The sequence below is a fragment of the Mustelus asterias genome, chromosome 11, assembly GCF_964213995.1.
Source record: "Mustelus asterias chromosome 11, sMusAst1.hap1.1, whole genome shotgun sequence".
In the NCBI taxonomy this organism is placed as follows: Eukaryota; Metazoa; Chordata; class Chondrichthyes; order Carcharhiniformes; family Triakidae; genus Mustelus; species Mustelus asterias.
Genome location: NC_135811.1, coordinates 19,620,411 through 19,738,337, shown reverse-complemented (window position 1 = coordinate 19,738,337; position 117,927 = coordinate 19,620,411). Strand labels below are relative to the sequence as shown.

General features: G+C 42.4%; 1 protein-coding gene across 1 annotated transcript; it reads right to left on the bottom strand.

Annotated features, from left to right (window-relative positions):
* Positions 1–4,963: 4,963 nt before the first annotated feature.
* fam204a (family with sequence similarity 204 member A) lies at positions 4,964–101,883 on the bottom strand. The gene is made up of 9 exons (XM_078223243.1): positions 101,746–101,883; positions 86,041–86,099; positions 85,043–85,169; positions 78,523–78,613; positions 77,315–77,402; positions 76,469–76,571; positions 63,924–64,013; positions 18,313–18,419; positions 4,964–6,095 (listed from the first exon to the last, which is right to left on the bottom strand). Exons 2-9 carry the CDS (start codon positions 86,070–86,072, stop codon positions 6,044–6,046), a joined length of 690 nt encoding a protein of 229 aa, XP_078079369.1. The 5' UTR covers positions 86,073–86,099; positions 101,746–101,883; the 3' UTR covers positions 4,964–6,043.
* Between the last annotated feature and the right edge of the window lie 16,044 nt (positions 101,884–117,927).

Sequence of the window (117,927 nt, the reverse complement as noted above, 5' to 3'; positions counted from 1 at the left end):
ACAGTATCATCATTCTTTAACACCCATAAGCAAGTCCAGGGGTTTGGGGTATACTTCAAACCATTAGAATCTTAAATAACTGAAAACCAGAGCATTCCATACTGCCGTGAACTAAAATGTAGGCCTGCATTGTATTATACCACTGCTTTAAGTCAGACAGGAATGATGTTGCGGTCAGTGAGACAGTGTTGAACCGGAAAGACAAATTCAGCAAGGTAGGCAACAAAATGGAACAGACAGGCGGTTCTGTGGTCACAGATGTGATTCCTGGATGGTATCTGGTGCAAGGGTCATGGATCTCACTGAGCGGCCTCAGAGCATTCTGGAGGGTGAGGGTGTACAGTCAGAGGTCGTGGTCCACATTGGTACCAGGTAGAAAAAGGGGCGAGGTCTTGCAGACTGTGTTTAGGAAATTAGGAAAGAGATTAGCGAGCAGGTAAGTAATTTCTGGATTATTCCCAATGCCATGTGCTAGTGAGTGTAGAAGTAGGAGAACGCACCAAATGAACGTGTGCACAACCCATCGTGTGTTTCGCAGTAGCAAGGGGTGACCTGCCATTGGCCGATGGTGGGATCTTCAGTTTCCACAGTTGTCAACAGGGTTTCCCGTTGAGTGCATCCCTCGCCCCCATGAAACCCGCAGCGGAGGTGCACCGTCAGCAGGACCGAAGATCCCGCCGGCATGAGTGGCTGCAAAGTTCTGGCTCTGAACTGCATTCCAGAGAACTTTCTAGCCAGCACGTAACAAGCTCAACAAGAGAGTGTATCCTAGATTTAGTCTGAGGAAATGAAGCTGGGCAAGTGGATAAATTGGCAGTGGGTGACCATTTTGGAAATAGTGACCATAATACGTTAGATTTAGCATTATTATGGAAAAGGTTAAAGATAGAACAGGAGTAAAAATTGAATTGGGGAAAGACAAATCTTACAAAAACAGAGAGGTGGTCTGCTGAAATCAGTGACAGACCAGTCCATCGAAAAGCGAGATTTTATGAGCACAACATAACCATGTCCCAGAAAGAAAAAGTGCAGTACTGTCAAACCTACAGCCTCCTGGTTATCTCTGAGCAGAGTAAGATAAAGCAGAAAAAGAAAGCTTATGATCGTCGCAAAAAAATTAATACTTTAGAAAGCCTAGAGGAATGTAGAAAATATATTGGCAGGTCAAATCAAGGAAAGTCCAAAGTTGCTTTATCAGTAAGTTAAGAGCAATGGGATAACTAGGGAAGGGTAGGGCCTATCAAGGATATACAAGGTAATTTATTTATTCATGCAGATGATGTAAGCAGGGCTTTTAATGAATACTTTGTTTCAGTTTTCACAAAGGAGAAGGATGATACAGACATCCCAGTTAATGAGAAGTGTGAAATATTAGATACAATAAGCATAATGAGAGAGGATGTATTGGAGGGTTTAACATCCCTGAAAGTGGATAAATCAACAGGGCTGGATGGACTGTATCCCTGGCTGTTAAAGGAAGCCAGGGAGGAAATAGAGGATGTCCTGAAAATCATTTTTCACTCCTCACCCGGATGAGGTACCAGGGGATTAGAGGTCTGCAAAAGTTGTACCATTGTTTAAAAAGAGTATGAGGGATAGGCCAAATAATTATAGACTGGTCAGTCTGACTTCGTGGGTGTACAAATTATTAGAATCAATCAGGATAAACTGTCACTGAGAAAGGCTTGGATTAATTAGGGATAGTCAGCCTGGCTTAGTTAAGAATAAGTTGTGTCTTACTACTTAATTGAATCTTTTGAGGAAGAAACAAGGATATTTGATGAAGGTGGTGCAGCGGATGTGGTCTACATGGAGTTTAGTCAGGCATTTGACAAGGTCCCACATGGCAGAATCGTCAGAAAAGTAAAAGCCTATGGGGTACATGGGAATGTGATGAGTTAGATCCAAAATCAGTCTTCACATTGGAAGACACCAGTGGGATGCCAGAGCTCCAGGAGAATCAGGGGGCACAGGTGAGTGTAGTGGCCATTACTAAGGAGAAGGTTCTGGGGAAACTGAATGGTCTGAAGGTGGATAAATCAGAAGGCAGAGAGTGGGGATAAAGGAGTCTTTTTCAGGATGGCAGCTGGTGACTAGTGGTGTGCCTCAGGGGTCGGTGCTGGGCCCACAACTTTTCACAATATACATTAACAATTTGGAAGAAGGAACTGAAGACACTGTTGCTAAGTTTGCAGATGATACACAGATATGTAGAGGGACAGGTAGCATTGAGGACACGGGGGGCTGCAGAAGGACTTGGACAGTTTATGAGAGTGGGCAAAGAAGTGGTAGACGGAATACAATGTGGAGAAGTGTAAGGTTATGCACTTTGGAAGGAGGAATGGAGGCATAGACTATTTTCTAAATGGGAAAATGCTTAGGAAATCAGAAACACAAAGGGACTCAAGTACAAGAGCAGGATGTACTTCTGAGGCTGTATAAGGCTCTGGTCAGACCCCATTTGGAGTATTGTGAGTTTTGGGCCCCGTATCTAAGGAATGATGAGCTGGCTTTGGAAAGGGTCCAGAGGAGGTTCACAAGAATGATCCCTGGAATGAAGAGCTTGTCGTATGAAGAACGGTTGAGGACTCTGGGTCTGCACTCATTGGAGTTTAGAAGGATGAGGGGAGATCTTATTGAAACTTACAGGCTACTTACAGGCCTCGATAGAGTGGACGTAGAGAGGATGTCTCCACTAATAGGAAAAGCTAGAACCAGAGGGCACAACCTCAGGCTAAAGGGATGACCCTTTAAAACAGAGATGAGGAGGAATTTCTTCAGCCAGAGTGTGGTGAACCTGTGGAACCCTTTGCTGCTGAAGGCTGTGGAGGCCAGGTCATTGAATGTCTTTAAGACAGAGATAGATAGGTTCTTGATTAATAAGGGGATCAGGGGTTATGGGGAAAAGGCAGGAGAATGGGGATGAGAAAAATATCAGTCTTGATTGAATGGTGGAACAGACTCGATGGGCCAAGTGGCCTAATTCTGCTCCTGTGTCTTACGGTCTTATGGTAAAATTGGCTCAGTGACAGGAAACAAAGGGTAATGGTCGATGGATGTTTTTATGAATGGAAAGTGATTTCCAATGGCAGCCCACAGGGCTCAGTGTTGGATCCTTTGCTGTATATATTAATGATTTGGACTTAAATGTGGGAGGCATGATTGGGAAATTTGCAGATGACACAAAATAAAAGCTGTGTAGTTGATAGTGAAGAGGATAACTGTTGTCTCCAGAATGATATCAATGGTTTGGTTAAGTGGATGGAAAAGTGGCAAATGGAATTCAATCCAGACAAGCGTCGGATTAAGCATTTTGAGAGGGCAAACAAAGTTGGGAAATACTTAAAAACAGGAAGATATTGAGAGGGGTTGAGGAAGTGAGAGACCTTGGAGTGCATGTCCACAGGTCCCTGAAGGTGGCAGGACAGGTGGATAAGGTGGAAATGAAGGCACATGGAATGCTTTCTTTAATTGGATAATGAATACATTACAAAAGCAGGGATGTAATGCTGGAACTGTATAAAACATTGGTTAGGCCAAAGCTGGAGTTCTGCATACAACATTACAGGAAGGACAGCATCTGGAGTGAATAAAGAGGAGATTTCTAAGATCGTTGCCAGGGCTTGAAAATTGCAGCTATGAGGAAAGATTGGGTATGATGGGGTCGTTTTCCTTAAACCAGCGGAGACTCAGGGGTGACTTGATTGAGGAGCACAAAATTATGAAGGGCCTAGAGACAGTGGCTAGGAATGCCTCGTTTTCCCTCGGGGAAAGGTCAATTCCCAGGAAGCACAGACTTAAAGTATATTTATTGGTCACAAGTAAGGCTTACATAACACTGCAATGAGGTTACTGTGAAATTCCCCTATTCGCCACAGTCCGACGCCGGTTCGGGTCAATGCACCTAACCAGCACGTCTTTCAGAATGTGGGAGGAAACCAGAGCACCCAGAGGAAACCCATGCAGACACGGGGAGAATGTGCAAACTCCACACAGACAGTGACCCAAACCGGGAAGCAAACCCGGGTCCCTTGTGCTGTGAAGCAGCAGTGCTAACCACTGTGCTACCGTGCCGCCCCTTAAGATTATCGGTAGAGGAATTAAGGGGATATTTGGAAAAACCTTTTCACCCAGAGGATATAGCAGGCGTTTGGAATTCACTGTTTGAACTGGTGATTGGGAAATATCACCGCAACTCTTTGAAAAGGTACTTGGAGCTGCACCTGAAGTGCTGTAACCTGCAAGGCTACAGATTGGGTGCTGGAAGATGGGATTAGAATGGGTGGCTAGTTTTTTTCAGCAGGCACAGACGCAATGGGCAGAATGACCTCTTTTTGTGCTTAAACGTTTATATGGTTTCTAATGGGTTGATAGGCTCTGACGGAAGGCGCTTTGAGAGACGGGAGACCCTAAAATCAGATTAAATGATATCTTCAATGGATGTCTATATGTTGCAGCTTCTCAAGCCAGGCTAAAATGAATTAATTGGCTCCATTGAATAGCGCACTCTCAGTGATATCAAACCCAGTTTTTGACCGACACAACGAAGTCTCACTCTCCAAAAGGAAGACTAAGTGAATTGAAAGTGGGGAAAATCCCAATCTCTTTTTGCTGTTTCAGAATTCCTACAGTGCAGAAGGAGGCCATTCAGCCCATTGACCCTACACCCACAACAATCCTACCCAGGTCCTATCGCTGTAAGCCACACATTTACCCTAATTCCCCTGACTCGCAGGGGCAATTTAGCATGGCCAATCCCTAACCTGCAATTTTGAACACAACATTTATATAAATGTTATTTTTTTAAACTATGTCAATTGTGACAGAAAACATCTGGATGTTGGGCAATTAGAAGTGTGCAAGATTGTCAACCAATTTTAGTTTATCGGATATTAAATGCTTAACTATTACAGTGTTAATAAGGTTAAATTAGTAGTTTTTACTAATTACATTTGCATAGTGACACTGTACACATCCTCCTTCATTTATTATGTTGGCAGCTTAATAGCGTACCAATATGATATAGTCCCACATATACAAACTGTTACAAGCAGAAAGATGGCACATTGTCAAAAATGACATCAGGCTAACACATTATGTTGATGTTTGAAAACGTGTGTTCTAATCAATTTATCCTGTTGAAATAGTGAACACAATCAACATTTGGCGAGCACAGGGGCAGTTGAATAATATGAGTGTGTTTTCTATACTTTGTCCACCAGTCAGACTGTAGACCATTCTAGTGCACAGTGACACTGAGTGGCTTGAACTCTTCAGTGACTTAAAGGCGGGGAGGGAAGTTGGATAAGAGAGTTTTCCCTTTCTTCTTTCAGCTGCAATGTTGACGACTTGGCAATGCAGGATTAGATAAATAAAAACAAAATACTGCAAATGCTGGAATCTGAAACACAAACAGAAAATGCTGGAAAATCTCAGCAGGTCTGACAGCATCTGTGGAGAGAGAGAACAGAGCTAACGTTTTGGGTCAGGATGACCCTTTGTCGGGTCATCTAGACTTGAAATATCAGCTCTTTTCGCTCTCCACAGATGCTGTCAGACCTGCTGCCATTTTCCAGCATTTTCAAGATTAGATAAAGCTCACCTCACAAAGCTAAGGGATTCCGACTGACAGCAAGTCTCAGGACTTAAATTTACATTCTTCCAGTTGTAAATGGAGCACTCTTAGAGTTTCAGCTTGTGAATGACAGAAGAAATTACTACTTTGTTGCACATATTACTAAACTGTTCCACCAGAAGTTATGCCAGGGGCTTGTTAAAAGTTATTTATTGTGCGTAAAAATTTTCTTCCAATCTCCTTGACTGTGTTCATATTTTAGACACTGAAGGCTAAATCACTCGCAACCAGTTAATGTGCAGTTATGAAAGCAGCAGGGCACAGGCATTGTTATGTTCTTGTAAAGTGCTTCCAGATGATTCCCTTGAGATTGGATTGAGAGTGCAAGTACAGGTCAAGTGATTCAGCAGAGAATCCTACTTTCAACACATCTCAATGCCCACTTCATTTTCATATGGTGTCAAGACATCACATATAGCCCATGTTGCTTTTTGTCTCCCATCTTCTCTTAGCTTCAAATCTGGATTGAATGAAGAAAAGATAAAATGTGAAATTTTTATTTTATATTCATTGAGCGATTTGCCGATTTTGGCTCATAGTGGACCAGTTTATAGAAATAATTTTTAAAAATAGATTTTTTTCCCCCACACTTCACACCGCCCACAACTGAGGAAATAATCAAACCATCCCAAGTCCCGCACTGATCTACAGGAAAACAGCAGACAAGAAGACACATGAGATTAACTGAGGAATTATTTTGTTCCCTCCTCTTCTGCCCGCCATGTACATGTTTACGATCTTCGCTTACCAAAGCAATACCAGCTCAGAGTTGGAAGGCATGAGATAGAAATCACAATTAACAAACACCAACTTTAAACTAAAAAGTTTGGGGCGGGGGGGGGGGGGGAGTGGAATGAGGGATCACGTGAGGGGAGTTGTGGTAAATTGAAGGAAAAGGGCAAAGCAATACAGCAAGGCACAATAAGGGAATAACAATCAGAGTGCGGCAGGAAGGGACAGAGTGTACAAAAAAAAAGTGATTGACGTGCCAGATCATCGACACGGATGCCATCATCTCACGTGAGAACACCCTCCACCAGGTACACGGTACATACTCTTGCAACTTGGCCAACGTTGTCTACCTGATATGCTGCAGGAAAGGGTGTCCCGAGGCATGGTACATCGGGGAGACCTTGCAGACGCTGTGACAACGGATGAATGAACACCACTCGACAATCGCCAGGAGTGTTCTTCACTTCAGCAGTCACTGGCATTCAGCCTCTGATCTTCGGGTAAGCGTTCTCCAAGGCTGCCTTCACAACACATGACAGCGCAGAATCGCTGAGCAGAAACTGATAGCTAAGTTCCGCACATGAGGACAGCTTCAATCGGGATCTTGGGTTCATGTCACACTATCTGTAACCCCCACGACTTGCCTGGCCTTGCAAAATCTCACTAACTGTCCTGGCTGGAGACAATACACACCTCTTTAACCTGTGTTTAATCCTCTCTCCACTTACATTGTCTGTCCCTTTAAGACTTGATTACCTGTAAAGACTCGCGTTCCAACCATTATCTTGTAAATTGAGTTTGTGTTAATGTATGCCCTGTTTGTGAAGACAACTCTTCACTCACCTGAAGAAGGAGTGACACTCCGAAAGCTTGTGTTACCAAATAAACCTGTTGGACTTTAACCTGGTGTTGTGAGACTTCTTACTGTGCTTACCCCAATCCAACGCTGGCATCTCCACATCAAAAAAAATGTGACAGCAGATGAGGCCAGAGTTTGTAATATAATAAAAAGGCAGAACTAAAGGCTTTATATTGGAATGCCTGTGGCATTCATAACACAACAGCTGAATTGTCAGCACAAATAGAAATAAATATGTTGACCTGATAAACCATGACAGAGTAGTGGCTGCAAAGTGATCAATACTGGGATCTGAATACTCAAGTATACTTGATGTTTTGAAAGGACAGGAAGCTCGGAAAACGGGAGGGGTTGTAGTTAAGAATAACACTGGGCTGTTTCTTCCAATGGAATGACAATTGAGTCAGATGGCCACGCCACTCAAAAGCTCTTATCTTGAAATCCAGGAGATCCGATCTTGCCTCACCTTCCGACTCAGGCCGAGCAAGTTCTGGGAAGTGCAATGCGTTCTTGGGGCCGAGCAGTGAGGGCTACAAATTCAAAAGTAAGTTGGCCATGCCCTTGTTTTTATACCACTGGCTGCCATAAGCCAGGTAAATTTAAAGGTCCAGCCAGGTTTAAAGTCTTTGATAAGGTAAGTGGGTAGGATTTAGGGGTTGGGGGGTCGGGTCTTTAGGGGGAGGGGGGGTGGGGGGCTGTGGTAGTCGGGGTAACTCCCATGGTGGGTATCGGTGTGGATCTGTACCATAGCTACCCAGAAGCTAGAAGTGATTTTCATTCTTATAACTGTTTCTGGGTAACGACTGATTAAACATAGTCCTGAAGTTTTTTATTTAAATCTCATTTCTGGATGGTTCCCAGTGCAGGGCAATTGCCCAAGGAATGTAAGACCTTCCCAGGCAATTGTCATGTAAATCTTACCTGGAAACCTCTGGGGGGGGTTGTGCCACTACACCTTTGTGGTAAACGCCCTCAAAACAATGCCTGGAACTTGGAAGTTATGACCCATTGGTACAACAGTGAGAGTTAACCTTAGTTATAAAGATCAAGATGAAGAATCAGTTTGCGGAGATGTAAGAAACAGCAAAGGGAAGAAGTTAATTTTGGGAGTGGTTTAAAGGCCTCCTAACAGTGACAACACTATAGGACAGGGTATACAGGAAGAAATAATGGCAGGGGCTAAGAAAGGCACTGCAATTATCATGGGTAATTTTAAGCTAGGAAGAGATTGGAGAAATCAGATAGGCAAAGGTAGTCCATAAGAGTGTTTTTGGGACAATTTCTTAGAGCAGCATGTTCTACAACCAACCAGGGAGCAAGCTAGTCTAGGCCTGGTGTAATGAGGCAGGATTAACTGAGACATACAGGATTAACTGAGATCTACAGGATTCTCAGGATGCTTGACAGGGTAGATGCTGAGAGGTTGTTTCCCGATGTGGGATAGTCTAGGACCAGAAGGCATAATCTCAGAGTAAGAGGTTAACCATTTAGGACAATGAGGAGGAATTTATTCTGTGGAATTCTTTACTACAGAGGACTGTAGCGGCTGGGTGGTTAAGTATGTTCAAGGCTGAGATAGACAGATTTTTAACCAGTTAGGAATTCAAGTGTTATGGGGATAAGGTGGGAAAGTGGAGTTGAGGATTACTGCATCAGATCAGCTGTGATCTCATTGGATGGGAGAGCAGATTTGATGGCACAAATGGCCTACTTTTGCTCCTATTCCTTATGGTAAATAGCAAATGTAATTCCTTTATTCATGAAAGGAAGGGGACAGAAAACAGGAAACTACAGGCCAGCTAGCTTAACATCAATCATCGGGAAAATGTTAAATCCATTAAGGAGGTTATAGCAGGGCACTTAGAAAATCTTATTGTAATTAGGCAGAGTCAACATGGCTTTGTGAAAGAGAAATCATGTTTGACTGGTTTATTAGAGTTCTTTGAGGAAGTGTAATGTGGATAAATGGGAATCTGTAGATTTAGTGTACTTGGATTTCTAAAAGATGTTTAATAAGGTGCGGAATCAATGGTTACTTTGCAAAGTAAGAGCTCATGGTACACAAGGTAAAACATTATCATGGACAGAGGATTGGTTGGTTAATAGGAAGCAGAGAGTAAGGATATACGAGTCATTTTTGGGTTGGCAAGTTGTAACCAGTGGAGTGCCATAAGGATCGGTGCTGGGTCCTCAAGTATTTACACAAAGATAGGCAGGAAAGTAAATTCTGAGGAGGACATGAGGACAAAGGATTTAGATAAGTTGGGCAAGTAGGGGAAAATATCCAGATGGAGTAAAATGTGAATCCGTCCACTTTGGCAGGAAGAACAGAAAAGCAGTATATTATTTAAGTGAAGAAAGATTGTAAAACTTGGCGGTACAGAGGGATCTGGGTGTCCTGATTCATGAATAACAGAAAGTTAGTATGCAGGTACAGCAAGTGATTAGGAAGCCAAATGGAATGTTGTCATTTATTGAAAAAGGAATGCAATATAAAAGTAGGGAAATTTTTGCCACAAAGTGTTGGGTGTTAGTGAGACCACATCTGGAGTACTGTGTACAGTTTTGGTCTCCTTAATTGAAAAAGGATATAATAGCATTAGAAGCCTTTCAGAGAAGGTTCACTCAACTGATTCCTGCGATAAGGGAGTTATTTAATGAGAAAAAGATGTATCTATTGGAGTTTAGAAGAATGGGCGGTGCTCTTAGTAAAATGTGTCAGATTCTGAGGGAAATTGACAGGGTGAATGCTTCCCCTTGTGCGAGAGACTGGAACTAGGTGACACAGTTTAAAAATAAGGGGTCTTCCATTGGAAATGAGAGGTTTATTGGTCTGTGAATTTTCTTCTCTAGAGAGCAGTGAAGGCTGGTCAATGAATATTTTAAAGGCTGAGTTTGATAGATTCTTCATAGACAAAATAGTTGAGGGGTATAGGGGGTATACAGGAAAGTAGAGCTAAGGCCACAATCAGATCTGCCATGATTTTATCAAATGGTAGAGCAGACTTGAAGGGCCAAATGGCCTACTCCTATTCTTAATTTGTGTTTGAATGCATGTTCACCAACCATAGGCAAGTTGTGTACTCCAATGTGTTGCACCACCTAACCATCAATGAATGATGGTTTGTAGAAGTGAAATACTATGAGCAGGACAAATATTTTATCAAAACAAAAACAGAAAGTGCTGGAAAAACTCAGTAGGTTGACAGCGTGGAGAGAGAAACAGAGTTAATGTTTTGAGTCCAATATGACTCTAGGTAGGAATGCGATGGGTTCAATGCTGTAAAAAGAGGGGAAAGATCAGGTGGAACAAAAGGGAAGGTTAGGGATAGTTTAGAGGGTGGGGAGATTAAACAACAAAGACATCATGGAACAAAAGGCAAAGCGATGGTAATAGTAGCAGTAAAGAAGCAAAGCCTTAGTCAAGAGTAGGTGTTAAAAGCAGAATAAAGGTCAGCGCTGTCTGAAAGTAAAACATGGTAATAAGATATAAACTGGCACTAGGGGGAAAATATACAAAAATGGAGGAGAGAGTTTATGGTCTGAAGTTGTTAAACTCAATGTCGAGTCCAGAAGGCGATAGAGTGCCTAATCAGTAGAAGAGGTGCGGTTCCTTCAGCTAGCATTGGGCTTCATTCAAACATTGCAGCAGGCAAAGGACAAAAAGTAAATTTGATAGCAAGCTGGTAAATTGAAATGGCAAATGATCTGAAGGTCAGGGTCATGCTTGTGGACTGAGACGAGGTGTTTCGCGAAGCGGTCACCCAGTCTGCATTTGGTCTCCCCGATGTAGAGGAGACCAAATTGTGGGCAGCGAATACATCGGCTAAATTGGAAGAAGTACAAGTAAATTGCTGCTGCAGCTGGGAGGAGTGTTTGGGGCCTTGGACAGTGAAGAGAGAGGAGGTAAAAGGGCAGGTGTTATACCTCCTGTGATTACATAAGAAGGTGCCGTGGGAAGGGGACGAGGTGTTGGGATGATAGAGAAGTGCGCCAAGGTGTTGTGGAGGAGATGGTCCCTTCTGAATGCTTGACAGGCATTCTGACAGGAGAATGGGAGGGTAGATGTGTTTTGTGAACCGTTCTATCCAGTTGCGGCACCTTATGATTATCAACACATTTTTCTGAAAAAGTTCTGAAGACACAGCAGATTATGATTTCTGGTCGTTGTTCCCACTGGGACTGGTCCAGTCACTGATCTTTCTGCAGTGTCTGCCATTTGATTTATGATGTCAATGCACTGCCCCCATTGAATCCACACCCACAATGTGCACAGCTGGGAAATAAACTACTGGCATGTCAAATTTCAATGTTTTTCCCAGCACCAAAGCTCTATTATTTCCTTGACTTTGTGTGTACATCAGGGGAATAATGTAAGTGGGGAGAAAATGCTTCCATTGTGGATGATGGGTCAGTCGTTTTTTCAAGAGGTCACTGACTGGAAAGATTTCAGCAGGGACAGGAACAGGAAGGTGAATGATATAAAGAGTTAGTGGGCACAGGAATGACCTTCAATGGTGTTAATATACAGGATGATGCTATGCTCGTAGTAAATAACTCATTTTGATTTTCATGTGCCGTTATATTTCGGTGATTTTTGTTTTAAGTTCACATGCAGTAAGTAGCACCAAGCTCTGAAAGGAACCATTTTTTAAGCTGCCTACTACATTTTCAACATGCTCTTCTGGCATGTGAAGGAAATGACTGCTCCCAGTGTTTCTCACCTTGAAACTGTTTCATGATCATAGAAGAAATCATAGAAATCATAGAAACCCTACAGTACAGAAAGAGGCCATTCGGCCCATCGAGTCTGCACCGACCACAATCCCACCCAGGCCCTACTCCCATATCCCTACATATTTATCTACTAAGCCCTCTAACCTATGCATCTCAGGACACTAAGGGCAATTTTTAGCATGGCCAATCAACCTAACCCGCACATCTTTGGACTGTGGGAGGAAACCGGAGCACCCGGAGGAAACCCACACAGACACGAGGAGAATGTGCAAACTCCACACAGACAGTGACCCAAGCCGGGAATCGAACCCAGGTCCCTGGAGCTGTGAAGCAGCAGTGCTAACCACTGTGCTACCATGCCGTGATACAGGTTCGCTGCAGAGATTGGGTGGAAACAAAGGGTCACATTGGGAGGCACCTTCATTCGACAACTCGTGCAAGCACAAATAAACATTTACCCAGGAATACTGCTTTTCTCTCACCCTTTCACTGCCAACAGGACTCGTAGGTAATATTCCAGCATGTTGAACAGCTAACAGCCTGGCTGACAGCTAACATAGCTCATAATATGTTATTAAACAAATTATAACATTAGCCTCCATGGTGACTTAAATTTATGACAAGTGAGGTGTGAGGCAAACACCTTAAGGGGCTCTCTGCAATTTGTTAAAACAAAAGCAAGCGATAAATCTCATTAGTTCTCATTAACATAACATGGAATCGCTGAAATAACCTTCATTAATTCACTTCTGAAACAAGTCGTACCATATACTGCACACTATCAGATTTGACAATAATTCAGATTTTCCTCTTAAAATAACTGTGAGGCTAATAGTGTTGCTGCTATTTATGTAAAAATGGTACAGTAACTTCAGGCATGAAGGACGGCATGATGGCGCAGTGGTTAGCACTGCTGACTCACAGCGCCAGGGTCCCGGCTCAATTCCGGCCTGGGTCACTGTCTGTGTGGAAATTGCACATTCTCCCCGTATCTGCGTGGGTTTCCTCTGGGTGCTCCGGTTTCCTCCCACAGTCCAAAGATGTGCGGGTTAGGTGGATTGGCCATGCTAAATTGCCTCCTAGTGTCAGGGGGACTAGCTAAGGTAAATGCATGAGGTTATAGGGATAGGACCTGGGTGGGATTGTGGTTGGTGCAGACTCGATGAGCCGAAAGGCCTCCTTCTGCACTGTCGGATTCTACGAGCACAGGCATGGTTAAACTTCAACATTCAAAGGTTGCTGGCTGAGTTGGGCCGTTTAACTGTTAGCTCCATGAAAATTGCATCTCGATGTCAGGTTCACCATTGGAATGGACTGAAGTTGTGGTTATTTCTGCAATAGATGTGAATTAAACTCGCCATAGGAAGTTCAGTCTTATCCATTCCTGTCTAAGTATCTTCCCTTAACAATGTGATGTGTTAATTACTCCCAAATAACGTCTCTGGCACTGAAAGTTATGTGTAGAGAGTTTAATTGTTGGTAATTTCATAAATGTAAGATAGTTTTTTTTTAAACCTTATTCTTTGTTTTATTTCTCTCTTTCACTTAATTCAATCTTTTTTCCCTCTCTTTAATTCTTCTGCTCTGCCTGATTTGGCATCGAATTCATCCACACTAATTTATACTTCCTCCTCAGTCTTTGAACTATTAATTTTACAATCTTTCAGCCAAGTTGATTAAGGAGGTGTACAGTTGCTAGCCTTGTTCACTCAAGTGCCCTGCTTTCCATGCTGGACCAGACCCATGTCACCCTTTCAGCAACAACCTATGCAAAAGATTTAAAACTTAAACATGCAAGAATAAATATAATTTATCTTTATAGCTGTCTGATGATCTACTCCAGCAAATTATAGCTTAAAATCCTATTCTTGGGTGATGCCGTACACATTATTTTGCAATCTTTGCATCCTGTATGACCCCAAGCAGATCTTCTGATTTCATATCATCTCTGTCTTGAGGAGGGAGCTAATGTGGGGGTCAGAAGGGGAAGCTGGGTCATCAACAATTTAGTGGCAAGGGACTGGGAGCCGGAGTTGGGTCTTACGTGTCTCAAGATGAGCTCTGAGAAGGGGTATGAGGAAGTAGAAGAGAAACTAAAGAAAAATGCAGTCGCAAGTCAAAGAGAGGGGCGTAACTTCTGGCAAGTTTGGTGAAGAAAGGAAAAGGCAGAGACCACTGAACAGATGTTTCAATTTTTGTGGCAAAGTTGTTAATGAACTTTTTGCACTTGTCATTGGAGGCTGATAGTGAGAGGGGCTTTGTTTATCATGCATTTCATGATCCTGGAGCAATGAGACATTTTGATAGAAAATAGCAGAGCCGATAATGCTTCTTGTGTCTAGGTAGATCTGGTGATGAATGTCTAAAGCAGTTGTGCATCAGATATGTTTGTGACTCTGCACCTTGGATTTGAGGGAGGGGAGAGGAGGGGGGGAGGGGGTGGTGTGGTACAAGCAAGGTTTTACTGGGAATAAAGCCATCAAAGGCAAAGATGAGAATCACAGAATTGGTATTGTGCAGAAGGAAGTCATTTGGCCCATCGTATCTGCACTGGCTCTCCAAATAGACACCATGACTTAGTGCCATTCTCCTGCTTTTTCCAATATCCTGTAAATTGTTTCGATTCAGATAATCATCTAATGCCCTCTTGAATGCCTCAATTGAACCTGCCTCCGCTGCACTTTCAGGGGTGCATTCCAGACCCAAACCACTCGTTGCGTGAAAAAGTTTTTGCTCACATCACATTTGCTTCTGCAAATCGCTTTAAATCTGTGCCCTCTCATTCTCGATTATTTTACAAGTGGGAACAGTTTCTTCCTACCTACTCTGTCCAGCCCCCTCAATTTTCAACATCCCTATGAAATCTCGTCTTAGCTTTCTTTTCTGCCAAGAGAACAGTCCCAATATCTCCAATCTATCCTCATAACTGAAGTTTCTCATACGTGGAATCATTCTTGAAAATCTCTTCTGCATTCTCATGTTTCACATCCTTCCTAAAGTGTGGCCCTCAGAACTGTACACAATACTCCAACTAGTGTCTTGTATAAGTTTAGCATAACCTCCTTGCTCTTGTACTTTATTCCCCTATTAATAAAGCCCAGAATATTAGATGCTTTATTAACTGCTCTCTCTACCTGTCCTGCCTCCTTCAATGATCTATGCACATATACACCCAGGTCTCACTGCTCCTGATCCCCCTTAAGAATTTTACCCCTTATTTTATATTGTCTCTCCATGTTCTTCCTCCCAACATGCACCATTTCACGCTTCTCCGCATTAAACTTCATCTGCCACCTATCTGCCCACTCCATCAACTTGTCTATGTTCTTTTGAAGTTCTACACTGTCCTCATCACAGTTTACAATACTTACAAATTTTGTGCCATCCATAAAATTTGAAATAGTCCCTTGCACGTCAAGATCTAGATCATTAATACATATCAGGAAAAGCAAGTGTCCCAATACTGACCCGCAGAGAACACCACTACAAACCTTCCTCCAGCCTGAAAAACATCCATTAACCATTCCTCTCTGCTTCCTATTATTCAGCTAATCTTGTATCCACATTGCTACTCTCCCTTTTATTCTGTGCGCTATAACTTGTTTCACAAGTCTGTTGCATGGTACTTTATCAAATGCTTTCAGAGAGTTCATGTATACCACATCAACAGCATTATCCTCATCGACCCTGTCTGTTACCTCCTCAAAAAAACTCTATCAAGTTAGTGAAACAAGATTTCCCCTTTAGCAATCCATGTTGGCTCTTCCTAATCAACACACATTTTTTCCATGTGACTACTAATTCTACCCCAAATAATTGCTTCTAGAAGCTTGCCCACCACTGATATTAAATTGACTGGCCTGTAATTGCTTGGACTACTTTTTGTACAAGAGCATAACATCTGCAATTCTCCAATTCTCTGGTACCTCTACTGAGTCTGAAGGTTATGGAAGATTCCAGCGTCCCTGGAATTTCCATTCTCACTTCCTCACCCTCACTGGTATTATCAGAAAAATCTGTATCTTTTGAGCAGCTGGATTAATATTTCACATCACACTATCAAACCCAAGAATCATCTAAAATGAGGAAACACATGCTTTCTTTTGATTTTTCACACAAATTTCCTTCAGCACTGAAGCAACTGATATGCTGTTGAGATACAGTTCAACAGGTAGTATCACATCCAGGTGTCCATTATTCATAGAAAAACCTGGGCAGAAAGTTCCAGCAGGCTACTGGATGGCAAGGCGAATCACAGCCATGCTTGACCATGATCACAGCCAATGTAAACACAAGTACAGCTTCAGTGGGGCTTTTTGAAGAGTGATCAGGGTCAGGAACCCTGGTTGATTTACCTCCTCTTGAACAGAAATGTTGAGGCTCAGAGTCAAGTCCAATTTCACAGCTGAGATCAGCTAACAGAACAGAGATCCAGATTGATCTGGAACTGTCTTTTTCTCTATAGCTCAGTTTCTCACTGGCCATAGACACTCAGCAGTCAGGGCACATATCATAGAATCCCGACAGTGCAGAAAAATACCATTCGGCCCATCGAGTTTCACTGCTTCTCTGACAAAACATCTTATCCAGGCCAATCCTCACCCCACCCCCATAACACCATGTATTTACCCCACTAATCCCCCTAGCCTACAGATTTTGAGACACTAAGGGGCAATTTAGCACGGCCAATCCACCTAACCTGCACATCTTTGGACTGTGGGAGGAAATTGGAGCACCCGGAGGAAACCCATTCAGGCACAGGGAGAAGGTGCAAACTCCACACAGACAGTGACCCAAGGCCAGAATTGGACCCAGGTCCCTGGCGCTGTGAGGCAGCAGTGCTAACAACTGCGCCACTGTGTCGTCCGAGTTCATTCATTATTTCTATTTTATCTTCCTACTTTTTAATTCTACCTTCCTTTTATATTATCTAGACTATCTTGCCTTACTTCTTCCCTACAATGTCTATTTTCTCACTTTTATTATAACCTTCTATTTTTACTAAATTGACCCAGTTTCTTGCGCCTCCATAATCCATATTCAAGACCATGACCATTTCACCAAAAATGCATCTTGTTTGGAAAATTGCTTGAAAAATCCAATACTTCAGCCAGTCAGATGATTCAAGTTTTATTTGATTCCTTCAACAGATCGGCACATCCAACTACTGACATAATCTCTGACCGACCACAGCAACTTTAATAAATGCTGAACGCAGCCAGACATTACAGTCAGCTATCCAGACAGAAGGTGTCAAAATCACTTACTGATTTTCCAGGCGATACTCCGAACTTAGGCTTAATTGTACAAGACACTTCATAGCTAAAAATCCCTCCAAATAAACTTTCTGCCCCCTTTATCTTACACTTGAATGGTGATTGGATGACAACCAAAATAGACAACGGATTCCAAAACCCATTCTGTCAAAGATTCTATTTCAGTGAATTCTACAAATCTAACTAATCCTCACACGGCACAATTGTACAGTGGTTAGCAGTGCTGCCGCACAGCGCCAGGGACCCGGGTTCAATTCCGTCCTCGGGTCAAGTGTCTGTGTGGAGTTTGCACATTCTCCCTGTGTCTTCGTGGGTTTCCTCCGGGTGCTCCAGCTTCCTCACACACTCCAAAGATGTGTGGGTTAGGTTGATTGGCCTTGCTAAATTGACCTTAGTGTCGGGGGAATTAGCAGGGTAAATGTGTGGGGTTATGGGAATAGGGCCTGGGTGTGATTGTGGTCAGTGCAGACTCGATGGGCCGAATGGCCACCTGCTGCGCTGTAGAGATTCTATGAAAATATCAGGTAGATTTCTATAGAGACACAGAGGGAGGAAACAGAAGCAACTGTTTATCGGGTCATTACCAGACAACAGCATGAAGCAGTATTGATTTCAGTCCCTGATAACTGATAGGCAGAAGTGCTCAATAACAGTACTTGTAAAAATATGGCAAGCACTGCCAACTTCTGCTTTTTCTCTCTCTCTCTGCCCCCACCCCCCCCATCCTAAAGTGTGTCATTCATTTTGTCTAAATTAAAAAAGTGGTCAGTAAACATGAAGTCTGCTGGAAGTTAAACCCAGGACTTTCTTGTCTGCTGCCCATACAAAAAATGCACATCCTCTTGTATAAACTAAAGTTGTCAATTTGATCTTGTGTGCGATAGGATTATGGACTGAAGCAGCTACCATTTTCTCCTTTAAAAAAATCTGTCCCGCCCCATTAATCCAAACCTAGCCGGTTTAAAATTATACTTAAAAGCAACTAATCACACAAATAAAACATTCTTGTTATGTTGATTACTTTTCAAGTTTAACAGCAAGTGTTTGAAGTTAATTAGTAAAGAATGACTCACCCCCAAGCAAGTTGCTTCTTCTTTTGGGCCTGCTGAGAAGCTTCAGCCTCTTGTTTGACTTTTGCAAAATCACGGCAACTGACAGCTTTGGCAATTTTCACACCCAGCTATTGAAAGACCAAAGAGCATGAGAAAAGTTAAACACAAAAAGGCATATAAAAATAAAATTGGAAGGGGGGGAATAGTCATTGTTGTTTTTCAGGCTCTCTGTCCAACTAAGGGCGGTGGCCAGGCTCTCGAAGCTGAATAGCCAATCAGGTCTTTTAGGCACAGTAAGTAGTCTCACAACACCAGGTTAAAGTCCAACAAGTTTATTTGGAAGCAACGAGCTTTTGCAGCACTGCTCCTTCATCAGGTAAGTGGCACTTACCTGATGAAGGAGCAGAGCTCCGAAAGCTCGTGCTACCAAATAAATCTGGTGGACCTTAACCTGGTGTTGTGAGACTATTTACTGTGCCTACCCCAGTCCAATGTTGGCAACTCCACATCAGGTCTTTTAGCTTTGACAGGAGCAGCAGGCTGCAATGCACATAAGAAAGAGGGCACTACAAGATGGAGCCTTCCCTCCAACTTTTTCAAATCTAAATTAAAAATGGCTGATACAGCGATACAGCCAGGTTATCACTGTTGTTGGGGGAAGAGCATAGGGGGCTGAATCGGACTCCTATAAAAGCAGCCTGTGCCTGCTCCTGCACAGACAGGTAGAAAGACTCTCAATACCTGTCTTGGAGCATTGGTCCCCTCTGGAAATGTACCTGGCCACTTCCAGGCAGCTAAACTGATCTGCCCCCCCCCCTGCCTGCAGGAACCTGGAGGCCAACTAGAAAATACCGCCTCTGCAAAAATGGTCCAGGGGTAAGATGGAGCAAGAGAACTGGCAGGTCTGGGGGGGTGGCTGCAGATCCAGTCAAATAGGTTCCTCCATATACGCAAACTGATCCAAAAACAATTCCAGCAATAAACAGTTCTTTCTTCTCATTCCCATTTATTCATAGTACATCTTAAACTAATTCCAGCATTTTCACAATAATCCATACTGAAAGACAAAAAAAAAACACAATATGCTTAATGCTAAAAGTGAAATAAATTCATGCCAAAGTCCAAATTGTACACAAAAATGCAACAGAATTACATTACAGCCAAAGGCACAGTACACCAAACTTTTCGATTGAAGGTTCTGCAATCCTTCATGCCAAGAAATATTTTGCTTTTGTGGTGGCTTGAGGGGAGTAGGGATGAAGAAAACCGCAATAACTTGAAAGCTATGAGTGCAATCGTGAAACAATTTATTAAAACCACAATGCAGAACAAGATCTGTCACAGACTGTTCATGTGAATGGCCCGCAGTCTTACTTTCAGTGGATTATGTCCCAGCCCTTGCTGATGCAGTTCTATCCCACAAATGTTTCATACTATTTATTCTTCCTGACCATAGTACATTTCTGCATTGATATCATTTAATTTAGCTTACATTTCGTTTCCTTCCTTCTGATTTGGCACAAGTTGCATTTCCGATTTTTTAGTTCTCGGGATGTGGGTGCTTTGACAAGGTTTCATTTATTGCACAAATAAGATTTATTAATTAATTTATTATATTTAGTTGGGGTAGGGAGGTGCTGGGTGTGTCTTTTCCTTGAATCACTGGTGTCCTTGTGGTGGTGATGAAGTTCCACAATAATGCTCGATAGATAGATGTCATTATGTTCCCTGCCTTAGATTTGCTCAACAAACCACAGGAGTTAATTTAGTATTTTGCCTCTCCCTGCTCAACGGTTCTGACGCACATGATTGCATCATACAGGGTACCTTCCAATGGCACATCTATTGGTCCAATCTGTACATGAGATTCAACAGGCCATTTGATCGCAGAGGATGTCACAGTTGAGACAAAACTTTAACTCACTCAAAATCTATTTGCTTGCAAGGAATTAAAATGAGGCTCAACTGTTCACATGTGTGCATACCTACACTGTTCTATCTGGACTCCTCAGGAGCAAAAACACTTCAAGAGTTCCCCCATGTAAGTGATATTGAAGTCGACTGCAGTGGCCCAAGCACTGCTGGTCTAAGTCAGTACAAATTAAGGTTCAGACTTGGGTAGTGCATTTTCCAAAGCAATTGATTAGTTATCATCATTGTCTTGGCAGAGTTAAGTTCCAGCTCCTCAGGTTGTGTCATCTCCCCGCATAATGTCTCCACCAAACGCAATTCCTCTCTCTTCCATTTCAAAGGGACCTTTCCCTCTGCAGCACTATAGCCCACTGATCAATCACCCCTACCAACCCCTGCCTCGCAAATGCAGGGAATGCAACACCTGTCCTTTCACCTCCTCTCTCCTTACAATCCGAGGCCATAAACCTTCCCATTCCTTCTAAGTGAATTGGGATTTATGTGTGCATTTTTAAATTTAGTATACTGTACTTGCTGCTTGCAATGCAGTCTCCTTTACAATGGAGAGCCTAATGCAGAATGGGTGACCACTTTTGCAGGAAACCTCCAATCAGTCAGCAAGTGTGTCCAATCACTTGTGATTTTAATTTTGTACCTTGCACTCATGTTGATCTCTCTCTCCTTAGCCTCCTACACCATTCCAATGAAGCTCAAGGAAAGTGCCTCATCTTTCGATTATTCGACTTTGCATCCTCTGGTGCAACACTGAGTTTAACAATTTTAGGCTTAATCTTTGCCCCATGCTGTTTCCTTTACCTTGCAGGTTTTGGTTTTTTCTCTTGTTTGATCTTTTAAAATTTGTGTGCATCATTCTGCCATTCACATCTCCTCTGGCCACATCATTTCTTTCCTTACTTGTCCCATTGCCATTCCCTTCGTCCATGCATCACCAAGTCTTTTCTCTTTAATCTCTCCTGTCTTCCATTTATCACAAAGCTTCCCTATTTTTGTTTTTTCCAATGAGCCCCTCTTTCACTTGCTTAAAATCTATAACATTTCTAACCTTTCTTATTTCTGATGAAGGCATTGAGTGAAATGTTAACTGTTTCTCTCTTCACAGATGCTGCTTGACCTGCAGAGTATTTCCAGTGTTTTCTGGGTTTAATTTCTCCGATTTTTGTGCGTGCTCAACACAATTCTTCTTAAACAACAACCTACTTTTATGTTTTCATCTTTTTCTCCTTCTCAGGTCATGTACTGTACTCTACAGGCATGTGACATGATCCTTAAGTTTTCATCTTCAGCTTGCTGCTACGTGTGCGAGATCTGCCTGAGGGAACTCTCCGTATAATTTATTCTCTGTTGGAAAGCATCTGGCATTTGACTCTGAAAACCCAGTTAGTAAGAACTAATTGCAGGCAGAAACTTGTTTACACAACCTACAGTAATAATGACTGTGTCATGAAATTGCCACCCCCACCCAATCTCTGTAATCTGCTTCAGTGTTACAACTCCTTCAGAGCTCTCTATTCATCTGCTTAGGGACCTCCCGTGCACCCTCCCTCCTGTTCAGAGAATCCTCGTATCATTACAGCCTAGAATGAGGCAATTTGGCCCGTGATGTCCATGCTAGCTTTTTCGAAGAGCAACTTGTTTAGTCCCACTCCCCAGCCTTTTCCATCAACCTTTCTTTCACTTCAGATAATTATCTAATTCTTTTTTTGAAGGTCTTGATTGAATCTGCTTCCATATTACCCTCAGGCAGAGATTCCAGATCCTAAACACGCGCTGCATAAACAAAGTAGGTCATGGCCATTTTTCTTCTGCCAATCATCTCAAATCAGTATCCCCTGGTTCTCGCCCCTTCTGCCAAAGGGAATAGTTTCCCCATATCTACCCTAATCCTCATGATTTTGAAAATCTCAATTAAATCTCCTCCTAATCTTCTCTTCTGCAAGGAGAACACTACCAGCTTCTCCAATATCCATGTAGCTTAAGTTTGTCATCCTTCGAACCATTCTATAAACCTTCTCTGAACCCTTTCTAACCCTTCAAATCCTTCCTAAAGTGTGGTGCTAGGGCCGAATACAATATTCCAGTTAAGGTTGAACTAGGGTTTTTTTCTAACATATTCACCAAAGCTTCCTTGCTTTTGTACTTTGTGCTCCTATTTATAAAGCATAGGATCCCATATGTTTAATTAACCACTTTCCCAACCTGCCCAGCCACCTTCAATGATTTAGTCACATAAATACCCAAGTCATTCTGTTTATTTTTATATATTTTTTTTCACATTTCTTTTTATATTTTTACACTTTGCCTCTCCTCATTCTTTCTACCAAAATGAATCATTTCACACTTCCCGGCACTAAATTTCATCTGCCATGTGTCCGTCCATTCCACAGCCTGTCAAAGTCATCTTAAGTTTATCATTATCCTCACAGTTCATAAGACTTTTCAGTTTTGTATCTTCACAAATTGTGAAACTGTGCCTTGTACACCAAAGTTTACGTCATTAATATAGATCAAGAAAAGCAGTATTCCTCACATTACATATCATCCTCACGTCGGAAAAACAACCATCCATCACTACACTCTGCTTCCTGTCACTCAGCCAACTTCATATTCATGTTGCCACTGTCCCTTTTATTCTACGGGCTTTAACTTGCTGACAAGCCTGTTATGTAGTAGTCTATGTCCTTTGGAAGTCCATGGGCACCACAACAATTATGTCACTCTCATCAACCCTCTCGGTTACCTCATCAAAAAATTCAAGTAAGTCAGTTAAACATAACTTTCCCGTAACAAATACGGGCGGCACGGTAGCACAGTGGTTAGCACTGCTGCTTCACAGCTCCAGGGACCTGGGTTCGATTCCCGGCTCGGGTCACTGTCTGTGTGGAGTTTGCACATTCTCCTCGTGTCTGCGTGGGTTTCCTCCGGGTGCTCCGGTTTCCTCCCACAGTCCAAAGATGTGCGGGTTAGGTTGATTGGCCATGCTAAAATTGCCCCTTGGTGTCCTGAGATGTGTAGGTTCGAGGGATTAGCGGGTAAATATGTAGGGATATGGGGATAGGGCCTGGGTGGGATTGTGGTCGGTGCAGACTCAATGGGCCTAATGGCCTCTCTCTGCACTGTAGGGTTTTTATGATTTCTATGATTCTATGAAATATATTTGTTGGCTTTCCTTCATTAATTCACATTTGTCCAAGTAATTGTTCATTTTTTACCAAATTATTGTTTCTCGAAGTTTTTCTATTACCAATATTAAACCGACCGGCCTGTAGTTGCTGAGATGCCCGAAGGCAAGAGGAGGTCCGGAAATGGACCCTGAGAAAGGAGTGCCAAAAATCTCGAGTCCAAGGATCAATTCCACCTCCCAGAAACACTTGCCAAGTGAGGGAGATGTGACTCTCGGATCAGGCTCATCAGCTACACAAGGACCCATAGAACACATCACCAGTAACATAGAGTTTCTTAGCCAGACAATCATCCTTGTTAGTGAGTGATTGCCAAAGGAGAGGTTTATGAGCTTAAACCTTGCACCTCTTTTTAAGTTTTAACATTTGCAACTTTCCAGTCCTGTAGTACTACCTCTGCATCTAAGAATGATTGGAAAATTATGGCTAGTGCATGTGTAATTTCCAGCCCTACTTCCCCCAGTATCTTTGGATTAATCTCATCTGGTCCTGGTGGCTGATCAATTTTAAGCACAGCCAACCTATCAAATATCTCCTCTTTACCAATTTTTTGCCCATCAAGTGTCCCAACTATGTCCTCTTTCACAATGATTTGGGCAACATCTCCTTCCTTGGTAAAGACAGATACAAAGTACTCATTTAGTATTGCAGCTGTGCCCCCATGTCCATGCATAAATCACATTTTTGGTCCTTAATCATAAACATAGAAAATAGGAGCAGGAATAGGTCATTTGTCCCTTTGAATCTGCTCTGCCATTCAATATCATAGAGTCCCTACAATGCAGAAGAGGCCATTCAGCCCAGCAATTCTGCACAGACTCTCTGACAGAGTATCTTACCCAGGTCCTCTTCCCCACCCTATCTCCGTAATTCCACACAGACATTCATCCAAGACCGGAATTAAATACAGGTCCCGGGGGCTGTGAGGTAGCAATGCTAACTATTGTGCCACCATGCCGCCATATGATCCTCCATCTCAGCTCCATACTCCTATGCTTGCCCCAGAGTCCAGAAATCTATTTCCTTCTTAAATATATTCAGTAACTTGACCTCCACAGCCTTCTGTGATACAGAATTCCATAGGTTCACCACCCTCTGAGTGAAGAAGCTGCTCATCTCAGTCCTAAATGGTTCACCGCATATCCTGAGACTGTGACATCTTATTCCAGAATGCCAGCCAGAGGGAACATCATCCCTGAACCCAGTCTGTCCAGCCCTGTCAGAACTTCATACGTTTCAATGAGATCACCACTCATTCTTTAAAACCCCATGAATACAGGCTCAGTCAACCTAATCTCTCCTCATACAACAATCCGCCAGCTGAAGAATCAGTCTGATGAACCTTCGCTCTACTCTCTCTATGGCAAGAATATCTTTTCTGAGGTAAGGATACAAAAACTGCATGTAATAATCCAGGTGTGGTCTCACCAAGATCCGGTACAGCTGCCGTGAGACATTAATTGCTTCTGTACTCAAATGCTCTTACAATGAAGACCAACATACAATTTGCCTTCTTAACTGCTGGCTGCATCTGCATGCTTGCTTTCAGTGAATAGTGTATAAGGACACCCAAGTGCTTTGTGCATCAACATGTCCCAATCTATCACCATTGTGTTTTTCCTACGAAAATGGATAACTTCACACTTTTCCACATTATGCTACATCTGCCATCTATTTGCCCACTCACTCAACTTGTCTAAATTACCTTGAAGCTTCTTGACATCCTCCTCAACATTCACATTCCCACCAAGTTTCATATCATCAGCAAACTTGGAAATATTATATTTGGTTTCCTCATCCAAATCATTGAAATAGTTAGTGAATAGCTGGGACCCAAGCACTGATCCCTGTGGTACCCTGTTAGCCATCACCTGCTAATCCGAAAAAGATGTGGAGATGCCGGCGTTGGACTGGGGTGAACACAGTAAGAGTTTTAACAACACCAGGTTAAAGTCCAACAGGTTTATTTGGTAGCAAACACCATTCGCTTTTGGAGCGCTGCTCCTTCGTCAGATGGAGTGGAAATGTGCTCTCAAACAGGGCACAGAGACACAAAAATCAAGTTACAGAATACTGATTAGAATGCGAATCCCTACAACCAGCCAGATCGTGAAGGCCAGCCAGGCGGCCTTCACGACACACGACAGCGCAGAGTCGCTGAGCAGAAACTGATAGCCAAGTTCCGCACACATGAGGACGGCCTAAACCGGGATGTTGGATTTATGTCACATTATCAGTAACCCCCATAGCTTGCCTCCTGGACTTGCAGGCTGTCCTGTCTGGAGACAATACACATCTCTTTAACCTGTGCTTAATGCTCCCTCCACCCACATTGTCTGTATCTTTAAGATCTGGCTGGCTGTAGGGATTCGCATTCTAATCAGTATTCTGTAACTTGATTTTTGTGTCTCTGTGCCGTGTTTGAGAGCACATTTCCACTCCATCTGGCGAAGGAGCAGCGCTCCGAAAGCTAATGGTGTTTGCTACCAAATAAACCTGTTGGACTTTAACCTGGTGTTGTTAAAACTCTTAGTGAATCCGAAAAAGACCCATTCATTCCTACTCTGGTTCCTGTCTCAATAACCAGTTCGCAATCTCTGCATATATCTACCCCCAATCCCATGTGCTTTAATTTTGCACCCTAATTTCTTAATTGGAACCTTACCAAAAGCTTTTTGAAAATACAAATACACCACATCTACTGATTCTTCCCTATCAATTCTGCCAGTTATGTCTTCATAAACTCCAGTAGGTTTGTAAAACTTGATTTCCCTTTCATAAATCCATGTTGACTGTCTAATCCTGTTGATATTTTCCAAGTGTCCTGTTACCACACCCTTTATAATAAACTCAAGCATTTTCACTACTTCCGATGTGAGGCTAACCAGTTTGTAATTCGCTGTTTTCTCCCTCCTGCCTTTTTCAAATAGCAGGATTATATTTGCCACCCTCTAATCTGCTAACTCTGTTCCAGAATCTACAGAAATTTAGAAGGTGATAGGAGGCGACCAATATTTCCATGGTCGCCTCCTTTAGAATGGAGATCATAAGGTCCTGGGGATTTATTGGCTTTTAGTCCAATTAATTTCTCCAGCACTATTTTATTTTAAGAATACTAATTTCCTTCAATTGCTCCTTCTCACTAGACCCTAGGTGTCCCAGCATTTCTGGGAAGTTATTGTGTTTCCTTCTGTGAAGATTTGTTTAATTGCTCTGCATCTCATTGTTCTTAATTATAAATTCTCCCATTTCAGACTGCAAGTGTCTACATTTATCTTCACTAATCTTTTTCTTTTTACATACTACAGAAGATTTTACAGTCCACTTTTATGTTCCTTGCAAATTTACTCTCATATCCTATTTTCCCACTCTCAATCAACCTTCTTTGCTGAATTCTAAAGTTAAAACTTATTTATTCATCACAAGTAGGCTTACATTAACACTGCAATAAAGTTACTGTGAAAATTCCCTAGTCGCCACACTCTGGCACCTGTTCGGGTACACTGAGAGAGAATTTATCATGGCCAATGCACCTAACCAGCACATCTTTCGGGCTGTGGGAGGAAATTGGAGCACCCAGAGGAAGCCCACGCAGACATGGGGAGAACATGCAGACTCCGCACAGACAGAGACCCAAGCTGGGAATTGAACCCGGGTCCCGCTGTGAGGTAGCAGTGCTAGCCAGTATGCCACTATGCCGCTCCTAATTCTAAACTGCTCTCAATTCTCAAGTTTACTACTTTTTCTAACGATTTTATATGACTTCTCTTTGGATCTAATACTTCTCCTAATTTATGTTGTTAGCCATGGTTGGGCCGCTTATCCTGCTGTCTTTTTGACGTATTTGTCCCTAATGCTGCTCGTCCTCGTTTCCTCTGCTTTCCACTTTTCTATCTTTAATATCTATCTTTGTTTCCCTCTCCTTGTCTCCTCATTCAGGACCCCAACCCCACCACTGTGGTTGAAAGCCTCCCCACAGTACCAGTGAATACCCCTCCGAGGATATTGGCCGTGGTCCTGCTAGAGTGCAACCCATCCAGCTTGTGCAGGTCTCAAATTCCCAGAATCGGTCCCAATGCCTCAGAAATCTACAACACTTCCTTCCACATCATCTCTCCAGTCACGCATTCATCTGGTCTATTCTTCTATTTCTGATCTCGCTAGCATGTGGCACTGATAGAGATTACTACCTTTGAGGTCTTGCTTTTAAATTTATTTCCTACCTCCCTCTGCTTTCAGGACTTCATCCCTCTTTATACCGGTGTCGTTGGTACCATTATGGGCCATATCCTCTGGCTATTCACCCTCCTTTAGAATGTCTTGCAACCGCTCAGTGGCATCCTTGACTCCAGCACCAGGGAGGCAACATCCTGGTACAACTGCAGAAACATCCATCTGTTCCCCTTATGACAGGATTCCCTATCACGATGTCGTCTTTCTTCTTTCCCCCACTACCCTGTGCAGCTAAGCCAGTCACAGCTCTTACTGCAGTCCTCTGAGAAACCATCTCCCTCAGCAGTATCCAAAATAACAAAGTTGTCAGAGACAGGTGCAATGGACTCCTGTATTACCTGCTTTTACTCTGGCGGTCACCCATTCCCTTTCTGTCTGTGCGCTCTTTACTTAATTTGTGACCACTTCGGTGTACGTGCTATCCAGTAAAGTAAAATTTATTTATTAGTCACAAGTAAAGTTTACATTAACACTGCAATGAAGTTATTGTGAAATTCCCGTAGTCGCCACAGTCTGGCACCTGATTGGGTCAATGCATCTAACCAGCACGTCTTTCAGAATGTGGGAGGAAACCGGAGCACCCGGAGGAGACCCATGCAGACACGGGGAGAATGTGCTAACTCCACACAGACAGTGACCCAGGCTGGGAATCGAATCCGGGTCCCTGGTGCGGTGAAGCAGCAGTGCCAACCACTGTGCTACCATGCCGCCCGAAGATCCACAAAGATCTCATCCTTGTGGATGCTCCACAATGTCTCCAGCTCAGCTCCAGGTGTGAAACACCTGGATTTCGAATAGCTGAAGCCGGAGACACTTCCCGCACACATGGTCGCCCTGGACAGTGAAAGCGTCGCACGAGAGGAGCACTCCATGTGGCCGATCTGCCCTTCCATGACTTACCCTTAAATTATTCCCTTTACTTTTACTTCCTTTAGTTTAGAGAACATGGAGGACAGTAGAAATACTCACCAGGTCCTGCCTACCCAGACTTCTTTCTGACGAAAGGTAGAACATGTAATGATCACCTCCTTCCCTTCTTCACTTAATCCCCTCTTTCAGTCTGTAAAACCCTGTCTATATAATCTATGAAAAAATATTGGATTCCCTTTCTTGTTAGCTGCCAGTCTCTTCTCATACTCTCTCGTTGCTTCTCTTATTTCTTTCATCACTTTTATTTTGCCACTCCATAGGTTGGTGTGTCTTCAGCCATCCAGATTCTGGATCTCCCTCACTCAACCTCCCTGCCTCTCCATCTCTTTCTATTATTAAAACCCACATCTTTGATTAAGCTTTTGGTTACCCTGCCTAACCATTCCTAATCTCCCCTTCTTTTGGCTAATTATGTCTCGATGAAATGTTGTGGGATATTATTTTCATTAAAGGCACAATATAGCTACAAATTGGCACATAATTGTATGCTTGTGATTACATCTTATGGTCGTATTGTTAATTTTTACAAAATGGAGTGCAATCCAAATCCACCAGTAATAATTTATGAGTCACAAAGTGAATGGAGGTAAATGAATGGGTAATGTCAGCATGCTACTAACAGAAATAACTGATAGAAACACAATGAGCAGAATTTTCCCAGAGTTTCTGAGTGTCATAACAGTGTGAAAATGGGAGTCCTCCATGCCGGTCTTTTGGGTGAGCTCGGCACTGCAATATTCCGGCACTCTGTCAATTTCTTTGACAGTTGGAAGCTTTGCGCAGGTACGGGGAGTGGTGGCGGCGAAGCCGAAGTACGCCAATGAAGCTGGGTTCAGAGTGCTCGGGCGCAATTGTGCAGGGGGTCCCAATCTGCTAGTGAACCGAAGACCTCCTCCCATCACCCACAGCCATCGGATATTGTCCCACATCATCGGTGGAATCGTCAACCCCCACTGACATGGGTTGCTGGCATCGGGACTCTTCCGATGAGTCCCCTGATGGACCCCCGACAATCCCCCCACTTCGTCAGAACCCCCTCTGCAACCCCCTCCTGCAAGGCCCCCTTGCACAACCACCCCCTTGCAAAGTCCCCTCCCTTGCATAGCCCCCCCTTGCATGACCATTCCCCTAGCATAACCCTTTGCATGACCACCCTCTTTGCATAGGCTACCCGCCCCCCCCCCCCCCCACCCCCCTCCAACATAAGCCTCCGTCATTGTGCATAGTCCATATGTCATAGCCCCACTCCAGTTAGGCCCCATCTGCTTGGCACTGTCCCGGCACATTCATGATGCCCACCACGCACTGCCAGAGTACCGGGGGCACTGCCCATCCATGCCCATCCTTCCCCCGGCCTTGCCATGGTGCCTGGTTCCCGCTACTGCAGAGCAGTAGTGATTCTCGCCGGCGTGACATCTCACCATCGAGGTGGGAAGCATCCGGGAGGGCAGAAACAGCCATGGCGAACTCGGTAAAGACATTTAAATGTAGGCAATCTGATGCAAATATACTCTGGGCCCTTTGTAGGTACAAAGCCGTTCTCGACAGTTAAACGGAGCTGGGAAGAGGCGCAAATTGGATTTTTGACCTCACACTATTTTCCTGGAAATCCTCACATTAGACTGGGCTACACAACAATGCAATACATCACACCTCCAATGTCATATCTATGATTTCCCATGGATGCCCCTGTCCTATATTGTCCCTTTCTTCCCCCGGGGAAGCAGATTGCCTCTTGCTTCCCTATGGTAGAGGTTGGGCTGAAAACCCTCATTAAAGTGGAAAGTTGCATGTCAAAAGTGTTTTAAGGAATTGTCATCTGGGCTCATTTAAGAAGAACTGTCATTTAAGAGTGATTATCAAGCCATTACACAGAAGGGATTGAACACTTTCAGGAAAGGGGATATGGGAAAACTGGAGACAAGAGAAAAAACAGTTCGCATCTTTAGGCTATTTAGGCATAGTTTCTGATATTGCAAAATGCTTGTGTAAATTGTGTATTTTTATAAAACATAACTGGTTTAATCAGCTAATATATACACTTACGATATTCCTAATGTTAATGAAGGTGGTGCAATGTACTGAGTTTGTATCTTGTTTAGACAATCGGCAAGTCAGAATTTTTCCCTATTCACTTAATTTTCAAGATATGTACAACTGTTCATACAAGAATATGCTGGATTAATTAGTAGATGTAATTAAAGTCCATAAATTGAAAATAATGTTCTCAATCAAGATTTAGAATGACATACTTCCATGAGCCATCCCAACAATTTGGGATTAATTAAGGAAAACCAAGGATATATTTTGCTTTGATAATGGAAATAATTGCACATTACATAGAAGGGGTTGTCAATAATGAGCAGATAATATGCAAACATGTGCTGCATTTATAATATTTTAAACTCATCACTTGACATATTCAATTGTTAATAAACTTATTCATCAAATAGAAGCCATCACTTTTAGAAATACAGGATGCGAATGCACAGCTTGTTCATCTGTCACGTACCATGTACGTATGGTAATTTCAAAGTTACATGTTTACTCAAAGTAAACAGAAATGCATTGAAACTATGGGATGTACAGCACAGAAACAGGACATTCAAAGTAACCAGTCCATAAATTGTCCAAAATGCACTTTATATTCTCCTTTTTTTTATTCATTTGTGGGATTTGGGAGTTGCTGGCTGGCCAGCATTTATTGCCCATCCCTAGTTGCCTAAGGGCAGTTGAGAGTCAACCACCTTGCTATGGCTCTGGAGTCACACATAGGCCAGACCAGCTAAAGACGAAAGATTTCCTTCCCTAAAGGGATTTAGTGAACCAGATGGATTTTTCCAACAACTGACAATGGTTTCACGGTCATCAGTAGATTCTTAATTCCAGACATTGTTTATTGAATTTAAATTCCACCATCTGCCATTGCGGGATTCGAACCCAGGTCCCCAGAACATTAGCTGAGTTTCTGGACTAATAGTCTAGCAATAATGCTCTCGGCCAACCCCAACCCCCCTCCCCCCCCCGCCCCCAACCGCCCCCACAACTGTTTTGATAATGACATTAACTTATTTTTGGATTTCATCTCTTTTAAATCAAGCTAAGAAATGTTTACTACAAAAAGCACATTGCATGATTACAAAAGACTAAATATTGAGCGAACTGAATTTATAGAAATGGTATGTAAGATTACACAGCTGGCTTGGGCTTTTAAGCCATTTGTAATTCTGCATGGATGATAACAAGTAAATAAATACTTTTAACAAACAGAAAACTGTACTTTATACCTAAATTCACGCATCTGCAATCATTATGTAGTTGTCACGTTTTTCACTTACAAAGTCGACAGTGTCAATGTTAACATGGGAAATCGTCTATTTAAAATATACCACATCGTAATTACACCCTTCCCTCACTAAAGGTATTGCAGCACCACCACTGATGAGGGTTTAATTATAGCATGTACAAGTATACAAAGGCAGAAACATGCATATAGAAATTTATGACAGCAATATGCAAAGGCAGAATGCGTGCAAGTTACTTGGGGACAGAATTACATCTACACACCCTGGTATAATTACTGGAGTTCTCAATAGTTTAAACCCTGAGTCATAGGTCAGAATTTTACCGTCCCGCCCGCTACGAAATCAGAGTGGGCGAGGGGCCGACAATGAAAATGTCCCTTGACCTCGGGCGGGATTTAATGGTTTTGGGACGAGCGAGGCTGTAGAATTCCACCCACAGAGTTATATAGCAATACGGCACGGAAACATGCCCTTCAGCCCAACCGGTCCATGCCGACCATGGTGTCCTCCCAGCTAATCCCAATTGCCCGTGTTTGCCCATATCCCTCTAATCCTTTCCCATCCATGTACTTATCCAAATGCTTTTTAAATGTTGTTATTGAACCTGCCTCAAACACTTTCTCTGGCAGCTCATTCCATATACGGACCATCCTCTGCGTGAAAAAGTTGCCCCTCAAGTCCCTTTTAAATCTTTCCCCTCCCACTTTGAACCTATGTCTCTAGTTTTCAATTCTCCTACTCTGGGAAAAAAAAACTGTTCATCCTATCCATGCCCCTCATGATTTTATACACCTCAATAAGGTCACCCTTCATTCTCCTATGTTCCAAGGTATAAAGCCCTACCCTGGCCAACCGCTCCCTATAACTCAGGCCCACTAGCCCTGCCAACAGCCTCGTAAATCTTCTTGGCACTCTTTCCAGTTTATCAATGTCTTTCCTATAACAGTGGTGACCAAAATTGTACACCATACTCCAAGTGCGGCCTCATCAATGACCCATACACTGTAACATGATTTCTCAGCTTCTATACTCAATGCCCTGACTGATGAAGGCTAGTGTGCTAAACGCCTTCTTCACCACGCTGTCTACCTGTGACGCCGCTTTCAACAAACTACGTACTTGTACTCCTAGGCCACTCTGTTCCTCCAACACTCGCCAGGGTCCTACCATTCACTGTATAAGTTTTACCCTGGTCTGGCTTTCCAAAATGCAACACCTCACACTTATCTGCATTGAAATCGATTTGCCAGTCATTGGCCCACTTTGAGATTCCCAAACCTTGGGTGCAATCCCCCGCCACCCCCCACCACCACAAACCAGGATCATGCAAGCAGCTGGAGAGGATGGTGGCTGCTCCTGCTTTGCCAATGTTATTGTAGTGCACGAGCAATGGAAACCCCATTTTCACCACACCTCGAGCACAACAACACTGGAGTAACAAGAGCAGCTTCAAGGAATCTCGCAGCCATTAGGTTCTGACGAGATTGCGAAAGGGCTGAATTAAAACAGCTAACGTGAGGGAACTGCGGCAATTTTCTGGGTTACCAAGTTTATCTGCACTAAAATTAATTGTATGAAATGATTATTTCTGAGAAAGAATCTCCAGGGTGCATGGGTGGGGGGGGGGGGGGGGGGGGGGAGCGGGGAAATACGGTGGGAAACACACAGGAAAAAAAAAAATGGGAACCTTATCTGAAGCTTTCAAACACTAACTCATTCTTCGGTATCCACTCTTTTTTTAATGTAATTTGCAGAAATTTACATGGACAAAAATACTGTTCAGGAGATGAAGTACAAACGTTTGCAAGTCTTAAGTATTTCTGTGCTTTTAATGTGGACAAATGCACATTAACACCAAATACAAAAGTCAAATAGCACAGCAATAAAAGTACATAAAAGTTGCAGCTATGTTCAGAATTTAAAAGTTAGTGTTCTTTAAATTCTGAACATGAGTAAAAATTTCTATATTGCATCTATGAGCGATATAAAATCAAAAAGAATGCCCAGGCAATAAGGAAACCACATCTCCCCATAAAACGCTAACATCACCACGATTCAGACCTACAGTTCTGCAATTCCTCATTGACAATTATTCAAAAGCATGTGATATCTTTGTTAAAATTAAGTCTATTTTTGCAGTTGCCTCTAATGATGAGTGGCAATTTTTCTGTGTATATATAACATTTCTCAAATCAAACACATAATCAAGGAATATAATTCAAGAATTCAAATACTGCACCAAGAAATTGAGGATATGTTGCCTGTAAGAGGTCTTTCAGGTCAACTAAGCAAGCCTCAAATTACCCAGATTGGCATGTGTCTTATGTATTACTGCACCTTGAAAATACTGTTATGAGAACTATCCCTTTGAAACTTGGCAAATTTGCGTATAAAGACAGTAGTGAATTCACCTGAGGTTGGGATCAGTGCAAGAAATAAGAAGCACAAGCTGACCTGCCAGGATATCCTTAATTGTATCGAAGTAGTTACATTCAGCCTTTCAGGGCACAAGACTGTGCAGCCCTGATCAAACCAATATTTAAGCAAAATGACCGTACTGTATGTAGTTAGTGGAGATTTTTTAAGAGATTGTCGAATTTAGCCTTTTAATTCCTTCCCATTTTACCACAAAACTAAAGTATTTGAACTCTTCAAATCTGACATTTTCCTTATGAAGTGATTTCAGCTGCATTGATTTATCAGTACCCGTAACAGGCTGCTTTATTTCATAACCTATTACGTCTGTTTTATAAATGGTGTGGAGATTTTGGTAAACACCAAATGTTGCTATGTCGGCTGAACGAAGCTGATGGTCAAGGTAATATTGTGTCACATCATCATGAAGATCTAAACGCTGGCACAGCTTAGATGGAAATGGAGGGAGGGGAGGACAGAGTCTGAGCATGCAGTAAAAGAACTGAACTCCAAAGGCTTTTTATCACTGTATTTCAGGAACCAAGGGTGTAAAATGTTCTAATTTGGGTTATATTAAAAGCCATAAAAGGTCTTTCAAAAAGATTAATGGTACTTTCTTGGATTGAAGATAAGGGTTTTAGCTGGCTGGAAATACATGGCTTTTGCTGGGCCCTTGAGGCATTCATCTATACAGCCACTTGGAAGATTTGTAAAAGCGTCTGCATAACCTGCAGCTAATGAACAGTAAAGATTTTTTCCAACATTCCTCACAATTTAATATAAAATTTACTATTAAATCCATCAGGGGAAAAATAATACAAAAAAATGTTCTTAATAACTCAGGTTGGGTTGGTGGCTTTTTAAAACAAACATTTTTGTAGTAGAAACTCTACTGTGATTTGTGTATTAAATTATGTTATCAGTTCAGTCTGCGGTTTCCTTGATTGTCTTTACTGGAGCTCTGCATTAATGTCTATGCAAGTTACCTAGGAGACCAAACAGATCAAAGAGACAAAACTCCACTGTCTGATTAATCAGCCTACAAACGGCTTATTTTTTTTTGCCTTCATGCAAGTATGAAAATTAGATTCTGGGAACCGTACATTGTGCAGATTTGTTCATTCTTATCAGAACAAAGCATGCAGCAGCTTATTTCATGGATCACTGGCACAGTCGTCAATGCAACACTGAGCAGGTGACAGCTCTTCATTTCGTAGGTTGAACAAAATTAGTGAAATTCAGTGTAAATTAGCCTTTCATCTTGTAGGTAATACGGCAGATTTTCAATTTCCAGTATCTGCATGCTAAAAAGTCTAAAATGTTCTTCTTTTTCCTCCCTCTGACAAACACATAGCTAGTCCCCATGTTCTCACATGTTCTTTATCTCAGCCCTTCCAAGTGAGAAAAAGCTTATTAGTTCGCTTTGAACTTCAATCGCATTTACAACAACAGTTTTATAAGCTAATTAGAAAAACAGATTAATTAATGAGTAACTAGTAATAAAATGGCAATCAGGAAGAAAGAAACAGAGGGTGCTAAGCTTCAACTACCACCAATTAATACCTAATTACAAACAAATTATATATGTATTTTGCTGTGGGCTTCAATTTACTGAAAAAATGGCTGCAATTAAAAAGAGAAAACATGTTGCTTAATTAAACTGCAAAAAAATCAACAGTACAAAAAAAAGGCTTTGCCTACCTCGGCAATTAGTAGAATACAATAAAACTAATTCTATCGCTTGACTTTCTTAGCCCATTAATTGAAGCTCAATATCATGCTCCAGTAATTTAAGACCAAAAACACAAGTGGTAGCATTTCTTTTGCACAAAATGTGTTCTAAAAAAAAATTATCTGTTAGACTTTTTCTCTGATTAACTGAGACAGCTCAGTGACTGGAAGTAACTGCTCCAGTGTAGAAACTCAGCACAAAATGATAAATCTATTACCTGGTGGTCACCTTCATGAACCTGACCCAGGTCAGGCTGAGTATCATGCACAGCTGCTTAACCTAGGTACCAAACACAAAATTACTATGGACTAAATACAACCTTAATGGCATGTTTAAAGGAGCACTGTGGCGTGGTGACTGCAGAGTACCATTGCAACCATGGTTTTGTAAAAGTTTGAGTCTGTTAACGACTATTATTCCAAATAGTGTCAATGAATTATATAGTAATTACACCAAGAGCACGTGCTTAATGCATGGAATGCATTACTGCAGCATTAAGAGTTACTTCCATGTGTAAAAAAACACCAAAAAAGAACAAGAAATAATTAACGTTCCTAATATTCAAAACCGGCAAGCTGATTTTTCCAAGTTGAATATTAGTATATATGTCATTTTCAACCACATTTTGCCAAAGCTCGTACTTGGTCTGAAAAAAGTGAAACCAAATTAATCACTTGATTGTTGAACTTGGCTGACAGGAGCATAAATTTAATTCTGCAAGAGCTAAAAATGATCGATTGCCCCACAAAGACGTGAAGACAATGGATATTCTGCATTAATTTTGAATAGTGAACTGAATAGTGAAACTATGTTATGCTCCTAAAACAGGATTCAGATAGTCATATTCAAGATTTATGGGGCAGTGACCTCCAATTGCCACATACCTGTTTAAATTTTGTAACGCAGATTGTGGTGTGGTTTGGAGCCAAAAACCAACTCTCACCTCGATTCCATACTTTTCGCGTAACAACAGAGCTCTGTGCATGTATACAAACACACTGGCTCTGCCTGTCAGCTAGTTATGTTGAATTGTTAAGAGAATGTAGACAAGACTATAAGATCTCCCTTAGCGTTTCAAAAGATTCAACACTTGAGATCAAAAGGTTCCCAGGTGAAGTCATCAGAAGGACATCAAATTCGGCTTCACAGTTGGCTGGAGTCAGATTAAACCTAGTGCTCAGCACAAACAGCTTAAGACTACTCAAGACTGCCTTACGGTTTGCTCAGGAAGCACAGTGGAGACTTGACTCCTCGGTTGCACAATTGCTTTTGCGCACATTCACAAATGGTTTGGAACCATACAAAAGAGCTATCTTCGGAGCACAGCAACATAACTGCTCAATCTCAAACAATTACCATTCAAAAGGTAATTACACTTTAATATTTTCAACTGAGCTTTTCTTGCCATTCTTTGGTTTTAAAACCTCTTCATCTCAATCATCATGGATAGAATTTAGAGTCATAGGCTGGAATGTTACGGCTGTTCACGTCGGCAGGATTTTCCCATCCCGCTGCAGAGAATGGAAATTTGGCTGGGTGCCAAATTCTCCGACTTCACTGCAGCAGCAACATGGCATGAGCAGCCGGTAAGATCGCACCTATAGTTTCACAGCACAGAAAGAGGCCTTCTGGCCCATCGTGTCTGTGCCAGCCATCAAACATATATCTATTTTAATCCCATTTTTCAGCATTTGGTCCGTAGCCTTGTAGGCTATGGCGTTTCAAGTGCTCATTAAATGCTTCTTAAATTTGATAGCCCTGTTGCGTCCATTAACTTTGGCTGAAATGGAAGACCCCACTCATGGGAGGGGCTGTAAAATTCCAGCCCATAAATATAAGGTCTTAAAAGAAATAGTAGGAGTCGGCCATTCAACATGAACCTGCTCCACTATTTGATGAGATTAGGGCTAATCTTCTATCTCAACTCCATTTTTCCATCCTATCCCCATTCCCTTGATTCCCTCCATGTCAAAAAAAACATCTCGGCCTTCAAAATACTCAACATCGGAGCATCAACAACGTCATGCCTTGCGTAACACAGGAATAGAACTGTTGGGCCCTATTTAACCCACTCAAAAAAAAACACCCATTTTCACTCAAGTTAAAATCAGGCTCAAAGGCTCCAAATCAGCTTTAAACGCATGGAGGTAAAGTTTCCACAATCGGTGCTAATTATACTCATATGCTGAAGTGAAGATTCCACTCAAGCTTATTTGCATAATCACAAAGGTAGAATCTTTTCATGGGCTAACACAATCAGGCAGTGGTTTTGAATGTAATTTATTTATTTTATTGCATTTAAAAATATTCCTTGATATATTTAAGAATGGTAACCTGCTGCACTATTATTGGCATGGCTGAAAATGGATTTTTCACAAAACTTAAGTTTCTAGTTGGCCAGAAATGAGTAACCACATTTTAAATAACTAAAAATGACTTTTAAAAATCCATAAAGAATGATTTACTGCACCATTTACCAGTTTTACTCGTGTAGCCAATTTTTTGGGGTGTTTTTAACACTTTAAACGCTTTTGAACAATGTCTATTAACATCCTTGTGCCTAGTGTCAGAGACAGAATTTGAATTTTATTTTACGTTAATGGGAACAAAACTAAACAAGAAACAGGCGGCCATGTGGGAAGGGGTAGGATTATGTTGGGGCAGGCCAAGGGAACTGAAATGCAATAAACTACAAAAGAGAGTGGGGGGGGGGGGAGGGGGGTCAGGATAGAGGGGAACAGTCACACTCTAAAGTTGATTAACTCAACGTTGAGTCCAGAAGGTTGTAATGTGTCCCAAAGGAAGATTAGGTGTTGGTCTTTTAGTTTGTATTGGGCATCACTAAAGCATTGCAGAAGACCTAGGATGGACATGTGGGCATGAGAGCAAGATGCTGAGTTGAAATGGCAAGCGACCAGAAGGTTGGGGTCATGCTTGCGGATGGAGCGAAGATGTTCCACAAAGTGGAAATACAAATTCATTACATTTCCAGCTTTATTCAATTACAATTTATAATTGTCTCAGTCTGTTTTATGGCAGGCCTATAGTTTATTAGATGAAAATGATGCTTTAGTTGAAGTGGTCTTGTAAAGCAGAGGATTCTCAGTAATCTGTGAGGCTTCATGTAGTCAAATTTCCAGGAAATTGGTTCTCAGGTGAACTAGAAGTTGGAACAGGTGGGAGCACGGGATGGGATGGGATGGGATGGGGGGGGTTCTTTTTCCCAGTTTCAAGACTGTTCATTATCTTGGCTGCTTGGGTAACTTGCAGTGGGTTTGATGGCTTTTACTGAAAATCTGTAGAACAGCTTCTGCTGTTTTTAAAAGCAAACAGAAAGCATGGCTGTCTCGTCACATGACCTTTCACAAGTCCAAAGTTCTGTTTCAAAAAAGCTGATCAGGTTGATTGTACATCCTGTGTGTGGATTTCATACCTGACAGTTTGAGAAGCAGTTTCTTAGTATTTCAAAATCCCATTCAATTGATAATCTTTTGAATTAGTTTCAGGAAAAGATCATTGACGCAACATCAGTATGGAAGATTCCTTTTGTTCCCTCTTGAGACAGGGTTGCAGTTTCAAACCAGAAAGGAAGTCAGGCAATCCTTGGGTAGTCATTGTTAAATTATAAAAATGAGTTTGAAGTTCAGAATATACTTGGACATGATACTTAAGAAAATAATTCTTAAGATACAAGTTTTGTCATTCTTAATAGGGACAAGATTGTTAAACCGGTGCAAGAGTGTGGAAATCTGATATATGCTGGCTGTACCTTGTATCTGAAATTCATTGATCTTTCATGCTGGATAAAACATTTTCTACAATGACTGCCTATGGGCCAGAGGACTTCAGGTGATCCTTATAGTTATGCATCAGAGTTTTACTGTCTAAAAGCAGTTGCACTGCTCTGTACTACCACAGACTAGGTGCACAAAGGATTGGCAACTTCCCAGTTTGTGCACAACTGCGCTGCATAATAATAAATGGAGTATGCAACTATAGCTCCAACAACAATTGTAATACACTTTGTGAAAGTGATGTTATTAAACACAGAAAAATGTGGAGTATCTAATTTCAGGATCAAATACTGAAAGTTGCAAAATAGAAATTCAGCAACAACAAAGATATGTTTTAGCTTCAAGTAAAACAGTTGCAATCTATGCAGAAATGTTACAATGAAAAAGAGATGGCATCATGGTGAATTTCCTCCAACCAATTTTCTCCCATCATTTTCTGAATGTGCTGGCCCACTCTGGTTCCACAGGCAGACTTCTAATAATTCATCAGAGTTGATTGCGGGACTTCACAGCATGTATTCTCCTAACCCAATGAGCACTCTCATAATTTTCAGCAGAGATCAAAAGAAAAATGGAACTGCAAAAAGTTCACAGGATCATAGTCATTTACAGAACACGAAGTGGCTTACTGGTCCATTGTGGTTGTTCTGGCATTTTGCTGCAGGAATTCAAAACTAATCTCACTGCCCTCCTCTCACCATAGTCCTAAAGCATCATCTAACTGGAATATTTATTGAGTTAGGCTTGCACTGCAATGCAATCCTGAGGGAGATCTACACTGTCAGAGGACTGCCTGTTGGATGACCTGCTTAACTAAGGCCTGGTCTGCAAGCCCAGTGTCATGGCCAAAAATTATCTCTCACGCAACACCTGCAAACAAATTATCTGATCATTATCACATTGCTGTTTATGCAAAGTGGCTGTGCTCAAATTGGCCACATGACAACAATGGCCACACTTCCAAAGCACTTCATTGGCTGTAAAGCACTTTGAGATATCCTGAGGCTGTGAAAGGTGCCTTACTTTTATCTAAAATGTATCTAAACGTCTTCAAAAGATTCCCAACGTTTAAAACCCTTGGATGGGGTGGGGCAGTCAGCCTGGGAGGGGTGGGGGGGGAAGGTGGTGGAAGCACCTTCTGACCTTTTGTAAATCGATTCCACATAACAGCAATTCCTCCACATCAAAGTGGAGTTTGGTTCCTGCAAAGTTACTATAAGCATAAAATGGCCTTTAATAACACCTGGGGCATAACCTCATTATAGGAAGCATCACGGTATAAAGAGGAACATAGCGAGGAGTAATAAATTTCAAGATACGTAATAAAAAAGCAACCTGCACATAAAAGAAAATGAATATTTGAACGGGTTTGAATAACTGGCAGTTTTAAAATTTACATCAAATAAATAATCTCCATCAACTGACATCAAATACTCACTTTAGATTTAAATTTTTATTACAATCTATAAAAGTTTTCCAGTTGGCAGTTTGAAAAGGGCTTCAGAAAATGACACTGTGGTGAAAATAACTTTGTGAAGCCTGTACGTGACAGAAGTGAATCAGTCTCTTATTTTAAAACACTGACATTATTTTGGTACGGTATTGAAACTTTATCCAAATCTAAACTATTACTATTATTTTTCACTACTGGCAAAATTACTGTAAGTATCGAATATATGAATTTCAGTGTGGATTAAGTATGAAGATCTTTCAGCCAGTTTTAATTGCCTTTTTAAAAAAAAAAATTCCCGGTCCAGAGTTTCCGCTTTGGGCACAATTCTGGCACAAAGTGTGCCCCAAAGTGTTGCTAGTTTTGAGAAGTGTTTATTTTCCGATGTATCTACTCAAGCTTATTTCCATATCACTGATCATAAAGGACATAATTTTGAGGTCATCAGCAGAGCAAGACTGTCTTTGCAACAGACCTCAAAGAAAGCAGCCCACAAAGATCTCGTGACCTCTGTCTGTGTTGTGAACTTCCACTTTCCCAGCAGGAGCTTAAATTTGGTGCTAAATCTAGGAGATATCTCAGCATTGCGCAGTGGCAGGAAAAGGGGCCTTCAGAGCCAGAGCCCCCAATGATGATTTGATTTGATTTATTATTGTCACATGTATTAGTATACAGTGAAAAGTATTGCTTCATGCGCGCTGTACAAAGCATTTTCTGAAGGAAAGGAGAGCGTGCAGAATGTAGTGTTAGTCATAGCTAGGGTGGAGAGAAAGATCAACTTAACGCAAGATAGGTCCACTCAAAAGTCTGAGGGCAGCGGGAAGAAGCTGTTCTTCAGTCAGTTGGTACGTGACCTCGGACTTTTGTATCATTTTCCCGACGGAAGAAGGTGGAAGAGAGAATGTCCGGGGTGCGTGGGGTCCTTAATTATGCTGGCTGCTTTGCCGAGGCAGCGGGAAGTGTAGACAGAGTCAATGGATGGGAAGCTGGTTTGCGTGATGGATTGGGCTACTTTCACGATTTTTTGTAGTTTCTTGCGGTCTTGGGCAGAGCAGGAGCCATACCAAGCTGTGACACAACCAGAGAAAATGCTTTCTATGGTGCACCTGTAAAAGTTGGTGAGAGTCATAGGTGACATGCCAAATTTCCTTAGTCTTCTGAGAAATGAGATTGCGGATATGACAGGCACAACCCATGTCTATCTTCAGAGGGGTTTCTCCTGTGCTCTGAGGGGCCTATTCGCCTAAGCCCTCATAATTTTTGATATAGATCCATGCCTTCAAGAGTGCCTATATGTTGAAGCACCCTTACGATCCTCAACTTGCCACAGCAGCACCCAGCTATCCCAGAGGGGCTGCCGGGGCTCCAGGCTGCCAACCCTCTGATTGGGCTTGTGGCATCTGCAGCCTGCCCGCCATCCTTTACAGAACAATGGGCATGGAGACAGCCAATTAGGAGGCTGCTTACTGGAAGATTGTACCGCTGGTCTCACTGCTGACAGATACAGGCTTGGGGGCCAAACCCCTGCCCTCTACCATTTGCTCGTGGCAAAATCTACAGGAAAATCCAGTCCAATGTTGAGGTCCTGAAATGTTGAGCAGAACTTAACGAGGGAGCCCCAAGAGATTTAAGACCCCAAATGGCAGCAAGGAAGCCTGCCACCGGGGTTCCCGGCATCACTGGGGACATTTAATTGTAGGACTCACCCAGCAGGGGAGGACTTCTTCTCCCAAGAACTACCAGCCAATTACATGCCGGCAGAACTCCATTATCAGCAGTGCCAACGGGAGCAGTGGCTGCATTCATTAGGTTCTTCACCATGGAGAAAAGTGAGGCTGGGATGGAGCAGTGGGAAGGGGGTTGTCAGGAGAAGATCGAAGGAAAGAGCTAGGGGGTGGTTCCCAGTGGGCAACCCCCGCCTTACCTAAGCTAGGTTCCTCAATCAGGCACTGTGTGTCTTTGAACAAGGGTCCCTTCCCTTCTAGGTCAGGGTTTGCTGGGTGGTCTCCCCGCATGATGAGGTCCCTGCCCAACGCTGGTTAAATACCCCATTAAAGGCGGCAGGATGAGGCTCTTAATGCCACTTAAGGGCCTCAACTGGCATCCCGGTGGAAAGGCACAAACAACCCTGCCCGGATTTAATTCGAAGGAATAAGGAAGGCAGCAGGATCTCCACCCCATATTCTCCCACCCAATCACATGCACCAGCACCCCACTCCTGGACTCCAAACTCGCCGGGTATTAAATTCCTCCAGTTAACTCAGTTACCTCCTTGCCAGATATTGCCTGGTCTGCTGAGTATTTCAAGCATTCTCTGTTTCTATTTTACAAAACACCAACGTTTTCTATAATAAGAGGAATACGATTCTTCACAACAAGCCAGGACCTGTACTGAAAATTTGATCCAGAGATGTGTATGCATCATTTCTGTGACATCAGCAAGGCACACACAGCACACAACTTGCAGGCTGTCATAAATGTGATGTATGCAAACCTGATTTTTATTAATAAAACAGATTTTTTTTGATAAAAATCAGTTGATGAAGTACACTGCTAATGTATACTTATATCCTAAAGGAGACTTAAGATGAAATAAGGGTCAATTTAGGATAAATGGCCTTTATGGGAATTCAAGACGAGTTAATCAGAAGATTTTTATTCAATTTCCAAACTGCTACTTTCTTAAAGAATTAATTATCTGTACGTCAATAACAGGCACGTCTATAGTGCATAGTTGGTTTACCTATTAGCACGGAAGCTACAATTACATATTCAAGTCAAAAACCAATTAATATGTATAATACATACCCCAAGCTACAAATTTTTTTAATGTGATCAAAGTATATAGTGTTCTTTTTTCTACCTCAGCTTGACTGTTTTGAGGAGCAGATAGCATGAAACATACCATATACGCCAACACAGAACAAACGTCAAGGTCTCCAGCATCAAAGTGATTGCCTTACATACATGAAGTAGAAGGAAGAAAATATTCATGTTCTCATGGAGGAATGTGCAGTACGCAACAAATGACACCTTTCAGAGAATACAAGAGAATTAAATAAATTTCGTAATTTTGCGGTAGAAATGTCAGAAATTGCATAATTCCACAATATAATGCTTGTGGATGAGTTTTGAAACCAGGCATCGCTACTGCCAGCACAAATTCTGAGGCATCGCTCACAGTGAAGCCGAGGATAATGTTAATATAGCAGCTTGAATGATTCCAGGAAGCAAGTGCATGCTGTATGCAAGAATTTTAATATATAATTTGAATTTATCATTATGAATGGGTAGAGAAATTTAGCTCATAATAAATATCACTCTGATCTTAATGACTTATGAAATTCCTTTTTATAATAATAATCAACTTAAAAGGAACTTAGTATTTTAGTGCTGGTTCTATTTGTGGAATGGTTGGCATAGAATGAAAGAAACTTGCAGCAAACAGTCGTTCTGCCAAGACTCTCTTTTTTGTTACTGGAATTTGTATCTTTCTCCAAGTATTTAGGGTAAATTATGGGCCTTTTTGTGGCCCTCTATGATTGAATATGTTCAGCTAGCATGCTAAAATGCTCCTTTATTTGACAACAAGACTGTTTACCAACCCCAGCTCTTGATCCTGAGTGACTTGACGCTCAAAGTTTTGAACAGCTTTTAAAAGCTCTTTAATGAAAATGTGAGGTTAATAATCCAATACTAAGGATTACTTCTGCTTGTAAAGATCTTGGTTTGTTCCCCTTTCACTAAAAGAGTTAAATTTCAAACAAACTATTTTGGACCTGGCTGTAGTTAGGAAAGAGATGCAGTTTGTATCCAATTATTATTATCGGATATGCAAAAAGTTCACCATTAACTGATAATTTAATACTTTCAAATTACACAAAATCTGTAAATTTACTTTGGCAGGTTGTTAAATGAGGTCAATATGTTTTATTGTAATGAAATTGTTGCCGTGGGCTAGAGCACTCACAGACAGTATGGCACCTTTGCAGAAACAGGAGTTATCTAAAACTACAAATCAAATGTGAAATTTGAGTTCCAGCCAAACAAGAAATTTCAGATGAAGAGATTGCTTCAGGCTAATAGCAAACACTTCTGGTCTTAAAACATAGCCATGCAGGTAAGCTGCTGATTTCTCCGACAGCTCGACAGAAGCCAATCTCTTCTCAGCGGCAATCTTAAAATAACATAGCATTGTTATTTATCATTTCCATCAGATATGAACTTTATTACTGTTCAATTAAACTACCGTTTTAACAATTGTTTACCAACATTGTGTAAGCGATGCAGTTTTCAATTTACTTACCATTAATCAATGCATGTTTCCCACTCAACTGCTTAATAACACTTGTGGGCATCGGGGATTGGTAGGGAAATGTTCAGTTCGGTGAACAGGTTAAGTATGATGGCTGCTCGACCCCAACTTCAACATGATAAATGTTCTTTGAATTATGTGATGCAAATAGACTCTTTAATGACAATTTTTCATTGTAGGAAACGCTCTGAGCAGTAAAAACATTTACACATAATTACTATTGATGGTAGCCTTTACAACCACTGAACTGATTGATTTATTCAAATGCTACATTTGTAATCTAAAGCTTTAGTTAATGGTCAAGCCATCTTAAATCACTACATCCTTAACTAAATACGAACACTAAGCAAAATAGCACTATTCCATAGTGAAAAAAAAATTCTTCCAATTGTTTGCTGGTTACAACACATCAATAGAGGTCACATTCAAGGCACGGTGTATCAAATACGGAATACTATGCACTACATATTGTGACAGTAAACAGGTATTATTGTATAACTCATGTTATAAACAATGCTGGAGCCTAATTCTGGGGGTAGCAGCTGTGTTAGAGAGACGTACATTCTTCGTGACCTTAGGACACTCCTAAATACTTTCTAGCCAATGATGTACTTTCTTGAATTGTGGTCACTGTTGTAATAACAAAGAACAAAGAAAATTACAGCACAGGAACAGGCCCTTCGGCCCTCCAAGCCTGCACCGACCATGCTGCCTGACTTAACTAAAACCCCCCTACCTTTCTGGGGACCATATCCCTCTATTCCCATCCTATTCATGTATTTGTCAAGACGCCCCTTAAAAACCACTACCGTATCAGCTTCCACTACCTCCCCTGCCAGCGAGTTCCAGGCACCCACCACCGTCTGTGTAAAATATCTGCCTCGTACATCTCCTTTAAACATTGCCCCTCGCACCTTAAACCTGTGCCCCCTAGTAATTGACTCTTCCACCCTGGGAAAAAGCTTCTGACTATCCAAGCAATGCAGGCAACACTGTAGCCAATTTGTGCACAGCAGGTTTTCACCATCAAGAATGTGATAATGAGTAGATAATCTTTTTCAGTGGCATGATCGAGAGGTAAATGTTGGCCAGGATATCAGGGAGAACCCACTTGCTCTTCTTTTAAAAGGGATATTTCATATTCACTTGAGAGGACAGAAAGTTTAATGTTTTACCTGAAATAGTAAACACTGTTTACTTGTTGCGTCAGTATCTTGTGCACTTTGGTTGTGCTAGAGGGTTGGGGTTCAGGATGGTAGCGGTACACAACTTATGGCAGTGTTCCAAATGCACTAATGTGCCACAGGCAAGCAGTCCTGGAATAGGGAACAGGTTCCATAGATGCTGACTGACCTGCGATGTATTACCAGCATTTTCTGTTTTATTCCCTTTTTGTTTCAGGATCTTAATAAGCCGAACAAGTACTTAAATTCCTGCCTCCTATTCAATGAGTTGACACAGGAAAGATTGGGCTGAGGTGGCAGGGGGCACACATATTACACTTACAGCTTGACTGCTGCATGCAAAAGGACAACAGATAAATTGAACAAGATACTTGCCAATTCATCTGGGCAACTACTGTTGTTTCCTCATCGACTTCCCATCAGTTTCATACCTGGACACCAAAATCCACCCAAGGTGTGGACTTTACCCAGTGCCTGGCGAAAGCAGGTTGTTATATAAGATATTGGCATATTAAAGAATGCAGAATTAGGTTTTGTCATTGTATTGGGGAGTTTTCTTTTAAAGTGTGAGTAGCTTTCCCTAAAATCCTTCTTTATTGGTGCCAGAAATGAGTTCCGGCTATAGCAGGGAATTGTGTTATGCATACTTTTCTTTCTAAGTCAAGGTTTGAAAAACATGTTAATGCACGTGAATCAATGTTATAAGGCCAACACATCACTGATTATGTAACTATCCATACTCCTGTTTACAATCCTGAGCATGAGGAACACCCCCACCCTCCCTCATCTGCAAAATTCAAACCTACATTTGCCAGCTTTCCAATTCCAGAAAGTCTTGGAAGGTTGAGAGAGATTTTCCTTGCTAAAATGGAAAAGGAACAGTAAGGAACAAGAAATAAAATATAATTGAGAAAGGTCTTGGCAGAAAGAAATCACACGATTCAGCAGTCAGATATAGCTGGTCAATAAAGGAAAGTGGCAATCATTTTAGGAACAAGCCTTGAGGGGATAAAGAGTGCTTCAATGCAATCATTGTAACTTGCAGCACAGAAGGAGGATTTGGCCCATTGCACCTCTGCCTGCTCTTTGGAAGAGCTGTCCACTTTAGTCCAACACTCGGCTTTCTCCCCATAACTCAGCAAACCAGTTCTCTTCAAATATAAGCCTTTAGAAAATTCTGCTGGAATCTGATTCAAGCCAATTTTGATGGTATCAGGCAGGAACTTTCAAAAATCAATTGGGGGAGTCTGTGGGAAGGCCAAGGGACGTCTGGTAAGTGGCAAGCTTTCAAAAGTGTGTTAACCAGGGTTCAGGGTAAACACATTCCTCTACGAGTGAAGGGCAAGGCTGGCAGAAGTGGGGAACCCTGGATAACTCGGGATATTGAGGCCCTGGTCAAGAAGAAGAAAGAGGCACATGACGTGCATAGGCAGCTAGGATCAAGTGAATCCCTTGAAGAGTATAGGGGATGTAGGAGTAGAGTTAAGAGAGAAATCAGGAGGGCAAAAAGGGACACAAGATTGTTTTGGCAGATAAGGCAAAGGAGAATCCAAAGAGCTTCTACAAATACATAAAGGGCAAAAGAGTAACAAGGGAGAGAGTAGGGCCTCTTAAGGATCAACAAGGTTATCTATGTGCGGATCCACAAGAGATGGGTGAGATCCTAAATGAATATTTCTCATCAGTATTTACTATTGAGAAAAGCATGGATGTTAGGGAACTTGGGGAAATAAATAGTGATGTCTTGAGGAGTGTACATATTACAAAGAAGGAGGTGCTGGAAGTCTTAAAGCGCATCAAGGTAGATAAATCCCCAGACCTGATGAAGTGTATCCCAGGACATTGTGGGAAACTAGTGAGGAAACTGCGGGATCCCCGAGCCGAGATATTTGAATCATCGATAGTCACGGGTGAGGTGCCTGAAGATTGGAGAGTGGCAAATGTTGTGCCTTTGTTTAAAAAGGGGTGCAGGGAAAAGCCTGGGAACTACAGGCCACTGAGCCTCACATCTGTGGTGGGTAAGTTGTTGGAAGGTATTTTGAGAGGTATTTATTTTTCAGTTAAATTAGTGAAAAAAATCGGAGGTTTTTTTTCAAAACAGGAAGTAGGCCCAGCAGCAGCCTGGGAAGGTTTTGGAGGGTTTAAAAGTAGGCTGCATCTTTGAGCGGGCAGCGTCGTTAGCGGGCAGCAGAGTGAGCAGGGGACAGAGTGAGAGCTGAAGGGCTTTGGCTCAAAACGGGCTTCGGCGAGAACAGGCAGAGGCAAGAGTAGGTTTTTTCTTTCCCAGAAAGTTTATTCTTGTTTTTCCCCAGAGTAAAAAAAAATGCCAGGCAAGATGTTGGAATGCTCCTCTTGCAGGATGTGGGAGATCAGGGAGACCTCTGGTATCCCTGACGACAGCACCTGCAAGAGAAGCATTCAGCTGCAGCTGCTAGCAAAGCGTGTTAGGGAACTGGAGAAGGAGCTTGATGACCTCCATCTAATTCGGGAGAATGAGAAGTATATAGACAGTAGCTTCAGGGAGATAGTTACACCTAAGCAGCAGAGCACAGGAAATTGGGTTACTGTAAGGAGAGGAAATGGCAGTGTGAAAGGACTGGCAGAGCAGGGTTCCCCTGTGGCCATACCCCTCCACAACAGGTATACTGAATTGGATACTGTTGTGGGAGATGCTTTACCTGGGACAAGCTGCGACAGCCGGAACTCTGATACTGAGTCTAGTTCTACAGCGCAAAAGGGTGGGATGAAGAAGAGGAGAGCAGTAGTGATAGGGGACTCAATGGTCAGAGGTACGGACAGGAGGTTCTGTGGTCGGGACAGAGACTCCCGCATGGTTTGTTGCCTCCCAGGTGCCAAGGTCAAGTGGGAAGGTGATCAGCCAGGTGTCGTGGTACACATCGGTACCAATGACGTGGGAAGGAAGAGTGAGGAGGTCCTAAAGAGTGAGTACAAAGAGCTTGGAAGAAAGTTAAAAAGCAGGACCCCGAGGGTAGTAATCTCAGGATTGCTACCTGAGCCACATGCCAGTGAGGGCAGGAGTAGGATGCTTGGGCGGATGAACACGTGGCTGAGGAACTGGTGCAGGGGGCAGGGTTTCCAATTCTTGGATCATTGGGACCTCTTCTGGGGCAGGTGGGACCTGTACAAGAGAGACGGGTTACACCTAAACTACAAGGGGACCAATATACTTGCAGGGAGATTTGCTAGTGTTATTGGGGAGCGTTTAAACTAGATTTGCAGGGGGATGGGAACCAGAGTGCCAGAGCAGATAGTGGAGCAGGGTTAAAAGACAGGTTAGTTCAAGCAAAATCACAAATGGAAGGGTAGAGTGTGGTGGAAATAATCTTTTGAGGTGTGTCTATTTCAATGCCAGGAGTATTGTGGGGAAGGCAGATGAGCTGAAGGCGTGGATAGACACGTGGAAATATGACATTATAGCCATTAGTGAAACTTGGCTACAGGATGGGCAGGACTGGCAGCTCAATGTTCCAGGGTTCCAATGTTTCAGGCGGGATAGAGGCAGAGGGATAAAAGGTGGGGGGGGTGGCATTGTTGGTCAGGGAAAATGTTACAGCGGTACTCAGGCAAGATAGATTAGGGACCTTGTCTACAGAGGCCCTATGGGTGGAGCTGAGAAACAAGAAAGGTATGACCACATTAATGGGGTTGTATTATAGACCACCCAATAGTCAGCGAGAATTGGAGGAGCAAATCAGCGGAGAGATAGCTGACAACTGCAAGAAACACAAAGTTGTGATAGTAGGGGATTTTAATTTTCCACATATAGATTGGGACTCGCATACTGTTAAAGGTTTAGACGGGGTAGAGTTTGTAAAATGTGTCCAGGAGAATTTTCTACATCAGTATATAGAGGTGCCAACTAGAGAGGCTGCGATATTGGATCTCCTATTGGGAAATGAGTGAGGGCAGGTGATGGATGTGAGTGTGAGGGAACACTTTGGATCCAGTGATCATAATGCCACTAGTTTCAACCTGATCGTGGATAAGGATAGATCTGGTCCTCGGGTTGAAGTTCTGAACTGGAAAAAGGCCAAATTTGATGAAATGAGAAGGGATCTGGGAAGTGTGGATTGGCACAGGCTGTTCTCTGGTAAGGATGTAAATGGAAAGTGGGAGGCCTTCAAAGGAGAAATTTTGAGAGTGCAGAGTTTGTATGTTCCTGTCAGGATTAAAGGCAAAGTAAATAGGAATAAGGAACCTTGGTTCTTGAGGGAGATTGTAACACTGATTAAGAGGAAGAGAGAGTTGTATGAAATGTACAGGCAGCAAGGAACAGATCAGATGCTCGAGGAATATAAAAAGTGCAAGAAGCTACTTAAGAGGGAAATCAGGAGGGCTAAAAGAAGACATGAGGTTGCTTTGGCAGACAGAGTGAAGGAAAATCCAAAGAGCTTCTATAGGTATGTTAAGAGCAAAAGGATAGTGAGGGATAAAATTGGTCCTCTTGAAGACCAGAGTGGTAGACTGTATGGAACCAAAAGAGATGGGGGAGATACTAAATGGTTTTTTTGCATCTGTATTTACTGAGGAAACGGGCATGAAGTCAACGGAAATAGGGCAAACTGGTAGGTAGGTCATGGAACCTTTACAGATTAAAGGGGAGGAGGTGCTCGCTGTCTTGAGGCAAATCAGAGTGGATAAGTCCCCAGGACCGGACAGGGTATTCTCACGGACCTTGAGGGAAGCTAGTGTTGAACTTGCAGGGGCCCTGGCAGACATATTTAAAATGTCAGTATTCACGGGGGAGGTGCCGGATGATTGGAGGGTGGCTCATGTTGTTCCGTTGTTTAAAAAAGGTTCCAAAAGAAATCCGGGAAATTATAGGCCAGTAAGTTTGACGTCAGTGGTGGGCAAGTTATTGGAAGGTGTGATAAGGGATAGGATCTACAAATATTTGGATAGATAGGGACTTATTAGGGAGAGTCAACATGGCTTTGTGCGTGGTAGGTCATGTTTGACCAATCTATTAGAGTTTTTCGAGGAGGTTACCAGGAAAGTGGATGAGGGGAAGGCGGTGGATGTTGTCTACCTGGATTTCAGCAAGGCCTTTGACAAGGTCCCTCATGGGAGGTTAGTTCGGAAGGTTCAGTCGCTAGGTATACATGGGGAGGTAGTAAATTGGATTAGACACTGGCTCAATGGAAGAAGCCAGAGAGTGGTTGTGGAGGATTGCTTCTCTGAGTGGAGGCCTGTGACTAGTGGTGTGCCGCAGGGATCGGTGTTGGGTCCATTGTTGTTTGTCATCTATATCAATGATCTGGATGATAATGTGGTAAATTGGATCAGCAAGTTTGCTGATGATACAAAGATTGGAGGTGTAGTGGACGGTGAGGAAGGTTTTCAAAGCTTGCAGAGGGATTTGGACCAACTAGAAAAATGGGCTGAAAAATGGCAAATGGAATTTAACGCAGACAAGTGTGAGATATTGCACTTTGGAAGGACAAACCAAAGAAGAACGTACAGGGTAAATGGTAGGACTCTGAAGAGTGCAGTTGAACAGAGGGATCTGGGAATACAGGTACAGAATTCCCTAAAAGTGGTGTCACAGGTGGATAGGGTCGTAAAGAGCGCCTTTGGTACATTGGCCTTTATAAATCGGAGTATCGAGTATAAAAGTTGGAGTGTTATGGTAAGGTTATATAAGGCATTGGTGAGGCCGAATTTGGAGTATTGTGTACAGTTTTGGTCACCTAGTTACAGGAAGGATGTAAATAAGGTTGAAAGAGTGCAGAGAAGGTTCACAAGGATGTTGCCGGGACTTGAGAAGCTGAGTTACAGAGAGAGATTGAATAGGTTGGGACTTTATTCCCTGGAGCGTAGAAGATTGAGGGGAGATTTGATAGAGGTGTATAAGATTTTGATGGGTATAGATAGAGTGAATGGAAGCAGGCTTTTTCCGCTGAGGCTAGGGGAGAAAAAAACCAGAGGGCATGGGTTAAGGGTGAAAGGAGAAAAGTTTAAAGGGAATATTAGGGGGGGCTTCTTCACGCAGAGAGTGGTGGGAGTGTGGAATGAGCTGCCGGATAAAGTGGTAATAAGTCCCTGTCTATCCACTTTTAACATTTAAGAAAAACTTGGACGGGTTCATGGATGAGAGGGGTGTGGAGGGATATGGTCCAAGTGCAGGTCAGTGGGACTAGGCAAAAAATGGTTCGGCACAGACAAGAGGGGCCAAAAGGCCTGTTTCTGAGCTGTAATTTTCTATGGTTGTATGGTTCTATGAGAGACAGGATCTACAGGCATTTAGAGACGCAAGGACTGATTGGGGAATGTCAGCATGGCTTTGTGAGTGGAAAATCATGTCTCACAAATTTGATTGAGTTTTTTGAAGGGGTAACCAAGAAGGTAGATGAGGGCAGTGCAGTTGAGGTTGTCTACATGGACTTTAGCAAGGCATGGTAGGTTGTTACATGAGGTTAAATCTCATGGGAGCCAGGGTGAGGTATCTAAATAGATACAAAATTGGCTTCTTGACGGAAGCCAGCGGGTGGTTGGAGAGGGTTGTTTTTCAAACTGGAGGCCTGTGACCAAGAGTGTTCCTCGGGGATCAGTGCTGGGTCCACTGTTATTTGTCATTTATATTAATGATTTGGATGAGAATATAGGAGGCATGGTTAGTAAGTTTGCAGATGACACCAAGATTGGTGGCATAGTGGACAGTGAGGAAAGTTATCTCCAATTGCAACGGGATCTTGATCAATTGGGCCAATGGGTTGACGAATGGCAGATGGAGTTTAATTTAGACAAATGCGAGGTGATGCATTTTGGTAGATTGAACGAAGGCAGAACTTATTCAGTTAATGGTAGGGTGTTGGGGGAGAGTTACAGAACAAAGAGATCTAAGGGTACATGTTCATAGCTCCTTGAAAGTGGAGTCACAGGTGGACAGAGTGGTGAAGAAGGCATTCGGCATGCTTGGTTTCATCAGTCAAATACAGGAGTTGGGACGTCTTGCTGAAATTGTACAAGACATTGGTAAGGCCACACTTGGAATACGGTGTGCAGTTCTGGTCACTCTATTATAGAAAGGATATTATTAAACTAGAGAGAGTGCAGAAAAGATTTACTAGGATGCTACCGGGACTTGATGGTTTGGGTTATAAGGAGAGGCTGGACAGACAGGGACTGTTTTCTCTGGAGCATAGGAGGCTGAGGGGTGATCTTATAGAGGTCTATAAAATAATGAGTGGCACAGATCAGCTAGATAGTCAATATCTTTTCCCAAAGGTAGGGGAGTCTAAAACTAGAGGGCATAGGTTCAAGGTGAGACGGGAGAGATACAAAAGTGTCCAGAGGGGCAATTGTTTCACACAGAGGGTGGTGAGTGTCTGGAACAAGTTGCCAGAGATCGTTACATGGATAAGATGGGTATAGAGGGATATGGGCCAAATGCGGGTAATTGGGATTATCTTAGGGGTTTAAAAAAAAGGGCGGCATGGACAAGTTGGGCCGAAGGGCCTGTTTCCTTGCTGTAAACCTCTATGACTTTATGACCTTTTGAGCCTTTCATTCCAAATCATCATAACTTACTGTGTGAAGAAATCTCTCCTCATTTCTGTTCCAGTTCTTTTGTCAAATATTCTAAATTTATGATCTCTGGTTATTGACCCTCTTGCCCAGGGCAAACAGTTTGTTTCTATTAAAACACATTCTATTCATAACTTATAAAATTGATCTATTAAAACTCATAATTTTGAATATTTCTATTATGATTCACCGTAACCATTTCTGTTCAAAGGAGAACATCCTGGCTTCTCCATTCTCTCACATAACTAAAAATCCTCATCCCTGGTGTAATCTTGGTAAATTTCCTCCGTATTCTTGACATCCTTCTTAAAATGCGATGTCCGGCAGTGTACATGATATACTAGCTGAGACCTAGCCAGTGTTTTGCCAAACCTGTTTCTGTATTCAGTATCCCTATTTACAAAGCCAAGTATCTTGTACACATTCTTAATTATCTAATCAACATGCCCTGCCACCTTGAAGGATTTGTAAATATGCATCTCCAGGGCCCTCTCCCTTTGCATCCCTCTCAAAACAGATCATTCTGTCTCTCTGTGATGTTTCTCCCAAGTACACCATTTCAAACTTGTCCGCATTAAAACGTATCTCTCATGCATCTGTCCATTTCACTGGTCTATATTCTCCTGAGGTATTTAATCTGCTCACCTTTTATTATGTTGTCAAGTTTGCATCATCCGTAAACTTTGACAGTATACTCTCAGATCCTTTATATATAAAACAAGAAAAGCAATGATCCAAATACTCACTATTAGGAGACCCCAATGCATGCTTCTTTCCAGTCAGAAAAATAATTGCTCACAATTACATTCAGCCTCTATTCCTTAGACAATTATATGCCAGATTTACCACTGTTCCCTTAGAACATAGAACAGTGCAGCACAGAACAGGCCCTTCGGCCCACGATGTTGAGCCGAGCTTTATCTGAAACCAAGATCAAGCTATCCCACTCCCTATCATCCTGGTGTGCTCCATGTGCCTATCCAATAACCGCTTAAATGTTCCTAAAGTGTCTGACTCCACTATCACTGCAGGCAGTCCATTCCACACCCCAACCACTCTCTGCGTAAAGAACCTACCTCTGATATCCTTCCTGTATCTCCCACCACGAACCCTATAGTTATGCCCCCTCGTAATAGCTCCATCCACCCGAGGAAATAGTCTTTGAACGTTCACTCTATCTATCCCCTTCATCATTTTATAAACCTCTATTAAGTCTCCCCTCAGCCTCCTCCGCTCCAGAGAGAACAGCCCTAGCTCCCTCAACCTTTCCTCATAAGACCTACCCTCCAAACCAGGCAGCATCCTGGTAAATCTCCTCTGCACTCTTTCCAGCGCTTCCACATCCTTCTTATAGTGAGGTGACCAGAACTGCACACAATATTCCAAATGTGGTCTCACCAAGGTCCTGTACAGTTGCAGCATAACCCCACAGCTCTTAAACTCTAACCCCCTGTTAATAAAAGCTAACACACTATAGGTCTTCTTCACAGCTCTATCCACTTGAGTGGCGACCTTTAGAGATCTGTGGATATGAACCCCAAGATCTCTCTGTTCCTCCACAGTCTTCAAAACCCTACCTTTGACCCTGTAATCCACATTTAAATTAGTCCTACCAAAATGAATCACCTCACATTTATCAGGGTTAAACTCCATTTGCCATTTTTCAGCCCAGCTTTGCATCCTATCTATGTCTCTTTGCAGCCTACAACAGCCCTCCACCTCATCCACTACTCCACCAATCTTGGTGTCATCAGCAAATTTACTGATCCACCCTTCAGCCCCCTCCTCTAAGTCATTAATAAAAATCACAAAGAGCAGAGGACCAAGCACTGATCCCTGCGGCACTCCGCTAGCAACCTGCCTCCAATCCGAAAAGTTTCCATCCACCACCACCCTCTGTCTTCGATCAGACATGATGTGGAGATGCCGGCGTTGGACTGGGGTAAGCACAGTAAGAAGTCTCACAACACCAGGTTAAAGTCCAACAGGTTTATTTGGTAGCAAATACCATTTATCACATTTGCTACCAAATAAACCTGTTGGACTTTAACCTGGTGTTGTGAGACTTCTTACTGTTCGATCAGACAGCCAGTTACCTATCCAACCGGCCAACTTTCCCTCTATCCCACACCTCCTCACTTTCATCATAAGCCGACCATGGGGGACCTTATCAAACGCCCTACTAAAATCCATGTATATGACATCAATTGCCCTACCTTCATCAACACACTTAGTTACCTCCTCAAAAAATTCTATCAAATTTGTGAGGCACGACTTGCCCTTCATGAATCCATGCTGACTATCCCGGATTAATCCGCATCTTTCTAAATGGTCGTAAATCCCATCTCTAAGGACCTTTTCCATCAATTTACCAACCACCGAAGTAAGACTAACCGGTCTATAATTACCAGGGTCATTTCTATTCCCTTTCTTAAACAGAGGAACAACATTCGCCATTCTCCAGTCCTCTGGCACCATCCCCGTGGACAGCGAGGACCCAAAGATCAAAGCCAAAGGCTCTGCAATCTCATCCCTTGCCTCGCAAAGAATCCTAGGATACATTTCATCAGGCCCAGGGGACTTACTGACCTTCAGTTTATTCAAAACTGCCAGGACATCCTCCCTCTGAACATCTATTTCCTCCAGCCTATTAGCCTGTAACACCTTCTCTTCCTCAAAAACATGGCCCCTCTCCTTGGTGAACACTGAAGAAAAGTATTCATTCATCACCTCGCCTATCTCTACTGACTCCATACACAAGTTACCACTACTGTCCTTGACCGGCCCTAACCTCACCCTGGTCATTCTTTTATTCCTCACATAAGAGTAAAAAGCCTTGGGGTTTTCCTTGATCCGACCCGCCAAGGACTTCTCGTGTCCCCTCCTAGCTCTCCTAAGCCCCTTTTTCAGCTCATTCCTTGCTAACTTGTAACCCTCAATCGAGCCATCTGAACCTTGTTTCCTCATCCCTACATAAGCTTCCCTCTTCCTTTTCACAAGACATTCCACCTCTTTCGTGAACCATGGTTCCCTCACTCGGCCATTTCCTCCCTGCCTGACAGGGACATACCTATCAAGGACATCCAGTATTTGTTCCTTGAAAAAGTTCCACTTTTCATTAGTTCCTTTCTCTGACAGTTTCTGTTCCCAACTTATGCCCCCTAATTCTTGCCTAATCGCATCATAATTACCTCTCCCCCAATTGTAAACCTTGCCCTGCCGTACGGCCCTATCCCTCTCCATTGCAATAACCCTTTAAGATTATATACTTCTATTTCATGAGTTGAGCTGCTATGTGGTACTTTATCAAATGTAATGGTAGTCGCGGAATGCATATAAAATTCAATTGGCAGGGAAGAACTTTGAGATATTTTTACCTTGACATTTGAACTGGGGAGCAATTTGTGTGGATCAGCCTCTTCTGTTTATGCAATAAAATGGAATTAGCCCATTTGGAAGCCAGGCCCTGAAACAGAAGCAAGCTGCTTTGCTTGCATGTGGATACCATCAGTGGCCACAATAAGCCTCCGATCAGAGATTCAACAGATCAAAATTGACTTTAATATATATAAAATATGTATAGATATACCTGAAACCACTGCAGACAAAACCTTCCTTAGCATAGGCACTAACCAGATTATTTTCAATATTTTAAACCGGTTAATTTCTATATTAAAGTAACGATCCAGTTTTACAGTCAATGGCGAAGGAGTGGCATTTGCAGTTTGTTTCTGATTAAATTTTATATTTCAATGCACGAGCCATAACTTTTCCTGGCATGTTTAGTGGGTAACTAGCATCTATGTACTGCAACTACATGCCCTTTGTGTATGTTCACATTGAGTGCCTCAGTGAGATACTGGTATAGAATAGAATCGCTACAATGCAGAAGGAGGCCATTCGGCCCATCGAGCCTGCACCGACAACAATCCCACCCAGCCCCTATCCCCGTAACCCCATGCATTTACCCTGCTAATCCCCTTAACCTACACATCTTGGGACATTAAGAATCATAGAATCATTGAAACCCTACAGTACAGAAAGAGGCCATTTGGCCCATCGAGTCTGCACCGACCACCATCCCACCCAGGCCCTACCCCCATACCCCTACATATTTACCCACTAATCCCTCTAACCTACACATCTCAGGACACTAAGGGCAATTTTTTTTTTAGCATGGCCAATCAACCTAACTTGCACATCTTTGGACTGTGGGAGGAAACTGGAACACCCGGAGGAAACCCACGCAGACACAGGGAGAATGTGCAAACTCCACACAGCCACCTGAGGCCAGAATTGAACCCGGGTCCCTGGCACTGTGAAGCAGCAGTGCTAGCCACTGTGCCACAACATTTCTGGGGAACAGAGTAATTCAAACTGTAACTTCCTAATTTCCACCTTAAACTGCACATGTACAGCAACGTTTTGCTGTCTGATTTACACATTATTACTGGTACTGCAAAATCCAGGCCAATATCAAAGAGACATGCATACCAATAGCAATAATAGTAATTTCAAGGCTATTAGCCAATTTGTAAATTTGGCAGATTGCACCAATTATAATTCATTCACATCTTTTCATAAATGTTAATACTGAAATGCTTTATTGGTGTAAATGGATGATATTTGGGAAGGGAAAGTGGTAACACTTATTTTTAAAAACACATTTCTATCTTCATTAAGAACTCAGTTTTGTATTTATTAAACTTGGCAGGTAGAGCATCTACTATTAAGGTTAATAATTACAACTTATCTGTGTAAACTACTTGGGTTATTTCTAAACTTGATTGCAGAACATAAATTGTTGCCATCAGGGATAATGTCACCATGCATTATGCTAATTGGACTTAATTTAGTTATGAACTTACAAATTAAAATTTTCTGTACAACATCAACCTCAATTCCTATCTTCGTTAACACTAGTTGAGCACCAAAGAAGAGGTTAGAACAAAAAAAAACTCATTATCTTCATTACTCCCAGTTAGACTAAAATTTACATTCTGGTGAGCAGCCAACAGAAGGTCAATGGAGGATGACATTTTGATTGGCAGCATGTACTCTTGCTGACATTCTGCAAGCAGAGCATGTCCTCGTCAGCATTCAAAATAAGCAGGAATGAATTTCTCCCGCATGACTGAAGTAATTTATTTCCTCTTTAGAGCATGGATTGTCAGGATTCCAGGAAAAACCTGATGTCCACACTTTGTAAAGAAAGCAAAAATGATTCAATTGTGCTGGAACAATCCAAGACCGTTTATTGCAAATACTGCCAAATTAATGTACACCACCTGCAATCTCTGTCATCAGAGTACATTCTGTTCATCAAAATATTACTCTTGGCTGTCCTTTGGTTGAAGAAAACTCACGGCGAAACAATTCTTTTTGGCAAGATGGGAATACCAACACGCACAAGGGACATCATTTGATGCAACCTGCAACTTTGAGCACTGTGGTACAAACGCTAGGCTTGACTCCGCCACAGTAATTATGAAGCTACATTTGTAAATATCAGCATCATATTGCATTTGTGACATTTTACAGCAAGAATGACGTTATGGTGCTACTGCTACATCACCTGCAGTGCTGGATCTCACACATCTCTGTAAAGGGCAATTGTATTAACAGGCAGTTATTTCTCTCGCATTTCATTAATATCCCTGTCCACTACTATACAACTCATCACAAAATCCTGTACTGGAGCCGAGGAAGGAAAATCCAGTTAGTGGGTGATAAAATTCATTTGAGTTGTGAACCACGATGTTGATGCAATCTAAGTAACACAATACTAATTGCTTCATGATTAGCACAGGGGCTACATAATAAGAGTATCCACAACAAAAAAGCCCAGAAGGATGTCATTCTAGCTATTTGCAAGCAATCTAAAACAAGTGACACTGCTGTATTCTCCCCATGGCCCTGTACATTTCACTGCTTCATATGTAATTAAAATTTCACTAAACTCCTGGATTACATCAAATATAGTTTCCCAGTTCAAAATGATCCCCATGAAAATAATATTCAGCATCTCTAATATATTTTGATGTAACATTTAATTGGAGTCATTTATAAAGCCAAACAGCACACTTTCTATTTCAAGGAATTCTTCAAATGTACTAGATGTGACAATTGTTCTTCATTTTTCATTTGAGCCAAGATATTATTACAATCACCCCTCCTAAGAGGACAAATATACTCGACATGTAAAATTCCCCTCGCATCCATAACCACCCCATTCATTTGAGATTCCATCTCGCAATTGTATCAACAAAGCAGGCTGAATAGATGGGCAGATTGTCTCATTATGAATGTTTAGGTGGGGTCCAAGACCCACTAATGAACTCAGCCCTATGGGGAATGTTTGCACAGCTGTGAAGGGGGCAGTTAGTTTTGTTTGATTGACAGTTTTATGAATTTGCAAGTGTAATTTCTTTATGTTTTACTTTCAATGCTTCTTTGTTTATTTGAACAGGATTAGGACTTGCAAACATACAAATTAGGTGCTGAAGTAGAATTTATCTAGCTCTGGCTTAGAAATTTCTGTTCAAAGACTGCTTCCACTGCCTCTCGGGGATGGGAATTCTAAAGACTCACGACCTTCTGAGAGAAAATATTTTTCCTTATCTCTGTCTTAAATGGATGCCCTTATTTTCAAACTGTGATCCCTGCGATTCTCCCACAAGAGGAAACATCCTTTCCACATCCACCCTGTCATAAACCCTCAGGATCTAATACATTTCAAACAAATTGCCTCTTATTCTTCTAAATTCCAGTGGATCCAAGACTAGCTTATACAACGTTTCCTCATAAGATAACCCAGCCATTTCAGGTATTAGTTAAGTAAACCACCTCTCAACTACTTCCAACAAATTTACATCCTTCCTTAAACAAAGGAAGGAGACCAACACAAACATGTGCATGTGCATGTGAATTAAGAACAGGAGTAGGCCACTCAGCTCCTCAAAACTGATCTGATTGTAACATCAATTTCACATTCTCACCTACCCCGTTAACCTTTTACCCCTTGCTTATCTACCTCTGCTTTAAAAATATTCAAAGTCTTTGCTTCCACTGCCTTTTCAGGAAGTGAGATTTGAAGACTCATGGCCCTCAGAAAAAAGAATCTCCTCATCTCTGTCTTAAATGGGTAACCTCTAGTTCTAGATTTTCCCATAAGGAGAAACATCCTTTCCACTCCATCCTGTCAAGATCTTGTATGTTTCAATCAAGTTACATACAAGCCTAGCCTGTCCAACCTTTCCTCATAAGACAAGCTGCCCAATCCAGGTATTAGTCTAGTAAACCTTATCTGAAATGCCTCCAATGCATTTACAACCTTCCTCAAATAAGAAAACCAATACCATACACAGTATTCCAGGTGTGGTCTCACCAATACTCTGTGTAACTAAAGCATAACCTCCCTACTTTTGTATTCAATTCCCTTGCAATAAGCGATAACATTCTATCAGCTTTCCTAATTACTTTCTGTACATGTTTACTAACCTTTTGCAATTTATGCACTCAGTCACCCAGATCCCTCACAATCTCAGCAATTTATCACCATTTAAATAATATGCTTCTTTCTTATTCTTCCTGCCAAAATTAAGAATTTCACATTTTCGTACATTATACTCCACTTGCCAGGTTTCGCCTCGTTCATTGAACGTATCTATATCCCTTTGTAGCTTCCTTATGTCCGCTTCACAATTAACTTTCCTACCTATCTTTGCGTCATCAGCAAATTTAGCAAGCAAAGTTTCAATCCCTCCACACAAGCCACTTGCATAAATTGTAAAATGTTGAGGCCCCAGCACTGATCCCAGTGGCACACCAGTCGTTACACCTTGTTAAACAAAAAAATGGCCAATTTATGCCTCCTCTCTGTTTTCTATTTGCTAGCCAACCTCCAATCCATGCCAATATGTTACCCCTACACCATGAGCTTCTATTTGCTGCAATAACCTTTGATAATGCTTTCTGGAAGTCCAAACACAGTACGTCTGCCAGTCTCACTTTATCCACAGCACACGTTACTTCTTCAAAGGACTCCAGTAAATTGGTTAAACATGATTTCCCTTCACAAAACCATGTTGACTCTGCCTGATTACCCAGAACTTTTCCAATTGCCCTGCTACATTGTCATTAATAATAACTTTTAACCTTTTCGCTAAGACAGACGCTCGGCCTGTTGTTTCTTGTTTTCTGTCTCTCTTCCTTTTTGAACAAAGGAGTTACATTCACTATTTTCCAATCCAATAGAATCTTCCCCAAAATCTAAGGAATTTTGGAAACTCTTCAACTAACTCACTAGCCACTTATTTTAAGACCCTAGGATGAAAGTCTATCAGGACCCATAGAAATCATAGAAATCATAGAAACCCTACAGTGCAGAAGGAGGCCATTCAGTCCATCGAGTCTGCACCGACCACAATCCCACCCAGGCCCTACTCCCACATATTTACCCGCTAATCCCTCTAACCTATGCATCCCAGGACTCTAAGGGGCAATTTTTTTTTTTTTAACCTGGCCAATCAACCTAACCCGCACATCTTTGGACTGTGGGAGGAAACCGGAGCACCCGGAGGAAACCCACGTAGACACGAGGAGAATGTGCAAACTCCACACAGACAGTGACCCGAGCCGGGAATCGAACCCAGCACCCAGGAGCTGTGAAGCAGCAGTGCTAACCACTGTGCTACCGTGCCGCCCACAGGGAATTGTCAGTCTGCAGCTCCAACAATTTGTTTAGTCCCACTTCCCTGGTAATTGTAATTTGGTTGAGTTCCTCCCTCCCTTCCATTTCTTAATTTACAGCTATTTCTGAGATGTTAACTGAATTAAGACTTTCTCTTTCAAATGGATATATAAATGGCTGTGTTTCGTGAATGCAAATTTATGAGTTTATAAGAGGGGCAATTCTTTTCAAGGGGCTTAGTATGGCTACTATTTATTTTCTGAGAATTTTAAATACTTTTGAGTGTTATAATATGGCTCCAGAGTTTGATACATAGTGGATACTGGGTGAGTGGGCATGGATAATGCACGGCAAGCCTTGGAGATATGAGGGGGGTATGGAGTGGACATAGGAGATATGAGGGATATGGAAGGGGCATATGGTATGGAAGATGTATGAGGGAATGGAGGGAGCATGGAAGATATGATGCAGAATGGAGGAGGCATGGGAGATATGAGGGAGCATGGGAGATATGAGTGGATATGGAGGGAGAATAGGAGGGCATGTAGTGGGTGGGAGAGTGAATGGGAGGTTTAAGGGTTGAGAGCTTAACAACCATGGATAGAACAGGGCTGGTCCCAGTAAGCAGAGATAGGCGGCCTCAGCATATGCTGGTCTCCGTTCCCACTTGGGGCATGCAATGGAAAGGAGGTGGTCCTGTCTCCAGTTCACACCTGATTGTTGGAGACCAAAATTCCAGGTGAATGGGCAGGTTTTCCAAAGTCGGGAACACGACTTGGGCTTCCTCAACCAAAGGAAATTCAGCCGTTAGTCCAAAGATGCTCCAAACAATTTCAACATCTATTTCCATTGTGGAAAGGTTAAAGAACTGTTAACATAATTTATCAGGATAAAATCTCCGAGCCAGTGGTTCAGCAGCTTACCTCGCGAACAGATAGGCTGTCACTCAGCTTCTCTGCTTCTTCCATATCCCCTTTAGCAATAGCCTTGTCAAGGTTTTTTTCGAGATGTGTCTGAAAAAGCAGTTAAATAAGTGAATTGCAAATGACAGCATGTAAAACTTCAGGCACCTGAGGCTACACTTCGTAATGATTTTTTTAAAAAAAATCATATACACAAGAAAAGATTATGAACAACCAGTGACTTGTAAATAAAGTAACATCAGTTGTCAACTCTCTTGCAGCTATAACAATATTAGTAATTTCTCATTCGTTACTGACTCCATCCTTCTCGCCAGCAACAATCTAAGGTTAAGCAAGTCTGTTTGCAAGACTAGTACCATGTTTGATCCCAAGCTCATCTTCCAACCTCATATTCATGCTATCACTATGACCGCCAATTACATTGCCCCAATCTGAGCTCATCTGCTGCTGAAATCCTTATTGATGCCTTCTTTACCTCTAGACTTGACTATTCTAATGCACTCTTGGCTAGTCTTCCACCACTGTAAACTTGTGTTCATCAAAAATTCTACTGTTCATATCTTCACTCACAGCAGTCCCATTGACTTATCGCCCTTTTACTCGCTGATCCACATTGGCCCTGGTCAAGAAACATCTTGATTTCAAAATCTCATTCTTGTTTCCATGGCCTTGCCTCTCCCTAACTGTATAATATCCTCCGGCCTTTCAATCTTCTGAGATATGTGCTCCTCTAATTCTGGCCTCCGAGGCATCCCTGATTTTAATGGCTCAACCACTACTGGCCATGTCTTCATCTACTTAGGCCCGAGGCACTGGAGTAGCCTACTTACACTTCTTTGCCTCCCTACAAAGAACAGTACAGCACAGGAACAGGCCCTTCGGCCCACCAAGTCTTTGCCGACACAGATGCCTCTCTTATCTAATTTGTTCTTGCCTCTACGTGGTCCACATTCTCTGCCTTTTCATGTATCTATCCAGATGTCTCTTGAACGTTGTTACAGAATCTGCTTCCACCACCTCCCCTGGCAGCGCATTCCAGGCATTCACCACTCTGTGTGGAAAAACTTGCCCCTTACATCTCTATTACACTATCCCCCTCTCACTTTCAATCTGTGCCCCCGAGTAATTGACCCTTTGACCCAGGGAAAAAGACTCTGACTATCCAAGTTTGTCATAATTCTGTGAACCTCTATCAGGTCTCCCCTCATCCTCTGATGCTCCAATGAAAACAATCCAAGTTTGTTCAACCTTTCTTCATAGTCCATATCCTCCAAACCAGGCAACACACTGGTCAATCTATTCTGCACCCTTTCCAATGCATCAACATCCTTCCAGTTGCGCGGTGACCAGAATTGTACACAACACTCCAAATGCGGCCTAACCAAAGTCTTATGCAGCTGCAACATGATTTTCCAATTCCTATACTCAATGCCCCGACCGATGAAGGCCAGCATGCCATATGCCTTCTTGACTGCCTTGTCCACCTGAGTTTCCACCTTCTGGGAACTGTGGATCTGCAGACCTAGATCCCTCTGTATGCTAATATTTCTAATGGCTCTACCATTTACTGCATACCTTCCCTCCACGTCACCTGACATTTGTCCAGGTTAACTTCCACCCCCGGGACCTGATGAAGTACATCCCAAGACGTTGTGGGAGGCTAGGGAGGAAATTGCGGGTCCACTAGCCGAGATATTTGAATCATCGATAGACATGAGTGAGGTGCCTGAAGATTGGAGAGTGGCAAATGTTGTGCCTTTGTTTAAAAAGGGCTGCAGGGAAAAGCCTGGGAACTACAGGCCAGTGAACCTCACATCTGTGGTGGGTAAACTGTTGGAAGGTATTTTGAGAGACAGGATCTACAGGCATTTAGAGATGCAAGGACTGATTAGGGACAGTCAGCATGGCTTTGTGAGTGGAAAATCATGTCTCTCAAATTTAATTGAGTTTTTTGAAGGGGTAACAAAGAAGGTAGATGAGGGCAGTGCAGTTGATGTTGTCTACATGGACTTTAGCAAGGCCTTTGACAAGGTACCACATGGTAGGTTGTTGCATAAGGTTAAATCTCACGGGATCCAGGGTGAGGTATCTAAATGGATACAAAATTGGCTTCTTGACAGAAGCCATGGGTGGTTGCAGAGAGTTGTTTTTCAAACTGGACGCCTGTGACCAGCGGTGTGCCTCAGGGTTCAGTGTTGGGCCTACTGTTATTTGTCATTTATATTAATGATTTGGATGAGAATATAGGGGGCATGGTTAGTAAGTTTGCAGATGACACCAAGATTGGTGGCATAGTGGACAGTGAGGAAAGTTATCTCCAATTGCAACGGGATCTTGATCAATTGGGCCAGTGGGCTGACGAATGGCAGATGGAGTTTAATTTCGACAACTGCGAGGTGATGCATTTTGGTAGATTGAACCAGGGCAGGACTTACTCAGTTAATGCTAGGGCGTTGGGGAGAGTTATAAAACAAAGAGATCTAGGGGTACATGTTCATAGCTCCTTGAAAGTGGAGTCACTGGTGGACAGAGTGGTGAAGAAGGCATTCGGCATGCTTGGTTTCATCGGTCAGAACATTGAATACAGAAGTTGGGACGTCTTGTTGAAGTTGTACAAGAGGCCACACTTGGAGTACAGTGTGCAATTCTGGTCACCCTATTATAGAAAGGATATTATTAAACTAGAAAGAGTGCAGAAAAGATTCACTCGGATGCTACCAGGACTTGATGGATTGAGTTATAAGGAGAGGCTGAATAGACTGGGGCTTTTTTCTCTGGAGCGTAAGAGGCTGAGGGGTGACCTTATAGAGGTTTATAAAATAATGAGGGGCATAGACAAGGTAGATAGTTAATATCTTTTCCCAAAGGTAGGGGAGTCTAAAACTAGAGGGCATAGGTTTAAGGTGAGAGGGGAGAGATACAAAAGTGTCCAGAGGGGCAATTTTTTCACACAGAGGGTGGTGAGTGTCTGGAACAAGCTGCCAGAAGTAGTAGTAGAGGCGGGTACAATTTTATCTTTTAAAAAGCATTTAGATAGTTACATGGGTACGATGGGTATAGAGGGATATGGGCCAAATGCGGGCAATTGGGATTGGCTTAGGAGTTTTTTAAAAAAAGGGTGGCATGGACAAGTTGGGCCGAGGGGCCTGTTTCCATGCTGTAAACCTCTATGGCTCTATCTGCCATCTTTCGGCCCAGGCCTCCAGCCGATTTATATCCTGCTGTATCCTCTGAAAATCTTCCTCATTATCTGCTACTCCCCCAATTTTTGTACCATCTGCAAATCTACTATTCAGACCACCTACAGTTTCCTCCAAATCATTTATATATATCACAAACAAAAGAGGCCTCAGCATTGATCCTTGTGGATCACTGCTTGTCACAGACCTCCATTGCTACTCTCTGCTTTCTATGCTCAGGCCAGTTTTGTATCCATCTTACTGGCTCACCTCGGATCCATCTGACTCCATCTACTGTATCAGCCTGCCATGAGGAATCTTATCGAAGGCTTTATTAAAGTCCATGTATACAACATCCATTGCCCTGCCTTGGTCAATTTTTCTTGTCACTTCCTCAAAGGACTCAATCAAGTTTATGAGACACGACCTCCCCTTCACAAAACCATGTTGCCTATCGCTAATAAACCTATTCTCTTCCAGATGTGAGTACATCCTGTCCCTAAGAATCTTCTCCAATAATTTCTCTATCACTGATGTAAGGCTCACAGACCTATAATTTCCCAGATTGTCTCTTCTGCCCTTCTTAAACAGAGGAACAATGTTAGCTACCTTTTTCTTCATTTAAGACATTCCTTTAAACTTACATCTTTAGCCAAGTTTTTGATCATCTGATCTAATATCTCCTTGTTTGGCTGCATTACATTTTGTTTTATAATGCTCCTGTAAAGATCCTTGGGAAGTTTCAGTACATTAGAGGTGCTATATCAATATGAGGTGCTGTTGTTATTTGTACTGAAGTCCCAGGAAACTCCTTCCAAAATTACAGCACACTGCAGCGACTTCTTCAGCCCTGAGTTTCTATGTTCAAAGTGTAATATCCATCTCCCTCACTCGCGATAAGTTCCATTTTAATAAATGTCTGACCAGAAAAATAAGTCAGAAAATTAATTTCTGCGAACAAAATTGGTCAGGCAAATAGAAGAATAATTCTGTATTGTTTTCACAGATTTCCCTTGTCTGGGTATTTCTTACCAGTAAGAAGTTTAACAACACCAGGTTAAAGTCCAATAGGTTTATTTGGTAGCAAAAGCCACACAAGCTTTCGGAGCTCCAAGCCCCTTCTTCAGGTGAGTGGGAATTCTGTTCACAAACAGGGCATATAAAGACACAGACTCAATTTACATGAATAATGGTTGGAATGCAAATACTTACAGCTAATCAAGTTTTTAAGATACAAACAACGTGAGTGGAGAGAGCATCAAGACAGGCTAAAAAGATGTGTATTGTCTCCACACAAGACAGCCAGTGAAACTCTGCAGGTCCAGGCAAGCTGTGGGGGTTACAAATAGTGTGACATGAACCCAATATCCCGGTTGAGGCCGTCCTCGTGTGTGCAGAACTTGGCTATCAGTTTCTGCTCAGCGACTCTGCGCCGTCGTGTGTCGTGAAGGCCGCCTTGGAGAACGCTAACCCGAATATCAGAGGCCGAATGCCCGTGACCGCTGAAGTGCTCCCCAACAGGAAGAGAACAGTCTTGCCTGGTGATTGTCGAGCGGTGTTCATTCATCCGTTGTCGCAGCGTCTGCATAGTTTCCCCAATGTACCATGCCTTGGGACATCCTTTCCTGCAGCGTATCAGGTAGACAACGTTGGCCGAGTTGCAAGAGTATGTACCGTGTACCTGGTGGATGGTGTTCTCATGTGAGATGATGGCATCTGTGTCGATGATCCGGCACGTCTTGCAGAGGTTGCTGTGGCAGGGTTGTGTGGTGTCGTGGTCACTGTTCTCCTGAAGGCTGGGTAGTTTGCTGCGGACAATGGTCTGTTTGAGGTTGTGCGGTTGTTTGAAGGCAAGAAGTGGGGGTGTGGGGATGGCCTTGGCGAGATGTTCGTCTTCATCAATGACATGTTGAAGGCTCCGGAGGAGATGCCGTAGCTTCTCCGCTCCGGGGAAGTACTGGACGACGAAGGGTACGCTGTCCACTGTGTCCCGTGTTTGGCTTCTGAGGATCAGTGCGGTTTTTTGCTGTGGCGCGTTGGAACTGTTGATCAATGAGTCTTATGAGGGCATCTTTCAGCGTCTGGAGGTGTCTGTTGCGATCCTCCTCATCCGAGCAGATCCTGTGTATACGGAGGGCTTGTCCGTAGGGCAAGACGCTGCGACAACGGATGAATGAGTACCGCTCGACAATCACCAGACAAGACTGTTCTCTTCCTGTTGGGGAGCACTTCAGCAGTCACGGGCATTCGGCCTCTGATATTCGGGTAAGCGTTCTCCAAGGCGGCCTTCACGACACACGACGGCGCAGAGTCGCTGAGCAGAAACTGATAGCCAAGTTCCGCACACATGAGGACGGCCTAAACCGCGATATTGGGTTCATGTCACACTATTTGTAACCCCCACAGCTTGCCTGGACCTGCAGAGTTTCACTGGCTGTCTTGTGTGGAGACAATACACATCTTTTTAGCCTGTCTTGATGCTCTCTCCACTCACGTTGTTTGTATCTTAAAGACTTAATTAGCTGTAAGTATTTGCATTCCAACCATTATTCATGTAAATTGAGTCTGTGTCTTTATATGCCCTGTTTGTGAACAGAATTCCCACTCACCTGAAGAAGGGGCTTGGAGCTCCGAAAGCTTGTGTGGCTTTTGCTACCAAATAAACCTATTGGACTTTAACCTGGTGTTGTTAAACTTCTTACTGTGTTTACCCCAGTCCAACGCCGGCATCTCCACATTATTTCTTACCAGCCAAACACCAAATGGATCTGTTTCACTGAGCAATACCTACAAAGATGTTGCTCTATATAAGCCATATTTAACCGTAGCAAGACAAGCCAATGATCCTGTGCTTCAGGTTCGAGAGTGTTGCATTGGACTGATCTGCTGTTTATCATTTCATATCCAGGATCTGAACACTTGGGAGTTGATAATTTGATGTACGATACTCAAGCAATCTTATGATTTAGTTATTCCATTCCTGACCCAATTTTTTTCATGCACAGGATTATTACCTCAAGACATTAGAAAGAGATTTAAATCATCACATGATAGCTGACATAAAATAATGTTTAACTGATAGTGTGATGGATGAATTTCTGCAATCTGCTCTTTACCGAACCAGTTTTAACCTGTTCCGCATCAATTATATCTTCAGCACTTGTCTATCAATTCAGTCCCTGCAGCTGATCTATTTTTTTTACAATACCATTAAGGTGACACGAAGCACCCCGATTAACACTGTCAATCTGTATTCAGGTCTTAAAATGTCTAAATATTTAACTCTGGTATGCAGCTGTATGTTATGAAACTATTCTGCATGGGAAAGACTGCAAGTGGCTACAAGACAAAGCAATGGTGAAACGCGAATGAGCAGCAATATGCTAATATGAAGAGAAAACTACCTATAGCCATGTTTTCCTAACCCACATTCGACTAGAATAAGCTTTCTGTATATGTGTCTGTTTAGGTGTAGGCATTAGTAAATGAATGGCAAGAACATGGGGCTTAAGACAAATGATTTTCAAAACCTTATTGTAGCATATTATGTAATGTGCATCAACCTTTATGGCAGCAGTACTGCAAAAAATGTAACTCCCTGCCCCCAGTTCATTACTTTTCAAAAGCATTTGGAAGAGAACAGCCTATAAATCAGCTTAAGCTCATTAGTCGTTCAACTCATTTTATGCTATAAAACTGAATTGACTTTTATTTTACTATTGAGGTTAAGATTCAAATTGGGTGGACAATAAATAAATGTTTAAAAGGTACAAATCTTGTCTAGAACATACAAGTCATGCAACTGGATTCTAATGAAAATAATCTAATTAACATTTTTCTAAGCTTTAACAATCCATGGAAGTTAAAATTAAATGTTTACTCTGCAAAAATCTGTTGCAATTACAGGTGATATTACACATTTACCTGTCAGGTAAAGCAACCCATATGACACTTGTTTTCGAAACAAGCTGGAACATAGCTATCACAATAAAGGCAATAATTTTGCTTCAAAGTAAACCAATTATACATCAACAATTACAGTAGTTTGTATTTATAAAGCACTTTAATGGAGTTAAGCGTCACAAGACGCTAAGCAAGAACATTATTAATAAAAATATTTTCAGGACATCTTGGCCAAAAAGGTATGTTTTTATGAAGCATCTTAAAGGAAAGAGAGGTAGAGAGGCAGAGACATTTAGGATGAGAATTCAGGGCCAAAGCAGCCGAAAGCACAAATGTCACAGGCGCAGCAATTAAAAATCAGAATTGCACAAGAGGCCAGAATTGGAAGAATGCAGAAATAGCAAAGGGCTGTAGGAGAGTGGAAAGTGAAGTGTTAGGGATGGGAGAGCCCATCGGTGGATTTGAAAATAAGGATGAGGATTTTAAAATTGAGGTCTTATCAGACCAAAAGCCAGTACAGGGTCAGCAAGCACATGAGTGATGGGTGAATGGGAATTTAGTGCATTAAGATATGGGCAGCAGAGTTTTGGATGAGCACAAATTTATATAGGGTGGGAACCCAGCCAGGAGAGCACTGGAATAGTCAAGTCTAAAGGTAAAAAAGGCAAGGATAAGGGTTTTAGTAGGAGATGAGTTGTGGCAGGATCAAAGTCAAGTGATGTCACGGAGATGGGAGCAGAGAATCTTAGTGATGGTGTCGAGGTCAGAACCTCATCTCAGGTAAACACACTGGCAAACTTGTGAACGGTCTGACTCAGCTCAGTGGTGAAGGAACACAGTTTAAGGCAGGGACCAAAGGCAATGGCTCCAATCTTCCTAATATTTAGCTGGAGGAAATTTCTGCTCATCCAATACTGGATAGGTGGTGTGACAAATCAGAGACAGAGGGAAGAACAAGAGGGTTAGTCCTGAGATAGTGCTGAGTGTCATCAGTGTTCATGTGATTATGTTTTTGGATGATTACAGAATACGTGGTAGCCTGTAGATAAGAAGTAGAAGGGGGCGGGGGGGGGGGGGGGGGGTGGTGGCGGTAAAGATAGATTGTTGGAGAACTCCAGAGCTATTGCAGATCATTCTCTAGCTTTGATTTGATGAATAAGAATGAAACCAGGCATCATCGATCATTAACATGGAAACTGAAATTTATTATAAATTATGATTTCCTTTACTGCTCACCACCATTCCTTTTTAGGGATGGGCTACAAATGCTGGCCAGCTCGTGACGCCCCATGTCCCACAAAGAAAAATGAATAAATAAATAAAAATCCCAATCCAATAATGAAGTCCTCATCCACACCTTGGTTTGCTTAAGCTGAATTTCCTTCATGCCCTCCTCACTGGCCTCCTAGGCTCCGATCTATACAAACTCCTATGTATTTAGAAGTCTGTCACTTGCCCTAACGTGTGTTAAACCCCAATTAACTATCATCCCTGTCCTCATCAATTCCATGAGCTAGTCTCCAAACATTGACTTCAAAATCCTTGTTGTCCATACATCCCTTTACATCCTACACCACCTACATTTACAACCTCCATCACCCTTAAATATCCATTTGCACTCTCTGCTCTTGAGTTGGACAACAATGTATCCGTGCCTCTTCCTGTTTTCTCCAGTGGTTCACCTATCATGGTTCGATTCTCCAGATTGTTTCCTATCTTATTGCTCTCAAAACTCTAACTCCAGAAGTTCGCCAATCATGTCTCATAACTCTTCATCCAGTTCTTGTTTGGTTTTTTGAAATATTCCATTCGTTCTGTATGATTTGTTATATTGGAGCACTTAGCAAATGTAAACTACTGTTTTTATATGGAATATTTCAAATAACTTCTCTTTATGTGGACAACCTGCTCATGGTTAACATATAAAATATAATACAACTTTATACGGTACATGAAGATCTAAAAGTTTATTCCAAATAGCGTAACAAATTTAACTTACTGCTGATGTCCTCCTTTGTAACTGTTTACCAATACATTTCCCTAGACCACTGTCGGAGCTTTGATATTTAGAGAGGAGAAAAGTATTTAAGAAATAAGTTACCTCAAAAAACCACAGCAGTCAAGTAACTGATCATATTTTCCTGCTATAGCTTTTGATGACAAATAGGCTAATGTTAACTTTAGACTACCCACTACAACCTGTCTGACTACAGAAGAGGACAGTGAGAAAAAGCAAATCAAAAATTGTCCTGGAGGGAAGGCTGTAAGACAATATGTATAATCCTGTTTTGCAAGACCAGCAATTAGCCTCTCCCATGCGGTGGAGCTTTTCATAGTGCTTTGGAGAAAGTTGATTTATATCAAATTTATCCTACATAAAGTCTGAAAAGACAGCCTGAATGAATGTTGCATTCCAACCTGCCAACTAATGCATGCTAAGTTCCCTCCCTAAGGTAAAGCCAACAAAATATTATTACTGGGTACACATCTTCTGAGTAATCCATAAACTTGCGTTGGCATTAGAAGACCTGGGGCTAGGCGCTTTGTTAAGAGATGACATGGAAGTGAACAGCTATAAAATAAGCAGGAGAGGTAAGACTTTTAAAAAAGTTGGACTGGAACACATCTACTCCCAATGCATTCCTCTTGTGATTAAATTCAACGCAGATAATGATGAAACGTTTGATGTACATGCACACATGAAACTGACAATTGAGGAAACAGTCACATTCTTGGGCTGAACAAGATTTTGTAATTTTGGCATTCTGCTCAAACTTAAGATGAGATTTAAATAAGACATCCCATTCTTCACAAAACAGCTTACTTTAAATTCTACAAGATTGCCTGCCTCCACCCTTTTGCCTCTTACCCATGGGCTGGATTTCATGGAGGAAGGAAAGTCGATCCCAAACAGACCGGTGTTTAAAAAGCCTGTACCACAGCAACAACACACTGAAGGTAGGCTGAACACATACAGGGTCTGACTTCCACCCCTCAGTGGACGGGAAGTCCCATCCTTGCGAGCTGCCAGCCAAACTGACTGGCTGGAAACACTAGCAGTCTCAGCAGCACCAGATTACAGGACAGAACCTCAGGAAGAAAGAAAACGGGAAAGTGTCAGAGAGCCTAGGAAGGAGGGCAAATGGGTGGAACAAAGGCAGGAGGAGCATCTTGCAGGGAGTGCCCTTGATGCACAGATGGCACCTGCAATTGATTAGCAGCCCCCCACTTTCTTCAAGCCTTTTCGAAGAAGCCTTTTTTTAAAAAAGGCCTTTTACTCTGCCCAGCATTTAATGGCAGTGGCGACTGAAGCCCTTAATTGCCTTTTAATTGGCAGTTAAGGGCCTCAAAAGACCTTGTGGCTGCCTTACCCAGCCACCCCCATTTTACAGGGAACAGGTTCAGGATAAGTAGAAAGGAGATGTGCTGGGCACCCAATAAATCTTACATGCCCACCCCATTGCTGCGTCCCCACCCCCCACCACCCTATTAACACGTCCGGCAGGGGACTGTAAAAATCCAACTCCATGCATTTTCCAATCCTTGTTGAACTGCTCTAATGCTCTTCATCTTTAATGTAGTAAAACAGCCCAAGGTGCTTTAAAAGACTGTTATCAGACAAAAACTAAGCTAAACAAGCTTAGGGCAAATGATCAACAGCCATAAAATAGGTTTTAAGGAGTGTTTTAAAGGAGAAAAGGTGGTGAAACACAGAGGGAATTTCAGAGCTAAAAGCTTGGCAGCTGAAAGGAGACCAGAATTGGAGCAGAGCAGATACCCAGAAGGATGACAAAACTGGATGAAGTTACAGAGATAGGAAGGGGTTGAGGCCATGGAGGAATCTGAAAACAAGGAAGAGGTTTTTTTTGTTGAAATAGGCAAGTCTCAAGATAACAAAGGCATGGAAAAGGGTTTCAGCAGTAGAGAAAGGCAGGAGTGGAATCAGATGATGTTACAGAGATGGAAATAGGTGTTTTTAATGACGGTGCATATATGTGATTGGAAAATCATCTCGGGATCAAATATGACATCAAGGTTGCAAACTGTCTGATTCGGGCTCAGACTCGGGTTCATATCATGTCCTGAACTAAACCTCACTTGCTCTGTACCCACAATTTTTCAACGCATTATTGCAAAATCCTTGCTTTTGTCCATAAATATCATCATGACCTTGGTTCACCCTATTATCAACCCTATTATCTCTCCCAGCCCTGCATCATCTCTATGTGCTCTGCTCTTCTGAAATATCCCCCCTTCTTTTGCCTCAATGCCAGGCTTTGGGCCTGATTCTCCCATCCCGAGGTGCATATTTTTTGGCTCATCAGGTTGGGAGATGCGTGTGTCGGCCATTTTGTGGGTTTCGTGGGAACGCATGTGCGTCTCCCACAGCTGGAGAGCAGGCACAGTCGGGACCTCGCTGGAAACTGGCTGCAGGACAGGTAAGTGATTTAAATCTGTTTTTAATCTTATTTAAATGTTATTATCTGACCCGGGATTGAATTCTGCGGGCCCCAAGTGAAGGGTCGGGGGGTTAATCAGGGCCCCCCAGGGGGTCAGGTGGCAGGGGGGTGATGCCCCCTGGCAGTGCCAGCCTGTGCCTCCTGGCACTGCACAAGGGGCAACGTGCCAATGTCCAGGGGGCACTTTGGCACTGCTCACTGAGCATTGGGCAGTGCCAAGGGGGAGGGGCCTAGGAGGTGGGGCCTATTGTGGGTAGGGCCGAGGGGGCGATCGGTGGGGGTAGGAGGTCCTGCTGCCACTCTGCAGTTAGGATCGGTCGGGACTGGAGAGAGCCAGCATTCGGGGCGGGCTTGGGGGTCTACCTCCGGACCGGGGGGGGGGGGGCGGGGAGGGAATTATCACTCTTGGGGAGGGCTGGAGATTGCGGTGCTCCGGGGGAGGGGCTGGCCAGGGAATCCTTGTATGGGCCGCGATCGTGCCGTGGGGGTGTCGCGAGGGGCAGCAGTGCGAGGGTCCCGAGCTGGGCAGCAAACTGCAGGCTGACAGTTCGGGGCCACAGCGCATGTGCAGAGTTCCGGAACTGTCAGACTCTGGCGTGAATAGGCCCCGCCTCCCTGAGCTTTTAATGATATTCACGATTGTGACCTTTGCATTGCACAGAGTGTAGGAGATTCGAGTCTGAACTCCCACTGAAAAAAGAATCGTGAATTACACCATTTTTCCCGCCAGTTCAGCACTTGGAATTTTTTTGGGAGATTCGGGCCCTTTGTTTCTAAACTTTCACATCTCTAAAATTCCTCTCCTAGACCATGAATTCAGTCACCCTCTCCTAATTCTCCTTTTCTGGCTCTATACTTGTATTCCAGAGGATTATTTATGATGCAGTTTGGGATTTTTTTCTTTATATAGAGGTATAAGACATTACATAACTGCAATGTGTTACTGATCCAAGATCAAACTAACTGGTAGAGTGTGAGATTAGATAAATAAACATTTTATTACCTTTGAACATGGTGCACTGCAAGCAGGAATCTCAAATCTATCATTTGCTCCAAAGTATTGTTTCAGTTCACTCCAGTAGGCTTCTCGAGCATTCAGCTCGCTGCTAAAAGCAAACACAATTTCCACTTTAGCAGCACAGTACTCATTGCAATTTATCAATTTATTTTACAGAATCAGTAACTGTTACCTGATATACTTGTGCTTAAAGGTAATACATCAAATGAGCTGCTTATTTTCTACTAAATTTAAAATCAAAATGATATGCATTAACTAAATAAAGTCAAGAGATTGGTAGTATAATGGTTGCATTAATGGACGAGTAAGCCAGAGGTCTGCAATAACGATCCAGAGACACAGTTCAAATCCCACCGTGGCAACTGAGGAATTTAAATTTGGTTAATAAATAAATCTGGAAAAAGTTGGTATTGGTTATGGTAACCATGTGACTATTGCATTGTTGGTGAAAAAAAATTTATTTGGTTCACTAATGTCCTTTAGGGAAGGAAATCTGCTATCCTACATGTGATTCCAGACCCACAGTAATGTGGTTGACTCTTAACTGCCCTCTGAAATAGCCGAGCAAGTCATGTAGTTAATGGTAATTAGGGGTGGGCACCGACTTCCTGTGAATTCGTAAAAAGAAACTAAAAATCTTAGCAATGAAACTGAGGGTTTTACTCATGAAATTGTCTTCAGGGTAAATTAATCTCATATTTTTAAAACAGGATCTTTTAACTTATTCGGTTAAAATTGAATTTGGTAATCAGCAAAATTATACCAAATTATTGCACAATTGTCAATAGGACTGAAAAAAAAAATCTATGCACATCAATTCCATTTAAGTACCTTCTATTCTCAGTTTTCTGCTCTTGTTCAGATTTCCTCATTTTGATGGAGGATTCCGCTTCATCCCTTCCTAAGTTTGTCAGGCCTTCTGTGTGAAAATAATCCATATTATGCACAACTGTGATCCAGAAAACCTTCGTATTACTGACATTAATTTTTCCATTTGGCTACACAAAAATGTTGAGTAAACCTGTAAGTGACAACCAAGTGAAAGGGGGTACTGTCCATTTTGAAATATTCACTTGCGCAATCCCTCAACCATTATCGTTTTTACAGACTACAATGAGTACCAAAGTAAAGGAAAAAGAGGCATATCGTTCCACATAGTCTCAATTTTTAATTATTTTAACTTATTAAAGCATGGCCATCATCTATTGAATCTTTTTGTAATTGTGGACACTTGTTGGAAACTACCATTCTGTATTAATCAATGTAATTGGTAGCCAATATTATCAATATACCATTTATAGGTTATCAGGGCGGCACGGTGGCACAGTGGTTAGCACTTATGCCTCACAGCGCCAGGGACCCGGATTTGATTCCGACCTTGGGCAACTGTCTGTGTGGAGTTTGCACATTCTGTTCATGTCTACATGGGTTTCCTCCGGGTGCTCTGGATCCTCCCACAGTCTGAAAGACATGCTGGTTACGTGCATTGACCATGCTAAATTCTCCCTCGGTGTACCCGAACAGGCACCAGAGTGTGGCTACTAGGGGATTTTCACAATTACTTCATTGCAGTGTTAATGTAAGCCTAATTGTGACAATAGTAAATAAACTTAATGCAAAAAAACTGCAATAATTAAAAATGAGTCAGTTCTTAGATTGGCACTGATGTTCTCCTGTGTGGAACGACTGTGGAGGGACTATGCAGGTTAAAGTTTTGCAGTCACACTCTCAAATGCATCTTGGCCCTGTTTCTCAAGCAGTCTGGATGACAAAGACAAAGACAGCCGGTTTAGAGAAAGAGAGAGACTGATCAGATTGGAGCAGTGTCAACTTCGTCCAAGAATATAACTCCAACAAAAGCTTTTAGATAAATACGTAAGTTCATTTAAAAAAAATAAAAACAAAGCATTTCAGGCTAAAATAATTTTTTTCAGAATGCGTAGGTTAGGTTAGCTACAATAAAGTAGGTGTACAATCTACTGGTAATGTCATCAATAATTCACAGAAGAAAAGTGAAGTATTTCTCCATCATGCTGTACCTGCACCAGCTGCTTTTCGTTTTCGTCTAGCCTTCTTTGTAAACGAGGTTTTACTTATGGAGCTCCTTCTCTCTTTCAATTCCTGGAATTTCTAAGGAAAGATTCGTATCAGGGTTAAAACAAACAGCAATAACTTGTTCATTATATTATTAAGATAACTCAAGTGTAAACTGTTTATTTCACAAATGTGAACAAATGACAGGTATTTCACCAGTAAAACAAACATTTATTTAATCATTTGTGATGGACGGACAACATATACCAATAATTTTGATGTCAATGAGATTAAACAAACTGATCGCCAGCTTTTACACAGAGAAGTGAGGTTAAGGCATCACGTAATTGAGGATAGAGACCAGAAAAGATCCCAGGTATAATCTCCACCTTTTGCATTTATGTTAAACAGGGTGGTACTGGACTTGGAGGAGAAATCTCTGATCCCTTTTCAGTGCCCCTTGCTGGAAACTACACATGTGGACGCTGGGTGAAAGAAGAACAAACTTACTTATTATGCTTCTACTTTCATCTGCCCCTTTTTGAATAGTATCTAAACACTCATTGTCTAGAATTACACTTGAAGAATGCTTGCCTTAGCAAGCTTGTATACCAGGGGTGGCCAAATTTTCTGAACATTAAAACCACATATGATAATCTCCAGATGTTTGAGAGGTGCAAGACATGGACAAGCTTTACAGACTTATTTTTATTTCTATTTCACACACACACATTATATATGCCTTCCCTCCCCACTCCACCCATCACACTCATTAATGCCTGCCTTCCCTCCTATCCACTCCTCACTCATGTCCTTGCTCCTCATTCATACACATTCACTCATCCCCTCCTCTTACTCCACTTCTTCCGACCTGGATTTCTCCACCTTGCCCGATGTGGGAGAGCTAGAGTGGAGACCCGCAGGGCCCAAATCCCATGTTTTGATTCTCAGGCTGCCCCCACCTCTGCTTTTGGCCTGCACCCCTCACCTTTGGCTTTGCTCTTGGCCTCCACGCCCCATCCCCGCTCTCAATCCCTCTCCGGGTCCACCCTCACCCCAGTCCGGCATCACCGACTCCCACAGCTGAAGCAGCACCAGGAAGACAAACCAGGGAACTGCTCGGCAAACTCAATGTGAGAACAGCAGATAACAGGGGGAAGGTCTTATCATTATCGAATCACAGAAAACTGAGCTGTCTGGTCAGAGTTGGGGCTGGCCAAAACGGCGGCTCCAGGCACCCAGAGTACTGCCCGAAACTTCAAAATGATTGAGATTAATCTCCCAACCTTAACCTGGAAAAGAACCGCATGTTTTTTTCAGAATATTTTTTAAAAGACATGAGACGTGTAAAATTTTAGTGGTAAGACAGACTTGCAAAAGGAATACAGCAAATTAGCATGCAGGCTCACAAGCTGCAGTGTGGCCATCCTTGTTGTATACAGTCCTGATGCCTATGCAACCATGTCCCACCAGCAGTTGGGCCAACAAGAGGGGAAAGGTGAAAAGATTATTTTTCAAAGCATTATTTTAAAAATGCACCATTAAAATGATAACTGTATCACTGTAAACTATTGCTGTGTCGTCCAGGCACACCAAAAACAATGATGCTCCCAAAAAAATTCTAAGTGCCGAATTTGCGTAAAAGCTGGAGTAAATCCCACTAATTTGTTCACACTCCCACACTCTGTGCACTGCAGAGTGCACTAGCGTGAATCTCATCGAAAAGATGTGGGTAGGGCCTATTCCCGCTGGAGAGGGCCACTGTGCACGCGCCTATCTGTCAGAGCGGAAATCGGTGCATGCGCAGTAGCCTGCACTGCCAGCCTCCCAATCGCTGGCCAGCTCCGCGACCCCGCATCGCTGGCCGTGTGACCCCCACCACCACCCATACGCTGGCCTCCTGGACATGTCTGGACCAGCCTCAACACCTCCCCCTCCCCCCGATGTCCAGCACAGATCGCTGGCCTCCCTCACTCTGTCACTCGGGCTTGGTGACTAGTAGAGTACTGCAAGTATCAGTGTCGGGGTCACAGCTATTTATGAACAATAACAATGACTTTCCCCAAGAGACTGAGAAATAACGTATCTAGGTTTACTGATGGTACAAAATTAGGTGGGAACATAAGATGTGAGGAGGACATAAAGAGACTGAAAAATAGATATAAAGACTGATTAAGTGAGTGGGCAACAAGGTGACAGTGGGAAAGTGTGAAGTTATTTATTTTGGCAAGACAGAGAAGCAGAATAATTTTAAAAATACACAAAATTTGTAAACATTGATGGTAAGAGAGATTTGGATGTACTTGCACAAGGAACACAACAGTTTTGCACGCAAGTACAGAGAGCAATTAGAAAGTCAACTAACATGTTGGCCTTTATCGCAAGAGAACTGGAATACAAGAGCTAGGAAGTCTTGCTACAATTATACAAGGCTTTTGTGAGACCACACCTGCAGTACTGTATGTAGTTTTGGTCCCCATATTAAGGGAAGGATATATTTGAATTGGAAGCGACGTACTGAAGATTCACTAGATTGGATCCAGTGATGTACAGGTTGTCCTATGATGAGACACTGAGTAAATTGGGCCTATACTCGAGAGAGAGTTCAGAAGAATGAGAGGTGATCTCATTGAAATGTGCAAAATTCTTAAGGGACTTGATTGGATAGACACCAAGACTTGGTTTTCCCTGGCTGGGGAAGCTAGAACAAAGGGGTACAGTCTCAGGATAAATGGCTAATTATTTAGGACTGAGTTGTGGAGAATCTTTCTCTCTCAAGGGGTTGTGAATGTATTTAACACTGAAGCGGACAGATTTTTGGTCGCTTGGTGAGTAAAGGCATGTGGGGAATGGGCAAGAGAATGAAATCAAGGCCAATGATCAGCCGTGATTATATTGAAAGATGGAACAGGCTGGGAAAGGCATGTGCTCATCTGCTGCTCCTATTTCTTATGTTCTTGATGATGATGGATTTTCCTGTCACTTCAATGGCTGAGTGTTAGGCAAAGAAAAAAGGCCAGTTTACAGTCAACGCTATCGTCGTCTCGTGTGATGTTAGGCCAAGACTCACTTTTCATAACCAACTGCAAATTATGCATATGAAATCAGTGTTGGAGGGATAGATGAAAGCATTGGCTATGCACTGCCCCCTCTTGCCCTGAAGGCACTCCTCAAATGTCAAAATTGCTTGATGACAAAGACTTTTGCATTTGGGTCTGCTGTTTTCTCCCATGGACTGAGGTCCAGCTTCCAAGCTCCGAGGTTGGCTTTCAGATTGTCTTTATGTCTTAGTTATCCTGTGGTGCAGGCTCCCGTACTCATTTGGCTGTAGAATACTGCCTTTGGTGTATGGGAATTCTCCATGTGAACCACATGACTTATCCAGTGAAGCTAAGCTCTGATGAGCATGCTCTCTATGCCAGATATGTAGTACTTTGCAAGAAATTCACCTTATCACAGAAACCCTACAGGAGACCATTCAGCCCATCGAATCTGCACCGACAACAATTCCACCCAGGCCTTATCCCTGCAACCCCACATATTTACCCCATTAATCCCTCTAACCTACGCATCCCTGGACACTAATGGGCAATTTAACATGGCCAATTAACCTAACCTGCACATCTTTGGACTATGGGAGGAAACCAGAGCACCCGGAGGAAACCCACGCAGATACAGGGAGAATATGCAAACTCCACACAGACAGTAGCCCAAGCTGAGAATTGAACACAGGTCCCTGGGGCTGTGAGCCAGTCGTGCTAACCACTGTGCAACTTTTCATTGGATCAAGTCAAACTATGAGACTGGTGTGCTGAAGCTGTTGAGTACTTTTCTCACCCTGCGTCTTGAATACTACATTCAGTTCTAGTCAGTGAACACAGGAAACTATATAAACATTTTAAGTATTGTAGGACACAGCCATGATGCATGTGGAAAGGTTAGAAATATTAGACTCTGCAATCCCTAAAGGAGGCAACTTAAAAGTTGACTGCAAGGCTAAAGTCAGGAATGTTTACATGAGCGCAGCTACAACAACATCCAAGACGTTCAACTAGGGTTGCCAATTGTGAATAAATGTATTCCTAGGAGGTTTCATCTTATAACTTCCCCCCCTGGTCAGTATGGTTTTGTTGGAGAAGATCGTGTCTTACTAACTTAATTGAATTTTTTGAGGACATAATAAGGAGAATTGATGAGGGTAGTGCAGTTTATGTGGTCTACATGGATTTTAGTGAGGCATTTGACAAGGTCCCACGTGGCAGACTAGTCAGAGAAGCGATATCCCATGGGACGCAGGGGAAAGTGGCAAGTTGGATCCAAAATTGGCTCAGTGACAGTAAACAAAGGGTAATGGTCGATGGGTGTTCTTGCGATGAAAAGTGATTTTCAGTGGCACTCCACAGGGCTCAGTGTTGGGGCCTTTGCTGTTATATTTATTAATGGTTTAGCCTTAAACATGGGAGGCATGATTGGGAAATTTGCAGATGACACAAAGGTTGGCCATGTAGTGAGAGTGAAAAGGATAGCTGTTGTCTGCAGAATGTTATCAATTGTTTGGTTGAGTGGACGGAAAAGTGGCAAATGGAATTCAATCCAGAGATGTGTGAGGGCAAACAAAGCAAAATGGAGGAAACTGCGAGGGATAAGGAAGTGAGAGACCTTGGAGTGCATGTTCACAGGTCCCTGAAAGGGGCAGGACAGGTGGATAAGGTGGTAAGGAAAGCATATGGAATGATTTCCTTCATTGGGCAAGATATTGAATACAAAAGCAAGGATGTAATGCTGGAACTGAATAAAACACTGGTTAGGTCACAGCTGGAATTTTGCAGACAATTCTGGTCACTAATTTACACGAAGGGTGTAATTGCTCTGGAGAGTACAGAGGAGATTTACAAGAATGATGCCAAGGCTTAAAAATTGTAGCAATGAGTAAAGGTTGGATTGGCTGGGGTTGTTTTCCTTCGAATGGAGAAGGCTGAATCACAGAGTTACAGAATCACAGAATACTACAGTGCAGAAGAGACCCTTCAGTCCATTGAGTCTGCACCGAAGCATGAAAGGCCCTGACCCGCCCACCTAATCCCACTTGCCAGCACTTGGCCCCTAGCCTTGAATGTTAGGCCGAGGGGTGACCTAATTGAGATGTACAAAATTACGAGGGGCCGAGGGAAAAATCTGTCTCCCCGAACTGAGGGTCAATTGCCAGAGGGCATAAAATTTAAGATGATTGGTAAAAGGATTAGAGGAGACATGAGGGAAAAAAAATCATTTTCATCCAGAGAGGGGGATTGGTATCTAGAATTGGTGGTTGAGACAGAAACGCTCAATTCATTTAAAAGGTATCTGGATCTGCACCTGAAATGCTGTAACCTCCAAGGTTATGGGCCAAGTGTTAGAAAGTGGGATTAAAATGAGCATCTAGTTTCTTTCTCGCTCACTTTTTTGGCTGGCACAGACATGATGGGCTGAATGGGCTCTTTCTGTGCCGTAACTTTTCTATGATTCTATTGTTCTATGTTTCATGCTCCAGCCATCAGTCATCAACACATCCATCCTTGTGACACACTGCCTTCCTAAGCCAACTGGAAAGCAAAAGGACTCATTACCCAATTGGATGATGCTTAACTGTGAGCCAAAAAGCCTTTATTTCTCATTTCCAATACTTTATGTCTGCTAAAAGGGAAATGTTCAAACAAATTGACATTAAAAAATAATCTTTTTTAATGCTCTGATGATTTTTCTCCAGGTTTGCACACAGCAGTGTCCTGGAGATTGATCTTCCAATTTCTGGAGGCTCCAAGTCAATTCTGGAGGGTTGGAAATCTGAAGTTCAACATCATAAGGCCATAAGACATATGAGCAGAATTAGGCCACATGACCCATCGAATCTGCTCCGCCATTCAATCATGGCTGACATTTTTCTCATCCCCATTCTCCTGCCTTTTCCTCATAACCCCTGATCGCCTTATTAGTCAAGAACCTATCTATCACTGTCTTAAAGACACTCAATGACCTGGCCTCCACAGCCTTCTGCAGCAAAGAATTCCACAGATTCACCACTCTCATGCAAGTCAGAGCAGTATAAAATATTCACTCAATATTAGCTCCTTCCCTCACCACTGCACTGTGGGTGCTATCTACATAATGTACTGCAGCTTGATTCAATACAACCTCCCTCCCCAAGAAAAGAACAACCCAGGAGAACAAGAACAACAATGTTGTGGGGACAGCGTCGCCACCTTGTTTAACCTAGCTTAGAAATATATTGCTGTTCCCCCTCAACAATTTTGCTGATATTGTGGGACCCCCTATCAGTCATTTGCAGTATTTCCTATGTAACCAACAACCATTTAATTTGTCACAATCATGTTCTAAACAAATAAATGGCAATGTGGACACAAAGGAAAACAAGTGCATTGCATGCTTACTGGTTTCAGTAGTATGCAATATGAAGCATATTAGTACAGGTAAAACACCATATAACTTAGTAACTATTATTTAAACCATACCATTAAAAAAATATACCTTCCACATTTGCAGAGAAACTCCAGCTGGACACTCTTCAGATACATCTTTCAAATCTTCTGCAGTTTTATTTTCTTTCCAGCAGGCATCCACGTTATTTCCATTGCTACTCTGTCTTGCTGACACACTAAAAAATAGACACAAAAACAATGAGAAACATTGAAAGGAAATGAGGCACAGTAGTCCCCCGCAAAAATCATGGAAAAAAAAGAGTAGAATTTCTCGGAAAAAGTTCACTTCACAACTTTTGTTTTAGGAAGTTGACATACATAGTTTGTGGATACACATCCTTAGCAACCATCTCTACAACACAGGATTCAATACTTCAGCTGATAAGCACCCGAGGGGCTGTATTTGCTAACCTTTCCAGTAACTGCATGCAGGTCACCACATCTAATAGACCCCAGAGCAAATTTTACCTTAAGAAAGTATTGGGTTCCAGCCCCACAAACGTCTGACATATTTTTTTTTTTTAATTCAAGGTCTACTTTACTAGAACATGCAAGCAAAGGCTTAACTCCAGGCATAAAAAAAATCAGAAAGCTTTAAATTAAAATAAAGACAGTTATAATTATTACTAAGCTATTAATAATTGCATGTAATACGGCATAATTTATGTAATTGAGACAATTTTTAACAACATGCTATACATGCACTACAAAGAATCTTTTCATTTCACAGCACAGGGAACAGGTCTGTATTGCAAGACTATAAGATAATGAATGGTGCTTTGAAGTTTGAATTATTTATGAGATCGTCAAATCCTGAGATTCAGTTTCACCCTTAAATATATTCATAATCTTTTTGATTTATTTCATTCTCCTTTGTAATTCTTCCTTTGGGACAAACCAACCTAGGTCTGAAACTCACTGTATTGATGTAAATTCATTATTTCTTCTCGTAGTGGTGTGGTACATTGACACGTGCTACTGAGCTATATAGACACAGAAGATTTCTGTAATTCAATAAATGCCAACATGTAGATGAAATGCTCTTACCAGTTAGGTTGTTGGCCTGTGGAATCCGCCATTATGGGCAGTTTTCTGGTATAAAGTGCCTGAAATAAGAAAAGCAAATTTGTAGCATGCACCTTCTTCTCACTGAACTGAATTCTGTATGGAACAATGGGGTATTCAACACATTAATACTTTTAAAGGAGAATATTTCATTGGATGTGATGTGGCATTGAGCTTCCTTTGAAGCTGGCACATTTATTTTCGTGACAGGAGAGGGTCAGAAACAAATTGTAACCTTTATGAGTAGAGAAAAATGATCTGGCCGATAGAATCAACTTGCATTGATAAAGCATCTTTCACATTCTCAGCATGTTCCAGAGCACTGCACAAAACTGAATAACTTCGAAGCAATCTATAAACAAGGTCTCGTAAACAGCAAGTGAAATAACTAACCAATTACGTTTTTTCATGGTTTTGGTTGAGGGATAAATGTTGGTTAATGCACTTGAAGAACACCGTGTTTTTCTCAGAACAGTGCAATGAGATCTTTTACCCTCATTTGAACAGGTGGAGAGGGCTATGGCTTAATATCTTATCTGAAAGACAGCACTTCCAAAAGCTCTTGGTACTTCAAGGAACTGCCAAGTTAAATTATATCTTCAAGTCCTGTTCAATGGCTTGAGTTTCGAACTTCTTATTCAGAGCGGACACAGTACTATGACTGGGCCAAGCTGTCATTCTAGATGAACATTAAAATAACAGTTTTCCCCCATTTGGCATGTGCATTGCAATTTTCTTCTTTGTGACTGGTTATGTGACTGTGGTGTGTAGATGCTTTATTGGTTGTAAAACAAAAATAGCCCATCATGTCTATGTATTAGAAAAGGCAAAACATTAGTATTTGGTCATCAAGCAATTATACTTCCCACAACAAATTGTGAAACTAAACTCAGCAAATCTGGTCATTTGTGGGCTCGTACTAGAAAAATAAGACTCCGTCTCCATTTATTTTATTTTTTCTTATTCATCTACTTTTATTATTATATATTCTTATTTTTATTCTTCCATTTCTAACATCTCGCTTTCCATTTTGTTTCCCCCCCTCCCACCCCACTATGGCCCACTGCCACATTACTACACTCTGCACTTTTGTTCTGCCATTTACACATTCCGATCTCTTAATGGACGCTCTTAGCACCATTCTCAGCCTTTATCATCACCATTTACATTCCCTTCGTCTTTTTGTCTAAGCCATTCCTGTCAATTACATCCCCCACCACCCCTCCCCCCACTTTTATAAATCTTGTTTGATTTTCCTTGTCTTCAGCTCTGACGAATGGTTTTCCTGAGTCAAAACGTTGAATCTATTCTCTCTTCACAGATGCTGTCAGATCTCTGAGATATACCAGCATTTTTTGTTCTTGTTAACATGAAGACAGCACTCACAACCTCTGTTTTGCTAGCCCAGTACTACTAAGCTACCACACATTAAGAAATCAATAAAGTTAATTCAGCAAGATCTTCCCCTTCTAAATCAAAACTCACTGCTGGTTCCTAGATTATGTAGATCATCCCCTAATTTACTTCAGATGATGAATTTCATAATTTTACACAGAATTAAAGTTAGGGCTAATGTCTAGTTTTCAAGACCTGGATTTTCACTGAGTGAGGATGATTCAGGAGCCCTTTGAAAATGGCAATTTGGAATTCATTCTGGAATTCCCGGCCCCATTTCCAGAGTTCCCAATTTTTGAGAAGGCCTTTTAAGGGTGTGGGGTGGTTCGTGTTCCAACCACCCCACACCCTGCGCTCCAGACCTGGCTGGCTCCATTTCAGGGATAGGCATATCCTAGTCCTCTGCAATTTTCATGGAGTCAGGCCAAGTTTTCAATGTGATGTGGTTCCCAACACCTCAGAGATGTCATGAACATAGTCTACATGAGGAAAGCTTTTAGAAAGTATGTTCAAAAGACCCCCTTTATGATCCCCCAAGCAATCCATACAGCCCCTCATGCCCCCAAATACCCATGGTCCCTAATCTCCCCATGCCAGGCTATAGCATTCCATGCCTATGCACCCACTATACACTGTATAGAATTAACGAATCCTATAGTGACAGTAGGATGTATAAAAAATCTGTTTTAAAAAATAATTCATTGATGACTTTCTACTTTCTTAAATAACTCATTTTTACTACAGGACAATAAAAATGTCAATCATCCAAACCCTTTAAACTTTCAACACCTGAAACTGCAAAAACTTGAAACTCTACCTTGCCTAAATAGACTTTGTAAAATTGACAGCATAGATCATAGAGCCAGAACTGTCAATCAGGTAATGTTTTCCATGGGGCTCAGGTGTTTCAACAGGCTAATGGATTTCTGGACTCTCAATCGAGCCTCAAGAACTCATATATCGAATAGAGTACTGGGGAAGGGGAAACAATCAACCTTTCGTTGTTCCCCTGATTTCCCACTATGCTCATATTCTATTGCTCTTTGCAACTGTTATTACTGACAATTCTGCAAATGTCACTGATGAAAATAGGATTAGAGTCAATAGTAATGTTGCTACAGTTGAATAGCCTTCCGTCACGCACTATTCAGTGTTACACATGCAGAATAGCCACTTTGGTATGGTACAAGAGGATTACTGATGAAGAATACAGATTTCAAATATTTAGAACAGTCTATTTTCTTTTATGGGCATTGAGGGTGAAACCAGACTCCAATGTGAATCAGGAAAGGAGGCGAGGAAACCAACTGGAGACGAAAAAAAAGGCAGCTTGGCTGTACCAAGCCGAACGTCCTTCTGATATCACCCACAAAACTAAGTACCATAACAAATGTGCCACTTCATTACATATGCGAATAGCTTCCCTTGCAGTGTAATAATCTTAAATCATCTTTGACTGTTCCCACATCCAATGTTGATGGGGAATTTGCATAATTGCTTGAATTTTCACAGGAACTGAAACTTGAATTTAAGAATTAATTTATATTCACTATAAGTTAATTGTAAAAACAATTGCCGTTTGATTTAGAGTTTCATTGTTAACCCTATTGTCAACAAATCTTGATTTGAATGAATTGCTCTCTGGGCATTTTTCAGCTGCCCTGTTAAGCTATTAATAATTTAAACAAATTCATTTCACACTGGTACAGCAGTTATGAATCGGATTATTGCTGTTCAGTAAAGATTTCCAAGAAAAAATAAAACCGTCAGAATTTGATAAACTAAAGAAAATTTCAAAAAGAATGTCACAAGCAGCAGAGAGCTCAGTGCTCTAAGAGCATCAATATTTCCCAAATATACTGGAAATTAACAATTGTTAATCAGCAAATGTAAAGAAAACAGAGATGTTATGGTATTTTTGGATGTCTACAGGCGAAGGAGACAACCAGGACATTATAACTAGCATCAAATAGGAAGTGTCTGGTGGTGTCCCACAAGATTTGCACTGGGACCTTGACTATATTTATTAATGACATATTATGGAAAAGAGTCATATATGCGATGACACAAAGATTGGTGGGATTATAGTGTAGACAGGAGCATATAATAGCAAAGAGAGGTTGATAAATTATACGAGTGGGGAAACCTGTGGCAGATGGATTTCAGTGCAATGAGGGGTGGTCATCCATTTTGGACTAAAAAAGGACAGATTGAGTATTAGTTAAATTGTGAAAAGCTAGGAACAGTTTTTGGGATCCATGTACACAGATCAGTAAAATGTAGTCACTGGGTACAAAAAAGTAACCAAAAAGGGTCATGAAGTGCTAGCCTTTATAACTAGTGTGTTAGAATATAGAAAGGAATAGGTTTTATTTCAGCTCCATAAAACCCTTGTTAGAACACATCCGAGCCACATAGGGCAAATAGAGAAACATTTGCTGCAGGTGGGGGAGTCTCAGAAAAGGAGACAACAGAGCCAGGCCATTCATGAGAGGCATTATGAAACATTTCTTCACCCAGAGTCATAGAAAACTCTCTCCTACAAAAGAAAGCAGTAGAAACTAGATCAACTGATTATTTTAAATCTGCAAACGATAACATTTTTGTTACCCAAAGAAATAAAAGAATATGGGACCAACTGAAACAACTTAAAATCGCACCCTAAATGTAATAAATGTCCAACTGTGCCACCGTGCCACTTATATTATATAAATATTAATACAATAAATATGAATCAGATGGGCAGCACAGTGGTTAGCACTGCTGCCTCACAGCGCCAGGGACTCTGGTTAGATTCCAGCCTTGGCTGACTGCCTGTGTGGAGTGTGCATGTTCGACCCGTGTCAATATGGGTTTCCTCTGGATGCTGTGGTTTCCTCCCACAGTTCAAAAATGAGCAGGTTACATGGATTGGCCATGCTAAATTGCCCATCCATTGTCCAAAGATGTATAAGTTAGGGGATTAGTGGGGTAAATGTGTGGGGTTACAGGGATAGGATGGAGGGCAGTCCTGGCTAAGATGCTCTGTCAGAGAGTCGATGCAGACTCAATAGGCCAAATGGATTCCTTCTGCACTATCATAAGTTGCACTGTAAGCAAATATGACAGCCGTTTTGAACCAGCAATATCCTACTGTAGACTTGAAAGATCAGTTGATCTGCTCTAATGCCTTCAAGTAACACTGCCAAACCCACCCAGGGGCTGATTGCTGTCAGAAATGGAAAAGTTTTTTACAAGTTTATTTGGATTGCTCAATAAAAGCAAATTACTGCGGATGCTGGAATCTGAAACCAAAAGATAAAATGCTGAAAAATCTCAGCAGGTCTGGCAGCATCTGTAAGGAGAGAAAAGAGCTGACGTTTCGAGTCCAGATGACCCTTTGTCAAAGCTGGACAAAGCTTTGACAAAGGGTCGTCTGGACTCTAAACGTCAGCTCTTTTCTCTCCTTACAGAGGTTGCCAGACCTGCTGAGATTTTCCAGCATTTTCTCTTTTGGTTTTGGATTGCTCAAGTTGAGTTTAAGACATCATGTTTTTGACAGAGGAAGCTTTGCTCAGCATCTCACTGCATTTTCCTAGGTTGGGAGAGCTTGATGCTGACAATGGTCACAGAAATAAAGTGTTCCGTTCCCTGGCATTAACATCTTTCAACTTGATGGGTACACTATTTAGGAAAACATAGGCTAATAGCTCTCTTATGCAGTGAGAAGCTACATAAAATATCTTGTTACCACATGCCGATCACTACTTGTTCTGTATGACTTTCACAAGCAACAGTCTGGCGAGAAAGATCTGTTCAAATGTTCAAAAAATGAATTGATTTTAAATGGGCCAAATTGTCTCCTTGTGTGCTATATCATACTATGATCTGATATTTGTACATCTTAGATATCTATGATCTCAATATCACCGTAACATACAGCTACAAAACTTTTGGACATTTTCCTTTTATATTTTCACTATAGTTAATCTTAGTAAGTCAGAAATACATTGTTTATAACAGAAGCATTGCACCTCAATTGCTTCCCCAATAGGTGTGAACAGACTAACTTGGAAAAAGAGGTCCTGTACTAATGTGGAATTATGCCTAAGTTGATATGTCCCTTTATGGTAGATATTAACAAACAGAACACAAGTTTAGTTTTCAACCTGCTCAACAATCCCTGTGGGAAAGTGCTACATGGACTCATTCTCGAGTCAAAACCTAGCTAATTGCTGTTGCTTAGGGAAACTTAACCACCCAAACAAACTCATGTTTGTAAGTAGTTTTCAGTAAGGCGGCCTCACATGTTCATGCTGTAAACTACTCCTACTCACTGTATAAACAAAATCCTACACATTATACAAGATATCCCTTTCATTTTAAGTATTGTGAGATACATAATTAATTTTGTTACTGTGCCAAAATCTATAACCATAAAAGGTACTCCTCTAGTGTTCGTGGGATCTCACTGTTCAGGTTCAACATATTCTGATCACTCTTTGTAGAATATTATTCACTGTAAACGCACCAATGGCTTAACAAAGATTTAACAGACAGACTTTTCCCAGCTTCAAGATGGGAGTGCTGGAAATAGAGGAGAGCTGTGTTGGGGCGACTCCCCACGCATTCCTGACACTAGGACATTTCCACCTCCATGATACGAGCAGCCAATTTACATTTTTAGGGCCCCACGGGGTTGATTTTCCAGCCTCACGGGAATTTTGCTGCCAGCAGAAAGAACGCCCCCATCCCTTGTGAGGACCTCCCCAATCCCAGTTTAACAAGGCAGCCTCTTGTGGAAGGCCAAATTTCCATCAGAGTCACAGGCACCAATCCCCAAACAGGGGGCCATGGGCGTGAAAGGCCATCCCCACTTGCCCCAACAATCCAAGCGGAGGGATTTCCTTGCCACTCCAAGGCGCCTACCACCTTCTGAAATGATTATTTGTTTTTAAATCTTCAAGGGTGCTTTCATGTTGCAGCATCGTCAAGATCTCCTGCCTGCCTCAACAGTCTCTCAGAACTGCCAACCCTTTGAATAGGCCAACCGCATTAGGGTGGAGAGTACATTGGCAGCCAATTAAGAGACAGCCTATGGGACTGTTGCAGGTACCATGCTTCCAGCAAGTGTAGGCTCGGGACCTCCATTTGGTCTCAACATCAGGAACCTGAGGCCTGTGGCAAAAATCCTACCCAAAAACTTTACATTCTTAGTTTTCAAAAACAAACATTGAGCATTGGAAGTAACAGTAACTAAAAAAAAATTGACTGTGAAGTGAAACCACCTGCAGAGCAAATTTACTTCCCAAGTAAAATCGAATCCAACCCTAATCTGGCATATCTAAGCACCACTTCCCAAGAATCTAATCCAACACTAATCTGGCATATCTAAGCATCTACTGAAAATATCATCATCCTTCTGCCACTGGTGATCATAACTCTCATCACTAGAAATAAAAAGTGGGTCTTTAGTTTTATCATCACAAAAAATGCTGAACCTCCCCACACTTAAGACACAATTACTGAGTAGTCCAATTCAGTGATATTGTTACTTGGAATATAACCTTACTATACAACCTTGTCTGGGAATGGATGCTGAAACCTCCCAATCAATTTTTCCTGACCCTAATCTGCCTTCATGCATCAACAGAGACCGGAAAAGCAAAGAAGCATGCTATAGTTGCATTACTGTTTCTGATCTGGAAGAAGAGCAGCACAAGATTGAGGATTTCATTGGCTGCCACTCTACTCCCTAATCTGGCAGGAAAAATCAGTCTGGCATTAGAAGGACGTCATGAAGATCAAACAGTTTTAAATTGACTTGTACAGCAGAGAAGGAGGACATTCTGTCCATTAAGTCTGCATCAACGCTTGCAGAGCAATTCAGGTAAGTTCCAATCCTACATATTTCTCTGTGTCCCATCAATTTTTTTTCTCCTTTAGTATTAATCCAATTCCCTTTTGAAGGTCACTATTGAATCCTCTGTCCACTGCCTTATCAGACAAACCCTTCCAAATCATAAACATTCGATGTCTGTGCCCAAATGCAGCAAGACATAGATAAGATACAGGCTTGGGCTGACAATTGGCAAGTAACATTGGCACCACATAAGTGCCAGGCAATGACCAGCTCCAACAAGAGAGAATCTAACCATCGCCCCCTGACATTCAATGGCATTACCACCACTGAATCCCCCACCATCAGCAACCAGAAACTGAACTGGACTAGCTATATAAATACTGTGGCCACAAAAGCAGGTCAGATTCTAGGAATCCTATAGCAAGTAACTCATCTCCTGACTCTCCAAAGCCTGTCCATCTTTTACAAGGCACAAGTCAGGAGTGTGATGGAATACTCTCCATTTGCCTGGATACTTGCAACTCCAACAACACTCAAGAAACTTGACACCATCTAGGCCAAATAGTGGAAAAGGTGCCATTCACTCCCTCTAACACTTAAGGGGCGGCATTGTGGCACAGTGGTTAGCACTGATTCCTCACAGCGCCAGGGACCCGGGTTCGATTCCTGGCTTGGGTCACTGTCTGTGCAGAGTCTGCATGTTCTCCCCGTGTCTGCGTGGGATTCCTCCGGGTGCTCCGGTTTCCTCCCACAGTCCAAAGATGTGCGGGTTAGGTGTATTGGCGATGCTCAATTGACCCTAGTGTCAGGTGATTAGTAGGGTAAATAAGTAGGGTTATGGGGATTGCGGTCAGTGCAGACCCGATGGGTCAAATGGCCTCCTTCTGCACTGTAGGGATTCTATGATTAATAGTGGCAACAGTGTCTACCATCTACACTGAAAGCACCTTAGGCAGCTCCTTTTAAACCAATGACAACTACCATCTAGAAGGCTAAGGGCAGCAGCTACACTGGAGCACCACCGCCTAGAAGTTCCCATCTAAGACATTTACCATCCTGACTTGGCACTACATCGCTCTTCCTTCACAGTTGCTGCATCAAAATCCTGGAACTCCCTTCCTAAGAGCTGTGGATGTACCTATACATGATGTGGAGATACTGGCATTTGCTAGCAAATAAACCTGTTGGACTTTAACCTGATGTTGTTAAAACTCTTACTGTGATGTACCTATACCACAGACAGCAGCTGTTCACAGGCAGCTCATCACCATCTTTTCAAGGGAAAATAGAGATGGACAATAAATGTTGGCCTAGCCAGCAACACCCACATCCTATAAATAGATGGAAAAAAAACTTGCTGCATAAAACGCTGCAAAAAATGTTTCTGGTCATGTCCTCTCTGGTTCCTTTGTCACCTAGATCACCCAAAACCTGGGCCATCTGGTGACTGATCTTTCACCACTGAAACCATTTTCTCTTCATGTTAAATACCTGTATCAAATTCCCTCTTTGCCTTTTCATCCACATTCTTCTCTGCTGCTCTCAGTCTATCTTGATTTTCCTTTGCCTCTGTTCAGCTGAGGTTCTGATCTCTCTCCCTCTCCTATCCCCTCTAAAAGTTGACAGTCATCCAAGTCTTGCATACAAGTTTTCACATGGCAATTTCTCCAGAATTTGAACATGTAACCCCACCTAGTGGGACATTGTGTTCAGTGATTAGAAAATAAACTTTCAATGAAATTTTTCTAAGCCAAAATCATAAAAATATATCAAATAAATATTTACCCATAGGATTTACTTCATTCACAAGTGTCTTCCACAACAGTCAGCTCCAGAAGTGAGGGAGCACATTTCCCAAGGCAGAGGTTTAAACATGTCTGAAAAATATCTGAAACTCTAAAAGTCAATCACTGGTGCCACATGACAGTGGATGTGCCATAACTGCAGCATGTGAGCGTTTACAATCAGGGAATTCTTCATACCATGCCAAGAAAATAAGATCATGAGAACATAAGAAACAGGAGGAGGGGCAGGCCATTCAGCCCTTCGAGCCTGCTCTGTTATTCAGTATGATTGTGACCAGGCTGTCATACTCCCATTTAGAAGCTGTAACTCTTACTTGGGAAACATTTCTCTCTTGAAAACTATTCTTTTTGTACTGGTTGAATCATTAGTGTGTAATTTGTGAAACAAAAGCGGTCAAACCTAAATACTGTAAGTTGTAAAGTCTGATCAATACTCTGCAATTTCACTTCATCTCCTTTGGCGTTCAGAGAGCAATTTCGGAGAAATGTAGCTGTTTGCAGCTTTTATCTGAGGGAGTTGATAATCTGTACAAATTGTGAAAAATCCAGCTGTGACGAACCTAATGTTTCCCTTCCCATTCTTCAATGAAAAGGTAAGAAAACAAAAACAGTCAACATGAAGTTGGCGTGAAGCTGTTTGAAGCATATCAATGGAAGGAAGAATGCTTCTTCACAAAGATCCTTTCAACAATTAATGCCAAATTTCATTCTGCAAGATAAAATGAAATTTGTCATTAACTGTTGAAAATACCCATGAGTCAACCTCTCCAGAGTTACTCATTCTGAGACCTCAAGATATCTGTGAACATACACACACTGCACTCACCTCCATGTCGACAAGGGCTGCATGCAGTACTGTATGTCAAGCAGAAAATGACAAGGAAACCTAGATTTTTTAAAAAATCTAGATCTTTGAGTTTTTAAAAGGAAGCCCTCATATTCACCTGCCGCAATAAAGTAGATTAAAAGTCAACGTATACCAAATGTAATACACACCCACATAATCTTCATAGTTTCAATTGGATGAATGTAGGAACCAGGGTGACACACTTATACACCTTCTCCAAAATGCAAATGTTTTTTGAACAGACACAGAGCACTGTGAAGACCACTGCACCAATGTTCCTACAGACCCATTGCCCTGATTGCTGAGCTAATTCTCACGACTGAAAGATCATAGATGGATAGATGACCACAACTTTCACTGCTACATATTTCCACCACAGTGAAACCTTACTTCTCCCAATACAGAAGTAATTGAGCATCTGTAAGATAAATGCCTGACACAATATGTGCTGTTGGGATTCTAAGGGAGTGTCAAAGAGTCTTGACTCTACTTCTCGAGGCCGGTAAAAAAGATCAACCTCGCAAAGCACATAAATAGGCTTTCTTCCTTTCTACATTTAAAACATTTCTGAAGCCCTTCTGTTATTCTTTTGGTGATATTTGAAATTAATGAAATTAATGATAACTTACTGAGCAATGAGAATAGGGACACATGAATAACAGGCCATTCAGCCCCTCAAGCCTGTTCTGCCATTGAGGTCATGGCTGATCTGTATCTGTAAATAATCCCATTTCTCTACCTTCCCCTCAAAACCCTCTCATGTCTGGGATCATCTGAGTGATTCTTCCTGTATCCTTTTGATGGTGTTTATATACTTCCTAAAACTGGATACAATGTTCTAATTCCAACCTAGCCAATATTTAGTAGAGATTTAACTTTAATTTAATGCTTTTTTAAATCCATATATATAAAACTTGGGATTTCAGATTTTGGTTTAGATAGCTTTATCAACTTCCTTTCAAAGATTTGTGTACCTGAGCCACATCTTTTGAGGTTGTACCATTTGATATATGCACACATATGTCCTCATCTTACTCAGCCTTCCAAAATGTTTCATCTCACATTTCTCTGCATTAAATGTAATTTTTTATCCATCTTTCCATTCGACTAACTCTTCATGTTCTTCTAAAATTAACAATACTTTGCAAACACAATGACCCATACTTCTGTATCATCTGCAAATTGTGATATTTAGTTCCCTGTAGCCAATTAAAGTTTTTAAAAAATATATATTAAGAACAATGATTCCAACACTAACCTCTTGATACACTACTATTTACATCTCTGCAATCCAAAAACATTCATTAAACACTAATCTGTTTCTTGTCCTTTAAGTGATTTATCATCCATGCTGACATTCTCTCTTTAATAGTACCTGCCTCTATTTTAAAAGCATGCCTCTTCTACAGCACCTTATCAAAGGCCATATTACACAACAATCATAGAATTTCATTTATCAGCAAACTATATTATTACCTCAATGAGTTTTATTCAACTCGTCAGACATGCCTTGTCATTTACAAATTCATGCTAGCTGTTCTTAATTAATGTCCATCTTTCTAGGGCAATCCTGATTTTATGTCAGCAGCTTACCCACCAAAGCTGTTAACAGACTGATTATAGTTATTTATTTCCCCTTACTGAACAGAGGTATACATTGTTAACTTTCCACTATTTTGGCACAACTTCCAGATCGAACGATGTTTGAAATGCTGCAGTCACAGCCTTTGCTATTTCTGATCTGACTTCCTTCAGCAATACGTGGGTGCATGCCATTAGGGCTCTAAGCAGTTTTCACTATGTTACATCCATTTTTTTCAGTACTGCTCCCTCATAGTTAATCTATTGAATTGCTCCCTCACTTCTTACGTCCTTATAATTACAGTATGCTATCACACCCTGAAAGCTGAGGCAAAGGACTCAGTTAATTATTGCCTGGGAATTTCTGGTCCCTCCCACAGCGGGAATCATTGCGGATGGGATAGAAATTTGATGGACCAGCCAAAGGTCCGTTGACTTCAGGCGGGAATTTCAAATCTCAGCAGATGTCTGTCATTCCTTCATCCCAATCACAATTTGGGTTCCTTTTTCATCTGTTTCATCTACTCTATCTTTAATTATTCTTTTACCTTTTGTTCATAAATTTCTTCGCTATTCCCCTTACCTGCCAGGCTTTTCATTTTGCCTCCCATTTTTTTTTCTATTTTGCGTGATATTCTTCTGTTAATACCTCTAAACTTGAGTATAACCATAAAAGCATACATCCAATTGAAAATACATTTCTTCTCTTTGCTTTAATGCTAACCAAATAGATTCACACATTTCTACCATCTGTGTCCTCATGCTGTAATGGAAAAATGTTGGATAGATCCCTGTGTGCCTCTGTCCAACTGTTCTGTCCCTTTCCTCCCATGGACCTGATGTATCGCATTGTTGTACAACACCCAAAACTATGTGGTCAAGGTAGCTTCCTAAAAGTGCTGTGATAATATATGGCACTATGTCTCCTTTGTAAAATTATTTCAAAACATGTTTTAAAGTTGGTACCTAAATCATTAATTCTTTTATGCCTGCTTGTTTTCCTGTTTCAATTTGTAATTTGTTTGTTTACAGTTTTGCCTTCCAGTGTTTACAAATTTACAGAAATTGTAAATGATATGCAAATAAATACCCATATCATTCTAGTTAGTTTTGATAGTGTGAAGCTCCTAAATGTTAAGAAAACCACACTTCCATAAAAAAGAATTATTAATGTCTGGGAGACATTATGAAAGTGATCTTATCTCGGGATTCAGGTGATGATGATTGTTTGAGCTTTTATTCCTGTAGTCAAAGATGTCAGCTGAATCTCTCAATGGTTCCTTCCCAGTAAAAACTCACTTATTAACCTAAAGTATCAGTTACAAAGTCAACATTATTGTAAAAACTACACATCATTTTCAAATACAATGGCAGCCACCAGTGCACCAACTACTATTATTTATTTTCACATCTTCTAATCTATTCTATTAACCTCTATATTAAATTCTGATTTGGTGGCTCTGACATCCATCATCATAAAGTGCTTCAAAACGCTAGTCATGGCATGAATCAATTCCAGCCTCCCGGGCTACCTGGATCCACTACAGTTTGCCTACTGCCGCAACAGGTCCCCAGCAGACGCCATCTCTCTGACCCTGCACTCAACCCTGGAATACCTAGATAACAAGGACACCTATGTCAGACTCCTATTTGTTGACTACAGCTCAGCCTTCAACACTATTATTCCCACGAAACTCATCTCCAAACTCCATGGCCTGGGCCTCAGCACCACCCTCTGCGACTGGATCCTGAACTTCCTAACTCACAGACCACAATCAGTGAGGCTAGGCAACAACACCTCCTCCATGATCATCCTCAACACCAGTCCCCACAAGACTGTGTTCCCAGCCCCCTACTATACTCCTTATACACCTATGACTGTGTGGCCAAATTCCCCTCCAATTCGATTTTCAGGTTTGCTGATGACACCACCGTAGTGGGTTGGATCTCAAACAATGATGAGACAAAGTACAGGAATGAGACAGAGAATCTGGTGAACTGGTGCGGCAACAATAATCTCTCCCTCAATTTCAACAAAATGAAGGAGATTGTCATCGACTTCAGGAAGTGTAAAGGAGAACATGCCCCTGTCTACATCAATGGAAACAAAGTAGAAAGGGTCGAGAGCTTCACATTTTTAAGTGTCCAGATCACTAACTACCTGTCCTGGTCCCCGTATGCTGACGCTATAGTTAAGAAAGCCCACCAACACCTTTACTTTCTCAGAAGACTAAGGAAATTTGGCACGTCCGCTACGACTCTCACCAATTTTTACAAATGCACCATAGAAAGCATTCTTTCTGGTTGTATCACAGCTTGGTATGATTCCTGCTCTGCCCAAGACCGCAAGGAACTACAAAAGGTCGTGAATGTAGCCCAATCCAATATGCAAACCAGCCTCCCATCCATTGACTGTCTACTCTTCCCGCTGCCTCAGCAAAGCAGCCAGTATAATTAAGGACCCCATGCACCCCGGACATTCTCTCTTCCACCTTCTTCCGTCGGGAAAAAGATACAAAAGTCTGAGATAATGTACCAACCGACTCAAGAACAGCTTCTTCCCTGCTGCTGTCAGACTTTTGAATCATAGAAATCATAGAAATCATAGAAACCCTACAGTGCAGAAGGAGGCCATTCGGCCCATCGGGTCTGCACCGACCACAATCCCACCCAGGCCCTACCCCCACACATTTACCCACTAATCTACGCATCCCAGGATTCTAAGGGGCAATTTTTAACCTGGCCAATCAACCTAACCTGCACATCTTTGGATGGACCTATCCAATGCACATCTTTGAATGGACCTATCCAAAGATGTGCAACCTAACCTGCACATCTTTGGATAGGTCCATTCAAAGACCTATAGGTCTTTGAATGGACCTATCTTGTACTAAGTTGATCTTTCTCTACACCCTAGCTGTGACTGTAACACTACATTCTGCACTCTATCGTTTCCTTTTCTATGAATGGTATGCTTTGTCTGTATAGCGCGCAAGAAACAATACTTTTCGCTGTCTGTTAATATATGCGACAATAATAAATCAAATCAAAAAATTTGCAACCTGTTTACTTGTATGTTAAATACATTTATTTAACTGACATTGGTTTGGTGCACCATTGTTCATTTTCATTCTGTTCAGTTATTTTCTTGCTTAGACACTTGCACTATGTATACATTCACGATAATTTGGAAGTAAAATATTGCACAGTATAAAAATATTGCGCTCTGCATATAGAAATTGCCTGCTCTCTGATAGTAATCATTAGATTTAGACATGGTTAATATAGCTGGGATAAAGTGGGGTCATCAAATTCTTGTAGTGCCTGACGTGAACAAAATGCTACGTATAGGAATATATGGCACTTGACACAAATCTTTGAATAGTGGATAAGTGAGGAAGAAAAATGTACACGTTTTCATTCAATGGGAGAATGAAGGGCTGGGAGAGGGCATGATGAGACAGCAGCCACAGAGGAAAGTAAGGAGGTAGCACAACAGTAACCAATGAGGAAATAAAGGGGAGTAGTAGTCAATGAAGGGGATGAGCAGGAGGCACATTCCTGGAAGAATGAAAGGACATGATGTGGAGGTGCCAGCGTTGGACTGGGGTAAACACAGTAAGAAATCTCACAACACCAGGTTAAAGTCCAACAGGTTTATTTGGTAGCAAAAGCCACTAGCTTTCAGAGCGCTGCTCCTTTGTCAGGTAAATCAATAATTGGTGAAAGGACACAGAAGACAGCAGTCAATGGATGAATGTGAGGGCTGCAGCAGTAGGTCAAGGACAAGACAAGTAACAAGACAGTGACGAATGAAGAAACAGGAAATAGTGGTCCATGAAGGATACATACACAAGACATCTTCTGATGCTTTAGAAAAGTGACAAGTTGGACGAGAATGCCCAATTCAAGGCTGAAGGGTCAGAGCATGAGAGAACAATCAATGGAAGAATGCAAAAGTCAGAATATGAAACAATGCTCAATGGGGGGAAAAAAAGAACAAGATGAATGACAACCCAAGACATGGGCCAGTGGGAGAGGGATGTGACAGAGAACATGAGTGACCAATGCAGGACAGGCACTGAGAAGAACTTGTTCTGCACTCTGTTTTGCTTATTTTCCTTGTCAAGCTCCAGTGCTTGCACCAGGTAGGTTAGCAGTCCACCGCTGTACTGGCCATACTGAATTGAAAGCAATAAGATGTGTTTGGTTTTTACCTCGCCAGCCGAGACCGCCCCCCGCGCTGCCTCCCCGGGGGCTCTACCGCCTCCAAGATGGCGTTCGGCCACCGCGGACCCGTCAACAAACCCCCCGGAACCAAGCGGCGGAGCCAGAGCTACCGGCGGACCGGAGAGCGGGACACACACTTCCGCTGGAGCGGGGGGCGGGATTCTGCGTCGGAGCGGAGCGGGAGAGAGTGACGGGGGCGGGGCGGAGCTGAGCTGGGGGCGGAGCTGAGCTGGGGGCGGGGCGAGGCTGAGCTGGGGGGCGGAGCTGAGCTGGGTGTGAGATTCCATAAGCGGTTGTGTGCCTGGTGATGGGTAGAGCCAGAATGGGCAGGCTGCATGGAGGGTGGGAGAGAGATTGTGAAGGGGTGGAGAGAGGCCTCCCTGATAGAGAGTGAGTGCTGTACTGGGAGTCTCAGTGTGACTCCCTGACAGAGTGATTCCATTGATTTCAAGGGTGGGGCAGTATAGACACTTGTCAACGTTAGATACACAAATGATTGCCAAATCTTCGCTGCAACACCCATTTGAGATCTCTCATTGAATCCCAACTGTGGAAAGGAGGCCACTCGGCCCATTGAGTCTGCACCGACAACAATCCCACTCAGACCCTATCCCCGTAACCCCACATATTTACCCCGCTAATCCCTCTAAGCATCCCAGGACATGAAGGGGCAATGTATCCAACCCCTGCATGTCTTTGGAGTGCGGGAGGCAACCCACGCAGACAGGGGAGAATGTGCAAACTGCACACAGGCACCGAAGCCGGGAATCAAACCCAGGCCCCTGGAGCTGTGAGGCAGCAGTGCTAATCACTGTGCCGCTCCTTTAATAGAGGTTCTAACATCTGGTATTTACTGAGCATTCTGTTACACTTCCCTCTTTGTTGTGGAGGTGTAATTAAAGTTGTTTAATAATGGCTGCCTGAAGTTGAGAATGTGTTACTATTAGTACAATACAAAGAAGACAAAAGGAATTGGATGGTATATTTTGTACATTTCATTTGAGAAATTAAGCATGAAGAACATTGTGACCCACCTTTCAGAACTTCTAAAGTTGATTTTGAGAAGGTTTCACCATCTTGAAAGGTTGCTCCATGTGTGTGTTAAATTCAGGTAAACACAGTGGACAGGATATTCTGCATAATCCATTATGTGTTTCATGGAGGCTGCCCACCATTGGTCGTTGGCGCCTTTGTCCAGTGGCGGGATTTTCTAATCCTGTCAATGGAGTTCCCCACTAAACGCACCCCTTTCCTCTGTGAAACCAGAAAGATCCAGCCAGTAAGTCAGCACAGTGTAATTGATTAAAAATGAAGGCATACTTGGGTACAATGGGGGGCATTCAGCCCAAACAAAGAACCGATGTAATTCTGAATGAAGGTTACACATTTGGCTGGAAGTGAATAAAATAAGAACTGAGGACACGGTAAATGTTTTCCTCAGCACAATAAAAGCAAAATATTGCAGATGCTGGAAACCTGAAATAAAAACAGAAAATACTGGAAAATCTCAGCAGGTCTGGCAGCATCTGTGGAGAGAAAAGCAGATTAAACATTTTGGCTGGAATTTTACCATCCTGCCCGCCACGGGAATCAGAGCAGGCGAGGGGCGGACCATGGAAAGGTCCATTGACCTCGGGCGGGATTTTCCGATTTTGGGGGAGTAAGACCGGAAAACCCGCCCTTTGAGTCTGTATCACTTTTTCAGTGCCCTCACCATGATGGGGCTAGTTACTTTTGAGGTGGTGACTAATCAGTATTGCCCACGAGACTCCAGTAATATTGACTATTCTGAAATTAATAGATTCTGGAATCAATATTGTCTGACTAATAATGAGATTGCACTGAGTTGTATTATGTGAAAGGAAACAGTTGGCAAGTGAGGCTGTTGCAGATGACATTCTCAAAGAAACTTATGACGCAAACATAGAATTTAACCTTAGAGACATGTTCATTGCAGACCTAAAGCGCAATAAAAGGCAGGGCAAGCTTTTGAGCAAAGGTTGATGTGGAAGGAAACCTGCTATGAGGCAACAGCCATTTAAATAGCAGAAAGGGGTATCTACAAATTGCAAGTGAGTGCTTTTCCTGAGCCACAAGGGAGGTCCATTAGATTTCATCTAGATGCAGGCCATGGCAGTCAAGTTCAGAGCGAGAATTAGAAAGTTAGATGGCATTATTGTCACGATAGCCTCAAACCATTTAACTGCCTGGGCTTTGGAGAGGGTACAGAAAAGATTTACCAGGATGTTGTCTGGTATGGAGGGCATTAACTATGAGGAGAGGTTGGAGAAACTTAGTTTGTTCTCACTGGAGCGACGGAGGTTGAGGGGAGACCTGATAGAAGTCTACAAGATTATGAGGGGCATGGACAGAGTGGATAGTCAGAAGCTTTTTCCCAGAGTGGAAGAGTCAATTACTAGGGGGCATAGGTTTAAGGTGCAAGGGGCAAGTTTTAAAAGAGATGTACGAGGCAGATTTTTTACACAGAGAGTGGTGGGTGCCTGGAACTCATTGCCGGGGGAGGTAGTGGAAGCGGATATGGTAGTGACTTTTAAGAGGCATCTTGACAAGTACATGAATGAGATGGGAATAGAGGGATATGGTCCCCGGAAGCGTAGGGGTTTTTAGTTAAGTCAGACAGAGTGGTCGGTGCAGGCTTGGAGGGCCGAAGGGCCTGTTCCTGTGCTGTAATTTTCTTTGTTCTTTGTTCTTTTGCCCCTATTTCCAGTCAAAGCGCCAGTGGAAAAGTCAGTCATGCAGAGGTAGAGGAAACAGTAATGCTCCAGGTGGAACCCATGCACTAGATCAAGGTCATGGTAGAACTAAATGTAATTCAAGAAAGTCTGGAAATGCTTGTATGCGCATGTGGTAGAAATGGAACAGAATTTGATGTTATTGAGCAGGGCAATGAAGAGTTGCACTTGGAGCAAAAAAAAAACACATGGAAGATGCGGCACGGTGGCACAGTGGCTAGCACTGCTGCTTTCTGGCCTCGGGTCACTGTCTGTGTGGAGTTTGCACATTCTCCCCGTGTCTGCGTGGGTTTCCTCCGGGTGCTCCGGTTTCCTCCCACAGTCTAAAGATGTGCGGGTTAGGTTGATTGGGCATGATAAATTGCCCCTAGTGTCAGGAGAATTAACAGGGTAAATATGTGGGGTTCCGGGAGTAGTGCCTGGGTGAGATTGTGGTCGGTGCAGACTCGATGGGCCAAATGGCCTCCTTCTGCACTGTAGGGATTCTATGATCTAAGATGAGAGTAATGGGGCGGAAGATAAATTCTTACATCCGCAGTCAAAATGAAAGTCGGAGTTTCGCAACTTTCATAACTGATACAGCTGCAGCCATGTCTGTTATCTCAGAAGGATGGCACGGTGGCACAGTGGTTAGCACTGCTGCCTCAGTGCGCCAGGGACCCAGGTTCAATTCTGCCCTCGGGTCACTGTCTGTGTGGAGTTTGCACTTTCTCCCCGTATCTGCATAGGTTTCCTCCGGCTGCTCAGGTTTCCTCCCACAGTCCAAAGATGTGTGGGTTAGGTTGATTAGCCATGCTAAATTGCTGGGTAAATGTGTGGGGTTATGTGAATAGGGCCTGGGTGGGATTGTGGTCGGTACAGACTTGATGGGCTGAATTGCCTCCTTCTGTACTGTAGGGATTCTATGATTGTAAAAGAAATTCCTAAATCACATTCCCTTACACAAGGGGACTGCTGCTTCACAGCTCCAGGGACCTGGGTTCGATTCCCGGCTTGGGTCACTGTCTGTGTGGAGTTTGCACATTCTCCTCGTGTCTGCGTGGGTTTCCTCTGGGTGCTCCGGTTTCCTCCCACAGTCCAAAGATGTGCAGGTTAGGTTGATTGGCTATGCTAAAAATTGCCCTTAGTGTCCTGAGATGCGTAAGTTAGAGGGATTAGTGGGTAAATATGTAGGGATATGGGGGTAGGGCCTGGGTGGGATTGTGGTCGGTGTAGACTCGATGGGCCGAATGGCCTCTTTCTGTACTGTAGGGTTTCTATGATTTCTATGAAAGCTGGTGTGAATCTGACTCATTATTCCAATGTTAGGTAAAGTTAGCGTTAGAGTGGAATATGATGATACATCCTGATACTTGTCATTGGTAGTAGCAAGTGGGAACAAAATCTCCTTGTTGGGAAGGAATTGGCTAAAGACAATATCGTTAAACTGGGCTGGATTATTCACAGTAGGGATCTGTAAGAGTAAGTCTGACATTGAAGAAGTGTTAAGAGAGCACAAAATGATTTTTTGAGCAAAGAGGACCAAATGGAAACTAGGCATCACAACACAATAGAAAGGACAATGTGCAGTGGACATTTTGGAAGACTAGACCTGTGCCATAAGCACAGAAGATATAAATAAAAAATAGATGGAGATAGTGAAGAGTTGATGAAAAGTTGTACAGTGTGTCTCAGAATAAGAAATGATTCAACTAAGGTTTCCATGAATTTCTAAGAAGTCCATGGTCAAAGACAAGAAAATCAAGTACATGTTGATTTATTTGAGGTGGAAGGGAAAGAGTACCGAGCTGTGATTGGTAGCTATAGCAAGACGAATATCACAAATGCCAAAAACACTGAGGTTTTCGGAAGTTGGTTTGTAATTTTTGGGATGTCAGGGTTTTTCGGTGTCAGAGGATGGTCCATGGTTTACATTAAGGGTTTGAAATATATTCTGAGTATGAATGGAATGAAACACTCTAAAGACCACCATATCATCCAGCATCAAATAGTGCTGCAGAAAGAATTGTACAGGTTGTGAAGTAATCTTCCCAGAACTATTTTGTCAAGTCCACAAGACGTGAAAGAGATCAGAAACTGTTTTAAAAAGCCTTACTTTCTGCTTATTTAAAATGCACTTTGCTGGACAAAAAAACATGGCTGCTACAGGTCACATGATTTGCAAGTTGGCAACAGTTCTGGAAACTTCCAACACTAATTACAAGACAAGGCTGAACACTCATTCTTGTGGAATCTCACACCTATCATTGTGTGGACCCATTACAATCAACAGAACAAGGGAGCAACAGACGGACTGTCTCCCAAGTCTGAATTTATAACAGAGCCATCAAAATATGTTATACCTGTGGAGGCTCTAATTGCCACTATCTATCTCCTAGGGTGAATTGTGGATTTTCACACACACAAACTGTTTGTTCAGCTGAAATTGACTTAACAATGGGTAGCACCACATGATCTAAGCTGACGAAGGGTAATGCAGACTTGAAACATTGGCCCTATTCTCTCTCCACAGATGCTGTCAGACCTGCTGAGATTTTCCAACATTTTCTGTTTTTGTTACCACGTGATCCAAGCTTCTCTGGACTTTGGAAAGTTTTGATGTCACATTCCTGAACACCCAGGACAGTCTGCTGTTAACATGCAGTCTGTCGACACCAGGCTAACAACAACAGGACTCCAGGCTAACAGCAAAACCTTTTGGGGAAGAAAATCTGCTGTCTTCAGTTGTCTTCAGCTGGCCTGACCTATATGTGATTGCAGACCCACAGTCCTCTGAAATGGTACATACAGCAAGCCTCCCGGTTGTGTCAAAAAGGTGGCTGTCCAAGTGTCGGATCAAGCCCAAAATGGGGTGCAATGTCTTGTCAGCTTGGATTGTGTTTGTCACTCCTGTGGAGACCATGAATTGGATTCAGTTGGAATTTGGTTTTCGGAACAATCAAGGAATGAATTTTTGGTTTGCCTGGTCCACTTTGAGCATTGGCTTTGTAACTTTAAGAATGGAGTGAACATTTTTTTAAAAAGTGGTTCTTTGCCACCTTCTCAATGGAAATTAGGGAATGGCAATAAATGCTGGCTTTTGCATGCGAAGTCCACATTCCAGAAAACAATTTTTTAAGAAGCCTGGGGAAAGCTTAGCTCACCTGTGTTCAGCATCTCTGCTCAGCTGGTATGACTGAGCTCTACAACTTGTTGCAGGCTACAAATGGCAGAATAAAAGGATGTGCAAAAGTGTTTTGCTCCTGCATTAATTCACGTCTGAATAAAGGTTTAGTAGGATATCAATCCTTTCCACATTTTGTTAACAACTAACATGGGCACACACATTTCTTCTTATTGGCATGAGACAGTCCTCTCTCCTGTGCCCCAACCTAAAGCTCACCTTGGGTGCTAGTATCTGTGCCAGTGCTTGGGAGTAAACCTCAATGCTGTGAAATGCCCAGACTGTACATAGATTGATCTGCTGTAAGGAAAAGGTGTTCACTTTGTTGCCTTATGCTCTGAAACCTTTCCAACTGTTTCAGATATTTGTATACACGTACAGGAATCATTTCACACAGGGTGAGTCCCTATAAATAATAACACAAATGGCCAGTTAATGTGTATATAGTGGCGCTGGTTGGGGGGCATTGGAGGAGAGATATTCTTCTTCTTCAGTGCCACGGAAGCTGTGCTTAACCTCCAACAGGACGACTGGAGAAAGGTAGACAAGATCACGGTTTAACATTTCAGCTGAAAAGAACACCTCGTACTCCTCGACCAGAATACAGCAGTCTCGAGCTTAGAAAATTAAGGCAACATGATTGAAACCTTTAGGATCCTGAGGGATATTGACAGGGTGGATGTAGAGAGGATGTTTCCTCTCGTCAGAGAAGCTAAAACTAGGGGCCACTCATTTAAGAGAGAGCTTAGGCGAATTTTTTTTCTCCCAGTGTCTTGAGTCTTTGGAACTCTCTTCCTCAAAAGGCAGTGGACACAGAATGTTTGACTATTTTAAAGGGAGATCTAGGTAGAATCTTGATTAACAAGGGTGATGCGCAATAAATCACACGGGAGGCTGGATGTACCCGGGAAATAAAGGCTTTTATTACCAACAATAACGGAGCTACTATATACAATATACAATCCCAGACTAAAGGGTCACCAGGCAGAGCAGTGACCTTTATACCTCTCCCGGAAGGCGGAGCCAACTGGAGTGTACCATAGGACTATATTAACAGGTAGAACAGCCCAACCCTAACCCCAACAGTAACATATCTACAGACTCATAGTGCTGGCCAAACCATGGCTCAGCACTCCTGGTGGTAACCAACAATGGTTCACCACAAAGGGGAAGGTGAAAGGAACATTGCATTGAGGTTACATACAGATGAGCTATGATCTTATTGAACAGTGGAGCAGGCTTGAGGGGCCACATGGCCTACTCCTGCTCCTAATTTGTATATTCGTATGAGTCAGACTCATCCTTCCTATAGGAGAAGACAAAGAAGAAGAATAGTAAAAATAGATTAATGCTCATTACTGCAACTTGTGCTTTTATGACAGAATTTCTTTTTACATTGTTTTATGAACATTTCACATTTGCTTGCTAATTATTTGTATGGTCTGCAGAACCATCGTTGAATATATTGCCAAATGTTTTAGAGAAAAATAAATACTGTAGAAATTAAGCTCAAAGATACCAAGGCTAAAACTGCTGGAGAATGTTGGTAATATTCCAGTTCAATAGCTAGTCTGTCTTACTGCAGTATTTTATGTGCTAATTAGTATCATGTCATTATATCCATTATGGATCAATTATAAGATAGAACAGCTTTAGTGTGCATGACAAGTCAGAATCTGTACATAATTCTGGAAGTGGATTATTTATTATTCCACCTAACTATTCAGTATTAAAATAGAAAGACAGCATTGTTCCTTGTTTATTGCAGCATATAATTAATTATTTGCTGCAAAATACTGAGGAGTAATGACTCCTCCTGTGACTGTGTAGTGGCATGGAATATATTTGTGAAGATTCCCATTACTTGATATTTGCAGCTAAGTCATAAACACATCCTTTTAATATGTATTTACTATTTCTGCAGACAGCGTGGATAGAAAAAAAGCAATGCTGACGATTATATCCCTAAACACAGCAACCAGAAGTTGTCTTGCTTCTATTTTGTCTTCAGCCAAAAGTCTATTCTATGGCAACCAGTTCAGTCATCATTGTTGGTGACTAGAGATTGTTCAAATGTTTTAAAAAGAGCGGGAGAATCTTAATCTTTTAGCTTTGCACTCACCTCTTAAACTGTAATGCACTAACAAGTAGAAATTTAGGTTGCTCTTGAGGTAGATACTCCGTTGTCATAAAATCAACAGCTTTCAAGTTTTGCCGTTCTTTTTCCTGATTAGTCCTAAGTCCTCTGTGATCTTGAGCTGAACTTTCAGACCCACATCCTTTACATCAACAAAACTGCCGACTTCCACCTCCTTTACTTATTTCCATCTCTGCATCAGCCCATCTGCTGCTGAAACCTTCAATTTTGTATTTGTTACTCTCAGACTTGACTATTCCAGTGCTCTCCTGGCTAGTCTCTTAGGTGCATTGACCCGAACAGGCACCGGAGTGTGGCGACTAGGGGAATTTCACAGTAACTTAATTGCAGTGTTAGTGTAAGCCTTACTTGTGACTAATGAATAAATTTTAAAACTCTGTCAACTTGAACTCATCCAAAACTCTGCTGCTTGTATCCTAATTCTCACTAAGTCCCCATATGAGAGACAGCCCCAATTTCTCTGTAGCCTCCAGCCCTACAAGCCTTTGAGAACTCTGCATTCATAGAACATAAAACAGTACAGCACAGAAACGGGATCTTTGGCCCACTATGTTGTGCCGAACATGACATCCTCCCCAATAGCTTCCCAACCACCAATGTGAGATTCACCGTTTTATAATTTCCTGGATTATCCCTTATTCCTTTCTTGAACAGAGGAACAACATTAGCTACTCGCCAGTCCTCCGGGACCTCTCCAGTGGCTAGCAAGGAAACACAAATCTTTGTCAGAGCCCCAGAAATCTCTTCGCTTCTTCCAAATGGAGCATGTGCATCCTTCATTTCCTTTCCCATGCGCTTGGTGACCATTGTGAGCTAGGCCTTAAACTCTGGGATGTCCTCCTTGCTTAAGAACATAAGAAATAGAAGCAGGAGCAGACCATTCAATAAGATCATAGTTGGTGTGATTAAGTTACACCATCCACACTGTCCCCCGTGTCACTTGACTCCTTTACGATCCAAAAATCTATTACTATGTCACTGTAAGACACTCAGTTGTAGTCCAACAGGTTTATTTGAAATCACAAGCTTTCAGAGCGCTGCTTCTTCGTCAGGTGAAGTCAGGTGAAGACTTGACCTGATACGCACACCTGGATACATGCGTGTGTGTATCCAAACCCTTTCTGAAACTATTATTAGTGTTCATTGGTTATTATTGCATTTTGTGGTAATTGTTTGTTTATTCCGATAGTTGAGTTATCCTCTGACAGCAGATCGTAAGAGCAGTTTTCAAAGTCAGACTTGCAAGACCCACACATGGGGATGCATTTTTCTTCAGTTATTTCAAAAACGGTAAACTCTGCATATTGAACTTGTAATTACCTTTTGCTAAGTGAACACAGGAAAATTCAGCTCACGTTTCTTTAAACCTTCAAAAGTATGAGTATGGTTGCGGGAATATCCTAGTACCGTCTGAGTTCTTCAACTCCAGGGGAAAGTAAGAGCAACGCATTTAATTATACAACATGGCTTCAAATGCTTCTATGCTTTTTCTGTTCAATTAGTGTTCCAATGATATACGCTGTGATGTGGCAAAATGGCACAGTGATTAGCGCTGCTGCCTCACAGCGCCAGGGACCCGGGTTCAATTTCAGCCTTGGGTGACTATGTGGAGTTTGCATGTTCTCCCCATGTCTGTGTGGCTTTCCTCTGATTGCTCTAGTTTCCTCCCACAGTCCAAAGATGTTCAGATTAGGTGGATTGGTCATGCTAAATTGCCCCTTAGTGTCAGGGGGATTAACAGGATAAATAAGTGGGATTATGGGAGTAGCGCCTGGGTGGGATTGTTGTAGGTGCAGGCTCAATGGGCTGAATGGCTTCCTTCTGCACTGTCGGGATTCTATGAATTATAACACTTTTGCATGTGGCTAAGATTTCTGCTAGCTTGGTGGGCGATAACAAGAATTAGATTTTCCTTTCAATCGTTTCTCTTCACTGATCATAAAATGATCTAAAATAATTAGGTACTGCTATCCTGCAGAAATTAATCAAGACAGCAGCAGTGTTCGCTCATTTTAATAATTCACTAAGCTCTGGACTGCATATTGAACACTTGTTAATCACATTCACCAAACATCTCTTATATGTGTCAGCTTTGAATCTTCATCACCTCAAAACACGCACTCAAAATGGCTGTCAATCAATATGTTGCTACTTTTTCTGCACCAATGTGAAACACGGATGTAGAATGTTCTGGGTTCCTTAAATCACCTTCGTCAAAGACTTCCAATGAGGGTAGTTTATTGCTGAGCTCAACCCGTCCTCCCGCCATGTGACCTCTTTTGTAGCTGCATCATCATGTTCTCATGTGACCACTTGGTCTACAACAGGTAATTGCAAGACACTGGCATGGCATCTTTCACAAATAAGAAAAAACAAGTATTCCCCATTTATTGTGTCTCATGGTTTCCAGAAGTGTAAAATAATCTCATTTTTAGACTCAAAAGCTGTAACTTCATCAAATGCATTTTCAGATCACACCATGTGCTGTGGACTGATACATCTTTAGTTCGACACATGTTAGTGCATTAATGAGTGATGTGGTACTCTGACAGCTTATGTATATATTATGCATGAATATATACTTCCTAAGGGGAGATGATGACCTCGTGATATTATCGCTAGGCTATTAATCCAGAAATCCAGCTAATGTTCTGGAGATCCGGGTTCGAATCCTGCCACGACAGGTGGTGGGATTTGGATTAAATTAAAAATATCTGGAATTAAGAATCTACTGTTGACCATGAAACCATTGTCGATTGTCAGAAAAACCCATCTGGTTCACTAATGTCCTTGAGGGAAGGAAATCTGCTGTCCTTAGCTGGTTTGGCCTACATGTGACTCCAGAGCCACAGCAATGTGGTTGACTCTCAACTGCCCCCTGAATAAGGGCAACTAGGGTTGGGCAATAAATGCTGATGTGGAGATGCCGGCGTTGGACTGGGGTAAACACAGTAAGAAGTTTAACAACACCAGGTTAAAGTCCAACAGGTTTATTTGGTAGCAAAAGCCACACAAGCTTTCGGAGCTCTAAGCTCCTTCTTCAGGTGAGTGGGAATTCTGTTCACACACAGAGCTTATAAAGACACAGACTCAATTTACATGAATAATGGTTGGAATGCGAATACTTACAACTAATCCAGTCTTTAAGAAACAAAACAATGTGAGTGGAGAGAGCATCAAGACAGGCTAAAAAGATGTGTATTGTCTCCAGACAAGACAGCCAGTGAAACTCTGCAGGTCCACGCAACTGTGGGAGTTACAAATAGTGTGACATGAACCCAATATCCCGGTTGAGGCCGTCCTCGTGTGTGCAGAACTTGGCTATCAGTTTCTGCTCAGCGACTCTGCGCTGTCGTGTGTCGCGAAGGCCGCCTTGGAGAACGTTTACCCGAATATCAGAGGCCGAATGCCCGTGACCGCTGAAGTGCTCCCCAACAGGAAGAGAACAGTCTTGCCTGGTGATTGTCGAGCGGTGTTCATTCATCCGTTGTCGCAGCATCTGCATAGTTTCCCCAATGTACCATGCCTCGGGACATCCTTTCTTGCAGCGTATCAGGTAGACAACGTTGGCCGAATTGCAAGAGTATGTACCGTGTACCTGGTGGATGGTGTTCTCACGTGAGATGATGGCATCTGTGTCGATGATCCGGCATGTCTTGCAGAGGTTGCTGTGGCAGGGTTGTGTGGTGTCATGGTCACTGTTCTCCTGAAGGCTGGGTAGTTTGCTGCGGACAATGGTCTGTTTGAGGTTGTGCGGTTGTTGGAAGGCAAGAAGTGGGGGTGTGGGGATGGCCTTGGCGAGATGTTCGTCTTCATCAATGACATGTTGAAGGCTCCGGAGGAGATGCCGTAGCTTCTCCGCTCCGGGGAAGTACTGGACAACGAAGGGTACTCTGTCCACTGTGTCCCGTGTTTGTCTTCTGAGGAGGTCGGTGCGGTTGGTCGCTGAGGAGGTCGCTGCAACGGCCTCAGTGCTCAGCGCCAACAACTGCCAGTTTACAGATGCAATTTTACATCTCATCCGCTTCATCCTGGACCACAATATCTTCACCTTCAACAACCAGTTCTTCATCCAGACACACAGAACAGCCATGGGGACCAAATTCGCACCTCAATATGCCAACATCTTCATGCACAGGTTCGAACAAGACTTCTTCACCGCACGGGACCTTCAACCGATGCTATACACTAGATACATCGATGACATTTTCTTCCTTTGGACTCATGGTGAACAATCACTGAAACAACTCTATGATGACATCAACAAGTTCCATCCCACCATCAGACTCACCATAGACTACTCTCCGGAATCGGTTGCATTCTTGGACACACGCATCTCCATTAAGGACGGTCACCTCAGCACCTCACTGTACCGCAAGCCCACGGATAACCTCACGATGCTCCACTTCTCCAGCTTCCACCCTAAACACGTTAAAGAAGCCATCGCCTACGGACAAGCCCTCCGTATACACAGGATCTGCTCGGATGAGGAGGATCGCAACAGACACCTCCAGATGCTGAAAGATGCCCTCATAAGAACAGGATATGGCGCTCGACTCATTGATCAACAGTTCCAACGCGCCACAGCAAAAAACCGCACCGACCGCCTCAGAAGACAAACACGGGACACAGTGGACAGAGTACCCTTCGTTGTCCAGTACTTCCCCGGAGCGGAGAAGCTACGGCATCTCCTCCGGAGCCTTCAACATGTCATTGATGAAGACGAACATCTCACCAAGGCCATCCCCACACCCCCACTTCTTGCCTTCAAACAACCGCACAACCTCAAACAGACCATTGTCCGCAGCAAACTACCCAGCCTTCAGGAGAACAGTGACCATGATACCACACAACCCTGCCACAGCAACCTCTGCAAGACGTGCCGGATCATCGACACAGATGCCATCATCTCACGTGAGAACACCATCCACCAGGTACACGGTACATACTCTTGCAATTCGGCCAACGTTGTCTACCTGATACGCTGCAAGAAAGGATGTCCCGAGGCATGGTACATTGGGGAAACTATGCAGACGCTGCGACAATGGATGAATGAACACCGCTCGACAATCACCAGGCAAGACTGTTCTCTTCCTGTTGGGGAGCACTTCAGCGGTCACGGGCATTCGGCCTCTGATATTCGGGTAAGCGTTCTCCAAGGCGGCCTTCGCGACACACGACAGCGCAGAGTCGCTGAGCAGAAACTGATAGCCAAGTTCCGCACACACGAGGACGGCCTCAACCGGGATATTGGGTTCATGTCACACTATTTGTAACTCCCACAGTTGCGTGGACCTGCAGAGTTTCACTGGCTGTCTTGTCTGGAGACAATACACATCTTTTTAGCCTGTCTTGATGCTCTCTCCACTCACATTGTTTTGTTTCTTAAAGACTTGATTAGTTGTAAGTATTCGCATTCCAACCATTATTCATGTAAATTGAGTCTGTGTCTTTATAAGCTCTGTTTGTGAACAGAATTCCCACTCACCTGAAGAAGGGGCTTAGAGCTCCGAAAGCTTGTGTGGCTTTTGCTACCAAATAAACCTGTTGGACTTTAACCTGGTGTTGTTAAACTTCTTACAATAAATGCTGGCCAGCCAGCAACACCCATGTCCCACGAATGAATAAAAAAAAATCCCATTGGAATAATATAGCATTCTTCTTTCTTTAAATAAAAAGACTCTTTATCTACATATATCTGTTTCAGCCTCCGATGTCAGATGTCCCACCACCGCTGAGAATGGAGAATTTGGTGCTCCGCCACACCTCCATTCACAGCAGCAAGGGCGGAGAATCCCAGCCGTGGACGCATCGGAGAATCCTGACCTTTATGTCTAAACTAAAAGTTAACAATCAGCTTTTGTAATTAAATTATATTAAAGAGTTTGTTTTCATTTCTGAAATCTTTATTCACAGTATAATTTAGATGGTAAAATGCGATACCTCTTCATCTGCGCAAAAGCAACATTCTGCAGTCAGGCTTTGGCCTGTCTCCTCAAGCTTGGCAGTATGATTCAGCAGCTTATATTTCTCTTCCAACCATTCTTGTGCCTTTCTTCCACCAGTTTTTCAATTCCTGCTTAGTTTTCTGCATTTTGCATTTTCTCTTTTTAAACATTCCTGCATTTCTCGCAGTTATTGGTCTGCAGTTATAGATTTGTCAACTGTGATATAGTGTTAAGACGCATCTGTAGTTCACTAATTAGCTCTGAACTCAGCACCGTCACTCTTTTCTCCTTCAAGTTCTTCTATATGAAATTTTGACCCGGTGGTTCAAGATCTCCCTCTGGGATGCTGCCTCTGCTAACTGTACAGCTTGCAGTTAGTCTACCACATGCTCCTAATTTACATCATGCTATGTTATGTTCTGCTCAGCCTTTAGTCTTTCCAGGTCAGCAACTTTATTTTAACAATTCATCCTAGACTGCTGTAAGTTGCTGGAAATCTTCTTCAACTTTTCAATGAGTGTACTACGTCCAATTCTCAGTGATGCGTCCTCCACCTCATGGTATAATGAGAATAGCTGCAGCTCTTTGCAACTGTTCAACACCAGGAAAGCAGGACAATCTGTTTCAGTGACAGAGAATATGCAGTTAACATCTTCTTTGTTTGTGTGTCCCTCTGATTTGGGTTGTTCCCAGCTGTTGGATTGAAGTTCCACTGCATCCCCGCAGCATGATGTTGCTAGGTTTCAGATCACCTTTCTTTATAGGGCGGCATGGTAGTACAGTGGTTAGCACTGCTGCCTCACAGCGCCAGGGATCCGGGTTCGATTCCCAGCTTGGGTCACTGTCTGTGAAGAGTCTGTACGTTCTCCCATGTCGGCACGGGTTTCCTCCGGGTGCTCTGGTTTCCTCCCACAGTCTGAAGGACGTGCTGGTTAGGTGCATTGGCCATGCTAAATTCTCCCTCAGTGTACCTGAACAGGAGCCGGAGTGTGGCAACTAGGGGATTTTCACAGTAACTTCATTGTGACACTCATAAATAAACTTTGAAAAAATAAATAAACTTTAAAAACTTTGGACCCACTTCATAGAATCCTTACTGTGCAGAAGGAGGCCATTCAGCCGATCGAGACTACACCGACCACAATTCCTGCCAGGCCCTATACCCGTAACCCCACACATTTACCCTGCTCGTCCCCCTGACACTAAGGGACAATTTAGCATGGCCAATGCACCTAATCTCCACATCTTTAGGACTGTGGCAGGAAACCGGAGAACCCAGAGGAAACTCACGCAGAAATGGGGAGAACATGCAAACTCCACACAGTCACCCAAGGTCAGAATTAAGTAAAGTAAAAGTAAAGTTAGTCACAAGTAGGCTTACAGTAACACTGCAATGAAGTTACTGTGAAAATCCCCTCGTCACCACACTCCGGCATCTATTTGGGTGTACTGAGGGAGAATTCATCATGGCCAATTCACCTAACCTGCATTTCTTTGGAGTGTGGGAGGAAACCGGAGCACCCAGAGAAAATGCACGCAGACACAGGGAGAACATGCAAACTCCACACAGACAGTTACCCAAGGCCAAAATTGAACCCAGGTCCCTGCCAGTGTGAGGCAACAGTGCTGACCACTGTGCCACCGTGTCGCCCCTAACTTCTCGCACTTACAGACAATTTGTTTTTTAGGAAAGATCCTCTGGTATATTTGAATGGGATGATGTTGCTCTGCTTCAAGCTTCAGATTTTTGGTTGGGATCTTATTTCTCATCCTCTTACAGATTTGAAAGGTGAGGTGAATTTTTTTTCTTTGAGAATTGTAGTATCTAGCCATTTCATGTAGCATATGGTTCTTACATCCATTGTGTTCTCAAACTCATCATCATCTTCCCGGTTCTGGATGGTTTAGTTTCTTTTCGTCATTCGCCCTGTTGCTCTGCCTCTAGTAACCATCTTCATTCTTTGTCCTGTGCATCCTCTTCCTCTCATTGCCACAAATGCTGAAAGTTTAATCTGTATGCAGGATATTTCCTTCTTTCTGTGAACTCTTGTGGTCATCCACAACCCTTGCACATCTTTCTCCCCGTCTGGTGTGCTTTCTTTTGTTGTTTTTTCTCTGTATTAACCCTGCTACCTTTTCCCTTAATT

What these genes read in the sequence shown, in the direction of transcription:
- fam204a (XM_078223243.1), bottom strand. Translation starts at nt 86,072, where the DNA reads ATGGCGGATTCCACAGGCCAACAACCTAACTG. An exon ending in TTTCTCTGCAAATGTGGAAG is followed by an intron (nt 78,614 to 85,042) that starts GTATATTTTTTT and finishes ATCTTTCCTTAG; the next exon opens with AAATTCCAGGAATTGAAAGA. An exon ending in ACAGCCTATCTGTTCGCGAG is followed by an intron (nt 18,420 to 63,923) that starts GTAAGCTGCTGA and finishes GTCTTTCAATAG; the next exon opens with CTGGGTGTGAAAATTGCCAA.